Source organism: Rutidosis leptorrhynchoides, chromosome 9 (assembly GCF_046630445.1).
Source record: "Rutidosis leptorrhynchoides isolate AG116_Rl617_1_P2 chromosome 9, CSIRO_AGI_Rlap_v1, whole genome shotgun sequence".
In the NCBI taxonomy this organism is placed as follows: domain Eukaryota; kingdom Viridiplantae; phylum Streptophyta; class Magnoliopsida; order Asterales; family Asteraceae; genus Rutidosis; species Rutidosis leptorrhynchoides.
Window position 1 is genome coordinate 169,134,182 of NC_092341.1, and position 144,179 is coordinate 169,278,360.

The following is a 144,179-nucleotide window of genomic DNA, read 5'->3' on the forward strand; positions in this document are numbered from 1 at the left end:
AATGCAGTGTTGTTAGAAATCTTTCAATTAAACTATCTGGAGAGTTTCAATTTCTAATTTTTCCTATCGTGTTACAATTTTTAGGTCAAAGTTTGGGATCAGAAAGTCAAACGTTGAGTTTTTTTATAAAATTGGAGCTGGTTTCAGTGTTTTGAACTAAATTAACGATCCAGAAAGTTTGTAAAGAAGATTTTCCACAGATTTCATGTAGGAGTCATGGTCTCAAACAAACTCAATTTCAAAATCAAGATTGGTGTTCATACGCATTCTATTTTTTTTTTCTGTTACAGCACATTATTTAATTTCTTTTGATTGTAATTACTTTAATCACTCAAACGATTCGTTTATGTTTTGTTTATCAACCCTAAAAACAATTCGATACATGTATGTTATGTTGATTTCATTCCTGGTCGATTTGAAATTGGTGATGGTGATGAAGAAAAAGGAAAATAATATTACGGGTTATATAAATTTAGGCTGAGGTTTAATCAGAAAGACGGATTAGTGCAGCTGGTTTAGGGATATGTCGGTTTAGCGGGAGGTCACGGGTTCGAGCCCGGGCTGGGCTGTTTTCTTTTCTTTTTGGACTTCATTCTTATAAGGTAGTCTTCATTTACTTATTTACTATTACTATTATTATTATTATTATTATTATTATTATTATTATTATTATTATTATTATTATTATTATTATTATTATTATTATGATTATGATTATTATTATGATTATTATTATTATTATTATTATTGTTATTATTATTAATTATTATTGTTAGTATTAGTAATATCAATATTATAATTATCATTATCATTATTAAGATTATTATAAGTAGTATAATTATGAATATGTTAATAATATAAATATATGTTTATTAAGAAGTTAATAAAAGATGAAATGGCAAAGAATATGGAAAAAGATCATAACTATATAAATACATGTACGATTATGATTATGATTAAGAAATAGAATTTTAGAAATTATAATTACAAGTTTAGGAATTTAACACGAAGATTATTAGGACTAATAATAATATTATTAGAATTATCATTAGTATTATTATTTTTATTATTACTAGTATCATTATATTTAAAATTATCATTTTTGTCAAAACTATCATTTTAAATATTAGTATATAAAAATATACTTATTATATATACTATAACTATATTAATATTACATATCCATTATATATTAAACCTAAAAACATTGTTAACATAAATATTTACATATAACAAATTTTGATTTAACAATATTATACTAATTATATAGATATATATGTATTAGTATAACTATATGTATAAATAATCATATACAAAATAAATATATATGTAACTTTTGAAATAACAAATATATACTAATTAAATATAAACTAGTTGATTATTATTACATGTTAGTTATATGTGTTAATATATATACTTGATATAGGTTCGTGAATCCGAGGCCAACCCTGCATTGTTCAATATAGTCATATGTATTTTTACTACAAAATACATTAGGTGAGTTTCATTTGCTCCCTTTTTAATTGCTTCTGCAATATATATTTTGGGCTGAGAATACATGCAATATTTTATAAATGCTTTACGAAATAGAGATAAGTGATTAAAAATAATATTCTGCGGATTGATGTGCTAGGTAACTTAGTTATATGTTATAAGAGCATGTAAGTGCGAATCCTAAAGATAGATCTATCGGGCTTAACACCCCCATCCTGTAGGCTACACTAGACATAAGATCTAGTGGGCGGATGTTTAGTACTTCGAGGATTATTTATACACTTGCGAGTGTACGTATCCATCTTTGCGAAGATGACTTATTATATTATTGTTAAGGTTGGTTACTGTGAGGCCTCAACATAAGTAGAACGGTTTTATACACTTGCGAGTGTACATATATTTATAAACGGAAATCTTGTGGTCTATTAATATATTGAAATGATTGTTATGATAAACTTATGAACTCACCAACCTTTTGGTTGACACTTTAAAGCATGTTTATTCTCAGGTATGAAAGAAATCTTCTGCTGTGCATTTGCTCATTTTAGAGATATTACTTGGAGTCATTCATGACATATTTCAAAATACGTTGCATTCGAGTCGTTGAGTTCAACAAGATTATTATTAAGTCAATTATAGTTGAATATATTATGAAATGGTATGCATGCCGTCAACTTTCAATGTAAAGAAAGGTTGTCTTTTAAAAACGAATGCAATTTTTGTAAAATGTATCATATAGAGGTCAAGTACCTCGCGATGTAATCAACTATTGTGAATCATTTATAATGGATATGAACTGGTCCTTTCAGTTGGTATCAGAGCGGTGGTCTTAGAGAACCAGGTCTTGCATTAGTGTGTCTAACTGATAGTTGTTTAGATGCATTACTGAGTCTGGACTTTGACCGTGTCTGCATGTCAAAAGTTTTGCTTATCATTTCGTGTCGAAAATTACCCGCTTATCATTCTTAGGGAATCATTTGCTTATCATTCTTAGTCTAGACACATTTTACTGCATTGATTGCATGAATATTGTATAGACAAAATTCATATCTTAGCGTATCTGTTACTGTAAACTTTGCCTGACATATGCTGTAAATTCCTCCGTAGTCTACGAAATCTTTAGTACTATATATATATATATATATATATATATATATATATATATATATATATATATATATATATATATATATATATATTCTATGTAGTTAGAATATCATTCAATATTCGAAAATTATTTCATAGCGAAAGATCCTTTATTCACTCGTACGAAATGGAACTCGCCACTAGTTCAAGTTCTTCGGAACCCGACAGCTATTCTGACATGGATGTTCACCTAAGCTTTGGAAGCAGCGTCACTAGAATGAATCAGTCAATCAGCCATCCCCAAATCATCTGCTGGGTTCGTAGTCTATTTAACTATTGGAGACAAGAAGAAGGTGATCCCTTCCACCCACCATATTGCCCTCTTGACGATGAACCTGAAGCACTTACCGACGAACCTGTTCGAGACACCATTTTCTCTCTCATTTCCCGAATATCTCGCCACGATTATATTCTATCTAAAATTCTAAACTTTATCCATCCGCTCGTTCTGACCGACAATCATCCCTGAATAATAGAAGAAGTCAACGAATTTCACGCTCGGGTAGTGACTTTGGAGAATATGATGCAAAATTTACCAGCTTCAGCAATATCACCAGCACCAACATCAATACCAGTACCACCAACGACTCAAGTTCAACATCACACACCTCAACATCTCATTATGTACCTCGAGCATAATCATCAATCTGCGAATCGTTCTACATCATTTATCTTCGTTCAACATGGCGATTATGTAATCTCTAATGTTTTAGAGATTATATATTCTTGTTCTAACGATAAATCAAATGAGTTTAATATCATATTGACTCATTAAATCCATGACTACATCTGAAGAAAATATATATGTATATATATTTTTTCATAAAGATTGTAATTAAAAATTCTTCCGTACAAACTGTTAATGGTGAAAATATTTTAACGGGTAGGTAATACCCGAGGAATATTTAAATTTCACATTAATAAGTTACACTGTACATTCTTCAAATCTGATTCAACAGTCATTTACTATCCTACTTACATCCATAGATATACGAATCCGTTCACCGCAGAATTACTATTTTCATTCAATTTCATAATTGGATTTTGACATATCAGAATTCAACAACTGGCATAATGAAGAAAATATTGGACAAAAATAAAATTTGTTAGAAACAAACAAATTAACTATGAGAAATTTTGTTAAGAATCCACGCTAACTGTTCCTAGCTAACTGATTACATTTTATTTATCGCAATTTATATTCTCGCAATTTTATTTATCGTCATTTAATTTCTGTTATTTATTTTACGCACTTTAAATATCGGGACACGTATACAAGGTTTTGACATATCATATCGACACATCTATATATATTATTTAGAATAACCATAGACACTCTATATGCAGTAATGCTTGAGTTAGCTATACAGGATTGAGGTTGATTCTACAATAATATATATACTTTGAGTTGTGATCGAGTCTGAGACATGTACACTTGTTACGATACGTATTAATTAATTCGAATATTATATATTAAGCTATATATGAATTATTGAATTACTAACTATGGACTGCTAACTGTGGACTACCAACATTGGACAATTAAAATGAATTAATATATTGATTATAACATATGAAACTAAACAATTCTTCAAGTTTGCCACTTGATTTCATCTTAAACCTCATTTGAATCTTGACGATTCCAATCCGTGTTCAAACCTTTCATGATTCTTGAAAACACCTCAATCGATAGGATGAACCAACCGCACTTCATTTATGGAAGAAAAGGTTGATACATATAGTTATGCATCTGAAGAACTCTCGGAAACTAAGTAAACATTTAACACATAGTTGTGCTAATTCCTTAGTGTTATTATTACCCAAAATAACTTAATAATTCCATTCAAAGTAACAAATTTTGTCACAGCTCCAGCAAGACAATTTCGACTTTTCGTTCGAAACAACCTTATTATAACTTTGATATGTATGCGTGCTCTTTTATTGTTACCGGGGTACCTTTCATATTCCACCATATTACCATCAGCGTTCAATCATCTAAAAAACACAATTCTCCTGAAACCACCTCGGATTGATAACCGATGATTCAAATATCGTAGCATTAAATGCAGAGGAAACAGAAAAATGGTAGATGGTCTAAACGGCTAAAAGTTTGGTGATAAAAAAAGGAGTGTTAGGAACGCTCGATAGAAAATTTGGTACTGAAAAACAGATTGAGCTAACCACGAAGGAGACCAAGGATAAATACAAGGACCAAACCCTATATTCAAAGAATCAAGGTAATTCTGGATCCGATGAAATCTTTAGAGAATATCTTGCTCCGAAGTCATGTTAAAACCTTGCGGAAAATTTTTCTTCATCAACCTTCGAACTTAGAAATTCCAAAATATCATCATAAATATCTTCGATATTTTTGAGGATATTTTCATAAATATTCTTGTCCGAAATTATCTACCTCTTCGTGTTTTCTGTATTCCATTATATTGGAAATCTCTGTAAAATCTAAGTATAAATTATGAATAAATTGTGGAGAAGTGTTGGGAATTGAAGCATGGGTTAGTATAATATAATGACGTCCGGCCAACGTGATTATATTACAGCAAGTCATGCTGAGTTTCTAATGAAACGTGATGATTCACAGATCATAACGTCATCACGTGTCATGTTACATAACTCTTTCATTCTGCTTAACTTATAAACATATCAAGAAAATATATTCTTGATAGTTCTATTCTCAGTAATTCTGGTAATTTGACAAGTTAAATCGTGAGAATACGTTCCTTCGTGCTTAGAACATTATAATCATTCGAAACTCCATACTTACGAATTCTGAACCATTACTCGCTTTACTAGAGGTCGAGAAGATAATAAAAAGGCAAAGAGCTCCAAAATATGAGAGAAAATATAAAGCCCGATAACAACACGGAGGTTACAAACCGCGGATGTAATACGAATAGCAATATAAAGACACGGTATAATTAAGAATAGTATCACCCTAAGGTAATAGTAGAAGTAAACAGATTTTTCTGGTGGAAGATTGAAAAGAGGGATGACAGAAATGTTAATTAGAAAAAAATACCAAGGATTAGAATGGAATTAAGCATTTTCACAATCTTTTGGATGTATGAACAAAGAAAGAAAGTATAGAAATGGTGAGAATAATAGAACGGAAGAGCTTAATTTATAATGGAATATCAGACAGATCACCGTATTTAATTATATAGATCTTTATTTCCTTATTAACCGAAGAATCAAATCTTTTATATTTCGAAGATTTCTTTAAATCCCTTGAATTTCGGAATTCAATCGAGACAATGTCAAAAGTTAAGATGAACTTTATTTTCTCAATTCGACCATGACTAGTCAAAAGTAATGATGAAACTTGCCTTCCTCATTTCACATTTAGTAATAGCTTCATTCGTACTCTTCGAGTAATCGAATTGTTTTATCCATATTACTCGATGATGATAAAACTCTAGTTATCAACTCATATTCGTCATGAAAACATTTTTATTGTTAGCCATGACGACCTCGATCAAATTTTGGGACGAAATTTCTTTAACGGGTAGGTACTGTGATGACCCGGAAAATTTCGACTAATTTTAAATCAAACTCTCGATATGATTTCATAATTTCGAAACAATAAGCAAAGTCTGTTAAACTGAGTCTACAAATTTTTGAACCATTTACATAGATTCATTTAACCTTTAATTATTCCCGACGATTTACGAACAATTATTTGTAAATAAATATGTACATGTGTATACATAAATAAATGTAAATAAATATGATAATTGGAAATAATAAAATTTAATCATTTGAATTAAGAATTATTATTATTAAGTATTGTCATTAAGAATTATTATTATTATTATTATATATATATCATATAATTAATAACAGGTAATGTTAATGTCCGATATAATAAATTTAATTATAAATTAAACTATAATTGTTATAGTAATAATATTATTACTTTCAATATTAACATCTAGACTAAAATTATTAATACTGTTATGAAAATGAATATAAATATAAATTTTTATATTATTATTACTAATATTATTGTAATTAATATTATTATTAGTATTCTTATTAACATTTATTAATAAATTTATATTACAAAAGTTCATAAAATATAAATGTATAAACAGATATGTATAACTACAATTATATAAATGCGACTATATAAATAGATGTATATATATATATAAATAGATATAAAGTCTAGTTAGATATATATATGTATATAGGTACTGATATATATATATATATATATATATATATATATATATATATATACTTAAATAAGTATTTTATTGTATTAATAATTAATAATATAATTATACATATATTAAAAGATTAGTATTATTTATATTATAAATTTCAATATATAATATATATAGTTATGAAAGTTGATATATTTAATTTGTTATCGCATTATGATTACTAAAGTCATTGTTATTAATAATTTTATCATTTACTAATGTTATTTGATATTATTATTATTATTAATATTATTATTAGTATTTTTAAATAATACTTGTATTATCATTAATAAACATTAATTATACACAACTTTACGTACAGATATATATATATATATATATATATATATATATATATATATATATATATATATATATATATATATATATATATATATATATATCGATTTTCTTTCAACATCAACCTTTTAGGAGTTTGTCTGTGTCGATCAAAATGGGTACAAGAATCAATCCAACTTCAATTATAAATCAAATTCAGTACAACTCAATATTTTTTTTTCTTCTTCTTTATATCTTTCTATTACGGAATATTATTGTTACATGTCTATTTCAATCAACATTACAAAACGAATTGGATTAGTTATATGCACATTTTATATATATACACGTTCTGCTATCAGTGAAGAATCAAAAAATAGAAAAGTAAAAAAAAAGAAATAAACAGACATGTTCTCTGTTCTTGAAACTTTTTAACAAAAATTTGAATTCGAACGATTTGTCAAAATCCATTAATGCAGTGTTGTTAGAAAACTTTCAATTAAACTATCTAGAGAGTTTCAATTTCTAATTTTTCCTATCGTGTTACAATTTTGAGGTCAAAGTTTGGGATCAGAAAGTCAAACGATGAGTTTTTTTGTAAATTGGAGCTGGTTTCAGTGTTTTGAACTAAATTAATGGTCCAGATAGTTTGTAAAGAAGATTTACCACAGATTTCATGTAGGTGTCATGGTCTTAAACAGACTCAATTTCAAAATCAAGATTGGTGTTCATACGCGTTCTATTTTTTTCTGTTACAGCACATATTATTTAATTTCTTTTGATTTTAATTACTTTAATCACTCGAACGATTCGTTTATGTTTTGTTTATCAACCCTAAAAACAATTCGATACCTGTATGTTATGTTGATTTCATTCCCGGTCGATTTGAAATTGGTGATGGTGATGAAGAAAAAGGAAAATAATATTACGGGTTATATAAATTTAGGCTGAGGTTTAATCAGAAAGACGGATTAGTGCATCTAGTTTAGGGATATGTCGGTTTAGCGGGAGGTCACGGGTTCGGGCCCGGGCTGGGCTGTTTTCTTTTCTTTTTGGACTTCATTCTTATAAGGTAGTCTTCATTTACTTATTTATTATTATTATTATTATTATTATTATTATTATTATTATTATTATTATTATTATTATTATTATTATTATTATTATTATTATTATTATTATTATTGTTATTATTAATTATTATTGTTCGTATTAGTAATATCAATATTATAATTATCAATATCATTATTATGATTATTATAAGTAGTATAATTATGAATATGTTAATAATATAAATATATGTTTATTAAGAAGTTAATAAAAGATGAAATGGCAAAGAATATGGAAAAAGATCATAATTATATAAATACATGTACGATTATGATTATGATTAAGAAATAGAATTTTAGAAATTATAATTACAAGTTTAGGAATTTAACACGAAGATTATTAGGACTAATAATAATATTTTTAGAATTATCATTAGTATTATTATTTTTATTATTACTAGTATCATTATATTTAAAATTATCATTTTTGTCAAAACTATCATTTTAAATATTTGTATATAAAAATACACTTACTATATATACTATAACTATATTAATATTACATATCCATTATATATTAAACCTAAAAACATTGTTAACATAAATATTTACATATAACAAATTTTGATTTAACAATATAATACTAATTATATAGATATATATGTATTAGTATAACTATATGTATAAATAATCATATACAAAATAAATATATATGTAACTTTTGAAATAACAAATATATACTAATTAAATATAAACTAGTTGATTATTATTACATGTTAGTTACATGTGTTAATATATATACCTGATATAGGTTCATGAATCTGAGGCCAACCCTGCATTGTTCAATATAGTCATATGTATTTTTACTACAAAATACATTAGGCGAGTTTCATTTGCTTCCTTTTTAATTGCTTTCGCAATATATATTTTGGGCCGAGAATACATGCAATATTTTATAAATGCTTTACGAAATAGAGACAAGTGATTAAAAATGATATTCTGCGGATTGATGTGCTAGGTAACTTAGTTATATGTTATAAGAGCATGTAAGCGCGAATCCTAAAGATAGATCTATTGGGCTTAACACCCCCATCCTGTAGGCTGCACTAGACATAAGGGCTACTGGGAGGATGTTTAGTACTTCGAGGATTATTTATACACTTGCGAGTGTACGTGTAACATCCCGCATTTTTCCGTTAAATTTATTTTTAACACCGTCTTTTTTTTAGATAATATCTTTCGTTATTTAAATTTGTGTCTTTCGTTAACTAACGTTCTTAATATTCCCATTATTTAATTATAACATCGCTCGTTAATTTGCATTTTTAAAATATTCGTTCGGTAAAATCCCGCACCCGCTTTTAAACTCGAGGGGCCGGAGTTGCCAAGTGGGCAAACTAGTTGACTAGGTCAACTAGTCAACCCACTTTCTACCATTCATTCATTTTCATCATCTCCCTCATCTCTTTTTCTCTCCATCTCAAGAACACACAAACACCCGATTCAATCATTCATCATCTAAATTCGATCTAGGAGGCTTACAACAAAACAAATTACATATTTGGAATCCTCTCTTCATCCTCTACAATTTGATACCAACTTCATCTCGTTTGGGTAACGTTTCTAAAACACTAGATTTCTCTAAATTTGTTTTATATACTTGAAATGGTGTTAGTTAGTGTCTATGGCTCGTGTCTAGCATGAATATACGTTTTGTTTGCTCGATTTGTTGTTTTTGGTGTAACTATCTTGAACATGAAAAGTGCTTGCTTAATCTTTGATTTTGGATGAGTTAATGTTGTTTAAATGTTAAAGTTCATGTATTAAAAGTGTTACTAGCATCATTAGCTTCAAATTGATGTGTAGGTTGATTTAGAAAAGCTTCATTTACAAAATTGTTGAATTCATGATTTTGGTTAGGGTTTGATGAACTTTAAAACAGGATTTTGATTAATTGAATGCTTGTTAATATTGTTAGTAAGTGTTTAATTGTATTGTATGTTTCATTACCTTCAAAATGATGTATCGTATGTGTAAATTGGATTCCCGAGTCAAGAAATGCGTTTTGTGAACTTGAAACTTTGATTTTGAACGTTTAATGATCATTTGATGAGGTTTTCATTGTTGTTAATGATGGATTTGATTCATGAAATATGTTTAGTTGTATTCCTCTTTAAATTACCTTTCCAACGATATAAGATACGTGTTTTGAATGTTAACGAGTCAAAAGTTATGATCGTTTGAAGTTGAAATCGTATAAGTGAAAACTGCCCCAGAATTTGCTGATACAGCTGCAGATGCGGCGCATCTGCCTCAGATGCGGCGCATCTGAGGTAGACTGCCCAAAAAAGTCAATTTTTGCTTAATTCTAAGTATGCTACGCACCCCCGATCAACATGAAACTTGGACAACATGCTCATATATGATTTCTAAGCTTAGGAAAATAGTCCGGGACCCGACCCGACCCCGTTGACTTTTTTGTTGACTTTGACCAAGTTTGACTTTTATTCAAACTTAACAAAACACTTATGCAAACGTTCTAGCATGCGTTCATACTTGATTCTTGCATGAAACTTGACAACGTGATTCACTTGCTATACTATTCGAGTCGTAACGAGCCATAGGACTAATTGAACACATTTCGCTCAACCTTGTGTCGTAACCGGTTAATTGATACAACTTACTTGTTTAGGTCAAGGCTAAACAACTTTCATGCACACGTTTACTTTGTGAAGTACCTTTATACTCGTGCACTCGAGGTGAGATCATAGTCCTACTTTTTCAACAACTTTTATATTTTTAAATCGTGGGCTGAGAAACATATACGTTACATACTTATATACATTTCATATGTATATATAGCTTTCATACTTTTATACATCGAACACGAATACGAATACAAAGATACGGACGAGTTTGAACGAAAACCCTCAATTCAATTATCATTAATTACATCAGATGGTGTAAGCAAGACTATGTTGTGTGGATCCATACGGGTTTGACTAACCCTCATTCGGACGGTTCGCTACCATTAAGCGAATGAAATATATTCTGGTACGGTGTATGTTCTAACACTTTTATGCTGAGGTAAATGATACGGTTAAGCTTTGATAATTGGGTGCTTGGTAAACAACAATACTTATGGAATTCAAACGATTCGGAAAATCGACTTATACTATAACTTGTGGTTCAACTTATTTTACTTACATACTCATTTACTAAACCTATGATTTCACCAACGTTTTTCGTTGACAGTTTTCTACATGTTTTCTTAGGTTCATATTTGGCTAATTGATACATGCTTCCGCGTACATTCATACTTGCTTGGGGTCGAGCATACATGCATACACTCTGATTACTTGCTTGGAGTCAAGCATGCATACATACTTACGCTATTTATAGCAACTGTGATTTTTAACTTATATTATGTCGCAAGTTATTTCATTTATACTTTACAATTTTTGAAATCTTAAACTTGTTGTCGAATTGTTTGTAAACTAAACTTTGCAAGTCTTGTACGTTTCAAATGAATGCGACATAATTTTGGTCAAACGAGCCTCATATAGGGACCATGACCACGCAACAGGACCTAAGTAGTCGGCGCCGTCAATGACGATTTTGTCGGGTCGCTACAGATGGTATCAGAGCGTTGGTTGTAGGGAACTAGGATGTGCATTAGTGTGTCTGACAAAGTCGTTAGGACGCATTAGTGAATCTAGACTACAACCGGATAGTAAATCATTGCATTCTGACATACATTTGCTATAGATAGCACTTACTTGACTACTTGTGCATTATACTTGAATCATTCTTAGGCAAACTTCTTAATGGTACCAAGTTTTCATCATACGAATCCGTATTCTGCCACTTTCTGGTAACACACGTAAATTCAAGATTCATACGCGTAAGGATGACGACGACTTCATTAGTCACACTTGTTCGGGAACTCTGTCTCCTAGATTGTTATTCGCCACCGTTTTAACTTACTGTCAGTGTCACACCGGTGTTCCTTACTATCTACCACTTCGTCTTACTACCATCACTACTCTAGGTGAGTATCGTCATCAATACTTATCACTACGGTTGCGTACTATTCGTTATCATGATTCGTTACCCTTTTCGTACCGAAATACATTATTGTTTGACTTGAACCGCATTGACGTGAACAATCATTTATACACTTCCCTCGGGGAATGCTTCTTTAGAGTTGCACTAATTCTTTCGATTCAATGCGAGTCACGTTAGAGATGTCGTTACACTTTGTTTATTTTAAAACTTCACGATTACACGAACTTGAATCTATGGAGTGATGTGAGAATGGAGGTATGAGTTAGCGTAATATAACGACACTCGATCAACGTAGTTATATTACGGTAAGTCATACCAAAGTTCTAATGACTCGTGATGGTGATTGGACTCGATCAACCTAATCACCACCATGTGCCATGTACATGACTTCATCTTTCTTGTTGGATATCCAAAAACTCCGAGAATATTGATAACAACCATACCAAGGACACATCGTCGATTATTATCGAACCATACTTATGCTTCCGAACGGATGACAAATTCTTTCAACTTCAAACATATGTTACACTTGTATACTATCTCGTTTTCTTACGATTTTATCGACGAACTACAATATGCTTGTTATGCTTACATCGAGGCGGAAACTTCTCTCGCATTACACTCGTACTTCCGTTTAAGGAAATCTTTATTCTACATTCTCAATTGAGAGAGACTCTTCACGTTATACTAGTATTCACTGCAGGGTGAATAGTCCTAACAAACGTTTTCAAAAACCGATAAATCTTCCGTGGCGCGAAATTCTTGAGAAACAAAAACTTGTTCAAAATATATCTTAAGGAGATATACTTCGTTTCGGATCGAGATGCTCGTTTCACTTCTAGATTTCGGAGTGCCTTACAAAAAGTCTCAGGACCACGTTTAGACATAAGTACTGCGTGTCATCCACGCACCGACGAATAAAGCAAATGTACGATTCGAACCTGGGGAACCATAATACGAATTTGTGTTATCGACTTCAAATATACTTGGGAAAAGTCTTTGCCTTTAACCGAATTCTCTTACAACGATAATTATCACACGAGTATTAACGCCACACCTTCCAAAAACTCATATAGCCGCAATTGTCATTTTCTTAATCGTTGAACCAAAGTAGGTGACAAGCAAACCACCGGACTCGAACCCATTATGAAACAACCGAGAAATTGTTCAAATCCAAAAAGACTCAAAACGACCGTAGTCGCCAAAGGAGCTATGTCGATGTTAGACGTAAACCTCTCGAATTCCAAGTGAGTGACCGCGTAATATTAAAAGTCGCACATTGAAAAGGTGTAATCCGTTTCGGGAAAGGTAGAAAGCTACATCCGCGATATTTTGATCCTTTTGAAATCTTGGAGCGTATTGTGCCCGTTGCTTACCGTTTCGAACTCCCGACTCAATTGAATTCCGTTCATCCTACATTCTGTGTATCAAACTTAAAGACGTGTCTTGCAAAACAAGAACTTGTTATTCTTTTCGATGAGCTTGCTATCGATGATAAACTTCACTTCCTAGGAGAACAGGTTGAAATTATGGATCGTGAAACCAAACTCTAAACAACGTAAAAACCCCGATTTTGAAGTTCGTTGAAACGCCTAAAGAAGTACCTTCACTTACTCGTAGAATCTGCAACGCAAGGTTTCGAAGAAGAAACAACAACTACTACTTCCAACTAAATTTCGGGACGAAATTTCTTTTAAGGTGTAGGTAATGTAACATCCCGCATTTTTCCGTTAAATTTATTTTTAACACCGTCTTTTTTTTAGATAATATCTTTCGTTATCTAAATTTGTATCTTTCATTAACTAACGTTCTTAATATTCCTGTTATTTAATTATAACATCGCTCGTTAATTTACGTTTTTAAAATATTCGTTCGGTTAAATCCCGCACCCGCTTTTAAACTCGAGGGGCCGGAGTTGCCAAGTGGGCAAACTAGTTGACTAGGTCAACTAGTCAACCCACTTTCTACCATTCATTTATTTTCATCATCTCCCTCATCTCTTTTTCTCTCCATCTCAAGAACACACAAACACCCAATTCAATCATTCATCATCTAAATTCGATATAGGAGGCTTACAACAAAATAAATTACATATTTGGAATCCTCTCTTCATCCTCTACAATTTGATACCAACTTCATCTCGTTTGGGTAACGTTTCTAAAACACTAGATTTCTCTAAATTCGTTTTATATACTTGAAATGGTGTTAGTTAGTGTCTATGGCTCGTGTATAGCATGAATATACGTTTTGTTTGCTCGATTTGTTATTTTTGGTGTAACTATCTTGAACATGAAAAGTGTTTGCTTAATCTTTGATTTTGGATGAGTTAATGTTGTTTAAATGTTAAAGTTCATGTATTAAAAGTGTTACTAGCATCATTAGCTTCAAATTGATGTGTAGGTTGATTTAGAAAAGCTTCATTTACGAAATTGTTGAATTCATGATTTTGGTTAGGGTTTGATGAACTTTAAAATGGGATTTTGATGCATTGAATGCTTATTAATGTTGTTAGTAAGTGTTTAATTGTATTGTATGTTTCATTACCTTCAAAACGATGTATCGTATGTGTAAATTGGATTCCCGAGTCAAGAAATGCGTTTTGTGAACTTGAAACTTTGATTTTGAACGTTTAATGATCATTTGATGAGGTTTTCATTGTTGTTAATGATGGATTTGATTCATGAAATGTGTTTAGTTGTATTCCTCTTTAAATTACCTTTCCAACAATATAAGATACGTGTTTTGAATGTTAACGAGTCAAAAGTTATGATCGTTTGAAGTTGAAATTGTATAAGTGAAAACTGCCCCAGAATTTGCTGATACAGCTGCAGATGCGGCGCATCTGCCTCAGATGCGGTGCATCTGAGGCAGACTGCCCAAAAAAGTCAATTTTCGCTTAATTCTAAGTATGCTACGCACCCCCGATCAACATGAAACTTGGACAACATGCTCATATATGATTTCTAAGCTTAGGAAAATAGTTCAGGACCCGACCCGACCCCGTTGACTTTTTTGTTGACTTTGACCAAGTTTGACTTTTATTCAAACTTAACAAAACACTTATGTAAACGTTCTAACATGTGTTCATACTTGATTCTTGCATGAAACTTGACAACGTGATTCACTTGCTATACTATTCGAGTTGTAACGAGCCATAGGACTAATTGAACACATTTCGCTCAACCTTGTGTCGTAACCGGTTAATTGATACAACTTACTTGTTTAGGTCAAGGCTAAACAACTTTCATGCACACGTTTACTTTGTGAAGTACCTTTATACTCGTGCACTCGAGGTGAGATCATAGTCCCACTTTTTCAACAACTTTTATATTTTTAAATCGTGGGCTGAGAAACATATACGTTACATACTTATATACATTTCATATGTATATATACCTTTCATACTTTTATACATCGAACATGAATACGAATACAAAGATACGGACGAGTTTGAACGAAAACCCTCAATTCAATTATCATTAATTACATCAGATGGTGTAAGCGAGACTATGTTGTGTGGATCCATACGGGTTTGACTAACCCTCATTCGGACGGTTCGCTACCGTTAAGCGAATGAAATATATTCTGGTACGGTGTATGTTCTAACACTTTTACGCTGAGGTAAATGATACGGTTAAGCTTTGATAATTGGGTGCTCGGTAAACAACAATACTTATGGAATTCAAACGATTTGGAAAATCGACTTATACTATAACTTGTGGTTCAACTTATTTTACTTACATACTCATTTACTAAACCTATGATTTCACCAACGTTTTTCGTTGACAGTTTTCTACATGTTTTCTCAGGTTCATATTTGGCTAATTGATACATGCTTCCGCGTACATTCATACTTTCTTGGGGTCGAGCATACATGCATACACTCTGATTACTTGCTTGGAGTCAAGCATGCATACATACTTACGCTATTTATAGCAACTGTGATTTTCAACTTATATTATGTCGCAAATTATTTCATTTATACTTTACAATTTTTGAAATCTTAAACTTGTTGTTGAATTGTTTGTAAACTAAACTTTGCAAGTCTTGTACGTTTCAAATGAATGCGACATAATTTTGGTCAAACGAGTCTCATATAGGGACTATGACCACGCAACGGGACCTAAGTAGTCGGCGCCGTCAATGACGATTTTGTCGGGTCGCTACAGTACGTATCCATCTTTGCGAAGATGACTTATTATATTATTGTTAAGGTTGGTTACTGAGGCCTCAACATAAGTAGAACGGTTTTATACACTTGCGAGTGTACATATATTTATAAACGGGAATCTTGTGGTCTATTAATATTTTGAAATGATTGTTATGATAAACTTATGAACTCACCAACCTTTTGGTTGATACTTTAAAGCATGTTTATTCTCAGGTATGAAAGAAATCTTCCGCTGTGCATTTGCTCATTTTAGAGATATTACTTGGAGTCATTCATGACATATTTCAAAAGACGCTGCATTCGAGTCGTTGAGTTCATCAAGATTATTATTAAGTCAATTACAGATGAATATATTATGAAATGGTATGCATGCCGTCAACTTTCAATGTAAAGAAAGTTTGTCTTTTAAAAACAAATGCAATGTTTGTAAAATGTATCATATAGAGGTCAAGTACCTCGCGATGTAATCAACTATTGTGAATCATTTATAATGGATATGAACGGGTCCCTTCAACACCCTTGATGATATTATTGTTGAGGAGCGTCCAAAATAGCTGAGGAGCTTGAGGCAGATAAAGAAAAAGCTGCTGAGTTTGAACGACAATTGAAGAGTACTGAACGGACAACGGAGGGTGGTGACGATGTCCTGAAGTTGAAATCCTTAAAGTTACTCCTTCCCCTTCTGCAGCCAAAAAATCTGCTAAACGCTCGAAACGTGAAGGGAAATGCCCTGTGATGCTTCTACACCACCCAAGAAGCAAAGAAGTATGTACTCTGCTTATTTATTTTAACGATGACTTGTTAACGGTGTCGTCTTTGTCAAGATCCCATCCAATAATTTTCCTGCCATTTCTTCAGACATAAATCCTTGTTCTTCTTCTCTATATTCCCACTCGTTCTCCAGAAAACCTTCATCATTATGCTCTTGCTCAAAATCATCTACCAAAGTATTCAATTGATTGAACAATTTATACAATTGTTGTTTAGAAACTTCTTTTTATTTGTGTGTTTGGTGTTCATATCAGATGTTCTTTTAAAAGAGATGTTATGTGTTCCCCGTCGTGCTTGCCACATTCGCCCTTTGGAGTTGTCCAACATTGTTTTCTTTAACCGTGCTGCTTTTTCATTTGCATTCTCTTCTGATACATCAGCATTCACATGTTCTTCTTCTTCAATTAAACCTTGTTCCAAAGTTAGTTGAGTAGGTGGTATGTTCTCGACGAGGGTTTCAGTGATTGGATCAAGTGGTGTTCGTGTTGAAGTCATGTCATTAGGTTTTGCGTTCTTAGTGTTCTTGTTGTTCTTCGAAACGGATGGCGCCATATGTTGGTACTATTTTCTGTCTAGCGGCTAAAAGGTACTAGTACAATACTAGAACTGCCTAGCACTGAAAGATTTGTTGCCAGCTGATGTTTGCCCTCGGTAAAGAATCCCTGCAGACCCGGAACACGGATGAGATATTTGTGGGGTGGCTTTATCAATCTTTGGACCAAGCTGAGAGTGGCCCATTTAGCATTCTGTTGCTAAGCAGTGAAGTTCTATAGTGAGAAAGTACTGTGTGAGAGAGAAAGTGTACTTTCTGACTGAAATTAACTTGTTAAATGTGGTGACCCAGGGGTCTATTTATAGGCGTAGAATGTTCGAAATTCTCAGAAACACGTGTCAGATGCTGATTAATTTGGTTATGCGAGATATCATGCCGTGGGCTGACATGGCTGCGTGTCGCTCACCGCCTAATCAAGGGCTTAAGCATAGAAGCTGCCTACAGGGCTTACGCATGACGCTGGGCGACCTGGCTGAGCACTGAACGGCTATTAACAAAAATTGCTTATTATTGCTATCTTATGCGTGTATCCTCTAGGATACACCATTATATCATGTTGTGCATAACAATACAACTATACATTATCATTCTCATCTTGTTAACGCTCATAACTCGTGTTGGAGTTTTTTAAATCGCAAACCTACCAACTGGTAATGATAAATGGGAGATTCTAACATATTCTTGCACAGGTACTATCGGATGACTTATTCTATTCACTTGAGTTGAAACCAAATTGGTAGAGCCTAGCTAGCTAGCTACTCATCTCTGGTTCAATTGTTTACCGTAAGAATTCTTTGGCGATTAATTTATTAAGTTAATCTTGTTTCTTTGTAACTTCTTTTCATATTTGTTAGGTTATGTAAGGTGAATAGAACTACTAGGGGTTTAGTTAATATCATGCCACATGGGTAGCTCAAGAGATGAATTTATATTATTTTTCCTTTTATGTTTTTTTTTTTTTTTTTTTTTTTTTTTTTTTTTTTTAATAGAGTTGCCTGAGAAAATATTCATCTGATATTTCATGTTAAAAGTTGTACTGATATGGAAGTTGGTTGATAATTGATAACCCATGGAGCTTAATAACCAAGTCTAGCTTAGTCAATAGTATATGCATATGAGTCTGGTTTTGCCTTTGGTGTTGTTATTATTTAAATTTAATTTAGAGTTAAAGTATATAATAATGACTGAATCAAAAGCTGAAAGTTCGTTCTTTCTGGTCTGAGTGATGTGCCCAATAGTTTAAAATTTCTTAGAGCTTCTCAAATTCTGTTTTCTCAAATTCCGTTTTTCTCTAGTTACAAGCAACGTCTTCGCGCTTCCAATTATATTTTCAGGGAAGTGTTGAAATCTGCACCATACACATGTTATGAATTTGTTTACTCTCTTTCAGTTTCGTATTGAATAATTTTACATACACTTTCTTCTGTTAACGAATATTTTTCTTCGTCATCTTTGCAGTTCATTAGGAATGTGGCAAGATGGGCAGGGTGACTAATGGCTCTTGACTACTCTGAATAGGCTCTATGGAATATCTCCATGTGATAAACCATAAGACAGGTTTTTAAAGAATATATAGATAGATTGATGTAATGTCTCATGTTTAACTGATGAAGATGAGCACAAAAGACTTGATTCATTTCATAACCTCCATATGGGTCTCTTAAAGTTTCACAACTAACCTACTTTATGAATGTTAAAGTAACTCATATAGCTATCTAAATTGTCTATTTATATTCGGCAGGTTTAAATAGTAACTCACTAAGTTTGTACCGGTATTCATAGTTGATGTTCGTTCAACAAGTTATTTCAATGCCTGATGCATCAATTCGACTCAGCCATTTTTTACCTTTTTAGCCTAATTACGTCTATTTTTAGGTGATGTCTTTAACTACCGTTTAAACTCACTTATATGATATTGAAAGACTCACTTTTTTGTGTTATTAAAAGGTTGATCCCAATTTGTCATTGCACGAATTCCCATTTGACAGTAACCCCAATTCTGTTTATCACTGTACCTTTGTGAAGCAATGTACATAATGGAAGAACCTCATTTCTTTAATTCACAAAGGAGGCTATATGAGATAATGTTCAGTTAACGAAATTATGGACTCAAAAGTAAACATTTAGACATAACAAGATCAACTATAAGTGATGTACCTTATAATCCTTTTACAATAAGAAACCACGTAAGAAGAAGCTGAGATAAACACAACATCAGCCCACCGTCTCTAACAATCCAATACAAATCAATAGTCAAGTATTGTCGCCGATACTCGTTCGACCATTCATCAATTCCTTTTATAGTCACAACCGCTTTATTAACGACAATACACTCGTTAATTATGCCGACAAAAGTGGCAAGAATTCCAGTTAAGTTTTCTCGACGCCATTGTTGGTTTATATGCTCAAGACACAATATATGTATACACTACTAATAACATATGAACCTATAGGGTCACACACAAATAGCAAATAAGTATCAATTAAGTATTTAAATGGGATTTAGATATCATCAACCATAAAATGTTTAATAAAATTATTATTTAGGAGAAATAATAATGTAGCATGAGAATATAAGTATGTACACGTGAACTATTTATGTTACAAGTAACATTCTCTTGTGTTATATTTATTATAAAAATACAATATGGTATGGTCATAAGTCATGAGTGGCATGGTCATTAATCATGAGTGGTATGGTCATAAGTCATGAGTGATATGATCATAATTCTTATGCCATTATTATGTCTAGCAATTATTGTTGCTTTTGTATGTGTGATGTGTGTAAGAACACTTCTTAAATAAGTGACTTACATACACTTGCAAAAAGATACGTACAAACATATGAATGAAATGGATTCAAGTGTCATTTCATTTTAACTCATGCAAATAACTTTCAAGTAACTCTTTTAGTAAGTAAAAGTGTTAGTGTTCTTCATCTTGTTATTTCACTTATTATTGGTTGATAAGGACTAGCATCCATTTGGTATTGGAACTTTACTCAAGTGTGGATTACCGATAGAGGAATGCTACGTTGGCTTCTTAGTATTCTTAGTATCCATAACTTCTCAAGTTAAAAATCTTCAAAGGTTGTAGTCTTTAAACTCTCTCTTTAATATTTTGTTTTCTTAACGACATGCACTTGGATCCTTGGTGGGGAGTTTTTGAAAGGTTTAAAAATTGTTGTACATGCTTCCGTTGCTAAATAGTTTTATGAAATTTCATATACAAACCCCTTTAGTGGTATCAAGAGCCGCTTTTGCATGTGTTAAGAAACTTGTGTTATATACAATAAGAACTTGTTCTTATTATTAGAAATGAACAACTTCTCTTCTAAAAAGGAAAAGTTGTAGATTTCTAAAATGCAACTTAGTTATTTTATTTGCTACAACCATTCATTTTAAATGCATGTATGGTTGTAGAAGTTGCTATATATATACTAGTTGATATATTAAGTTGCATGGTGCATAGAAAGCCTTTAGACCATTTTGTGATATTTGGTTGTGTTGAAAATCGATTGAGTTGTAATTATTTTTTCATTTATAATGGTTTGTAATAATTTTATTTTTCATGTTTTGTTTATTTTTGAGATGTAAAATTATTAGTGTAGACTTGTATATTTTATCTATAAAAATGTAACAAGACAAGAAGAAAATTCAAGACTGAGTTCTAAGCAATTTTGGAGCCATTTGCAACACCAAATGTTGACTAGGCAAGTGGGAGCTTCAAGACATCACAATGGAGCATGGATATTTGTCATGTCCTTAGATTGACCGGTCCCTTCGTTTGGCTCACGAAAACTGATTAGGAAAAGGCTTGACTATGCACCTATTAATTGTTGTGTTTATGTTTGTATGTTGTATGTTTGAATATAGGATATTTCCATGCTAGAAAATATTTTTTTTAACAAATTAAATACAAATAAGAGTTTGGTAAATTTATATATAATTTTAAAAATGGTTTTTCATAAAAGTATAAAATGAGTTTTAATAAAAAAGAGTTTTTACATAAAGCTCAAAATTGACATTAAAATTATGAATTTTAATAAATTATGAATTTAATAAATTTAAACCAAACTCTTGTATAAAGTTTTAAATAAAATGAATTTTATTATAAACTAAAATTGGTCTTAAGTTAGAGCGCTCAATATATATATATATATATATATATATATATATATATATATATATATATATATATATATATATATATATATATATATATATATATATATATATATATATATATATATATATATATATATATATATATATATATATATTAATATTAATATAGGATATTAGTTTAAAATTGGACACGGCGTGAGTGACTGAAATAGAGATTCTATAAACTTCAGACCAACATATAAAATATGATTTTATCTAAAGTATACGTGTAATATATTGTTGAAAGTATGCAACAATTATTATACGAAATGTTTTGTCAAATTGAAATAATACAAAACACAAAATTCCTTTTAAAATGTAAGTTTATGCCATCCTTTTTAAGACACTCGCTTGTCATTTGTGCGTCATTGCGGAGAGAGCATCAGCCAACCATCACGACCGTCTTATGATTACCGAGATGGTGTTTCGCGATTCCCATGACAGTCTTGGGCCGAACATCATAGTTTTTAAATAGGACAACTTAATTGGTGCTTCTTGTGGAGAGAGCATCAGCCAAACACAAGAGGCCCAAGCATAGATGGGATTAAACATACCAGTTGACAATTGTTGTTAAGGATCCCATTAAGATATAGAAATTGTATTGGACTTACAATTGGTAATTGCTACCTACCTTGTTGATTTAAACTTAGTGGAGAGAGCATCAACCAACCACTCAAGGTTAAATGTAACTTGGATTCTAGCCTTTAACAAATTAATTTTTCATAAGAAAGTTAGGGTAATTAATTATTAAAGGATCAAATATTAAAATACTAAAAGAACTTTGTTAATTTTGTAGATGTCACCCAATGAAACTACACCCGTTCGCCACCTTTCTCTAAGATCTGTCTTAGAGAAGGAAAAACTCAATAATACGAACTTCTTAGACTGGTATCATAATTTGAGAATTGTTCTCAAAGTCAAAAAGAAGTCGTATATACTTGATGGACTCATTCCCGAGGAACCCCCTGCTAATGCCACTAAGAGCATCCGAGATGCTTGGACTAAGCACACGGATGACTCCATAGAGGTAGCATGCCTCATGTTAGACACCATGATTTCAGACTTGCAAAAGGACCTGGAGCATCATGATGCCTTTGAGATGCTTAAGCAGCTAAAGGAAATGTTCCAACAACAAGCTAAGCAACAACGCTTTGAAACTGTCAGAGCGTTACACGCATGCAAGATGGCAGAGGGGACATCTATAAGCTTTTATGTTCTGAAAATGAAGAGCTACATAGATCAACTTGAGAGGCTTGGATCTTCCATTGGTCCTGAGTTGGCAATAGACTTGATCCTCAACTCACTACGTGTGACGACCCGAAAATTTCCGACCAAATTTAAACTTAATCTTTATATGATTTCGACACGATAAGCTAAGTCTGATAGGTTGAGTCTCAAAAATTTTTAAACTGCTTACATGGATTCAGTTAACCTTTGACTATTCCCGATGATTCACGAACATGTGTTGGTAAATAGATATGTATATATGTAGGTATACATGTGAATATAAATAATAGTATATATGATATTTGGAAATAATAAAATATAATTTAAACATTAGAATTAAATATATAAAATAATATACAAAATAATTAAGTCGTAATTTAAAAATGAATCTATGTATAAATATATATGATTTTTATGATAGTGTATAAATATTCAATTGTATAATTTGTAAAGATTACATAATTAATATTATATATATTGTAAAATATATAAAATTTATGAATATTAAATATTCAATAGATGTTATTTTATAATATATTGTGATGACCCGTCCTAATCCTCCTGGACGAAGTCTTCAACATTTGGTCCCATTGCGAGGTACTGACTTAAATATGCGATGAACGACTCCATGTAATATGAGCAAATGCACAGCGGAAGATTTCTTTCATACCTGAGAATAAACATGCTTAAAAGTGTCAACCATAAGGTTGGTGAGTTCATAGGTTTATCATAACAATCATTTCAATATATTAATAGACCAAAAGATTTTCGTTTATAAATATATGTACACTCGCAAGTGTATAAAAGTATTCTATAAGTTGTTGAGCGCTTCGATAACCATACTTAACAATTAATGTGGCATATTCCCTTTATTATGAAATCTCCCTACACTGTACCAAGTATAGTAAAAACGAAGTACTATGCAACCGTTTACGATACTAGAGCGACTAGCCCAGTTGGGGTGGTCAAACCCGATAGATCTATCAATAGGATTCGCGCTTTGTTCTTACAACATGTAAATATTAGTTACCAAGCTAATAGAGAAGATATGCAAGGTGGTACAACTCAACGTAGAATAGATTTTAAGTACTTGTGTCTATTTCATCAAATATAAAAGCAGCGCATATATTCTCAGCCCAAAAATATATATTGCAAAAGCAATTAAAAAGGGAGCAAATGAAACTCACAATACAATATCTTGTAGTAAAAATATTCATACGACGATACAGAACAATGCAGGGTTGGCCTCGGATTCACTAACCTATATCAAGTATATATATTAACACGTATAATATTAATCAACTATGTTTATAATGTATTAAGATTAATTTTTACATATATAATCATATTACTATCTATATTGTATAATATATTTAAATATTATGTATCACTTAATAAAAATAATATCTTGTTTAAAAATATAAAACTATGTAATATTAGTATAGGTAAGTAATAAATATATTTTATATAAATAATATTTGTTGTAATAATAATAATAATAATATTAATACTGATAATAATAATAATAATAATAATAATAATAATAATAGTGTTAATGAAAATAATATGATAATTTTATTAAGAATGATAATTTTACTAATAATGACATTTTTAACAATAAAGATAATAATAATAATAATAATAATAAAAATAATAGTAAGAGTAATAATAATAATAGTAATAATAATAATAATAATAGTAAGAGTAATAATAATAATAATAATAATAATAATAATAATAATATTATTATTATTATTATTATTAAGAGTAATAAGAGTAATAATAATAACTACCTCTCAAGAAAAAGTTCCAAAAATAAATGCCTATGCTTGGGCTCGAACCCAAGACCTCTCGGTTACAAACAAACAACCATAACCATTCCTCCATCCATTCACTTCTTAATCCAGTTTACTGGAATATCTTCTTGTTTCTACACCAGCCCATCATTTAAGATAAGCCCAACCTGTGCAGTTTAAAAAAAAAAATTGCAGCAGCCTAGGTTCGAACTCAGGACCTCTTGTTCCCCAACCACACTTAACTATTCTTCCATTCAAGTTTTTCTAATTTATATTACAACCCAACTTACTTATCTAGTATTTGATTCAACCCATTTCATCATCTTCTTCACCATAACTAAAATCAAAAGGGGCAAAAACTTAACAATAATTGAACGAGTTTTCATTTATGACTTGTAAACAACATGAAACAAAAAATAAAATAAAAGTGTTCTTGTGATTAAAAAAATTGAAAAAAATACTGCTGAAGCTCGTAACACTACAAAAAAATTTTAATGTTTTCAATTTTGAGTTCGTTTTGGATAATCTTTACAACATGAAATATGTTTCAAATCATTCCTAAAAACTATTGGACTCGTCAATTGAACTTAAAACATCAAAACAAGCTCTAATTTCTCCAAGAACAAAACAGTTGACTTTTGACAATTTAACTTTGACTCGCAAATTCGAATTCGTTGTTAGAAATTCGGATTTGAGATTTTGCAGAAAGTTTGAGTTAAAGATTCCTAATAACTTTGCATTATTACATTTTGGAAATTGGTTCAACTTCGAGTTTTGGCTAAAAAGATGAAGAACAGAGGTTTAAATGGGTTTTCTTTATTTTTCTGTCTAATTCTTCTCAGTTGCAGATATGGATATATAAAATGTAAGTATATTCATAATTTAACAGTAATTTGATCTTAATTGATTCGTGAAAAATGGACATTTAACAACTGGTAGATAGGAAGTACCATGTTTTCAGTCAATATAGAATAAAAAAAATAAAAGTACAGGTAATAGACAAAATCAGTTACATGTCCTTGTTGAAGATCAAAATTATTAATTAATAACTATAATACTAATTAATAATTATAATACTGAATAAAAGTAGAAATACTAATAATAATAATAATAGAAATACTAAGGATGTTAATATCATAATAACACCAATGAAAATAATGATAATAATAACTTTAAATAAAATGATAATTTTAGTAATCAAGTTAATAATAATACTTTAAAATTATAATTTTACTAATAACAATGATACTAATAATGATAAAAATATTATTAATTATATTAATAATTCTATAATAAAAATGTATCGAACTTTATATATTTAGTAATATTAATAATACTATTAATATTAATATTAATATTTATTTTTAAATCACAAATAAAGTAATAATAATAATAATAATATTGATAACTATATCTTTACTTGTAATTTCTTTTAATATATTACTGTTATAATTTATTACTTATGTAATTTTTACCAATTATATAATTAAATATTTATACACTATATTTATATATATATACATATTTATTTATAAATAATTGTTCATGAATCGTCAGGAATAGTCAAAGGGTAATTGAATATATGGACATAGTTTCGAAATTTTCGAGACTTAACATTACAGACTTTGCTTATCGTGTCAAAATATTTAATCGTATCGAGAGTTTGGTTTAAAATTAATCGAAATTTTCTGGGTCGTCACATATATATTATACAATTAATAAACATGATATAATTAATAAGTTGTAATATTATAATAAATGTAATTACAAGTTATTATAGTAATATTATTATTACTTTCAATATTAACATCTATGTTAGCATTATTAATACTTTTATTTTAAATATATGACATATAAGATATGAAAACGGATATATATAAAGTATTATATTATTATTATTACTAATAATATTATTATCAGTATAATATAAATATTATTATAATTAGGATAGTGTTATGATTATCATCATTAATAATATTTTTTATCATTTTTATTAATATTAAAAATCATTATTTTAGTATCATTCTTAATATTATTATTTTGGTATTATTATAAATATTATTATTATCTTTATTAACAGAATTTATTTATTTTATATATATTTATATTAGTATTAGTAATATTATTTATTTTTATTAATAATAAAAGTATTTTAATTATTTATTATTTATATATATTAATTATCAACAATAATTTTATAAAAAAATCAAGAGAATTCGTACAAAAACTGTTTGATGACTCTCTCAATACTGTGATTAATTTTGTTCTTGTCCTAAATCTATTACAAACTGCAATCAAACCCAGACATAATCTGAAGCGACCCGTCCTAATCCATCTGGACGAAGTCCATATCGATTACAAACGATTCATAATAGTTGATTACATCGCGAGGTACTTGACCTCTATATGATACATTTTACAAACATTGCATTCATTTTTAAAAGACAAACTTGCTTTACATCGAAAGTTGACGGCACGCATACCATTTCATAATATATCCAACTATAATTGACTTAATAATAATCTTGAAGAACTCAATGACTCGAATGCAACGTCTTTTGAAATATGTCATGAATAACTCCAAGTAATATCTTTAAAATGATCAAATGCACAGCGGAAGATTTCTTTCGTACCTGAGAATAAACATGCTTTAAAGTGTCAACCAAAAAGTTGGTGAGTTCATTAGTTTAACATAAATAATCATTTCCAACATTTTAATAGACCACAAGATTTCATATTTCCATTTCTCATAAACATACGTCCCATGCATAGAGACAAAAATATCATTCATATGGATTGAACACCTGGTAACCGACATTCATATATGCATATAAGAATATCCCCATCATTCCAGGATCCTCCTTCGGACATGATATAAATTTCGAAACACTAAAGCATCCGGTACTTTGGATGGGGCTTGTTGGGCCCGATAGATCTATCTTTAGGATTCGCGTCAATTAGGGTGTCTGTTCCCTAATTCTTAGATTACCAGACTAAAAAGGGGCATATTCGATTTTGATCATTCAACCATATAATGTAGTTTCGATTACTTGTGTCTATTTCGTAAAACATTTATAAAAATTGCGCATGTATTCTCAGCCCAAAAATATAAAGGGTAAAAAGGTAAATGAAACTCACCATAATGTATTTTGTAGTAAAAATACATATAACGATATCTAACAACTGAACAATGCAGGGTTGGCCTCGGATTCACGAACCTATATCAATTGTATATTTATTAATATATCTAATCGTATTCGAATGAATATATATATAAATTTATTAATTACATTAATTTTATATTAATAACATATATTTTTAATTTGTATGTACATTCAAATGGTTAATATTTTTATAGTTATATTAATATATTCATATACATACTTGTTTAATGTTATATTTAAAAATCGATAATTTGTTGTTTGTAAGTGTTTATATAAATAATTTTAGTAGGTTTTATATATATAGTTATGTGTAGTTTTAATATAAATATAGTATATATAATAAATATATTTTATGTACAAAATATTTCTGTGCTTAAAAATGATAATTTCGATAATAACGATTTACTAATAATAATAAGCATAACTTTATTAAAAATGATAATATTAATATTAATAATAATATTGATATTGTTAATAATAATACTAATAGTTATAAGAGTGTTACTAATACTTAATATTAATGAAAATAATAATAACTTGTATTATCTTCATAATAATGTTAATAATAATGATCCTAATCATAATAATAATAATAACACATCTGTTAATAATAATAATTATCATACGTTTAATAGCAATAATAATATCAATATTTTTGATAATTTTAATGATAACATTTATAAAATTGATAGTGATGTTAATAAGTTTTATAATACTAATAATAATAATATTATTACTTAATAATACTACTAATACTCATATTAACCATATTACTAATATTACTTATAATAATAATACTTTTAATACTAAATACAACAACAATAATAATTAGAACAATAATAATAATATTAATATTAATAATAATAATATAATTAATAATAATAATAACTTGATAAATGAACTACCTTCAAGACTCCAAAAAGAATAAGAAACTGTCCAAGCCGAGACTTGAACCCCCGACCCCTCGAACACCCATCAATCCTTATAACCAGCTGGGCTATGCCCAATTTCCGAAATAATACAGAAAACATTTATAATTAACCCGTATCTTATTTATTCCTATTTCTCTCCTTCTTCATCTTCTAAATCGACCAGAGGTTCCAACATCATCGAACAAATTTTTAAAACAAGATTTAAAAGATTGAACCTTAGTTAATACGACTTATATTTGGAACATTAATTCAATAGATACACAAAAACAAAAACAAAAAAAAAAGAAAAAAAGAACAGCAACTGTTTCGTCGCTGCTTCAATAAATAAATAAAAATTTATTTCGCATCAGAAGTTGTTTTGGACAAAACTTTGAACACGAAAGGTGTTTAAAATTACTCCTAGAAGCTTTACAAATTATCAATTTAACTTAATTCATAATAGAAAGCTCAAATTCGATTTAAGAACTACCGTTTGACTTTTGAATATTAAAGTTTGACTGCAAAATTGAAATTCGATAATTAAAATTAGACGTTGAAACTTTGCAGATAGTTTAACTAGATGAATCCTAATCTAATTACATTTTTAGATTTTGAAGATTAATGCTAAATCGAGCTTTTGCTAAAAAGTTATGCAACAGAGTTTTTGAGCTATGAAAAAAAAAATGTTTGCTCTTCAATTGCAGAAGTGTGTTGAAATATTAACACTTAACAATGAATTTGATAAGTTTTAAACCACTGGTTACGTCGACAGGTCTAACACAAGCACAGAAGAAATAATATAAAAATATAAAGGAAGAAAAAATTAAACAGATAAAGATAAAATGGAAAATTAAACTTGTACTGGTTTTTGGCTATATACTGGGTTTGATTTTCAACTGGTGGAGGCAAGTAACAAATTTCAACAAAGCTGGATAGATACCATTAACCAATTCGTACTATAATAATTTTATATAATTAATATAATAAATATTAATAATTAATAATTATATTAATAATATTAGTTATTATATTACTTGAAATTAATAAATAATTAATAATGATATATTTATTAATGATTTTAGTAATAGATGGTATTATTTTTCAATAACTATAATAAAATTGATAATATTACTAATATTAAGAATAATAGTATTATTAACAATATTAATAAGAGTAATAATAATGATATAAATAATAAGTTTAATAATAACACCAAAGCAAAACCATTGTATCAATTTTATTTTTTTTTATTTTTTTTATTTATGTACTTTCTTCGTACTAATGATAACACTGATATTTATATTAAATGTCAATTCCGATAATAGCAATGAGAATAATAATATTATTAGTAAATATAACAATTTAGATGCATTGAATTTCATATCTATAAGTTATCTATAATGATATAAATAAATATTGATTTTAATGAAGATCACAATAATAAAAGTATTAATATTATTAATAGTACTACTAATGTTATTAGTCATTATTAATTTTATTAATGATAATATAAATAATATTAATGATATAGCAACTTTTACTTATCAAAAATTCATATATATATATATATATATATATATATATATATATATATACACATTAATAATAATGATACAATAAAAAAAATAATGATAATAATATTAATAATACAATTATAATTTTTAACTTGTAATATAATATATTACCATTTATTATATCCTATCTATCAATTATATAATTTATTGAATCTCTAATATTTATAAATTACAATATATATAATATTACTTATGTATAGCATTTGTTTATACATATATATTTACTTAATTTATTTACACATAATTGTTCGTGAATCATCGGGAGTGGTCGAAGGTCAATTGAATATATGAACATCGTTTCAAAATTTTCTAGACTCAACATTACATACTTTACTTATCATATAGAAATCATATAAAGATTAAGTTTAAATTTGGTCGAAAATATCCGGGTCACTATAGTACCTACCCGTTAAAGAAATTTCGTCCCGAAATTTGAGTAAGGTCATCATGGCTAACAATAAAAAAAATGTTTTCATGACGAATATGAGTTGATGAATAGAGTTTTATCATTATTAATTAATATAGATAAAACAATTCGATTACTCGAAGAGTACGAGTGAAGCTATCATAAAAGATTGAAATGAGTAATTGCAGGTTTGTCTTAACTGGTGACGTAGTCAGGGTTGAATTCCGAAATTCAAGGGATTTAAAAAAAATCTTTGTAATCTATAAGATTTGATTCTTCGGTAAATAATAAAATTAGGATTCTCTTTAATTTAATGCAGTCATTTGCCTCGATCGCTTCGCTATAAATCAACCTCTTTCGTTCCTTTTATTTTCATCACTCATATACTTTCTTCCTCAATCTATTCTCTTAAGGATTGTGAAAATGCTCAATCCAGTTCTAATTCTGAATATTATTCTGGTCATTGCAACAATAATTCTTCTTTTTCATTTGCCAACAGAAGAATCTGTTTACTTCTATTACGCTCTAGGATTATTGTATTCCTGATCCTCCCGTGTCTTTATATTGCTATTCGCATAGACATACACGGTTTATGATCTTTCTTGTTTGCTGCGATTTATACTCCAATTTGTATTTCGAGGCTCCATGTTTTTGTTTTCTCCCCGACCTGAAGTAAAGCGATTAAGACGTCTCGAATTCGTACGTATAAAATTTCGAATGAACATAACTTAATGTTCTAAGCGGAAAGGAAAGGTAATAGCACGATTTAATTTGTTAAATTACCAGAAGTTACGGAAAAGACAGAACCATCAAGAAAATATTTTCTTGATATATTTAGAGGTTAAGTAGAATGAAAGAATCGTGTAACATGGCACATAATGATGGTACTATGAATCATCACATTCCATTAGAAACTCAGCATGACTTACTGTAATATAATCACGTTGATCAAGTGTCATTATATTATATACTAACTCATGTATCAGTTCCCAACATTACTTCAATAACATTCATATTTTAAGCTCGAAAGTTTACAGAATATAGAAACTAACAGTTTCTATATGATGTAATACTGATAGCACGAAGAGATTAATGATTTCAGATAAGAATAGTTATAAAAATATCTCTAGAAATATGGAGGATATTTATAATGAAAGATACGATAATATCTCGGAATATCTAAGATCAGAGGATGACAGAAACTATTATCTGCAAGGGTTTAGAGTAAGGAGCAAGATATTCACTAAAGACTTTAGCAGACATTGAATCATTTGGATTCTTTGAAGTCAAACTTATTCTTTGTGATTTGTCCACAGCTTTCTTCCTAGTTTTGCATAATCTGCTTTTCGGTACTAAATTTTCTATTGAATGTTTCCAATATAATGATACACAGGAAGCACGAGGAGGTATATAATTTCGGACGAGAATATTTATGAAAATATCCTCAGAAATATCGAAGATATTGATGATGATATTTTGAAATTTCTAAGTTCGATGGTTGATGGAGAAAGATTTTCCGCAAGATTTTAACATGACTTCGGAGCAAGATATTCTCTAAAGATTTCAACAGATCCAGAATTACCTGAATCCTTTGAATATAGGGTTTGGTCCTTGTATTTGTCCTTGGTCTCCTTCATGGGTAGCTCAATCTGTTTTTCAATACCCAATTTTCTATCGAGTGTTCCTAACACTCCTTTCTTTATCATCAAACTTTTGGTCGTTTAGACCATCTACCATTTTTCTGTTTCCTATGCATTTAATTCTATGATATCTGAATCATCGGTTATTAATCCGAGGTGGTTTCAGGAAAATTGTGTTTTTAGATGATTAAACGCTGATGGTAATATGGTGGAATATGAAAGGTTCCCTGGTAACAATAAAAGAGTACGCGTATATATCAACGTTATAATAAGGTTATTTCGTACGAAAAGTCGAAGTTGTCTTGCTGGAGCTGTGACAAAACTGGCTATCTCGAACAGCAGATGCAAGGTTATCTTCGGTAATAATAACGCTAAAGGAATTAGCACAGCTACGTGTTAAACGTTTACTCACGTTCCGAGTGTTTTCAGGTGCATAACTATATGCATCAATCTTTTCTCCCATAAATGAAATGCGGTTGGTTCATCCTTTCGATTGAGGTGTTTTCAAGAATCATGAAAGGTTTGAACGCAGAATGTAATCGTGAAGATACAAATGATGTTTAAGACGAAATTAAGTGGCAACTTGAAGAATTGTTTAATTTCGTATGTTATAATCAATATTTTAATTCATTTTAATTGTCCAATGTTATTAGTCTACAATCGATAGTCCACAGTTGATAGTCCAATAATTCATATATAGTTTAATATATAATATTCGAATTAATTAATACGTATCGTGACCCTTATACGTCTCAGACTGGATCACAACTCAAACTATATATATTATTGTAGAATCAACCTCAACCCTGTATAGAGAACTCGATCATTACTGCATATAGAGTGTCTATAGTGATTCCAAATAATATATATAGATGCGTCGATATGTTATGTCAAAACCTTGTATACGTGTCCCGATATTTAAAGTGCGTAAAATAAATAACAGAAAATTAAATAACGATAAATATAGTGCGTAAAGTAAATAACAAAAATTTAATGACGATAAATAAAATTGCGAGAATGTAAATTGCTATAAAATAAATTGCGATAAATAAAATGTAATCAGTTAGCTAGGAACAGTTAGCTAGGATTTTGTTAGCGTGGATTCTTAACAAAATTTCTCATAGTTAATTTGTTTGTTTCTAACAAATTTTATTTTGTCCAATGTTTTCTTCATTATGCCACTTGTCGGATTCTGATAGGTCAAAATCCAAATATGAAATTGAATGAAAATGGTTATTCTGTGATGAACGAATTCGTATGGCTGTGGTTGCAAGTAGGATAGTAAATGACTGTTGAATCAGATTCGAAGAATGTACAGTGTAACTTATTAATGTGAAATCTTAAATATTCCTCGGGTATTACCTACCCGTTAAAATATTTTCATCATTAACAGTTTGTACGAAAGAATTTTTAATCACAATATTTATGAAAACATATATACATATATATTTTCTTCAGATGTAATCATGGATTCATTGAGTTAATATGATATTAAACTCATTTGGTTTACCGTTAGAACTAGAATACATAATCTCTAAAACATTTAGAGATTACTTAATCGTCATGAAGAACGAAGATAATTGATGTAGAACGATACATAGAACGATGATTATACTCTAGATACAGAATGAGTTATTGAGGCATGGATTGTTGATGGTACTAGTATTGATGTGGTTGGTACTGCTGATGGTGGTACTGTTGCTGTCGGTGCTACAAGTGTTGTTGGTGCTGAGGTTGGTGTAGTAAGTATAGCTTGTAGATCACACACCATTCTTGTCAGGTTTTCTATCCTACCCTCTATCATTTCTATCCATCCACTCATCTGATTCGATAGATCTTGATTATCAATTCGAAGTTCCCTAACTTCTTCTAATATTCCCCTTCGATTGGTATTCAGAAGTAGAGGTTGAATATTTTCTGAGATTGTAGTAATGCGACCTTCGAGGTGGAAAACTTTTAGCAAGAAGAGTGAATACAGTGTTGTGCATAGGTTCACTGGTGAGTACATCATTTTCTCCGATGTTAGGAGGTAAGTTTGGTTCGCGGTAGGGCTCGCCTTCTTCATTTCTCCATTGAGTGAGTAAGTCTCGGACCCACCCCCATCTCCTCCAGAAAGAAAAATAACTAAATGGTTGAGGCACTTCAGGTTCATTGACTTCGGAGTCTGCTTCAATATACATGTCGAAATCGCTTCCGGAACTAATGGAATCCAAGCTAGGTGTAGGATCCATCTCTCACGATCAGTTAAAGGGTTTTGATATGAAATGATTTTCGGTTATCAGATAATATTCTAATTATATAGAATATCTAATATAGTACAGAAGATCCCGTAGATTACGGAGGAAATTAAGGAAACGTGTCAGTTAAAATCTACAGTAACAGATACGCTAAGATATGAATTTTTTCTATACACTATTCATGCAGTCAATGCAGTAAAACGTGTCTAGACTAAGAATAATGAGCAGTTAATTTCCTAAGGATGATAAGCAGAAGATTTCCGACAAAAATGATAAGCAAAACTTTTGACATGCAGACACGGTCGAAGTCCAGACTCACTAATGCATCTTAACGGCTATCAGTTAGTGATGTGTGCGAGGTGGGGTACGAAATAGCTTATATTTTTACTAGGAAAAACTATTAAATGCGATACAATTTTACACAAGATATTTATTTATTTATAGAATGGATATACCTAAACCTTGCTACAACACTTATAGGCAGTGTACCTAATCGTACAGTAGTGTAGTTTTTAGTAAGTCCGGTTCGTTCCGCAGGGAATCTTTTAAACAAAGCTTAACGCTATATTAGTTTTAATTTATAAAAAATACAAATATATATATATAAGTAATATTATTATTATAAAGGGGGGTTTTTACCGTTTAATGATCGATTTGTCGATTTTTAAAACTTTAGTCGCAGTTAAAACCTAATGTAAAATATTAAATAAATAAAAGACTTAATTTAAAGCGTAAAGTAAATAACGATAATGAAATTGCAATAAATAAAAGTGCGATAAAATAAACTTGCGATAATTAAAAAGTACGATAATTAAAAGTGCAATTAAATACAATAACAATAAATAAAAATGCAATAATTAGAAGTGCAATTAAATATGAAAATAAAGGAATTATGCTTATTTATACTTTCGTAATCATGATGTTTGACGTGTTGATTTTAGTTTTATGCCCATGGGTTAATTGTCCTTTGTCCTGGATTATTCAATATGTCCGTCTGGTTTTTGTCCATAACAGTCCATCGGTCATAAATTTAAAGTGCGAGTGTCCTCGTCAAATTATTCTTATATCCGAAGTCAAATATTCTAAATAATTGGGGACTTAAACTGTAACAAGATTTTAATACTTTGTTTAATAATTACACCAGGTTATCGACTGCGTGCAACCCAAGGTTTTAATACTTTGTTAGCAATTATGCCAAGTGTCCTTGTACATAATTTCACCCCTGTTTTAATAATTCTAGTGACTATTAATCCATTTCGGTGTCCGGTTAAATGAACGATTATTCGTACATATAAATATCCCGCCCATCGTGTCCGATCGAGTGTATATGGTTATTTATAGGTATGTCCAATTGTAAATCTTTATATTAAAATTAACAAACTATCATTTAGTTAAACAAATATAAAGCCCATTAATAGCCCATAGTCTAATTTCCACAAGTGTCGTTCTTTTGTCCAAACCCCAATTATGGTACAAAGCCCAATTACCCAATTTTAGTAATTAGCCCAACATCATGATTACTTCGTTTTAAATAAGCATAATAATAACTTAGCTATGAGACATTAATGTAAAAAGGTTGAACATAACTTACAATGATTAAAAATAGCGTAGCGTTACACGGACAGAATTTCAACTTACACCCTTACAACATTCGCTAACATACCCTTATTATTAGAATTTAAAATTAAAATTAAAATTAAAATTAAAATATATATATATATACATTTACATATGAGTGAATGAGAAAAAGATGTGTAAAAAATTCGGCCGAATGCTCGGCCTTTTAAATGTGGATTTCTGACTTTTTGGGCTCCGCGAGTGCGGCCATTTTGTTCTTCAGAGCTCCGCGAGTGCGGAGCTATGGATTCCAGCTCACACAAGCTTGGCTCCTAGCTTGCCGACGGATTTATAATATAATATAATATATATTTATTAATTTTAAGAATTAATTATATATTATATTATATTCATGTGCATAGTTGACTTGTAATTTTTAGTCCGTTGCGTAGAGCGTTGAGAATTGACTCTGGTCCCGGTTCCGGATTTTTGAACGTCCTTTCATATAATTTAATATCTTGTACTTTGCGTTTCGCGTCTTGTACTCTTATGATTTTGAGACGTTTCTTATCAATAATTGGAACCTCTTTGATTGTACTTTGTACTTTTTAGCTTTTTTGTCGTTTGCGTCTTCAATTCGTCGAATCTATCTTTTGTCTTCACCTTTTATTATTTAAACGAAAATCACTTGTAAATAGAATAATTGCAACTAAAAGCTTGTCTTTCTTGAGGGATAATGCTATGAAATATATGTTCTTTTTTAGCATTATCAAATATTCCCACACTTGAGCGTTGCTTGTCCTCAAGCAATATAGTCTTGAAATATACTAGAATCACTTCTTTATTCTTCACACTTTGTACATCAGTGATTTCTTTACGGCAGTATAAACAATGGTAGTAACGATGTGGTTTACAGTCCCACATGACTATAAAAATTTAGATCCATTAAGGAAATTGGATCTTTATGAAAACATTTGATCTCTTGAAAATTTAATCTAGCTTTTACCCTAGATAAGTTTTCCAGAATAACCCTTCACCGGTGTTTGCAAAATATTTTTGTGGGTTTTGTGGGTTTCAGATTTGAAAATTTTAGCTCAACACTTGCGGTTTTGTGTTACCCACTTGCTAACCTTGTATTGGGAAAGTAACACGTCCAGTATACTTGCTCCGTATATTACCTTTCGATAAACTACCGTCCGGTTGTAAAGGAAAGCGTTGAACAAGCAACTATTAAGGCAATGTCCCCTGACATGCTTTTAATTATGGTCTATAACGTATCGGACGCAATTATTATCCTTGGTAGGAGCAATAGTAAAGCTCACCCTTATAATTTTTCGGTCTGGCACAAGGTCATGTCTTTGACCATGCTATGCAACCACCGTTCTTATGGTTGACACCTGATTTGGTTCAGGTGACCTAATGAATTCCAGGTAAATTTCTAGGATTTTACGTTCAATGGTAATGAACGCATTGAAAATAGGTTTTCAGAAAACAAATCGGTTTTTAATTTTGATCAAAATATTTTCTCGTTCAAGCTCGAATTTAGATATCATTGAATTCCATGAGTTTGTAATTCTCAATCTTTAATGTCAATCTCAAGGATTGAGTAATATCAGGCTTAGAAGCTGATTTTTAATCTTTAAGGAGATTATCCTTTCTGGAGGTCTGATTCATTAGTCTTATCAAGCTAATTTGCACGGTGTCCTCCCCATTTTACAAGACAGATCCTCTCATGGTTAGGATAAGTCTGACCACTTGGCGACCCTGTTTTATGCTGAGGTCCGTGGATTTTCTGCTGATTTTAGAGACGACTTTTCTAGATTTTTCGTCAACCTACAGCTGGTATGGACGACAACTTCATGACCTAAATCAAGAAGCGCGTTTCTTTTTCGAAAGACTTTACTTCCTTTTAATGATGGAATTGATTCATCGTGTAGATCCATCTTTCTTACAGTAAATCGGGTAAAACTGTTTAGTTTAGTCCAAAGCAAAAGTATCTTCAATTATTTGTTACAGAAATATGTGACATATGTTTAAAATAACTTGGTAAATTTTCCCACACTTGGCTTTTATTTTCTTTTTTATTGTCCTCTATTCCATTTTAAATGAATTCTAACATTTTAGTTTGTTTCTCAATTTATGTCCTTTCCGAGGTAACAATAATTTCGGTGTTAACACCTAGTTTTATCGTTCATAAATATGTATAAACATGATTTTGAGTTCATTTAATTGAAAATTTTGAATTTTTTTTTCTAGAATTGGGTAGTCAGTATATAAGACTAAGGCTGTTCTTTATTATCAGAGAGCACTAGATTCTAATACAACTACTGCTTTACTAGTATTTCTAATGGTAACCAAGTGTATAAGTTAAAAATTTTAAAAATCCGAAAGAATTTAACCCCTTCCCATACTTAAGATCTTGCAATGCTCTCATTTGCAAGAAATCAGTAACAATTTAAATTATTGAGGGTGATTAGTGTAGAAAAATGATTAAATTTTACCAAAGTTTTCAAACATATTGGCGTTTGTTTGCTGAATGATAAATGGTGCACATCATTTGTTCATTCCGTCTGTTGGTACATCACATTTGTTTTTCGTTTTGTCGTCAAAAGTAATAGCTTTTGCTGAACTTAATGCCAGTCTTTGAAAAATGCGCTGTTTTACCCTGTTTTGTACATGAGATAAACTACAAACACATATATACATATTTTTGAAGTTGGGTTTTCACACCACATTCAAAAATTATTAAAATCTAATAAAGTTAGAAAATTATAAAAGCTATTATAATAATAAAATAAGAAATAAGAAATAAGAAAATTAAGAATTAGTAACATTACAATAAAATAAACAAAAATAGAAAATTACGGATGAGGATGATGGTTCCAGTGTGGGTCCCAAGCGTATCCATAGATGCTGTAAAATGCTTGGGCCGGGTCATATGTAGGATTTGGAGGTCGGCTCTCTAAAGTCCAAGGAGCAAATTCGGGCATAACGGTAGGAATGTATTCTCTACCTACATGTATACAATGACTCATGATTTGGCTTTGATGATACTGCCAATCTTGAAATGCTTTTTGTCTAGCCATTTCATACTCGTGTCGAGCCATAAAAATTTGCATTTCCGTCATTGGATTACCCCCTCCCGGTTGACCTTGCTGTTGTTCTCTCTCAACCTGTGGATGCCTGCCATCATAACGTGCTGCCACGCTGTTTTGTTTCTTTAAGACCTTAGCACCATGATAAACACGCAAATCTATTCTATCGCGAGGTTCTGGTTCTGCCATTAATAATCCCCCCGACTTCTATCCACACCGAGATATTCAGCAATTAAAGTAATAAATATACCACCTCCTATTATGCTACCACGCCTCATACCCTTAACCATAGTCAATAAATAATAACCCACACAAAAATGTATACTTACAGCGCTGTGTGGGTCTCGAATACACATGTGGTAAAACAAATCCTGTTCATTTACCTTTTCCTTATTCTTACCTCGTTGTGTAATCGAATTGGCTAAAAACCTATGGATTACTCTTAATTCAGCTCTATCAATATCAAGATAAGAGTATAATCCCCCCTGGAATTGGCGATGGCTAGTCATCCTACTCCATACGTCATTCGTATCAAAATTCTCATCCACCCTCCTACCATAAACTATTAACCTCTGGCAATCATAAGATGCTAGCTCCTCGGGTGTATATATACCTAAAGCCCGAGCCATGTCTAGTAAGGACATATGGCGCATCTCCCCTCCTAATAAAAATCTAATAAAACTACGATCGGTTAAAGTATCTACCAGATCATTTATTTCAATAGTACACAATAACTCTATACACCATTCTCTATATACAGGTCTACGCATGTTGAATAAATGTACCCAATCAATAAAAGTAGAATTACCATACCTTTGAGTAAGTAATTCCCTGATTGGCTCGGCCAATTCCACTACCTCTAATGGTGCCCAATCTATAACTCTTGGCACCTCAACATTATTAGACACAAGGTTCTGCAGGTTCTTTTGATATTTTGGATAGTCTATCCAATATCTATCAAATCTCAAATTCGGATGTAAATCTGCTGAAATGTCCCGTTCTTATTGATTAAAATCGTTCCATATTAATTGATTTCGTTGCGAGGTTTTGACCTCTATATGAGACGTTTTTCAAAGACTGCATTCATTTTTAAACCAAACCATAACTTTTATTTCATAAATAAAGGTTTAAAAAGCTTTACGTAGATTATCAAATAATGATAATCTAAAATATCCTGTTTACACAAGACCATTACATAATGGTTTACAATACAAATATGTTACATCGAAATCAGTTTCTTGAATGCAGTTTTTACACAATATCATACAAATATGGACTCCAAATCTTGTCCTTATTTTAGTATGCAACAGCGGAAGCTCTTAGTATTCACCTGAGAATAAACATGCTTTAAACGTCAACAAAAATGTTGGTGAGTTATAGGTTTAACCTATATATATCAAATCGTAACAATAGACCACAAGATTTCATATTTCAATACACATCCCATACATAGAGATAAAAATCATTCATATGGTGAACACCTGGTAACTGACATTAACAAGATGCATATATAAGAATATCCCCATCATTCCGGGACACCCTTCGGATATGATATAAATTTTGAAGTACTAAAGCATCCGGTACTTTGGATGAGGTTTGTTAGGCCCAATAGATGTATCTTAAGGATTCGCGTCAATTAGGGTATCTGTTCCCTAATTCTTAGATTACCAGACCTAATAAAAAGGGGCATATTCGATTTTGATAATTCAACCATAGAATGTAGTTTCACGTACTTGTGTCTATTTTGTAAATCATTTATAAAACCTGCATGTATTCTCATCCCAAAAATATTAGATTTTAAAAGTGGGACTATAACTCACTTTCACAGATTTTTACTTCGTCGGGAAGTAAGACTTGGCCACTGGTTGATTCACGAACCTATAACAATATATACATATATATCAAAGTATGTTCAAAATATATTTACAACACTTTTAATATATTTTGATGTTTTAAGTTTATTAAGTCAGCTGTCCTCGTTAGTAACCTACAACTAGTTGTCCACAGTTAGATGTATAGAAATAAATCGATAAATATTATCTTGAATCAATCCACGACCCAGTGTATACGTATCTCAGTATTGATCACAACTCAAACTATATATATTTTGGAATCAACCTCAACCCTGTATAGCTAACTCCAACATTCACATATAGAATGTCTATGGTTGTTCCGAAATATATATAGATGTGTCGACATGATAGGTCGAAACATTGTATACGTGTCTATGGTATCTCAAGATTACATAATATACAATACAAGTTGATTAAGTTATGGTTGGAATAGATTTGTTACCAATTTTCACGTAGCTAAAATGAGAAAAATTATCCAATCTTGTTTTACCCATAACTTCTTCATTTTAAATCCGTTTTGAGTGAATCAAATTGCTATGGTTTCATATTGAACTCTATTTTATGAATCTAAACAGAAAAAGTATAGGTTTATAGTCAGAAAAATAAGTTACAAGTCATTTTTGTAAAGGTAGTCATTTCAGTCGAAAGAACGACGTCTAGATGACCATTTTAGAAAACATACTTCCACTTTGAGTTTAACCATAATTTTTGGATATAGTTTCATGTTCATAATAAAAATCATTTTCCCAGAATAACAACTTTTAAATCAAAGTTTATCATAGTTTTTAATTAACTAACCCAAAACAGCCCGCGGTGTTACTACGACGGCTTAAATCCGGTTTTACGGTGTTTTTCGTGTTTCCAGGTTTTAAATCATTAAGTTAGCATATCATATAGATATAGAACATGTGTTTAGTTGATTTTAAAAGTCAATTTAGAAGGATTAACTTTTATTTGCGAACAAGTTTAGAATTAACTAAACTATGTTCTAGTGATTACAAGTTTAAACCTTCGAATAAGATAGCTTTATATGTATGAATCAAATGATGTTATGAACATCATTACTACCTCAAGTTCCTTGGATAAAACTACTAGAAATTAGAAAAATAGATCTAGCTTCAAAGGATCCTTGGATGGCTTGAAAGTTCTTGAAGCAGAATAATGACACGAAAACAATTTCAAGTAAGATTTCCACTCGAAATAAGATTGTTATTGTTATAGAAATTGAATTAAAGTTTAAATATGATTATTACCTTGTATTAGAAAGATAACCTACTGTAAGTAACAAAGGTTTCTTGATCTTGGATGATTACTTGGAATGGATTTAGAAAACTTGGAAGTAAGCTTGCAATCTTGGAAGTATTCTTGATTTTATGAAACTAGAACTTTTGGAATTTATGAAGAACACTTAGAACTTGATGATAGAACTTGAGAGAGATCAATTAGATGAAGAAAATTGAAGAATGAAAGTGTTTGTAGGTGTTTTTGGTCGTTGGTGTATGGATTAGATATAAAGGATATGTAATTTTGTTTTCATGTAAATAAGTCATGAATGATTACTCATATTTTTGTAATTTTATGAGATATTTCATGCTAGTTGCCAAATGATGGTTCCCACATGTGTTAGGAGACTCACATGGGCTGCTAAGAGCTGATCATTGGAGTGTATATACCAATAGTACATACATCTAAAAGCTGTGTATTGTACGAGTACGAATACGGGTGCATACGAGTAGAATTGTTGATGAAACTGAACGAGGATGTAATTGTAAGAATTTTTGTTAAGTAGAAGTATTTTGATAAGTGTCTTGAAGTCTTTAAAAAGTGTATGAATACATATTAAAACACTACATGTATATACATTTTAACTGAGTCGTTAAGTCATCGTTAGTCGTTACATGTAAATGTTGTTTTGAAACCTTTAGGTTAATGATCTTGTTGAATGTTGTTAACCCATTGTTTATTATAACAAATGAGATGTTAAATTGTTATATTATCATGATATTATGATATATAATATATCTTAGTATGATGTATATACAGTTAAATGTAGTTACAACGATAATCGTTACTTATATGTCTCGTTTCGAAATCATTAAGTTAGTAGTCTTATTTTTACATATGTATTTCATTGTTAATACACTTAATAATATATTTACTTATCATTTACAATAATTAACCAAGTGTATCAATATCTTAATATGATTCATATGTACCTAGTAAGACGTTGTTATAAAGATAATCGTTATATATATCGTTTTCAAGTTTCTTAAATTAATAGTCTCATTTTTATGTATATAACTCATTGTTAAAATACCTAATGAGATACATACTTATAATAAAATCATGTTAACTATATATATAACCATATATATGTCATCGTATAGTTTTTATAGGTTTTAACGTTCGTGAATCACCGGTCAACTTGGGTGGTCAATTGTCTATATGAAACCTATTTCAATTAATCAAGTCTTAACAAGTTTGATTGCTTAACATGTTGGAAACACTTAATCATGTAAATAAAAATTTCATTTAATATATATATAAACATGGAAAAGTTTGGGTCACTACAGTACCTACCCGTAAAATAAATTTCGTCCCGAAATTTTAAGCAGTTGGAGGTGTTGACGTATCTTCTGGAAATAAATGCGGGTATTTCTTCTTCATCTGATCTTCTCATTCCCAGGTAAACTCGGGTCCTCTATGAGCATTCCATCAAACCTTAACAATTGGTATCTTGTTTTGCTTAAGTCTTTTAACCTCACGATCCATTATTTCGACGGGTTCTTCGATAAATTGAAGTTTTTCGTTGATTTGGATTTCATCTAACGGAATAGTGAGATCTTCTTTTGCAAAACATTTCTTCAAATTCGAGACGTGGAAAGTATTATTTACAGTCGCGAGTTGTTGAGGTAACTCAAGTCGGTAAGCTACTGGTCCGACACGATCAATAATCTTGAATGGTCCAATATACCTTGGATTTAATTTCCCTCGTTTACCAAATCGAACAACGCCTTTCCAAGGTGCAACTTTAAGAATGACCATCTCTCCAATTTCAAATGACCATCTCTCCAATTTCAAATTCTATATCTTTTCTTTTAATGTCAGCGTAGCTCTTTTGTCAACTTTGGGCGGTTTTCAACCGTTGTTGAATTTGGATGATCTTCTCGGTAGTTTCTTGTATTATCTACGGACCCGTAATCTGTCTATCCCCCACTTCACTCCAACAAATCGGAGACCTGCACTTTCTACCATAAAGTGCTTCAAATGGCGCCATCTCAATGCTTGAATGGTAGCTGTTGTTGTAGGAAAATTCTGCTAACGGTAGATGTCGATCCCAACTGTTTCCGAAATCAATAACACATGCTCGTAGCATGTCTTCAAGCGTTTGTATCGTCCTTTCGCTCTGTCCATCAGTTTGTGGATGATAGGCAGTACTCATATCTAGACGAGTTCCTAATGCTTGCTGTAATGTCTGCCAGAATCTTGAAATAAATCTGCCATCCCTATCAGAGATAATAGAGATTGGTATTCCATGTCTGGAGACGACTTTCTTTAAATACAGTCGTGCTAACTTCTCCATCTTGTCATCTTCTCTTATTGGTAGGAAGTGTGCTGATTTGGTGAGACGATCAACTATTACCCAAATAGTATCAAAACCACTTGCAGTCCTTGGCAATTTAGTGATGAAATCCATGGTAATATTTTCCCATTTCCATTCTCGGATTTTGGGTTGTTGAAGTAGACCTGATGGTTTCTGATGCTCAGCTTTGACCTTAGAACACGTCAAACATTATCCTACGTATTTAGCAACATCGGCTTTCATATCCGGCCACCAAAAATGTTTCTTGAGATCCTTGTACATCTTCCCTGTTCCAGGATGTATTGAGTATCTGGTTTTATGAGCTTCTCTAAGTACCATTTCTCTCATATCTCCAAATTTTTGTACCCAAATTCTTTCAGCCCTATACCGGGTTCCGTCTTCTCGGATATTAAGATGCTTCTCCGATCCTTTGGGTATTTCATCCTTTAAATTTCCCTCTTTTAAAACTCCTTGTTGCGCCTCCTTTATTTGAGTAGTAAGGTTAGTGTGAATCATTATATTCATAGATTTTACTCGAATGGGTTCTCTGTCCTTCCTGCTCAAGGCGTCGGCTACCACATTTGCCTTCCCCGGGTGGTAACGAATCTCAAAGTTGTAATCATTCAACAATTCAATCCACCTACGCTGCCTCATATTCAGTTGTTTCTGATTAAATATGTGTTGAAGACTTTTGTGGTTGGTATATATAATACTTTTGACCCCATATAAGTAGTGCCTCCAAGTCTTTAATGCAAAAACAACCGCGCCTAATTCCAAATCATGCGTCGTATAATTTTGCTCGTGAATCTTTAATTGTCTAGACGCATAAGCAATCACCTTCGTTCGTTGCATTAATACATAACCGAGACCTTGCTTTGATGCGTCACAATAAATCACAAAATCATCATTCCCTTCAGGCAATGACAATATAGGTGCCGTAGTTAGCTTTTTCTTCAATAACTGAAACGCTTTCTCTTGTTCATCCTTCCATTCAAATTTCTTCCCTTTATGCGTTAATGCAGTCAAGGGTTTTGCTATTCTGGAAAAGTCTTGGATGAATCTTCTGTAGTAACCAGCCAATCCTAAAAATTGACGTATATGCTTCGGTGTTTTTGGGGTTTCCCACTTTTCAACGGTTTTGATCTTTGCCGGGTCCACCTGGATACCTTCTTTGTTCACTATGTTACCGAGGAATTGAACTTCTTCCAACTAAAATGCACACTTTGAAAACTTAGCGTACAGTTTTTCTTTCCTCAATACTTCTAGCACTTTTCTCAAATGTTCTTCGTGCTATTGATCATTCTTTGAGTAAATAAGTATGTCATCGATGAAAACAATGACAAGCTTGTCAAGATATGGCCCACACACTCGGTTCATAAGGTCTATGAACACAGCTGGTGCGTTAGTCAATCCAAACGGCATAACCATAAACTCGTAATGACCATAACGCGTCCTAAAAGCAGTTTTTGGAATATCATCCTCCTTTACTCGCATTTGATGATATCCAGAACGTAAATCGATCTTCGAATAAACCGACGAGCCTTGTAGTTGATCAAATAAGTCGTCAATTCTCGGCAGTGGATAACGGTTTTTGATGGTAAGTTTGTTCAACTCTCTGTAGTCAATACACAACCTAAATGTACCATCCTTCTTCTTGACAAACAAAACAGGAGATCCCCATGGTGATGTGCTTGGTCGAATGAAACCACGTTCTAATAGTTCTTGCAGTTGGCTTTGCAGTTCTTTCATCTCGCTGGGTGCGAGTCTATAAGGAGCACGAGCTATTGGTGCAGCTCCTGGTACAAGATCTATTTGAAATTCAACAGATCGATGTGGAGGTAGTCCCGGTAATTCTTTCAGAAATACATCGGGAAATTCTTTTACGACGGGAACATCATTGATGCTCTTTTCTTCACTTTGTACTTTCTCGACGTGTGCTAGAGCAGCATAGCAACCTTTTCTTATTAGTTTTTGTGCCTTCAAATTACTAATAAGATGTAGCTTCATGTTGCCCTTTTCTCCGTACACCATTAAGGGTTCTCCTTCTTCTCGTACAATGCGAATTGCATTTTTATAACATACGATCTCTGCTTTCACCTTCTTCAGCCAGTCCATGCCAACTATTACATCAAAACTCCCTAACTCTACTGGTATCAAATCAATCTTAAATATTTCGCTACCCAGTTTAATTTCTCGATTTCGGCATATATTATCTGCTGAAATTAATTTACCGTTTGCTAATTCGAGTAAAAATTTACTATCCAACGGCGTCAATGGACAACTTAATTTAGCACAAAAATCTCTACTCATATAGCTTCTATCCGCACCCGAATCAAATAAAATGTAAGAAGATTTATTGTCAATAAGAAACGTACCCGTAACAAGCTCCGGGTCTTCCTGTGCCTCTGCCGCATTAATATTGAAAACTCTTCCGCGGCCTTGTCCATTCGTGTTCTCCTGGTTCGGGCAATTTCTAATAATGTGGCCTGGTTTTCCACATTTATAACAAACTACATTGGCATAACTTGCTCCGACACTACTTGCTCCGCCATTACTCGTTCCGACACCATTTGTTCCTTTCGTTATGTTAACCCCTGGTCCGTAGACCTCACACTTCGCCGCGCTATGACCATTTCTTTTACACTTGTTGCAAAATTTGGTGCAGAACCCTGAGTGATACTTTTCACACCTTTGGCATAGCTGCTTCTGATTGTTGTTGTTATTGCGGTTTTTATTGTTGTTGGGATGATTGTTGTAGTTGCTGTTGTTGTTGTTGTTGTTGTTGTTGTTGGGCCGTTTGTTGTAGTTGCGATTGATGTTGCGATTGTTGGGATAATTGTTGCGATTATTATTGTAATTGCTGTTGTTGTTGTATTGGTGATTCTTATCACCGTTTTCCTCCCACTTTCTTTTGACTTGCTTCACATTGGTCTCTTCAGCCGTCTGTTCTTTAATTCTTTCCTCAATCTGGTTCACTAGTTTGTGAGCCATTCTACATGCCTGTTGTATGGAGGCGGGCTCGTGTGAACTTATATCTTCTTGGATTCTTTCCGGTAATCCTTTCACAAACGCGTCGATCTTCTCTTCCTCATCTTCGAACGCTCCCGGACACAATAGGCACAATTCTGTGAATCGTCTTTCGTACGTGGTAATATCAAATCCTTGGGTTCGTAACCCTCTAAGTTCTGTCTTGAGCTTATTGACCTCGTTTCTGGGACGGTACTTCTCGTTCATCAAATGCTTGAATGCTGACCACGGTAGTGCGTACGCATCATCTTGTCCCACTTGCTCTAGATAGGTATTCCACCATGTTAACGCAGAACCTGTGAAGGTATGCGTAGCGTACTTCACTTTGTTCTCTTCCGTACACTTACTTATGGCAAACACTGATTCGACCTTCTCAGTCCACCGTTTCAATCCGATCGGTCCTTCGGTTCCATCAAATTCTAAAGGTTTGCAGGCAGTGAATTCTTTAGGTGCATCCTACACGATTTCCTGTACTGCTAGATCCAAGGTTATTGTTGGTATGTAGAGCAGCCTGTACTGCGGCTATGTTTGAAGCTAGAAAAGTACGGAATTCCTCTTCATTCATATTCATGGTGTGTCGAGTAGTCGGTGCCATTTCCTTCAAAATAGTCAAATGGAACAAGTTAATCATACAGAATATTAAGAGTAGTTAATAGTATTTCGTAGCATAATATGAACTCATTTATAAAAGCTTTTTCTTCATATTAGCATTTTATAAGTTTAAATTCGGGTAGTACCTACCCGTTAAGTTCATACTTAGTAGCTAATATACAATTCAACTACTACAATTCTATATGAAAAACTGATTATAATAATATTTCGCGTTCAAACTTTTATACAATATTTTACAAACTTACAATACCGCTTATTTTACATAAAGCATGAAATATAGCACACAATAACTTTGATACAAGATAGTTGTGAAGATAATTCTAGCTAGTACACAAGTCGTTCAGCAAAGGCAATAAAGACACGTAATTCATACGTCCAGAAATAAGTCATGCATTCTGGTTTTACTAGGACTACTTCCCATCCTTGGTCTTGTAGAACATAACCGTTATGGCCGTTGATAAGACAGCGTGTTTTAACGTCGTCAAAGGGACGAGGGTTATGTAATGACCAACAGTCTCGTAATAACCTAAAAACCTCATTTCTTACCCCAATTACCGACTCCGTCACTTGTGGGAACGTTTTGTTTAATAGCTGTAGCCCGATGTTCTTTTTCTCACTTTGGTGAGAAGCGAACATTACTAACCCGTAAGCATAGCATGCTTCTTTATGTTGCATGTTAGCCACTTTTTCTAAATCATGAAGTCCTATATTCGGATACATTGAGTCAAAATAATTTCTTAACCCGTTGCGTAAAATAGCATTTGGGTTCCCCGCAATATATGCGTCAAAGTAAACACATCGTAACTTATGGGTTTCCCAATGTGATATCCCCCATCTTTCAAACGAAAGTCTCTTATAAACCAAGACATTCTTGGAACGTTCTTCGAATGTCTTACAAACTGATCTCGCCTTAAATAGTTGTGCCGAGGAATTCTGACCGACTCTAGACAAGATTTCATCAATCATGTCTCCGGGTAGGTCTCTTAAAATATTGGGTTGTCTATCCATTTTGTGTTTTTAAACTGTAAAATAGAGAAGAGTTAGATTCATAAAAAAATACTTATTAATACAAGCAATTTTTACATATATCATAAAGCATAAGCACACTATATTACATATATTACACCACACGAATACAACTATCTTATTCCGACTCGCTCGTTTTGTCTTCTTCAGTTTTGGTTCGTTTTGCCAAGTTTCTAGGGATATATGATGTTCCCCTAATACTAGCTGTCGTTTTCCACAACGGTTTAGAAAAACCTGGTGGTTTAGAGGTTCCCGGGTCATTGTTACAACTTAAGGACTTCGGGGGTTGACGATACATATAAAGTTCATCGGGGTTGTAATTAGATTTCTCTATTTTTATGCCCTTTCCCTTATTATTTTCTTTTGCTTTTTTAAATTCAGTTGGGGTAATTTCTATAACATCATCGGAATTCTCGTCGGAATCCGATTCATCGGAGAATTGGTAATCCTCCCAATATTTTGCTTCCTTGGCGGAAACACCATTGACCATAATTAACCTTGGTCGGTTGGTTGAGGATTTTCTTTTACTTAACCGTTTTATTATTTCCCCCACCGGTTCTATTTCCTCCTCCGGTTCCTCCTCTTCCGGTTCTGATTCTTCTTCCGGTTCTGATTCTTCTTCTGGTTCTGATTCTTCTTCCGGTTCCTCTTCGGGAACTTGTGAATCAGTCCAATATATATTCGACTCTTCGTTATTATTAGGTGAGTCAATGGGATTTGTGCTAGAGGTAGACATCTATCACATAATATCAAACATGTTAAGAGATTAATATATCACATAATATATACATGTTAATAATATATAGTTTCAACAAAAATGTTAAGCAATCATTTTTAAAGAAAACACGGTCGAAGTCCAGACTCACTAATGCATCCTAACAAACTCGATAAGACACACTAATGCAAATTTTCTGGTTCTCTAAGACCAACGCTCGGATACCAACTGAAATGTCCCGTTCTTATTGATTAAAATCGTTCCATATTAATTGATTTCGTTGCGAGGTTTTGACCTCTATATGAGACGTTTTTCAAAGACTGCATTCATTTTTAAAACAAACCATAACCTTTATTTCATAAATAAAGGTTTAAAAAGCTTTACGTAGATTATCAAATAATGATAATCTAAAATATCCTGTTTACACAAGACCATTACATAATGGTTTACAATACAAATATGTTACATCGAAATCAGTTTCTTGAATGCAGTTTTTACACAATATCATACAAATATGGACTCTAAATCTTGTCCTTATTTTAGTATGCAACAGCGGAAGCTCTTAGTATTCACCTGAGAATAAACATGCTTTAAACGTCAACAAAAATGTTGGTGAGTTATAGGTTTAACCTATATATATCAAATCGTAACAATAGACCACAAGATTTCATATTTCAATACACATCCCATACATAGAGATAAAAATCATTCATATGGTGAACACCTGGTAACCGACATTAACAAGATGCATATATAAGAATATCCCCATCATTCCGGGACACCCTTCGGATATGATATAAATTTCGAAGTACTAAAACATCTGGTACTTTGGATGGGGTTTGTTAGGCCCAATAGATCTATCTTTAGGATTCGCGTCAATTAGGGTGTCTGTTCCCTAATTCTTAGATTACCAGACTTAATAAAAAGGGGCATATTCGATTTCGATAATTCAACCATAGAATGTAGTTTCACGTACTTGTGTCTATTTTGTAAATCATTTATAAAACCTGCATGTATTCTCATCCCAAAAATATTAGATTTTAAAAGTGGGACTATAACTCACTTTCACAGATTTTTACTTCGTCGGAAAGTAAGACTTGGCCACTGGTTGATTCACGAACCTATAACAATATATACATATACATCAAAGTATGTTCAAAATATATTTACAACACTTTTAATATATTTTGATGTTTTAAGTTTATTAAGTCAGCTGTCCTCGTTAGTAACCTACAACAAGTTGTCCACAGTTAGATGTACAGAAATAAATCGATAAATATTATCTTGAATCAATCCACGACCCAGTGTATACGTATCTCAGTATTTATCACAACTCAAACTATATATATTTTGGAATCAACCTCAACCCTGTATAGCTAACTCCAACATTCACATATAGAGTGTCTATGGTTGTTCCGAAATATATATAGATGTGCCGACATGATAGGTCGAAACATTGTATACGTGTCTATGGTATCTCAAGATTACATAATATACAATACAAGTTGATTAAGTTATGGTTGGAATAGATTTGTTACCAATTTTCACGTAGCTAAAATGAGAAAAATTATCCAATCTTGTTTTACCCATAACTTCTTCATTTTAAATCCGTTTTGAGTGAATCAAATTGCTATGGTTTCATATTGAACTCTATTTTATGAATATAAACAGAAAAAGTATAGGTTTATAGTCGGAAAAATAAGTTACAAGTTGTTTTGGTAAAGGTAATCATTTCAGTCGAAAGAACGACGTCTAGATGACCATTTTAGAAAACATACTTCCACTTTGAGTTTAACCATAATTTTTGGATATAGTTTCATGTTCATAATAAAAATCATTTCCCAGAATAACAACTTTTAAATCAAAGTTTATCATAGTTTTTAATTAACTAACCCAAAACAGCCCGCGGTGTTACTAAGACAGCGTAAATCCGGTTTTACGGTGTTTTTCGTGTTTCCAGGTTTTAAATCATTAAGTTAGCATATCATATAGATATAGAACATGTGTTTAGTTGATTTTAAAAGTCAATTTAGAAGGATTAACTTTTATTTGCGAACAAGTTTAGAATTAACTAAACTATGTTCTAGTGATTACAAGTTTAAACCTTCGAATAAGATAGCTTTATATGTATGAATCGAATGATGTTATGAACATCATTACTACCTTAAGTTCCTTAGATAAACCTACTGGAAATGAGAAAAATAGATCTAGCTTCAAAGGATCCTTGGATGGCTTGAAAGTTCTTGAAGCAGAATCATGACACGAAAACAATTTCAAGTAAGATTTCTACTCGAAATAAGATTGTTATAGTTATAGAAATTTAATTAAAGTTTGAATATGATTATTACCTTGTATTAGAAAGATAACCTACTGTAAGTAACAAAGGTTTCTTGATCTTGGATGATTACTTGGAATGGATTTAGAAAACTTGGAAGTAAACTTGCAATCTTGGAAGTATTCTTGATTTTATGAAACTAGAACTTTTGGAATTTATGAAGAACACTTAGAACTTGAAGATAGAACTTGAGAGAGATCAATTAGATGAATAAAATTGAAGAATTAAAGTGTTTGTAGGTGTTTTTGGTCGTTGGTGTATGGATTAGATATAAAGGATATGTAATTTTGTTTTCATGTAAATAAGTCATGAATGATTACTCATATTTTCGTAATTTTATGAGATATTTCATGCTAGTTGCCAAATGATGGTTCCCACATGTGTTAGGTGACTCAAATGGGCTGCTAAGAGCTAATCATTGGAGTGTATATACCAATAGTACATACATCTAAAAGCTGTGTATTGTACGAGTACGAATACGGGTGCATACGAGTAGAATTGTTGATGAAACTGAACGAGGATGTAATTGTAAGCATTTTTGTTAAGTAGAAGTATTTTGATAAGTGTCTTGAAGTCTTTCAAAAGTGTATGAATACATATTAAAACACTACTGTATATACATTTTAACTGAGTCGTTAAGTCATCGTTAGTCGTTACATGTAAATGTTGTTTTGAAACCTTTAGGTTAACGATCTTGTTGAATGTTGTTAACCCATTGTTTATTATAACAAATGAGATGTTAAATTGTTATATTATCATGATATTATGATATATAATATATCTTAGTATGATGTATATACAGTTAAATGTCGTTACAACGATAATCGTTACATATATGTCTCGTTTCGAAATCATTAAGTTAGTAGTCTTATTTTTACATATGTATTTCATTGTTAATACACTTAATAATATATTTACTTATCATTTAACATAATTAACCAAGTGTATCAATATCTTAATATGATTCATATGTACCTAGTAAGACGTTGTTATAACGATAATCGTTATATATATCGTTTTCGAGTTTCTTAAATTAATAGTCTCATTTTTATGTATATAACTCATTGTTAAAATACCTAATGAGATACATACTTATAATAAAATCATGTTAACTATATATATAACCATATATATGTCATCGTATAGTTTTTACAAGTTTTAACATTCATGAATCACCGGTCAACTTGGGTGGTCAATTGTCTATATGAAACCTATTTCAATTAATCAAGTCTTAACAAGTTTGGTTGCTTAACATGTTGGAAATGCTTAATCATGTAAATAACAATTTCATTTAATATATATAAACATGGAAAAGTTCGGGTCACTACATCTGCCTCATGAATGTTTGAATATGAAACAATTAGGTGAGGCATATCTTGTCGGTAATGGTTATTAATTTCCTGTTGATTTGCATCTTCCGGAGGAACATTGCGAGCCTGGGATGAAGATTCACCCCTTTCAGTCTGCAAAATATATCAAACACAAGTTTTGTGCATCCAAATATGCATTAGTTTTAGCAAAATAACAACTTAAAATAATCACAATAACATGTTAAATCAAAATTAAACTTATACACATTTTCACAAATTTTTTACAATTCTATACTTTTCCAAATAAGCACATATGAAAATGTAGACAAAGTTCATAAGCATTTAACTCAAATAACATGTCAAAATAATCATTACTAACAATTAAACAAGTTTCAAATGGCAATTATATCAAATTAATCAAGTTCATGAATTTTGCACCTAAAAAGTCCACTTTAATCTCCAAAAATCATGTTTAGGATCAATGTTTGGATCATTTAACTACCTAAACATGTTACATTACTCAATTTAGCAATAATTCATGATAAAAATTGGCCATAACCTGTTTGTATCAAAAAGCCCTAATTTTGCTCAAGAACACAAACCCTAGATTATTCAAAAATTGAAGATCAAAGCTTCTAATCATGTTAAATAGCATCAATTTAGGTTATACAAGCATAATACATAAACAATTGAAGCATTATTACACTAGAAAGCATCAAAATCGAATTATGTATGAAATTGTTCAAGAACACTAAAATTCGAATTAAATGGTGTTTAGGTGTAGAAATTTACCGATTTCCTTGTGTAATTCCTTGATAATAGTCTCCTCATTGTGATTTTAGCAACAAATTTGACGATTATTGGTGAAAAATTGCGAATTTGAGAGGATTTTTCGGGTGAAAATATGTGTGTGTGTGTGCAACTGGTCTGTTCGACCAGATAAGTGTTCTGGGTTTTTTGACCTCCGCGAGTACGGTGGTGGGCCAGTTTAAATCACCGCGAGTCGCGGTGGTTTTATTTTATTAATTTTTTTTATTTTTTTTATAAAACCTTATAACTTTATAAAACATAAAATTAATTTAAAAATTAAAATTTTGTTTCTTTTTAGGATGAGGGCGTTTCGAATCATTGTCCTAGTCCGTCCCTCGACAAAATTTTAAAATTTGTCAATTTAAAGCGCGGTTTTTAAAAGTAAAGATTTTTTTTGGGTTTTTTTTAATGTTTTTGGCATACTTTAATTCAATAAGATTAAAAATAATGATAATAAAAGTTCTCGTCCCTCCCTCGGGTAAAGCAATTTCGGTTCAAAGACCTAGTCTTCAACTCACGACGAATTTTAAAAATCATATTTTTAACTTAACGAAATAAAGTAAATTTTTGTTTTTAAATTCACACCAAACTTAAATTAAAAATGCATAAAATTAAAAATTCATATTAAAAAAATTAAAAATTCACACCAAACTTATATTATATTTTTATTTTTATACAAACTTATATTAAAAATATTAAAATTTTCAAATATTTACAAACTTAAATATATTGATTTTAAAAAGTTCACAATATTAAATTAATATTTATATATTAATTTTAAAAAAACATGGTAAAAATAAAATTAAAAATCTTTTTGGTCTTTTATCCCACTTTAATCAATCAAGTATTATCAAAAATATACGCCCCTCTTTTCGGTAAAGTAATTACTTTTTCCATGACCTAATTTAACTCATGAAGAATTTTTGAAATATTTTGGGTTGATTGATTAAAGATATTTATACCTTAAGAATAAACGTTAAATTTCGCAGTGATGTAATTAATTTTTGTATGATATCAATAATTTCGGTCGCAAGACCTAATTTTATTGAATACCAATTTAATACTTTATAGCGAACAAATTAGCGTTTATTATCAAAAGCTTAAAAATAAAAATAAAAATAAAAACTGTACAAACTTACATGTGAAATAGATTTCTTAGTGATATGCTCTAGCCCACTCATAAGATAGTCGGACTAATTGATTTTCTATGACTACATAGGCGTAACCTCGAGCATTTAATGTTTTTTCTTCTAAACATATGAACGGTCCATCTCTGTATAAAGTAACAAATTCGGTGTTTGAATAGGTTTGATTATTTGAACATTTACCTTCGTGTGACCATTTTCCGCATTTGTGACATCTTTCAAGGTGTCGTGCTCTTCTTTTCGCTGCGGATTTTGATTTTCCTTTACCAAATTGTAACTTATTATTTTCGCATCTGGATTCTTTTCTTACTCCGTCCAATTTTTCTCTGATTACTGATACCAGTTCACTCGGTAGTGTGTCATTATTACGTTTAGTAATCAAAGCGTGTAGAATTAGACCATGGTTTAGTTCACAGGAAGTCTTCATTTCGTAAAAACCTAAAAAAACAAAAATTCAGAATGGGGGGAGAAGACTAGTTCTTTAGGGTCTGCTAGGGTAAGACCATTCGGGTTCCATTTTCGAGAACTACACGAAAACAGAAAATCTTACTCTAACATAAATACATATTATCCTTTAAAGACTTGATTCTCCCCACACTTAGTTATCTGTGGTATCGAAATTGTGATTAACTTCGTTGTCGACTTCCATCGGACTATCTATTAACTTTAAATTCAATCCCATTTGAATTTATTAATTCTATCGTTCCGTATGGGAAAACTCTTTTGACTATGAATGGTCCAGACCATCTTGATTTCAAGTTTCCAGGAAATAGCTTGAATCGTGAATTGAAAAGAAGAACTCTGTCTCCTTCTTTAAATTCTTTTGAACTTCTGACTCTTTTATCATGCCATTTCTTCGTTCTTTCCTTATAGATTAACGAATTTTCGTATGCTTCATGTCTTAATTCTTCTAATTCGTTTAGTTGACATAACCGTAGTCGTCCAGCTTCATGTAAATCAAGATTACATGTCTTCAAAGCCCAAAATGCTTTGTGTTCAATTTCTACCGGAAGATGACATGCTTTTCCGTAAACGAGTCTAAAATGTGTGGTTCCAATTGGAGTTTTGTAGGCTGTTCTAAAAGCCCAGAGTGCATCCTCCAACTTAATTGACCATTCCTTCGGATTTGATCCTACAGTTTTCTCTAGAATACGTTTTAAAGCTCGGTTGGTATTTTCAACTTGTCCACTTGTTTGTGGATGATATGCGGTGGAGATTTTATGAGTTACTCCATATCTTTTGAGAACTTTCTCAAGTTGATTATTACAGAAATGAGTTCCCCGATCACTTATTAAAGCTTTCGGTGTTCCAAACCTTGCAAAAAGACATTTTAAAAAGTTGACTACAACTCATGCATCGTTAGTTGGGAGACCTTGTGCTTTCGCCCATTTAGATACATAATCAATGGCTACGAGAATATAGAGATTATTATGAGATTTTGGAAATGGACCCATAAAGTCAATACCCTAAATGTAAAATACTTCACATACTTGAATGATATTTTGTGGCATTTCATCACGTTGACTTATTTTTCCGGCCCTTTGACAAGCATCACAGGATTTGCAAAGAAGGTGTGCGTCTTTGTAAATTGTGGGCCAATAGAATCCAGCATCGTAAACTTTTCTTGCTGTTAGTTGAGTCCCATAATTCCCTCCTGTTGGTCCTGTGTGACAATGGTTTAAGATTTTACTAGCTTCATCTCCGAATACACATCGGCATATTATTCCATCGGGACAACTCTTAAACAAATGTGGATCTTCCCAGAAATAGTGTTTTATATCACTGAATTATTTCTTTCGTTTTTGGTACGATAATCCTTTTTCAAGGAATCGACATACTAGTAGTTTGCATAGTCTGCAAACCATGGAATTTCATTATAATTTATCTTCAATAGATATTCATCAGGAAAGTTGTCTTGTATGGCCGATTCATTTAGAACTTCTAATTCGGGATTTTCAAGACGGGAAAGATGATCAGCGGCGAGATTTTCTGCTCCTCTTTTATCTCGGATTTCAATATCGAACTCTTGTAAGAGTAAGATCCAATGGATTAATCTTGGTTTAGCATTTTGTTTCGAAAATAGGTATCTAAGAGCAGAATGGTCGGTATAGACCACCGTTTTAGCTAGAACGAGATATGAACGAAATTTGTCAAAAGCAAAGACAATAGCAAGGAGTTCTTTTTCAGTAGTTGTGTAATTTGTTTGTGCTCCTTGTAACGTCTTACTAGCATAATATATAGGTTGAAATCGTTTTTCAATCCTTTATCCTAAAACGGCTCCCATTGCAAAATCACTTGCATCACACATTAGTTCAAACGGTAGATTCCAATTTCGTATTATCATAATCGGTGCATTAGTGAGTTTCTCTTTAAGAATATTAAAAGATTTGATACATTCATCTGAAAAGATAAATGGAGCATCCTTTTCTAGGAGTTTATTCATAGGAGTGGCAATTTTAGAAAAGTCTTTTATGAAACGTCGGTAAAAACTGGCATGCCCTAGAAAACTCCTAACTCCTCTAACATTGGTGAGATGTGGAAGTTTAGCAATTATATCTACTTTAGCTCTATCCACTTCAATTCCTTCTTTTGAGATTTTATGACCAAGAACGATGCCTTCTTTAACCATGAAATGGCATTTCTCCCAATTAAGTACTAGATTTGATTGTTCGCATCTAATAAGCATTCGTTCAAGATTAACTAGACATGATTCAAATGTATCATCGAAGACTGAAAAGTCATCCATGAAAACTTCCATGCATTCTTCTAGCATGTCGTGAAAAATTGCCATCATGCACCTTTGAAAGGTTGCAGGGGCGTTGCAAAGTCCAAATGGCATGCGTTTGTAAGCAAAAGTACCATAAGGGCACGTGAATGTGGTTTTCTCTTGGTCTTATGGTGCTATTGGAATTTGAAAATATCCGGAAATACCATCTAGAAAATAATAGTAACTGTTTCCGGCTAATCTTTCCAACATTTGATCAATAAAATGTAAGGGAAAGTGATCTTTTCTGGTGGCGTCATTTAAGTTTCTATAATCAATACAAACACGCCATACTGTTACAGTCCTAGTAGGAATAAGCTCATTTTTCTCATTTGTGATGACAATCATGCCACCCTTCTTAGGCACGCATTGAACTGGGCTTACCCATGGACTATCAGAAATTGGATAAATTAAACCTGCATCAAGCAGTTTAATAATTTCTTTTTTAACAACATCTTGCATATTAGGATTTAGTCTTCGTTGGCGTTGCACATACGTTTTATGACCTTCTTCCATAAGGATTTTATGTGTGCAATACGAAGGACTTATTCCTTTAATATCATGAATTTTCCATGCAATAGCTGGTTTATGAGCTTTTAGCACAGAAATGAGTTGTGATTTCTCATTTTCAGTAAGAGAAGATGATATTATTACAGGTAATTCAGATTCACCATGTAAATAAGCATATTCCAAATGGTTTGGAAGTGGCTTTAACTCTTATGTCGGAGGTTCTTCTATCGATGATTTATATCGATATCTGTCTTCTTCTTTTAGCATTTGAATTTCTTCTGTTGTTGGTTCATATCCATTAGCCATAAGTGTAGCTAACATTTCAGTTTCATCAATTGATTCAGTTCCTTCTCCTAAAGAACATTCTCCTATTCCTTGTAATTCTAAAAATTCTTCTAACAATTCTGCATGTGAATCTATAGTTTGAATATAATAGCATGTATCATCTGCAGATTGCAGTTGTTGCATTGCTCTATCAACTGAAAAGGTAACACTCTCGTCCTCTATACTTAGGGTCAATTTCTTACCAAACACGTCTATCATTGCTTTAGCCGTGTTTAAGAATGGTCTTCCTAATATGAGAGGAACTTGAGAATCTTCTTCCATGTCCAGAACAACAAAATCTACTGGAAATACTAAAGTACCAACTTTAACTAGCATGTTCTCCATTATCCCTCTAGGATATTTTATTGATCGATCGGCTAGTTGTATGCTTATTCGTGTTGGTTTCAATTCTCCAAGGTCTAGTTTAGTGTATAGTGAATACGGCATTAAATTTATACTAGCACCTAAATATGCCAATGCTTCTATTGAACTAAGACTACCCAGAAAACATGGAATTGTGAAACTTCCTGGATCTGATAATTTTTCTGGTATCTTATTCAACAGCACTGCTGAACAATTAGCATTCATAGTAACGGTCGAGAGTTCTTCCATTTTCTTTCTATTTGAGATTAGATCTTTCAGAAATTTAGCATATCTAGGCATTCCTGAAATCACATCAATGAAAGGAAGATTGACATTTATTTGTTTAAACATATCCAAGAATTTGGATTGCTCGGCTTCAAGTTTCTCTTTTTTCATTTTACTCGAGTAAGGAAGTGGTGGTTGGTATGGTTTAACATAAGGTTTAACCTTAACTGTGTTATCTTCATTAACCTTTTCAACTACCGGTTGTTTTTCCTTATCTTGTTCAGGTTGTGGTTCTTGTGGAGTAGGAATAGCTTTATCAGAAGTTACAGGTATTTCAGGTGGTTTAAGTGTAATACCACTTCTTGTGGTAATGGCTTTAGCTATTTCATTCCGGGGGTTAGCATTTGTATCACTAGGTAAACTTCCCGGTTTTCTTTCACCTATTAACCTTGCTAGGTTACTTACTTCTTGTTCCAAATTTTGAATAGAAGCTTGTTGATTTCTAAATGCTTGAGCATTTTGTTCATTGATTTATTTTTGAGATGTGAAAAACTGTGTTTGAGTTTCAACTAGCTTCATCATCATATCTTCTAAATTCGGCTTTTTATCATCGGGTTATGGTGGTTTGTTTTGAAAATTAGGTCTTTGCTGGTTGTAAGTATTATTGGATACTTGTTGATTGCTAGGACCTTGTTGATTGTTGTATGGAACATTTCGGTTATAATTTTGGTTTTGATTGTAAATCGGTCTTGGCGGTTGATAATTATTCTGATAATTATTTCCAGGCCTTTGGTTTATGTATGAAATATTCTCTCTTTGTTCCATTGTTAGTTCAATACTGAGACAATCTTTTGTCAAATGTGGTCCTCCACACTGCTCACAACTAATTCGTATTGAGTGTATATCCTTAGTCATCTTTTCCATTCGTCTCTCGACAGCATCTATCTTTACTGAAATGGAATCTAAGTCATGGCTAGAATCGGCTCTAGCTGCTTTAGATGATCTAACGATATCTTTTTCTTGGTGCCACTCATGTGAGTGGGAAGCAGTGTTATCAATAATTTTATAAGCATCAGTTTCTGTTTTCTTCATAATAGAGCCACCAGCTGCTATATCGATGTCTTTCCTTGTAGTGATGTCGCATCCTTAGTAGAATATTTGTACTATTTGACAGGTGTCTAAACCATGTTGCGGACATCCTCTTAATAACTTTCCAAATCTTGTCCACGCCTCATATAGAGTTTCATTCGTTTTTTGTGTGAATGTAACAATTTCTCCTTGAAGTCTTACGGCTTTAGATGCCGGAAAGAATTGTTTAAGAAATTTTTCAACTAAAACGTCCCATGTATCAATCGCCCCTTCAGGTAATGATTCCAACCAATCTTTGGCTTCTCCCTTTAAAGTCCAGGGAAATAACATGAGATATATCTGTTCATGCTCAACTTCTCTTATTTTAAATAGTGTACAGATCCTATTAAAGGTACGAAGATGTTCATTTGGATCTTCCTTCGGCGCACCACTAAATTGGCATTGATTAGTCACCATGTGTAGAATTTATCCTTTGATTTCATAATCTGGCGCATTAATGTCTGGATGAGTAATTGCGTAACCTTGGCCAGTGCGTTTAGCTCTCATTCGGTCTTCCATACTTAGAGGTTCCAGATTCTCCATTATTGAATTTGTTGAATCTGAATCACTAGAGGATTCTGATTTAATGGTTCGTTCCTCAACAATCTCTGTTTGAATGATTGGTGGTTCCGAAGGAAAAATTAATGGTTCAGGATCTATGAATTGTCCCTGAATATTCTCCGGATTCTCAATTGTGAGGTTGGGTTCAAAAAATGGATTATCGGAAATTTGAATTGGAGTACTTGGTCAACTGGATGACGATTCTAAAGAAAAATCAACGGCGACAATATTTGCTAGATGTCTTGATCTGGTTACAGGTGGTGAACGTACAAAAGGTGGTGAACGTCTTGCTCGGTGCATTCACTGAATATCCTATTAGTTTTTAAAAGGAAAGAAAAATTATATAAGTTATCCAATTAATAGACTTTTCTGATTTTGCCCACATTTCGAATAGCCAAAAGATGCAGCAGAGGGGCATGATTCGTTTGGTCTCAATATAATTGAGTACTGTTTGGCTCCAATAACCCGGTCCACGTACAAATCCAACTATTACTACGAACCAGAAAATTTTGATGTCTATCAATTTAACCACTTAAAATAAATTTTCGTAATTTTAAGAAGTTTTAGATAAGAAATAGAGAAAATTCTAAGTCCTAAAAACTAGAATGACGAGAAATAAGAAAGAAAAAGAGCGTGTCGGAATTAAAATTAAAATTGGAGAAATAAGAAAGAAAAAGAGTGACTTATAAAACTTTAAAACACTTGACTAACCCAACCTTATTATTATCACTAACTTAAAATTAAAATTGCTAATTGAGATTACTAATTGGAGTGATAATTGATACATAGGTAAAAGGCGTCGAAAAATAAAAATAAGAAAGTAGCGCTTTGAAACGGCGTCTCAAAATTCTAAAGCACCTAAATCTTAATCTAAGGAATAAGCACTTAAGGGATTTTATGGCAAAGCCTAAAAATCTAAAAATAATAATAAGCTACGGCAAAAACTAGAACTTAAAATTAGATACGAGCGAAAAATATAAATATTACGAATAAACGATTAAAAAGTTACAAAAATAAAAATAGGCTTAAAATTGATAAAGTGTACAATTTTTATAAAAATATTATTTTATATTATTTATTTTATAAAATTATTAATTTTTTATATACAAATAAAACTAATTATAATTTAATATTATTAATTAATTTAAAAAACTTAAACTAAATAATAATAATAATTAAACTAATTTAGGGTTTATTAATAATAATAATTAATAATACTCCGTAATTAATGCGATTAGGATTATGTCAGGCGCGTCAGGTTAAACTCCGCGAGTGCGGTGCCTAGCTGGCAACAAACTCCGCGAGTCGCGGAGAATGCAAATTCAAATGACAGGCTGGTTTCGTTCGACAGGTTTTTTTTTTATTTATTTTGTTTTTCTGTTTAATAAAATATATATATAAAATATAACTAAATATTTCTATAAAACAATAAAATACTTATATTTAAACTCAAAAATAAAAATACTTTTTAAATTTATATATTTTTTAACAACTCTTTTTGTATTTTTATATTTTTATATTTTTAAAAACTTATATTTTTATACGAAGAACTTATTAAAAACTTTTACAAAATTATATATATATTTTTTATATCATTAGCGTTGCGCTTTCGGCGTTTTAGTTCCCCGGCAGCGGCGCCAAAAATACTTGATGTGTGCGAGGTGGGGTACGAAATAGCTTATATTTTACTAGGAAAAACTATTAAATACGATACAATTTTACACAAGATATTTATTTATTTATAGAATGGATATACCTAAACCTTGCTACAACACTTATAGGCAGTGTACCTAATCGTACAGTAGTGTAGTTTTTAGTAAGTCCGGTTCGTTCCACAGGGAATCTTTTAAACAAAGCTTAACGCTATATTAGTTTTAATTTATAAAAAATACAAATATATATAAGTAATATTATTATTATAAAGGGGGTTTTTACCGTTTAATGACCGGTTTGTCGATTTTTAAAACTTTAGTCGCAGTTAAAACCTAATGTAAAATATTAAATAAATAAAAGACTTAATTTAAAGCGTAAAGTAAATTACAATAATGAAATTGCAATAAATAAAAGTGTGATAAAATAAACTTGCGATAATTAAAAATTACGATAATTAAAAGTGCAATTAAATACAATAACAATAAATAAAAATGCAATAATTAGAAGTGCAATTAAATATGAAAATAAAGGAATTATGATTATTTAAACTTCCGTAATCATGATGTTTGACGTGTTGATTTTAGTTTTATGCCCATGGGTTAATTGTCCTTTGTCCTGAATTATCCAATATGTCCGTCTGGTTTTTGTCCATAACAGTCCATCGGTCATAAATTTAAAGTGCGAGTGTCCTCGTCAAATTATCCTTATATCCGAAGTCAAATATTCTAACTAATTGGGGACTTAAACTGTAACAAGATTTTAATACTTTGTTTAATAATTACACCAGGTTATTGACTGCGTGTAACCCAAGGTTTTAATACTTTGTTAACAATTATGCCAAGTGTCCTTGTACATAATTTCACCCCTATTTTAATAATTCTAGTGACTATTAATCCATTCCCGTGTCCGGTTAAATGAACGATTATTCGTACATATAAATATCCCGCCCATCGTGTCCGATCGAGTGTATATGGTTATTTATAGGTATGTCCAATTGTAAATCTTTATATTAAAATTAACAAACTATCATTTAGTTAAACAAATATAAAGCCCATTAATAGCCCATAGTCTAATTTTCACAAGTGTCGTTCTTTTGTCCAAACCCCAATTATGGTACAAAGCCCAATTACCCAATTTTAGTAATTAGCCCAACATCATATTTACTTCATTTTAAATAAGCATAATAATAACTTAGCTACGAGACATTAATGTAAAAAGGTTGAACATGACTTACAATGATTAAAAATAGCGTAGCGTTACACGGACAGAATTTCGACTTACACCCTTACAACATTCGCTAACATACCCTTATTATTAGAATTTAAAATTAAAATTAAAATTAATATATATATATATATATATATATATATACACGTTTACATATGAGTGAATGAGAAAAAGATGTGTAAAAAATTCGGCCGAATGCTCGGCCTTTTAAAGGTGGATTTTTGACTTTTTGGGCTCCGCGAGTGCGGAGCTGTGGATTCCAGCTCACACAAGCTTGGCTCCTAGCTTGCTGACAGATTTATAATATAATATAATATATATATTAATTTTAAGAATTAATTATATATTATATTATATTCATGTGCATAGTTGACTTGTAATTTTTAGTCCGTTGCGTCGAGCGTTGAGAATTGACTCTGGTCCCGGTTCCGGATTTTCGAACGTCCTTTCGTATATTTTAATATCTTGTACTTTTCGTTTCGCGTCTTGTACTCTTGTAATTTTGAGACGTTTCTTATCAATAATTGGAACCTCTTTGATTGTACTTTGTACTTTTTAGCTTTTTGGTCGTTTGCGTCTTCAATTCGTCGAATCTGTCTTTTGTCTTCACCTTTTATTATTTAAACGAAAATCACTTGTAAATAGAACAATTGCAACTAAAAGCTTGTCTTTCTTGAGGGATAATGCTATGAAATATATGTTCGTTTTTAGCATTATCAGTTAGACTCACTAATGCAAGACCTGGTTCGCTAAGACCACCGCTCTGATACCAACTGAAGCGACCCGTCCTAATCCATCTGGACGAAGTCCATATCGATTACAAACGATTCACAATAGTTAATTACATCGTGAGGTACTTGACCTCTATATGATACATTTTACAAAAATTGCATTCGTTTTTAAAAGAAAAACTTGCTTTACATCGAAAGTTGACGGCACGCATACCATTTCATAATATATCCAACTATAATTGACTTAATAATAATCTTGAAGAACTCAACGACTCGAATGCAATGTCTTTTGAAATATGTCATGAATAACTCCAAGTAATATCTTTAAAATGATCAAATGCACAGCGGAAGATTTCTTTCATACCTGAAAATAAACATGCTTTAAAGTGTCAACCAAAAGGTTGGTGAGTTCATTAGTTTAACATAAATAATCATTTCCATCATTTTAATAGATCACAAGATTTCATATTTCCATATCTCATAAACATACGTCCCATGTATAGAGACAAAAATATCATTCATATGGATTGAACACCTGGTAACCGACATTCACATATGCATATAAGAATATCCCCATCATTCTAGGATCCTCCTTCAGACATGATATAAATTTCGAAACACTAAAGCATCCGGTACTTTAGATGGGGCTTGTTGGGCCCGATAGATCTATCTTTAGGATTCGCGTCAATTAGGGTGTCTGTTCCCTAATTCTTAGATTACCAGACTAAAAAGGGGCATATTCGATTTCGATCATTCAACCATATAATGTAGTTTCGATTACTTGTGTCTATTTCGTAAAACATTTATAAAAATTGTGCATGTATTCTCAGCCCAAAAATATAAAGGGTAAAAAGGTAAATGAAACTCACCATAATGTATTTTGTAGTAAAAATACATATAACGATATTTAACAACTGAACAATGCAGGGTTGGCCTCGGATTCACGAACCTATATCAATTGTATATTTATTAATATATCTAATTGTATTCGAATGAATATATATATATATATATATATATATATATATATATATATATATATATATATATATATATATATATATATATATATATATATATATATATATATATATAAATTTATTAATTACATTAATTTTATATTAATAACATATATTTTTAATTTTGTATGTACATTCAAATGGTTAATATTTTTATAGTTATATTAATATATTCATATACATACTTGTTTAATGTTATATTTAAAAATCGATAATTTGTTGTTTGTAAGTGTTTATATAAATAATTTTAGTAGGTTTTATATATATAGTTATGTGTAGTTTTAATATAAATATAGTATATATAATAAATATATTTTATGTACAAAATATTTATTTGCTTAAAAATGATAGTTTCGATAATAACGATTTACTAATAATAATAAGCATAACTTTATTAAAAATGATAATATTAATAATAATATTGATATTGTTAATAATAATACTAATAGTTATAAGAGTGTTACTAATACTTAATATTAATGAAAATAATGATAACTTGTATTATCTTCATAATAATGTTAATAATAATGATCCTAATCATAATAATAATAATAACACATCTGTTAATAATAATAATTATCATACTTTTAATAGCAATAATAATATCGATATTTTTGATAATTTTAATGATAACATTTATAAAATTGATAGTGATGTTAATAAGTTTTATAATACTAATAATAATAATATTATTACTTAATAATACTACTAATACTCATATTAACCATATTACTAATATTACTTATAATAATAATACTTTTAATACTAAATACAACAATAATAATAATTAGAACAATAATAATAATATTAATATTAATAATAATAATATAATTAATAATAATAATAATAACTTGATAAATGAACTACCTTCAAGACTCCAAAAAGAATAAGAAACTGTCCAAGCCGAGACTCGAACCCCCGACCCCTCGAACACCCATCAATCCTTATAACCAGATGGGCTATGCCCAATTTCCGAAATAATACAGAAAACATTTATAATTAACCCGTATCTTATTTATTCCTATTTCTCTCCTTCTTCATCTTCTAAATCGACCAGAGGTTCCAACATCATCGAACAAATTTTTAAAACAAGATTTAAAAGATTGAACCTTAGTTAATACGACTTATATTTGGAACATTAATTCAATAGATACACAAAAACAAAAACAAAAAAAAAAAAAACAAAAAAAGAACAGCAACTGTTTCGTCGCTGCTTCAATAAATATAAAAAAAATTGATTTCGCATCAGAAGTTGTTTTGGACAAAACCTTGAACACGAAAGGTGTTTAAAATTACTCCTAGAAGCTTTACAAATTATCAATTTAACTTAATTCATAATAGAAAGCTCGAATTCGATTTAAGAACTACCGTTTGACTTTTGAATATTAAAGTTTGACTGCAAAATTGAAATTCGATAATTAAAATTAGACGTTGAAACTTTGTAGATAGTTTAACTAGATGAATCCTAATCTAATTGCATTTTTAGATTTTGAAGATTAATGCTAAATCGAGCTTTTGCTAAAAAGTTATGCAACAGAGTTTTTGAGCTGTGAAAAAAAAAAAAAATGTTTGCTCTTCAATTGCAGAAGTGTGTTGAAATATTAACACTTAACAATGAATTTGATCAATTTTAAACCACTGGTTCCGTCGACAGGTCTAACACAAGGACAGAAGAAATAATATAAAAATATAAAGGAAGAAAAAATTAAACAGATAAAGATAAAATGGAAAATTAAACTTGTACTGGTTTTTGGCTATATACTGGGTTTGATTTTCAACTGGTGGAGGCAAGTAACAAATTTCAACAAAGCTGGATAGATACCATTAACCAATTCGTACTATAATTATTTTATATAATTAATATAATAAATATTAATAATTAATAATTATATTAATAATATTAGTTATTATATTACTGGAAATTAATAAATAATTAATAATGATATATTTATTAATGATTTTAGTAATAAATGGTATTATTTTTCAATAACCATAATAAAATTGATAATATTACTAATATTAAGAATAATAGTATTATTAACAATATTAATAAGAGTAATAATAATGATATCAATAATAAGTTTAATAATAACAATAAAGCAAAACCATTGTATCAATTTTATTTTATTTTATTTTTTTTATTTATGTACTTTTTCGTATAAATGATAACACTGATATTTATATTAAATGTCAATTCTGATAATAGAAATGAGAATAATAATATTATTAGTAAAGATAACAATTTAGATGCAATGAATTTCATATCTATAAGTTATCTATAATGATATAAATAAATACTGATTTTAATGAAGATCACAATAATAAAAGTATTAATATTATTAATAGTACTACTAATGTTATTAGTCATTATTAATTTTATTAATGATAATATAAATAATATTAATGATATAGCAACTTTTACTTATAAAAAATTCATATATATATATATATATATATATATATATATATATATATATATATATATATATATATATATATATACATTAATAATAATGATACAATAAAAAAATAATGATAATAATATTAATAATACAATTATAATTTTTAACATGTAATATAATATATTACCATTTATTATATCCTATTTATCAATTATATAATTTATTGAATCTCTAATATTTATAAATTACAATATATATAATATTACTTATGTATAGCATTTGTTTATACATATATATTTACATAATTTATTTACACATAATTGTTCGTGAATCATCGGGAGTGGTCGAAGGTCAATTGAATATATGATCATCGTTTCAAAATTTACTAGACTCAACATTACATACTTTGCTTATCGTATCAAAATCATATAAAGATTAAGTTTAAATTTGGTCAAAAATTTCCGGGTCACTACATAATCCAAATTCAGTTGCAAGTTGATATCTGTTTTTATTTTTTTTCGTTTGTTTTATTCTTCTGCTTTATTCTACCTGTCGAACCAAATTTCTGTATAAAACAAGTAGATTACTCACATTATTAGACATAAACCATTCAGTTTTTTCACCATTACTATCATTTATTAATTGTAATTGTTTAATTCGATTGAATTAAACAGATTCAAACGACACCCAGCTAAATACCTCTGTTCTTGACCAATTTCTCCAATAGCCCGATTTCTTATGAAATTCAAAATGTATAAATGCAGTTATATTAGAAAACCTTCGTTTAAACTACCTGCAAATTCTCAAGGTCCAATTTTATCTATCGATTTCGAATTGTCGAGTCAAAGTTTACGTATCAAAAAGTCAACATATGTTCTTCAGCCAAATTCAAACTTTCTGTTTCGATTTGAATTAAATTGATGGTCCCTAAAGTTTCTAATGAAGATTTAACATCTTTTTCATGAAGGAATCTAAGTCTAAAACGACCTTAATTTCAAAATCAAGTTTGAGTCAAATTGTGTTCTTCGCGAACTGTTTTTGTTGCTGTATAAATATTTCTGTCTTTATTTTTAATCTGTTGATCACAAGAATTCAAATTAGGTCGATTATGTTTCAACTTCATGTATAAATCAAGTTCTTATATTGCTGTTATAATTGATATTGAACTGGCCGTTTGAGTTAAGAAGAGGAAGAAGATAACACAAATAATTTTGTTAAATATTAATGGGTTATGAACTAAAACAGAAAGACACAAGGCAGAGCAACGGTTAGAGGGGTGTTTGGTTAGCGGGAGGTCTTGAGTTCGAGCCCGGGTGGCGTTGGTTTTTTTTTTTAAAGCTTATTTGGAAGGTAGCATATTCTTATTTATTATCATTGTTATTATTATTATTATTATTATTATTATTATTATTATTATTATTCTTATTATTATTATTGTTATTATTATTATTATTATTATTATTATTATTATTATTATTATTATTATTATTATTATTATTATTATTATTATTATTATTATTATTACTAGTATTATTATTATTATGGTTATTATTGTTATTGTTATGTTATTATTAGTGTTAAAATTATCATTATTACTATTATATATATAAGTATTATAACCATTATAATTAGTATTATTATAAGTAATAATAATATCATTATTAGAAATTTTAACAATTTAGAATTTTTATCATCATTATGATTATGATTATGATTATTATTATTATTATGAAAGTAATAAAAAAATTTATTATTATTATCATTAAAATGAGAATTTGTATCATTTTATTATTATTAGTATTATTATTATTATTATTAATAACATAAGTATGATTATTAATATTATCATTATTATTATTAATTTGATTATTAGTATTATTAATATTAAACTTAATTGTCATTTTTATCATTCTTACTAAAATTATTATTTTGTTATTACCAAAACTATCAATATTATTACAAATAGATATTTTTTTTATAAAAATACATTACACTATATTTTTATTATTAAAAAGGTATTAATTAAGCTATATATAAAATCTATCAATTAAATATATGCATATATATTTTTATCATATATATATAAACTTTAATATACAGTTTTATTATTAATGATGGATAATAGTTATATAAAAATATATTAAATATATAAGTTATTAATATAAAAATTTTCACTAATAATAATATAAATATTTGTTCGATTACAAGAATATGTTTTAATACATATATGAATGATATAGGTTCGTGAATCCGAGGCCAACCCTGCATTGTGCAGTATCGTCGTATGAATATTTTTACTACAAAATATTGTATTGTTAGTTTCATTACTCCCTTTTTAAATGCTTTTGCAACATATATTTTTGGGACTGAGAATACATGCGCTGCTTTTATAAATGTTTTACGAAATAGACACAAGTAATCGAAACTACATTCTATGGTTGGATTATCGAAATCGAATATGCCCCTTTTAGTCCGGTAATCTAAGAATTAGGTAACAGACACCCTAATTGACGCGAATCCTAAAGATAGATCTATTGAGCCCAACAAGCTCCATCCAAAGTACCGGATGCTTTAGTACTTCGAATTTATCATGTCCGAAGTTGTCCCGGAATGATGGCGAACTTATCATGTCCGAAGTTGTCCCGGAATGATGGCGAATTTATCATGTCCGAAGTTGTCCCGAAATGATGGCGAATTTATCATGTCCGAAGTTGTCCCGGAATGATGGGGATCTTTATGCATCTTGTTAAGATCGATTATCAGGTGTTCAATCCATATGAATGATTTTTATCTCTATGCAGTTTGCGAAATACCTGATAAGAGATGTGTATTTATGGAAAAATGAAAATCTTGTGGTCTATTAAAATGATGGAAATTATTGATTTCGATAAACTAATGAACTCACCAACCTTTTAGTTGACACTTGAAAGCATGTTTATTCTCAGGTGTCACACCCCCAAATAGGGCCTGGGGTATTTGTGACTAATTATATCAAATCACAATTGTATAAACGAGAACGACTCTATATGAGACATTTTATTGAGTTTTGCAGCGGAAGATAAATAGATTACAATGTATTTAATGAACAATGCATTAAATGTCTTTAATTGATATGATATGTAATGAAGACTCCAAGCATGGCAAGCAATCATCATCAAATTAGCAAATGCAAGTCTTTCAAATTATCCATGAATGACTTGTTGAAATGTTGCTTTCAATTAGCAAATACACAGCGGAAGCAATACTTAAGTACCTGAGAATAAACATGCTTTAAAGTGTTAACATGAGGTTGAGTGAGTTCATAGCTTTATCATAAATAATGATTTCAGTAATAGATGTAGACCACAAGATTTAATATAGAAGTAGATCTCGCAGATCCAAAAGTTATGCCAGTTCGTGATATTTAGACTAAACGTTCAAAGTTTTCCCCAATGACAAGTTTTGTCTATACTTGTTAGTTTAATTTCATTATTAAGTAATACAAAGACTTAGTCAAATGTATCGGAGACGTTACTCCCCATAGGCCTACCCCCAATAATTAAGAATGCATTTAACGAGAAATTAAAAATATCACTGTAGGGACTTAGTCGGACATAGCCGGGTATAACATAGTTTAACAGTTGGTACTTGTGTCCAACGTATAAAACAGTTATAAAAGTTGCGCATTTATTCTCAGCCCAAAAATATATAAAAAGGGAGCTATGAAAACTCATGATACTGTATTTCGTATTTTACGAGTATGATGGCACTTGAACAAGTGCAGAGTTGTCCTCTGATTCACGAACCTATATCAAGTATATATATTAACACATATACTCGTAATCGAATAAGTTTATATATATATTATTTCAATCGTTATATATTTCAGTATATATATACTTATATATCTATATTCTATATATAAGTATTTGTTTAATAAAATATTATTAATAATGTTAATGAATAAAGAGTTGTATTATTTTGTAATAACAATAATAATAATAATACTAGTAGTAAAAATGATATTAATCATAATAATGTTTAATAATAATAATAATAATAATAGTAAAAATAAAAGTTCTTATAAGACTAATAATAGAAATAATTAAAATGTTATATGTTTTCAATAGTAAAGATATTTATAATTTTTGTAATATCCATAATAATAATCATAGTAGTAGTAATAATAATAATACTTAGAAATGATAGTTTTAATAAAAATGTTAATTTTTATAATAATGATGCTACTAATAATATTCTTAGCGATAATATTAGGTACATCGATAGATTTAAAAATAATGATACTTGTATTAATAACGATAATAATAATGATATAATAATAATGCTTATAATAATAATAATAATAATAATAATAATAATAATAATAATAATAATAATAATAATAATAATAATAATAATCATAATCATAATGATAATTATAATTATGAAAATAATAATAAATGGTAACTAATATTTTTATTAGTAATAATAATAATAATTACTATAATACTAGTAATATTAGTAATAATAATAATGATAATACTAATAATTATAATAACAATACTAGTAATACTTTTTAAATACTAGTAACAACAATAATAATAATAATAATAATAATAATAATAATAATAATAATAATAATAATAATAATAATAATAATAATAATAATAATAATAATAATTAGAATGAAAACTACCTTAGGAAGCTTTCTTAAAAAAAATGCCCAAGACGGGACTCGAACTCGCGACCTCACGCTAACCCGCTAATACCTTAGCCATCTGCTCTAATCTGTTTTTCCTGACTATTCTCTTTCCAAAATTTATTTAACCCGTATTATATTTTGTGCTCAACTTCATCTTCATGAAAAAGTCAAACGACCAGTTGATCAAGATAATTATAACAACAATTACTAGTTTGAATTTAGACTTAAAATTGAAAAAGAAACGTACTTCGATGATACCTTGATCAATCAGAAAAAAAATAAATTTTTTTTTTAAAACCGCTGCTACTGCAGCTCGCAACTTTAATTTTTTTTATTTATTGATTTTGAATACGACAACGTTTTAGCTAGTAATTCCAACATGAAAAAAATTGTAAATCTTTCCTAGAAACTATCTCAAACCTCAATTTAACTGAAATCATAACAGATAACACTAATTTGATTGAAGAACATTAGTTGACTTTTATAAAATATAACTTTGACTCTATAATTACCACTTGATACTAGGAATTGAGACTTAAGATTTTGCAGATAGTTTGAAGGAATAATTACTAACAACTCTACATTTATATATTTTTTAAACTTATTGGATTCAAGGTTTTGGTAATTTAAGTCAAGAACAGGGTACGGTTTTGATTATATATATACAAATTCTGTTAAATTCTTCAAACAACAACAGGGTTTATCAATAATGTTGGATTGTTTTGTTATTTTATAGCAATGGAGTTCGACATATACTCTTTGCAGACAAAATCGTGACCAGTAGCAGATTTAAAAATAATCACGATCAAATAGAAATATATAAAAAAGCAGATAAAAAAAATGGAAGCAGGTATGTAATCACGATAAAAAAATATAAAGTATAGATCACGATTGATTAAAAAATTAAAAGCAGGTTATTGATATGCCTAAATTAGGTATCTGTATCTTTTCATTTTTATTTAATTAATAATTAATAATTATATAAATAATAATAATATTAATAGTAATAATAATAATCCTAATAATAATAATAATTATGTTAATAATGATAAAATAAAATGATAATAATAATGTTATTAGTGATAGTAATAAAAGATTGTATTAATAATATTGATTATATTAATAATAATAATTAATACAAATGTTAATAATAATATTAGTAACAATAATAATAATACTATTAATAATATTAGTAATGATAAGACTTAAACGATAATACTAATAATAATGTTAACGATATATATTATGCTAATGATATTACTAACCATCATAATAGATGATAAATAATAATAATAATAATTTTGATAATAATAATAACAATATTAATAATAGTATTGTTTTTGAAAATACTGATAATGATAATTGTAAATGATAATGATAATATCGTTAAATATAATAATAAAAGTAATAATATAACAACAATATTATCTTGTATAAAGTTTTACATTTTTAGTTATAACAATTAAGTCGTTTTATATTTCAGGTTTATATATTTATTTAGAATTATTTGTTTGTGAGTCATCGAAATCATATAAAAGTTAGGTTTAAATTTAGTCAAAAAATTTCGGGTTGTTATAGTACCTACCCGTTAAAAGAAATTTCGTCCCAAAATTTAGTTGTTGCAATTAATCGACGTTGTTCATACATAGACGAGGACATTTACGTTTTATTTGGTCTTCACGTTCCCAGGTATGCTCGGGGCCTTGCGTCAATTCCAACGGATAGAATATTGTTCTGTTTCAAGCGTTTAAATCATACGATCCATAAATTCTATAGGTTCTTCGATGAAGTGCATTTTATTATTAATGCGGAGATCATTCAAAATGATGATGTTATACAAGTCATTTCAGTAAATTGGATACATGAAATATGTTATGAATAGTATTGAGCTCATTTAAAACTTTGAGCGTTTATGCCACAATATTAGGGCAGACAAAACAGAGAGGAGTTCATGAAAATCATAGTCTTGAAGTTTGATAGAGATCGTCATTCTTTACAACAAGAATGATGAATATGAGTTGAAAAATAGAATTTTATCTCCTTTGAATAATATAATTTTAATGATTCGATTATAGGAAGAGTATAAACGAAGCTATCGTAAAAGAGTGAGTTGAGTAAATTAAATGTTTGCCTTAACTTTTGACATAGTTAAAGTTGATTTCCAGAATTCAAGGGATTTAAAGAAACCTTCGAAATCTTTATAAGATTTGATTCTCCAGTAATTAAGAATTTTTTTGATTTCTTTGATTAAATGTGGTGAATTGCCTCGAAATGAGGGTGAAAATAATGTTCCGAACGGGTTCGCCGGTAAGTGCTTCTGGTTCTTCGCCAATAGGGCAATTTGATGAGTGGAAAGGATCTCCTTATTCACTTCTCCATTGATTAAGTCGACTACGAACCCATCCCCAATTAATCCAGAATAGATGATGGCTGATTGGTTCGTTTGTTCCGGTTACGCTGCCATTGGAGCTCGAGGAATCAGATGAGAAATCCATATTACGTGATCGGATAAGGATTTCGATATGAGATGAGTTGTTGAATACTGAATGATATATTTGTTTCCTTGAATATGTGTATATAGCAAAAGATTTCCGTAATTTACGGAGAAAATTTAGGAAAAGTGTTAGACAAAGTCTATTAAGATAGATATGATAATATATAATAAGATATGATGTGTCTATACTCCAATAATGGCAGTATGACGTGTCAAGATCATAAAATGATAAGTATGTAATCTGATAATCTTTCGATTAAAGACTTTCAATTCGTATACTGTGATAACCCAATGACATTTTCCGGTTCGTAAACCGATGCATATAGGCATAAGGCATATAGGTACGTGATATAACAGGGAGTTATATACGTTTGAGTATGAATAGTAACGAATATAGGAGTTTCAAAAATCATGGATAATATTTCAGGTAATACATATATAATACACAAAACCATGATAGATGACATAGGAATGTCAAGAATTTCTGAAATCATAGTGTTGCATTTAAATGCGGTGGCGGAATTGGATAGTACTTAGGAAAGTGAGCAGAGTTCCTTGGTTGGCTTGGCATTCTAAGATAAATAAAGTTTCTAAAGTATAGTGTAGCATTTAAAAGTTAAAGGCAACAAGTAAAGGCACTACGGTCAAGGAAAGTTGTAGTCCTACATTGCTAAGGTACCTAATTGTATAAGGCACACTTAAAATGCAATCCTGATTCTCTACAACAAAACTGTTCTGATACCAATCTCTGTCACACCCCCAAATAGGGTCTGGGGTATTTGTGACTAATTATATCAAATTACAATTGTATAAACGAGAACGACTCTATATGAGTTTATTGAGTTTTGCAGCGGAAGATAAATAGATTACAATGTATTTAATGAACAATGCATTAAATGTCTCTAATTTATATGATATGTAATGAAGACTCCAAGCATGGCAAACAATATCATCAAATTAGCAAATGTAAGTCTTTCAAATTATCCATGAATGACTTTTTGAAATGTTGATTTCAATTAGCAAATACACAGCGGAAGCAATACTTAAGTACCTGAGAATAAACATGCTTTAAAGTGTCAACACGAGGTTGAGTGAGTTCATAGGTTAATCATAAATAATGATTTCAATAATAGATGTAGACCACAAGATTTAATATAGAAGTAGATCTCGCAGATCCAAAAGTTATGCCAGTTCATGGTATTTAGACTAAACGTTCAAAGTTTGCCCCAATGACAAGTTATGTCTATACTTGTCGGTTTAATTTCATTATTAAGTAATACAAAGACTTAGTCAAATGTATCGGGGACGTTACTCCCGATAGGCCTACCCCCAATAATTAGGAATGCATTTAACGAGCAATTAAAAATATCACTGTAGGGACTTAGTCGGACATAACCGGCTATGAAAACTCATGCTACTGTATTTCGTATTTTACGAGTATGATGGCACTTGAACAAGTGCAGAGTTGTCCTCGGATTCACAAACCTATATCAAGTATATATATTAACACATATACTCGTAATCGAATAAGTTTATATATATTATTTCAATCGTTATATATACTTATATATCTATATTCTATATATAAGTATTTGTTTAATAAAATATTATTAATAATGTTAATGAATAAAGAGTTGTATTATTTTGTAATAACAATAATAATAATACTAGTAGTAAAAATGATATTAATCATAATAATGTTTAATAATAATAATAATATTATTATTATAATAATAATAATAATAATAATAATAATAATAATAATAATAATAATAATAATAATAATAATAATAATAATAATAATAATAATAGTAAAAATAAAAGTTCTTATAATACTAATAATAGAAATAATTAAAATGTTATATGTTTTCAATAGTAATGATATTTATAATTTTTGTAATATCCATAATAATGATCGTAGTAGTAGTAATAATAATAATACTTAGAAATGATAGTTTTAATAAAAATGTTAATTTTTATAATAATGATACTACTAATAATATTCTTAGCGATAATATTAGGTACATCGATAGATTTAAAAATAATGATACTTGTATTAATAACGATAATAATAATGATATAATAATAATGCTTATAATAATAATAATAATAATAATAATAATAATAATAATAATAATAATAATAATAATAATAATAATAATAATAATAATAATAATAATGATAATTATAATTATGAAAATAATAATAAATGGTAACTAATATTTTTATTAGTAATAATAATAATAACTATAATACTAGTAATATAATATTAGTAATAATAATAATGATAATACTAATAATTATAATAACAATACTAGTAATACTTTTTAAATACTAGTAACAATAATAATAACAATGATAATAATAATAATAATAATAATAATAATAATAATAATAATAATAATAATAATAATAATAATAATAATAATAATAATAATAATAATAATAATAATAATACTAATAATAATAATAATAATTAGAATGAAAACTACATTAGGAAGCTTTCTTAAAAAAAATGCCCAAGACGGGACTCGAACTCGCGACCTCACGTTAACCCGCTAACACCTTAGCCATCTGCTCTAATCTGTGTTTCCTGACTATTCTCTTTCCAAAATGTATTTAACCCGTATTATATTTTGTGCTCAACTTCATCTTCATGAAAAAGTCAAACGACCAGTTGATCAAGATAATTATAACAGCAATTACTAGTTTGAATTTAGACTTAAAATTGAAAAAGAAACGTACTTCGATGATACCTTGATCAATCAGGAAAAAAAATAAAATTTTTTTAAAACCGCTGCTACTGCAGCTCGCAACTTAAAAAAAAAAATTATTGATTTTGAATACGAGAACGTTTTACCTAGTAATTCCAACATTAAAAAGATTGTAAATCTTTCCTAGAAACTATCTCAAACCTCAATTTATCTGAAATCATAACAGATAACACGAATTTGATTGAAGAACATTAGTTGACTTTTATAAAATATAACTTTGACACTATAATTACCACTTGATACTAGGAATTGAGACTTAAGATTTTGAAGATAGTTTGAAGGAATAATTACTAACAACTCTACATTTATAGATTTTTAAAACTTATTGGATTCAAGGTTTTGGTAATTTAAGTCAAGAACAGGGTACGGTTTTGATTATATATATATAAATTCTGTTAAATTCTTCAAACAACAGCAGGGTTTATCAATAATGTTGGATTATTTTGTTGTTTTATAGCAATGGAGTTCGACATATACTCATTGCAGACAAAATCATGACCAGTAGCAGATTTAAAAATAATCACGATCAAATAGAAATATATAAAAAAGCAGATAAAAAAATAAAAAAAAATGGAAGCAGGTATGTAATCACGATAAAAAAAAATATAAAGTATAGATCACGATTGATTAAAAAATTAAAAGCAGGTTATTGATATGCCTAAATTAGGTATCTGTATCTTTTCATTTTTATTTAATTAATAATTAATAATTATATAAATAATAATAATATTAATAGTAATAATAATAATCCTAATAATAATAATAATTATGTTAATAATGATAAAATAAAATGATAATAATAATGTTATTAGTGATAGTAATAAAAGATTGTATTAATAATATTGATTATATTAATAATAATAATTAATACAAATGTTAATAATAATATTAGTAACAATAATAATAATACTATTAATAATATTAGTAATGATAAGACTTAAACGATAATACTAATAATAATGTTAACGATATATATTATGCTAATGATATTACTAACCATCATAATAGATGATAAATAATAATAATAATAATAATAATTTTGATAATAATAATAACAATATTAATAATAGTATTGTTTTTGACAATACTGATAATGATAATTGTAAATGATAATGATAATATCGTTAAATATAATAATAAAAGTAATAATATAACAACAATATTATCTTGTATAAATTTTTACATTTTTAGTTATAACAATTAAGTCGTTTTATATTTCAGGTTTATATATTTATTTAGAATTATTTGTTTGTGAGTCATCGAAATCATATAAAAGTTAGGTTTAAATTTAGTCGAAAATTTTCGGGTTGTTATTCTCAGGTATGAAAGAAATCTTCCGCTGTGCATTTGCTCATTTTAGAGATATTACTTGGAGTCATTCATGAAATATTTCAAAAGATGTTGCATTCGAGTCGTTGAGTTCATCAAGATTATTATTAAGCCAATTATTGTTGGATGTATTACGAAATGGTATACATGCCGTCAATTTTTGATGTAAAGAAAGTTTGTCTTTTAAAAAGAAATGCAATGTTTGTAAAATGTATCATATAGAGGTCAAATACCTCGCGATGTAATCATATGTTATTGTATTCGTCCTTATGGATTAGGACGGGTCATTGTACTACCAAAGTCATATGATCAGTTCGTCTTGAACTACAATATGAACAATTGGGAGAAATCTATCTCGGAGTTGCATTTAATGCTTAAGAATGCCGAGAAGAATATTCCATCCAAAACCTCTGAAGTACTCATGATTCGGGAAGGAAAAATCAAGAAGCCACAAGCCAAAGGCAAAGGTAAAAGCAAACATAAGAGTCAAGGCAATACAAAGGCAAAAAGTTTGTCCTAAATGATTCTGTCAAGAAGAAAGAAAAACCTGCCAAAGATGCCACTTATTTCCATTGTGGAGAAATCGGTCATTGGAAGCGAAACTGCCCGACTTACCTTGCAGAGCTGAAAAATACTAAGGCTAGCAATGCTAGCACCTCAGGTATCTATATGATAGAACTATTTGCTTTCTCTAGTAATTCATGGTTATTTGATACTGGTTGTGTAACTCACATTTGTAATAATGTGCAGGGACTAAGAAAGATTAAGAAGCTGAAACCAGGCGATTTGGTATTGCATGTTGGCAACGGAGCACATGTTGCGGTCGTAGCAATAGGCATTTATGAACTATTATTACCAAATGGCTTGCATTTAATATTAAATAATTGTTATTATGTACCTAGTTTAACTAGGAACATTATTTCAGCTGCACGATTGTATGATCTGGTTACTCGTATGCTTTTCCAAATGGTAATATTTCAGTTTTCAATAAAGATGTTTTTTATTTTGAGGCACGCCCTCACAATGGAATATATGAAGTTGACATACAAGATTCATCCAATAATAATTCTATGTATAATATAAACACCAAAAGATTCAAGCATGACTTGAATCAAACTTATCTATGGCATTGTTGTCTTGGTCACATAAACAAGAAATGCATAACCAAACTCCAAATCTGATGGAATTTTAAAATCAACTAACTCTGAGTCATTTGATGTATGTGAATCTTGTTTAAGCAGGAAGATGACAAAGGCACCTTTCTCCGGTTCCGGAGAAACAGCAAAAGATCTTTTGGGACTTATACATTCCGATGTATGCGGTCCTTTTAGAACTATGTCAAGAAATGGTGAAAGATACTTCATTACATTTACTGATGATTTTAGTAGATTTGTTTATGTTTACTTATTGAAACATAAACATGAGGCATTTGAAATGTTTAAGGTATTTCAAAATGTGGTTCAAAATCAGCTAGGCAAAATGATAAAGGTTCTTCGATCGGATTGAGGAGGTGAGTACTTGTGTCAAGAGTTTGATGATCAACTAAAGAACTGTGGAATTATTTCACAACGCACTCCACCTGGAACACCACAACATAATGGTGTTTCTGAGAGGAGGAATCGAACCCTACTTGATATGGTTCGATCTATGATGAATCAAACTTCACTTCCTCCATCTTTCTGGACCTATGCCTTATTATCTGCTACTCGCATATTAAATATGGTAACAACCAAAAAGGTAAATAAGACACCATATGAGTTATGGTATGGAAAGGTTCCAAATTTATCTTATTTGAAAGTTTGGAGTTGTGAAGCTTATGTTCGACAAGAAACTTCCGACAAACTTGATCCCAGATCTATCAAATGCATTTTTGTGGGATACCTAAAGGATTCTATGGGATATTATTTCTACAATCCTATTGAGAACAAAGGGTTTGTTTCTAGACACACTACTTTTCTAGAAAAAGAGTTTCTATTAATTAAAGCAAGTGGGAGTAATGTAGAACTTGAAGAAATTCAAGAACCACAAAATATCACACCTGAGGTTGGCACTAGCTATCAACAAACTATTGAAGAACCTGGACAATGAAATGTTCCGTTCATATTGATTATAAACATTCCATATTAATTGATTTCGTTGCGAGGTTTTGACCTCTATATGAGACGTTTTTCAACGACTGCATTCGTTTTTAAAACAAACCATAACCTTTATTTTATTGACAAGGTTAAAAAGACACCACCTAGATTATCCAGAAATGATAATCTAAAAATATCACACTTACACACTACCAATACATATTAGTTTACAATATTAATATGTTACAACAAAGTAAATCTCGAATGCAGTTTTAAACAATATTATACAATCATGCTGACACTGAATCTTGTCCATATTTTAGCATGCAACAGCGGAAGCTCTTAATAATCACCTGAGAATAAACATGCTTTAAATGTCAAAAAAAAATGTTGGTGAGTTATAGGTTTAACCTATATATTATCAAATCGTAATAATAGACCATAAGATTTCATATTTCAAGATACATCCCATACATAGAGATAAAAATCATTCATATGGTGAACACCTGGTAACCGACATTAACAAGATGCATATAAGAATATCCCCTATCATTCCGGGAAATCCTTCGGACATGATAAAAACGAATTCGAAGTACTAAAGCATCCGGTACTTTGGATGAGGTTCGTTAGGCCCAATAGATCTATCTTTAGGATTCGCGTCAATTAGTAGATCGGTTTACTAATTCTTAGGCTACCAAGCAAAAAGGGGCATATTCGGCTTCGATAATTCACCCATATAATTTAATTTCATTTACTTGCGTCTATTTCGTAAAACATTTATAAAACTGCATGTATTCTCATCCGAAAATATTAGATTTTAAAAGTGGGACTATAACTCACTTTCACAGATTTTTACTTCGTCGGGAAGTATGACTTGGCCACTGGTCGATTCACGAACCTATAACGAATATGTACATATATATCAAAGTATGTTCAAAATATATTTACAACATTTTTATTACGTTTTAATGATATGAGTTTATTAAGTCAGCTGTCCTCGTTAGTAACCTACAACTAGTTGTCCACAGTTAGATGTACAGAAATAAATCGATATATATATATATATATATATATATATATATATATATATATATATATATATATATATATATATATATATATATATATATATATATATATATATATATATATATATATATATATATATATATATATTATCTTAAATCAATCCACGAACCAGTGTATACACGTCTCAGGCTAGATCACAACTCAAAGTATATAAATTTTTGGAATCAACCTCAACCCTGTATAGCTAACTCAAACATTACTGCATATGGAGTGTCTATGGTTGTTCTAAATAATATATATACATGGGTCGATATGATATGTCAAAACATTTGTATACGTGTCTATGGTATCCCAAGATTACATAATATATTAGAATATATGTATTATACAATATAAGTTAGCTAGGATATGATTAATATAGATTTGGTACCAATTTTACGTAGCTACAACAAGCAAAATTATCCAATATTGTTTTAGCCATAACTTTTTCGTTTTAAATCCGTTTTAAGTGATTCAAGTTGTTATGGTTTCATATTGAACTTAAGTTTATGAATCTAAACAGAAAAAGTATAAGTTTATAGTCAGAAATACAGATTACAAGTCGTTTTTGTAAAGGTAGTCATTTCAGTCGAAAGAACGACGTCTAGATGACCATTTTGGAAAACACACTTCCACTTTGATTTTAACCATGATTTTTGGATATAGTTTCATGTTCATAATAAAAATAATTTTTCCAGAAGAACAACTTTTAAATCAAATTTTATCATAGTTTTTAATTAACTAACCCAAAACAGCCCGCGGTGTTACTACGACGGCGTATATCCGGTTTTACGGTGTTTTTCGTGTTTTCAGGTTTTAAATCATTAAGTTAGCATATCATATAGATATAGAACATGTGTTTAGTTGATTTTAAAAGTCAAGTTATAAGGATTAACTTTTGTTTGCGAACAAGTTTAGAATTAACTAAACTATGTTCTAGTGATTACAAGTTTAAACCTTCGAATAAGGTAGTTTTATATATATGAATCGAATAATATTATGAACATCATTACTACCTCAGGTTTTGTGGATAAACCTACTGGAAATGAGAAAAATAGATCTAGCTTCAAAGGATCCTTGGATGGCTTGAAAGTTCTTGAAGTAGAATCATGACACGAAAACAAGTTCAAGTAAGATTTCCACTCGAAATAAAATTGTTAAAGTTATAGAAATTGAATCAAAGTTTGAATATGAGTATTACCTTGTATTAGAAAGATATCTTACTGTAAATAAGAAAGATTTCTTGAGATTGGATGATCACTCAAAGTGGATTTGCAAGATTGGAAGTAAGCTAGCAAACTTGGAAGTGTTGTTGGTGTGTTCTTGAGTAGTTGTTTTATAACTTGGTTTATGTATGGATTTATGAACTAGATTTAGCTAGATTTTGATGAAGATGATGAATAACACTTATAAAAATGGAAGAACACTTGAGAGAGAGTAGTTTGATGCATGTAAGTTGCAAAATGAAAGTGTGTATGTGTGTGTTCATTCACATGAATATGGTGTCACCATATAGGCTCCATTAGTTTATTATTTTGTGAGATATTTCATGCTAGATGTTAAATGATGGTTCCCACATAGTTAGGTAACTCACATGGGCTGCTAAGAGCTGATCATTGGAGTGTATATACCAATACTAAATACATTTAGAAGCTGTGTATTGTACGAGTACAAATACGAGTGCATATGAGTAGAATTGTTGATGAAAATGAATGAGGATGTAATTGTAAACATTTTTGTTAAGTAGAAGTACTTTAATAAGTGTCTTGAATTCTTTCAAAGTGTATGAATACATATTAAAACATTACATGTATATACATTTTAACTGAGTCGTTAAGTCATCGTTAGTCGTTACATGTAAGTGTTGTTTTGAAACCTTTAGGTTAACGATCTTGTTAAATGTTGTTAACCCATTGTTTATTATATCTAAAGAGATGTTAAATTATTACATTTTCATGATATTATGATATATTAATATATCATAGTATGATATATATATATATATAGTTAAATGTTGTTACAACGATAATCGTTACATATATGTCCCGTTTCGAAATCATTAAGTTAGTAGTCTTGTTTTTACATATGTAGTTCATTGTTAATACACTTAATGACATGTTTACTTATCATTTATCATGATTAAACATAGTATATCAATATCTTAATATGATTCATATGTATTTAGTAAGACGTTGTTATAACGATAATCGTTATATATATCGTTTTCAAGTTTCTTAATTCAATAGTCTCATTTTTATGTATATAACTCATGGTTAAATTACCTAAAGAGATACTTACTTATCATAATATCATATTAACTATATATATATATCCATATATATGTCATCATATAGTTTTTACAAATTTTAACGTTCGTGAATCACCGGTCAACTTGGGTGGTCAATTATCTATATGAAACCTATTTCATTTAAATAAGTCTTAACAAGTTTGATTGCTTAACATGTTGGAAACACTTAATAATGTAAATAACAATTTCATTTAATATATATAAACATGGAAAAGTTAGGGTCACTACAGTACCTACCCGTTAAATAAATTTTGTCCCAAAATTTTAAGCAGTTAGAGGTGTTGACGTATCTTCTGGAAACAAGTGCGGGTATTTCTTATTCATATGATCTTCTCATTCCCAGGTGAACTAGAGTCCTCTACGAGCATTCCATCGAACCTTAACAATTGGTATCTTGTTTTGCTTAAGTCTTTTAACCTCACGATCCATTATTTCTACGGGTTCTTCGATGAATTGAAGTTTTTCGTTGATTTGGATTTCGTCTACCGGAATAGTAAGATCTTCTTTAGCAAAACATTTCTTCAAATTTGAGACGTGAAAAGTGTTATGTACAACCGCGAGTTGTTGAGGTAACTCAAGTCGGTAAGCTACTGGTCCGACACGATCAATAATCTTGAATGGTCCAATATACCTTGGATTTATTTTCCCTCGTTTACCAAATCGAACAACGCCTTTCCAAGGTGCAACTTTAAGCATGACCATCTCTCCAATTTCAAATTCTATATCTTTTCTTTTAATGTCAGCGTAGCTCTTTTGTCCACTTTGGGTGGTTTTCAACCGTTGCTGAATTTGGGTGATCTTCTAGGTAGTTTCTTGTATTATCTCCAGACCCGTAATCTGTCTATCCCCCACTTCACTCCAATAAATTGGAGACCTGCACTTTCTACCATAAAGTGCTTCAAACGGTGCCATCTCAATGCTTGAATGGTAGCTGTTGTTGTAGGAAAATTCTGCTAACGATAGGTGTCGATCCCAACTGTTTCCGATCCCAACTGTTTTTTAAATCAATAACACATGCTCGTAGCATGTCTTCAAGCATTTGTATTGTCCTTTCGCTCTGCCCATCAGTTTGTGGATGATAGGTAGTACGAATGTCTAGACAAGTTCCTAATGCTTGCTGTAATGTCTGCCGGAATCTTGAAATAAATCTGCCATCCCTATTAGAGATAATAGAGATTGGTATTCCATGTCTGGAGACGAATTCCTTCAAATACAGTCGTGCTAACTTCTCCATCTTGTCATCTTCTCTTATTGGCAGGAAGTGTGCTGATTTGGTGAGACGATCAACTATTACCCAAATAGTATCAAAACCACTTGCAGTCCTTGGCTCAGTATCAAAACATTAGTGTGGTAATGTTTTCCCATTTCCATTCCGGGATTTCAGGTTGTTGAAGTAGACCTGATGGTTTCTGATGCTCAGCTTTGACCTTAGAACACGTCAAACATTCTCCTACGTATTTAGCAACATCGGCTTTCATACCCGGCCACCAAAAATATTTCTTGAGATCCTTGTACATCTTCCCCTTTCCAGGATGTATTGAGTACCTGGTTTTATGAGCTTCTCTAAGTACCATTTCTCTCATATCTCCAAATTTTGGTACACAAATTCTTACAGCCCTATACCGGGTTCCGTCTTCCCGAATATTAAGATGCTTCTCCGATCCTTTGGGTATTTCATCCTTTAAGTTTCCATCTTTTAAAACTCCTTGTTGCGCCTCCTTTATTTGAGTAGTAAGGTTAGTGTGAATCATTATATTCACAGCTTTTACTCGAATGGGTTCTCTGTCCTTTCTGCTCAAGGTGTCGGCTACCAAATTTGCCTTCCCCAGGTGGTAACAAATCTCAAAGTCGTAATCATTCAACAATTCAATCCACCTGCGCTGCCTCTTGTTCAGTTGTTTCTGATTAAATATGTGTTGAAGACTTTTTTGGTCGGTATATATAACACTTTTGACCCCATATAAGTAGTGCCTCCAAGTTTTTAATGCAAAAACAACCGCGCCTAATTCCAAATCATGCGTCGTGTAATTCTGCTCGTGAATCTTCAATTGTCAAGACGCATATGCAATTACTTTCGTTTGTTGCATTAATACACAACCGAGACCTTGCTTTGAGGCGTCACAATATATCACAAAATCATCATTCCCTTCAGGTAATGATAATATAGGTTCCGTAGTTAACTTTTTCTTCAACAATTGAAACGCTTTCTCTTGTTCATCTTTCCATTCAAATTTCTTCCCTTTATGCGTTAATGCAGTCAAGGGTTTTGCTATTTTGGAAAAATCTTGGATGAATCTTCTGTAGTAACCAGCTAGTCCTAAAAATTGGTGTATATGTTTCGAAGTTTTCGGGGTTTCCCACTTTTTAACTGTTTCAATCTTTGCTGGATCCACCTGAATACCTTCTTTGTTTACTATATGACCGAGGAATTGAACTTCTTCCAACCAAAATGCACACTTTGAAAACTTAGCGTACAGTTTTTCTTTCCTTAACAACTCTAGCACTTTTCTCAAATGTTCTTCATGCTCTTAGTCATTCTTTGAGTAAATAAGTATGTCATCGATGAAAACAATGACAAACTTGTCAAGGTATGGTCCACACACTCGGTTCATGAGGTCCATGAACACAGCTGGTGCATTAGTCAACCCAAACGGCATAACCATAAACTCGTAATGACTGTAATGCATCCTAAAAGCAGTCTTTGGAATATCATCCTCCTTCACCCGCATTTGATTATACCAAGAACGTAAATGAATCTTCGAATAAACCGACGAGCCTTGTAGTTGATCAAATAAATCGTCGATTCTTGGTAGTGGGTAGCGGTTCTTGATGGTAAGTTTGTTCAACTCTCGGTAGTCGATACACAACCTAAATGTACCATCCTTCTTCTTGACAAACAAAACAGGAGCTCCCCATGGTGATGTACTTGGTCGAATGAAACCACGCTATAAAAGTTCCTGTAACTGACTTTGTAATTCTTTCATTTCGCTGGGTGTGAGTCTGTATGGAGCACGAGCTATTGGTGCAGCTCCAGGTACAAGGTCTATTTGAAATTCAACGGATCGATGTGGGGGTAATCCCGGTAATTCTTTCGAAAATACATCGGCAAATTCTTTTGCGACGGGAACATCACTGATGTTCTTTTCTTCAGGTTTAACTTCCTCGGTGTGTGCTAGAATGACGTAACAACCTTTTCTTATTAGTTTTTGTGCCTTCAAACTACTAATAAGATTTAATTTCGCGTTGTTCTTTTCTCTGTTCACCATTAAAGGTTTTCTTTTTTCACGCATAATGCGAATCGCATTTTTGTAACAAACGACCTCTGCTCTCACCTTTTTCAACCAGTCCATGCCAATTATTACATCAAAACTCCCTAACTCGACTGGTATTAAATCAATCTTAAACATTTCATCACCCAGTTTAATTTCTCTATCCCGTTATCTGCTGAAATTAATTTACCATTTGCTAATTCGAGTAAAAATTTACTATCCAAATGCGTCAATGGGCAACTTAATTTAGCGCAAAAATCTCTACTCATATAGCTTCTATCCGTACCCGAATCAAATAAAACATAAGCAGATTTATCGTCAATAAGAAACATACCCGTAATAAGCTCCGGGTCTTTCTGTGCTTCTGCCGCATTAATATTGAAAACTCTTCCGTAGCCCTGCCCATTAGTATTCCCTTGTTTCGGGCAATTTCTAATAATGTGGCCTGGTTTTCCACATTTATAACAAACAGCGTTGGTATTACTTGCTCCGACACTATTCGTTCCGGCATTACTTGTCCCGACACTATTTATTCCTTTAGTTATGTAAAACCTTGGTCCATAAAACTCACACTTTTTCGCGCTATGACCATTTCTTTTACACCTGTTGCAAAATGTCGTGCAAAACCCCGGGTGATTTTCTTCACACCTATGACATGGCTGATTTTGGTTTTTGTTGCCGTTGTTGTTATTAAGGTTGTTGTTGGGATTGTTATTGTTGTTGAAATGGTTGTTGTAGTTGTTGTTGTTGTTGGGATGTTTGTTGTAGTTATTGTTAGGATTACGGTTATTGTTTCGATTATTGTTGAGGTTGTTGGGATATTTGTTGCGATTGTGGTTGTAATTGTTATTATTGTTGTACTGGTGATTCTTGTCACCGTTTTTCTCCCACTTCCTTTTGAGTTGTTTCGTGTTGGCTTCTTCAGCCGCCTGCTCTTTAATTCTTCCCTCAATCTGATTTATGAGTTTATGAGCCATTCGACTTGCCTTTTGTATGGAAGCGGGCTCGTGTGAACTCACATCTTCTTGAATCCTTAATGGTAACCCTTTTATAAACGCGTCAATCTTCTCTTCTTCATCTTCGAACGTTCCTGAACACAATAGGCACAACTCTGTGAATCGTCGTTCATATGTGGTAATGTTGAACCTTGTGTTCGTAACTCTCTAAGCTCTACTTTGAGCTTATTGACTTCATTTCTAGGACTGTACTACTTGTTCATCAATTGCTTGAATGCCGACCACGGTAGTGCATAAGTAGCATTTTGTCCTACCTGTTCAAGATAGGTGTTCCACCACGTTAACGCAGTACCTGTGAAGGTATGCGTAGCGTAATTAACTTTGTCCTCTTCAGTACACTTACTTATGGCAAACACCGATTCGACCTTCTCGATCCACCGTTTCAATCCAATTGGTTCTTTGGTTCCATCAAATTCCAAAGGTTTGCAGGCAGTAAATTCTTCGTAGGAGCATCCTACACGATTTCTTGTGAAATTAGTTCCACTGCTAGATCCAGAGTTATTGTTATTTTGCATCGCAGCCTATACTGCAGCTATGTTTGCTGCAAGGAAAACACGGAAGTCTTCATCGCACATGTTCAAATTCTGACGAGTCGTCGGTGCCATTTCCTTCAAAAATAGCCCAAAAGAATTAAGTTAATCATATAGAATTTTAAGAGTAGTCAATAGTATTTCGTAGCATAGTATGAACTCATTTATAAAAGCTTTTTCTTCATATTAGCATTTTATAGTTTTAATTCGGGTAGTACCTACCCGTTAAGTTCATACTTAGTAGCTAATATACAATTCAACTACTACAATTCTATATGAAAAACTGATTATAATAATATTTCACGTTCAAATTTTATACAATATTTTACAAACTTACAATACTGCTATTATACATATAGGATGAAATATAGCACATAAAAACTTTGCTACTTGGCAGCTATAAAGGCAATTCTAGTTAATACGTAAGTCGTTCAGCAAAAGAAATAAATACACGTAATTCATAAGTCCAGAAACAAGTCATGCATTCTGGTTTTACTAAGACGACTTCCCATCCTTGGTCTTACGTAAAGTAACAGTTATGACCATTAGCTAGGCAGCATGTTGTAATATCATCAAAAGGACGAGGGTTTCGTAATGTCCAACAGCCCCGTAATAATCTAAAAACCTTGTTTCTCACCCCAACTACTGAATCCGTCACTTGTGGGAAGGTTTTATTTAAAAGTTGTAATCCGATGTTCTTTTTCTCACTTTGGTAAGAAGCGAACATCACTAACCCGTAAGCATAACATGCTTCTTTATGTTGCTTGTTAGAAGCTCTTTCTAACTCAGAAAATCCTATATTGTGATATGTTGAGTCAAAATAGGTTCTTAACCCGTAGTGTAAAATTGCATTTGGGTTCCTCGCATTTAACGCTTTAAAGAAAACACATCGTAACTTACAGTCTCCCCAATGTGATATACCCCACCTATCAAAGGAAAGCCTTTTATAAACTAAGGCATTTCTGGAAAGTCTTTTAAATGTATGACAAGTTAATTTCGCCATAACTAATTGTGCTGATGAATTCTGACCGACTCTAGACAAGATTTCATCAATCATATCATCTGGTAGGTCTTCTAAAATATTCGATTATCTACCCTTAACGTCCATTTTGTGTTTTTATACTGTAGAATAGACAAGGATTTGATTAGTAAAAGATAATTAACAAATAATACAAGCAATTTTTACATAGAACATAAAAGTACAAGCACACTACAATACATATAATACACTACATGATTACAACCCTCTAATCTGAATCACTGGTTTCTTCTTCTTCGGACTTGGTTCGTTTTCCTAATTTTCTAGGGATATATGGTGTTCCTCTAATACGAGCAGTCGTTTTCCACAATGGTTTAGAAAAACTTGGTGGTTTAGAGGTTCCCGGGTTATTGTTACATTTTAGGAAATACGGATGTTGCCGATACATATAAAGTTCATCGGGTTTGGAATCAGGTTTACCTATTTTTATACCTTTTCCTTTATTATTTTCTTTTGCTATATTAAATTGGGTTGAGGTAATTTCTATAACATCATCGGAATCCTCATCGGGATTCGATTCATCGGAAAATTGGTAATCTTCCCAATATTTTGCTTCCTCGGCGGAAACACCATTGACCATTATTGACTTTGGTCCGTTAGTTGAGGATTTTCTTTTATTTAATCGATTTACTGTAGGTATCAATATTTCTTCCTCCGAAACTTCTTATTCTTCCGGTTCCTCTTCTTCCGGTTCCTCCTTTTCCGGTTCCTCTTCTTCCGGTTCCTCCTCTTCCGGTTCCTCTTCGGGAATTTGTGAATCTTCCCAAAATATATTCGACACTTCATTATTATTAGGTGAGTCGATGGAATTTGTACTACTGATAGACATCTACCACACAATATCAAACACATTAAGAGGTTAATAAATCACATAATATTTACATGTTAATAATATATAGTTTCCAACAAAAGTGTTAAGCAATCGTTTTTAAAGAAAACACGGTCGAAGTCCAGACTCACTAATGTATCCTAACAAACTCAATAAGACTCACTAATGCAAATTTCTGGTTCTCTAAGACCAACGCTCGGACACCAACTGAAATGTCCCATTCATATTGATTATAAACGTTCCATATTAATTGATTTAGTTGCGAGGTTTTGACCTCTATATGAGACGTTTTTCAAAGACTGCATTCGTTTTTAAAACAAACCATAACCTTTATTTTATCGACAAGGTTAAAAAGACACCACCTAGATTATCCAGAAATGATAATCTAAAAATATCACACTTACACACTACCAATACATATTGGTTTACAATATTAATATGTTACAACAAAGTAAATCTCGAATGCAGTTTTAAACAATATTATACAATCATGCTGACACCGAATCTTATCCATATTTTAGCATGCAACAGCGGAAGCTCTTAATAATCACCTGAGAATAAACATGCTTTAAACGTCAACAATAAATGTTGGTGAGTTATAGGTTTAACCTATATATTTATTAAATCGTAATAATAGACCACAAGATTTCATATTTCAATATACATCCCATACATAGAGATAAAAATCATTCATATGGTGAACACCTGGTAACCGACATTAACAAGATGCATATAAAAATATCCCCTATCATTCCGAGAAATCCTTCGGACATAAAAAAAACGAATTCGAAGTACTAAAGCATCCGGTACTTTGGATGTGGTTCGTTAGGCCCAATAGATCTATCTTTAGGATTCGCGTCAATTAGTAGATCGGTTTACTAATTCTTAGGCTACCAAGCAAAAAGGGGCATATTCGGCTTCGATCATTCACTCATATAATGTAGTTTCATTTACTTGTGTCTATTTCGTAAAACTTTTATAAAACTGCATGTATTCTCATCTCAAAATATTCAATTTTAAAAGTGGGACTATAACTCACTTTCATAGATTTTTACTTCGTCGGGAAGTAAGACTTGGCCACTGGTCGATTCATGAACCTATAACGAATATGTACATATATATCAAAGTATGTTCAAAATATATTTACAACATTTTTATTACATTTTAATGATTTGAGTTTATTAAGTCAGCTGTCCTCGTTAGTAACCTACAACTAGTTGTCCACAGTTAGATGTACAGAAATAAATCGATATATATTATCTTGAATCAATCCACGACCCAGTGTATACACATCTCAGGCTAGATCACAACTCAAAGTATATATATTTTTGGAATTAACCTCAACCCTATATAGCTAACTCAAACATTACTGCATATAGAGTGTCTATGGTTGTTCCAAATAATATATATATATGGGTTGATATGATATGTCAAAACATTTGTATACATGTCTATGGTATCCCAAGATTACATAATATATTAGAATATATGTATTATACAATATAAGTTAGCTAGGATATCATTAATATAGATTTGTTACCAATTTTACGTAGCTACAACAAGCAAAATTATCCAATCTTGTTTTACCCATAAATTTTTCGTTTTAAATCCATTTTGAGTGATTCAAGTTGCTATGGTTTCATATTGAACTTAAGTTTATGAATATAAACAGAAAAAGAATAAGTTTATAGTCAGAAATACAGATTACAAGTCATTTTTGTAAAGGTAGTCATTTCAGTCGAAAGAACGACGTCTAGATGACCATTTTGGAAAACATACTTCCACTTTGAGTTTAACCATGATTTTTGGATATAGTTTCATGTTCATAATAAAAATCATTTTCCTAGAAGAACAACTTTTAAATCAAAGTTTATCATCGTTTTTAATTACCTAACCCAAAACAGCCCGCGGTGTTACTACGACGGCGTATATCCGGTTTTACGGTGTTTTTCGTGTTTTCAGGTTTTAAATCATTAATTTAGTATATTATATAGATATAGAACATGTGTTTAGTTGATTTTAAAAGTCAAGTTAGAAGGATTAACTTTTGTTTGCGAACAAGTTTAGAATTAACTAAACTATGTTCTAGTGATTACAAGTTTAAACCTTTGAATAAGGTAGTTATATATATATGAATCGAATGATGTTATGAACATCATTACTATCTCAGGTTTTGTGGATAAACCTACTGGAAATGAGAAAAATAGATCTAGCTTCAAAGGATCCTTGGATGGCTTGAAAGTTCTTGAAGTAGAATCATGACACGAAAACAAGTTCTAGTAAGATTTCCACTCGAAATAAGATTGTTAAAGTTATAGAAATTGAATCAAAGTTTGAATATGAGTATTACCTTGTATTATAAAGATATCTTACTGTAAATAAGAAAGATTTCTTGAGGTTGGATGATCACTCAAAGTGGATTTGCAAGATTGGAAGTAAGCTAGCAAACTTGGAAGTGTTGTTGGTGTGTTCTTGAGTAGTTGTTTTATAACTTGATTTATGTATGGATCTATGAACTAGATTGAGCTAGATTTTGATGAAGATGATGAAGAACACTTAGAACAATGGAAGAACACTTGAGAGAGAGTAGTTTGATGCATGTAAGTTGCAAAATGAAAGTGTGTATGTGTGTGTTCATTCACGTGAATATGGTGTCACCATATAGGCTCCATTAGTTTGTTATTTGTGAGATATTTATGCTAGATGTTAAATGATTGTTCCCACATGGTTAGGTGACTCACATGGGTTGCTAAGAGCTGATCATTGGAGTGTATATACCAATAGTAAATACATTTTGAAGCTGTGTATTGTACGAGTACAAATACGAGTGTATATGCGTAGAATTGTTGATGAAAATGAATGAGGATGTAATTGTAAACATTTTTGTTAAGTAGAAGTACTTTGATAAGTGTCTTGAAGTCTTTCAAAAGTGTATGAATATATATTAAAACACTACATGTATATACATTTTAACTGAGTCGTTAAGTCATCGTTAGTCGTTACATGTAAGTGTTGTTTTGAAACCTTTAGGTTAACGATCTTGTTAAATGTTGTTAACCCATTGTTTATTATATCTAAAGATATGTTAAATTATTACATTATCATGATATTATGATATATTAATATATCATAGTATGATATATATATATATATTTAAATGTTGTTACAACGATAATCGTTACATATATGTCTCGTTTTGAAATCATTAAGTTAGTAGTCTTGTTTTTACATATGTAGTTCATTGTTAATACACTTAATGACATGTTTACTTATCATTTATCATGATTAAACATAGTCTATAAATATCTTAATATGATTCATATATTGTTTAGTAAGACGTTGTTATAACGATAATTGTTATATATATCGTTTTCGAGTTTCTTAATTCAATAGTCTCATTTTTATGTATATAACTCATGGTTAAAATACCTAATGAGATACTTATCATAATATCATGTTAACTATATATATATATATATATATATATATATATATATATATATATATATATATATATATATATATATATATATATATATATATATATATATATATATATATATATATATATATATATATATATATATATATATATATATATATATATATATATATATATATATATGTCATCATATAGTTTTTACAAATTTTAACGTTCGTGAATCACCGATCAACTTGGGTGGTCAATTGTCTATATGAAACCAATTACATTTAAACAAGTTTTAACAAGTTTTATTGCTTAACATATTGGAAACACTTAATCATGTAAATAACAATTTCATTTAATATATATAAACATGTAAAAGTTAGGGTCACTACAGACAATTGGTTGCTTAGGAACCTGAAGTAACACAAGACATTCGTAGATCTAGTAGACCTCGTCATTGTCCCCAAAGATATGATGACATTTTCTTAGTGGATCAAAGTGAGCCCACTAACTACAAAGATGCTACATTAGATCCTGAATCTAAAAAATGACATGAAGCCATGAATGAAGAGATGCAGTCCATGTATGACAACCAAGTATGGGACTTAGTTGATTTACCTCCTGACAGCAAGGCCGTAGGGAGCAAATGGGTTTTCAAGAAGAAAACTGATATGGATGGAAATGTACATACATTTAAGGTAAGACTAGTGGCGAAAGGTTTCACTCAAACTCATGGTATTGACTATGACGAAACTTTCTCTCCAGTAGACATGCTAAAATCAATTAGAATACTCATTGCCATAGCCGCATATTATGACTATGAGGTATGGCAAATGGATGTCAAAATCACATTCCTTAATGGACACTTAAGTGAAGATGTCTATATGGAACAACCAGAAGGTTTTGTAAATCCTAAGTATCCTAATAAAGTTTGTAAGCTTAAAAGAGCCATTTACGGATTAAAGCAAGCATCTAGAAGCTGGAATCTTCGTTTTGATGAGAAAATAAAAGAGTTTGATTTTATCAAAAATGAAGATGACCCATGTGTTTACAAAAGGGCTAGTGGGAGCATAGTAGTATTTTTAATCTTATATGTAGATGATATACTCCTTATTGGAAATGACATCCCAACTTTACAAAAGTTAAAATCGTGTCTTGGGAAGTGTTTTCAAATGAAAGACCTTGGCGATGATGCTTATATTCTAGGAATAAAAATTCATAGAGATAGATCAAAGCGGCTAATCGGCTTGAGCCAAAGCGCATATATTGAAAAGATTCTAAAAAGATTCAAGATGCAAGATTCCAAACGCGGATTTTTGCCAATGTCACATGGTACAATATTGAGCAAGTCTCAAAGTCCTAGCACAAATGATGAGCTTAGACGAATGAATGGAACTCCATATGCTTCTGCAATTGGATCCATTATGTATGCCATGTTATGTACAAGACCAGATGTATCGTATGCTTTGAGCATGACGAGTAGATACCAACAAAATCTGGGTGAAAGCCACTGGATGGCTGTCAAGAACATCCTAAAGTACTTGAGAAGGACCAAAGATATGTTCTTGATTTATGGTGGTGTGGAAGAAGGTCTTACTGTAAAGTGCTACACAGATGCTAGCTTCCAAACTGATAGAGATGATTCACGATCATAATCTGGATATGTCTTTCTCTTAAATGGAGGAGCTACAACTTGGAAAAGTTCTAAGCAGAAAGTAGTTGCACAATATACTACAGAAGCTGAATACATTGCTACATCGGAGGCAGCACAAGAGGTTGCGTGGATGAAAAAGTTCATTGCTGATTTAGGGGTGATGCCAAGCATAGAAGACCCCATAGAAATATTTTGCGACAACAATGGTGCTATTGCTCAAGCAAAAGAACCTAGAGCGCATCACAACACCAAACATATCCTTAGGAGATTCCACTATATATGTCACATAGTGGGAAACAGAGATGTTTGTATTCGCAAAGTTCACACAGATCAAAACCTAGCCGATCCTTTTACAAAGGTTTTAGTGTAATCAAAACACGAGGGTCATGCTCGGTGCATAGGGATTCGTAATGTTAATGATTGGAATGATTTGTAATTTAGTATTATGATATTTTGGAACATTTATGCAACATATATATTAAATGATATGATGTATTTGGAGATAATCATACTCATTAATAATTGTTGTGTTCTTTATTAGTATGTTTAAATCCTTGAATAACCCCGTTATTCAAAAACATCCATAGTCGATCACAACTATAGGAATAGTTGTGAGTTAAGACTAATGTGAATAAGTTGGTTGACTTTCATGAAGATGAAAGTAGAGCAAGGGAATTGCAACCAAATTCACCTATGTTTATTAGAGAATAAACATTGAACATGACCCGCTTTCAAGATCACTTCATAGATCGGTGTCATAAGTGATTCTTGAAAATGGTAATATCTTTATATTCTTAGACCGTAGATACATATTGATTCTTAAGTGTGAGAAATGTTATACTTTGACATAGTTAAACGTTGTTCTTTAGCCAGGCAATCATAAAAGCTATTGTTAAGTATAATATAAGACACATGAGAGACGTGTGTAGTCTAGACGGGATTTGTTCCTCTCATCTGGATGAGAGATTGACATCTATGGGCCCCTCGATGATTTAAATTGACTAAGATTCGTGGCCACGCTCAAACTATATTGATGTATTCAATGGTGTTTGTTTTATCACTTTCAATCTTGATCGAGTAACATAATGTATGAGCTAAATATGAGATTGATTACTATCCATGCCTCATGCTCAACGTGATGTCAGTAACAAAGGGACAACTGATACCTTACCTATATATATTGATTTGAAGTTTTAAACTTAAGAATCAATGGATGCTCGGAATGACACATTTTCATGTGTTGTTAGGGGCAGCGGCATGTTGCTAGACATTTACCACTGTCTGTGTTGACATATATTGAATCTTATGCAAGTGGGAGATTGTTGGTTTATATGATCAAGACACAATATATGTATACACTACTAATAACATATGAACCTATAGGGTCACACACAAATAGCAAATAAGTATCAATTAAGTATTTAAATGGGATTTAGATATCATCAACCATAAAATGTTTAATAACATTATTATTTAGGAGAAATAATAATGTAGCATGAGAATATAAGTATGTACATATGAACTATTAATGTTACAAGTAACATTCTCTTGTGTTATATTTATTAGAAAAATACAATATGGAATGGTCATAAGTCATGAGTGGTATGGTCATTAATCATGAGTGGTATGGTCATAAGTCATGAGTGATATGATCATAATTCTTATGCCATCATTATGTCTAGCAATTATTGTTGCTTTTGTATGTGTGATGTGTGTAAGAACACTTCTTAAATAAGTGACTTACATACACTTGCAAAAAGATACGTACACACATATGAATGAAATGGATTCAAGTGTCATTTCATTTTAACTCATGCAAATAACTTTCAAGTAACTCTTTTAGTAAGTAAAAGTGTTAGTGTTCTTCATCTTGTTATTTCACTTATTATTGGTTGATAAGAACTAGCATCCATTTAGTATTGGAACTTTGCTCAAGTGTGGATTACCGATAGAGGAAGGCTACGTTGGCTTTTTAGTATTCTTAGTATCCATAACTTCTCAAGTTCAAAGTCTTCAAAGGTTGTAGTCTTTAAACTCTCTCTTTAATATTTTGTTTTCTTAACGACATGCACTTGGATCCTTGGTGGGGAGTTTTTGAAAGGTTTAAAAATTGTTGTACATGCTTCCGCTGCTAAATAGTTTTATGAAATTTCATATACAAACCCCTTCAGTGGTATCAAGAGCCGCTTTTGCATGTGTTAAGAAACTTATGTTATATACAATAAGAACTTGTTCTTATTATTAGAAATGAACAACTTCTCTTCTAAAAAGGAAAAGATGTAGATTTCTAAAATGCAACTTAGTTATTTTATTTACTACAACCATTCCTTTTAAATGCATGTATGGTTGTAGAAGTTGCTATATATATACTAGTTGATATATTAAGTTGCATGGTGCATAGAAAGCCTTTAGACCATTTTGTGATGTTTGGTTGTGTTGAAAATCGATTGGGTTGTAATTATTTTTTCATTTATAATGGTTTGTAATAATTTTATTTTTCACGTTTTGTTTATTTTTGAGATGTAAAAGTATTAGTGTAGACTTGTATATTTTAACTATAAAAATGTAACAAGACATGAAGAAAATTCAAGGCGGAGTTCTAAGCAATTTTGGAGCCATTTGCAACACCAAATGTTGACTAGGCAAGTGGGAGCTTCAAGACATCACAATGGAGCATGAATATTTGTCATGTCCTTAGATTAACCCGGTCCCTTCGTTTGGATCACGAAAACTGATTAGAAAAAGGCTTGACTATGCACCTATTAATTGTTGTGTTTATGTTTGTATGTTGCATGTTTGAATATAGGATATTTCCATGCTAGAAAATATATTTTTTAACAAATTAAATACAAATAAGAGTTTGGTAAATTTATATATAATTTTGAAAATGGTTTTTCATAAAAGTAAAAAATGAGTTTTAATAAAAAAGAGTTTTTACATAAAGCTCAAAATTGACATTAAAATTATGAATTTTAATAAATTATCATAGCTATATGAGCATCCTTCTGATGGATAAAGTTGACGAAGGTAGCGACCTCTGTCTTCCTCTTGTCTCTCTTATCAGAAGGTTTGATTCACCTTTACGAGTTGAGTAAACAAAGAAACTCTCTCTGGTTATAACAGTCCAATGAGCATTCACGTCAGGGCTTGTACTTATATATATATATATATATATATATATATATATATATATATATATATATATATATATATATAATAGTAATAGTCATATGCCGCAAATCCTATGTTTAAAGCCAGGATGGTTGGCGCACAGACCAATCAATCGTATCGGTCGTATTCTTGAATTTGGAATGAAAAGAGGAGTAATGCGTAAGAACCTCTAGCGAGACTATCCCTTACTTTTTTAGTAAGAACTTCTAGTGAGACTTAGCGATATTTTCATCCAGTAATAAGTAAGACATTATTTGATACGCACTGGAAGATGCTTTTTCACTTTGGCCAATATGAGTTTACCTGGTACTAGCAGCTTACACGAACCCACTTTGAGTTGGATCCGAGCTCCAGTAGATAGCGAGACAGCCATTGTGGTTGTCTAACAAAAGACGAAGCTGGATAGAGCAGACCGAATCCCCTCCTATCACTTCGAGGTAAGGCTAAGCCAAGCTACCACCTTCCCCTCGCTTGAGGTACTGGTGATAGTCGACCAAGACGAGGCTAAGCAGAAGCTTATGCCCTGGGCTTGGATGAAAGAGTTGCAAAGTCAATTCCTGAAACAGGTCCTAGCGTGTAGTATTGGGCAGATTGAGTCTTTCTCTAATATAGTACCTAATAGTTAGATTAAGCATTAGGCGGCTTGAGTCTATACTATATAATCTACGCGTACGCTATTTTAGTATTTTGAATATATATTATCCTTGGATGCGTGGTTTATTGATGAAGGTTACCTACATAAAGGCCTCCATCTTTCTTAGGGGTCAACTACTCCTTGCTCCTGCCCTTTCCTCTTTCTATCCGGCTAGAGAGTGGGATAGATGGCATCCCTAGACACAGGGGGTACGAACTAATTTTTTACTGGAGGGAAGGCTGGGGAAAAGCATAGAGCGTGCGGGCTCAGCTCTCGCACTCCAGATTGGGTAAGGGAATCGGAAATGGGTTCATAAACCGGGCGAGCTTTTTTCAAACAAATCCAATGTTGGGCCAAGCGTTGCCAGCCAGTAATAGCCGAAGGCAAAAAAGAGGTTCTGAAAATTGGTCAGCGGTTAGAGGACTCGTAAGTCCTGCCAATATCAGGGAAAGAATAGCTCCTGAAGGGCTTCCTTCTTTATCTAAGCGACTAATAGGCTTGGGTGGCTAGGGCACATGCTATCGAGGTAAGTTCAGTGATCATAGGATGATCAAACCATTAGCTATTCATCATCCTAGTTGTAGCCATTGTACAGGCAACTAGGGGGGCGGCAGGGCTGCGCCTTTTCAATCAATCATCGGCCGCTCCGCTATTGGTGCGAGAAGCGAAGTTTCTAATTTGATCACAAAAAATAGGTAGCTCAAAGCGCCAACCCTTCCTCTTGGTCATGAGTGAAGATGCCACTAGGGAAGCACTGGGAGCGGCAGAAGATAGACCGGAGGCAGGAAGAAAAGTAGAGTTCTCAAAGGAAGTTTCCACTGTCAACTGCCGGCGGCGCTTTCATGTAACATGCTATGGTCTCAACGCCCTTACGAGGTTCCTTGGCCGTATGGAACATGGATTAGCATTATGTCATTCCTACAAGTGATCCCCCATCCAGGATTGGAAGAAGTGCTAAGAACACTTTCAGGCCAAGTCCCATTAATTGATCATAACGATATCGTGGAAATGCTGCCCTTTCTGTTCGTATCTCTTTCTCCAATTTCGGTCTCGATTAGTTCACAGCTTCGGATGGCATTCCCTTAACTATAGGTTTGAGCTCCAACCTGGAACTTCCTCATCCCCCTTCTTTGTTTTGTAGTCAATGCTTTCATAGATGCCATACAACCATCCCTTCCCCTCAGGGGAGTTGGCTGTAATGGAGACAATTCGGAACATGAGAATATTCAGTTACCCGGCAGGGTCAAACCAACAGCACAGGGGATCCACATCAACAGGAGCCACAAAGACGCCGATTCCTTCGAATCTAGCCTCCCGGTCTGTCATTATACCTCGAGAAGTATAAATAGTGACAATCCCCATCCCGCCGTATGTTAGTTAGAGAGGTTGGCGAACTACTACGATCTATAGATTCCCCCCAATCTTGACGAGAATAGAAGCAAGTAGCTGATTACATTACAGCGTTTCTTGACCCTATAGGTCATACCTAGTGGGTGTGTACTTTTCATCGGTATGTAAATATGTCCAAAAAAGTGGGAACGAAATCCAATAGTTTGGCCATTGTGCGTATGAAACTAGCCTTCAAGCTCGTGAGAGGGAATCCATGCACAAAGCAAAGGCATCAGGAAGAGGGGCGTAGTAAGAAATCCAGCAGCAAAGACTTCGGAATGGAAACCTTAGGACTGCAGCCCCAAGGTGTAGCATCAGTTCCAGACAACCGCTCAAGTTCAAGTAAAGGCTTCTATCCTAGGAAGAAAGGCTCGAAAGCCTAAAGCTGTACATCAAAGATTATCTCTTAGATTCGTTAATATGTGGATTCTGTTTCTTGAGATATACGGGTACATATAGATCCTAGCATAGGCTGTGGTAGCAGCTGAAAGTTGGACAACTGTGTTCTTCGGTAGATCCCACCCTCTTTGGTAGATCCTAACACGAATTATATACACTACACAATGAGGATCACAATCATTGATACAGTTTGGATAACTTTCTTTCAATTGCTGGCAGTTGCCCCTGTCGGTGGACCACCCCCCCCCCCCCCAAAAAAAACAAATTCCTATATTTAAAAGGAGATCAGAAAAATAGGCGGACGACTTATAGTATAGGTCGGATGTTTCCGTGAGCAGGAAGAGAGACAACTCAAATGTGAGCGCAGAAATAGAAAGAGTCGTGCCGAAAAAAGTGGAATTCTTCTAAGATCCATTGTCAAACATGGATTGCTTGCCCCTAGATTTATAGCCTATATGAATCTGAGGGATATATATATGTATATATATATATATATATATATATATATATATATATATATATATATATATATATATATATATATATATATATATATATATAGGATATTAGTTTAAAATTGGACATGCCGTGAGTGACTGAAATAGAGATTCTATAAACTTCAAACCAACATATAAAATATGATTTTATCTAAAGTATACGTATAATATATTGTTGAAGGCATGCAACAATTATTATACGAAATGTTTTGTCAAATTGAAATAATACAAAAAACAAAAGTCCTTTTAAAATGTAAGTTTATGCCATCCTTTTTAAGACACTCGCTTGTCATTTGTACGTCGTTGTGGAGAGAGCATCAGCCAACCATCACGGTCGTCTTATGATTACCGAGATGGTGTTTCGCGATTCCCATGACAGTCTTGGGCCGAACATCATAGTTTTTAAATAGGACAACTTAATTGGTGCTTTTTGTGGAGAGAGCATCAGCCAAACACAAGAGGCCCAAGGCATAGATGGGATTAAACATACCAATTGACAATTGTTGTTAAGGATCCCATTAAGATATAGAAATTGTATTGGACTTACAATTGGTAATTGCTACCTACGTTGTTGATTTAAACTTAGTGGAGAGAGCATCAGCCAACCATTCAAGGTTAAATGTAACTTGGATTCTAGCCTTTAACAAATTAATTTTTCATAAGAAAGTTAGGGTAATTAATTATTAAAGGATCAAATATTAAAATACTAAAAGAACTTTGTTAATTTTGTAGATGTCACCCAATGCAACTACACCCGTTCACCACCTTTCTCTAAGACCTGTCTTAGAGAAGGAAAAACTCAATGATACGAACTTCTTAGACTGGTATAGTAATTTAAAAATTGTTCTCAAAGTAAAAAAGAAGTCGTATATACTTGATGGACCTGTAACGACCCGGATTTCTCCGCTAACATATAGAAGATTAATATTTATATAATTAATGTTTCCAACATGTTAAGAAATCAAACTCATTAAGATTTGGTTATTTGAAATGAATTTTATACAAATGTTTGGCCACCCAGTTTGTCTGACGATTCACGAACGTCATAACTCGAAATAATTATATAATGATGTATATATGGATATATATATATATATATATATATATATATATATATATATATATATATATATATATATATATATATATATATATATATATATATATATATATATACACTTATGATTTGATAAAATGATATTTAAGTATTATAACAACCCTCACTTTTTGACTTCCGATTTTACTAAAATACCTAGAGTTGTTATATACGAATAAATTTAACGTTGACCGAATAAACGTACGCTTAAAATAAATAATATAATTATAAATATTATAAATAAGATTATGATATATAATATAACATAATTACATCAATGAATATATATATATATATAATATTTATATTACTTTTGTTATTTAGTTAATAGAATATATAATTAACTAAATAATAAATAATATTATAACATTTATAAAACTAATAAAAACTATAAATTAATAATCATAAATTTTAATTTTTATAAAAAATAAATATAATAATAATTTTTATATAAAATTCGTATTTAATAATTAAACAAATATAGAAATAAAATGTTTAGAAATATATTAAACAATTTTTTTTAGAATTTTATACAAAATAAAAATAAAAACTATATCTACTTTTAATAAATAAATACAAAAATACAAACTACTTTTTCTTTTAAGATTTACTTTTAATAAAAATACAAACTACTTTTCTTTTAAGATTTACTTTTAATAAAAATACAAACTACTTTTTCTTATTTTAACTTTTAAGATTTACTTTTAATAAAAATACAAACTACTTTTTCTTATTTTAACTTTTAAGATTTACTTTTAATAAAAATACAAACTACTTTTTCATATTTTAACTTTTAAGATTTACTTTTAATAAAAATACAAACTACTTTTTCTTATTTTAACTTTTAAGATTTTACTTTTAATAAAAATACAAATTACTTTTTCTTATTTTAACTTTTAAGATTTTACTTTTAATAAAAATACAAACTACTTTTTCTTATTTTAACTTTTAAGATTTACTTTTAATAAAAATACAAAATTCTTTTTCTTATTTTAACTTTTAAGATTTTACTTTTAATAAAAATACAAACTACTTTTTTTTATTTTAACTTTTAGGATTTTACTTTTAATAAAAATACAAACTACTTTTTCTTATTTTAAATTTTAAGATTTACTTTTAATAAAAATACAAACTACTTTTTCTTATTTTAACTTTTAAGATTTACTTTTAATAAAAATACAAACTACTTTATCTTATTTTAACTTTTAAGATTTACTTTTAATAAAAATACAAACTACTTTTTCTTATTTTAACTTTTAAGATTTACTTTTAATAAAAATACAAACTACTTTTTCTTATTTTAACTTTTAAGATTTACTTTTAATAAAAATACAAACTACTTTTTCATATTTTAACTTTTAAGATTTACTTTTAATAAAAATACAAACTACTTTTTCTTATTTTAACTTTTAAGATTTTACTTTTAATAAAAATACAAATTACTTTTTCTTATTTTAACTTTTAAGATTTTACTTTTAATAAAAATACAAACTACTTTTTCTTATTTTAACTTTTAAGATTTACTTTTAATAAAAATACAAAATTCTTTTTCTTATTTTAACTTTTAAGATTTTACTTTTAATAAAAATACAAACTACTTTTTTTTATTTTAACTTTTAGGATTTTACTTTTAATAAAAATACAAACTACTTTTTCTTATTTTAAATTTTAAGATTTACTTTTAATAAAAATACAAACTACTTTTTCTTATTTTAACTTTTAAGATTTACTTTTAATAAAAATACAAACTACTTTATCTTATTTTAACTTTTAAGATTTACTTTTAATAAAAATACAAACTACTTTTTCTTATTTTAACTTTTAAGATTTACTTTTAATAAAAATACAAAATACTTTTTCTTATTTTAACTTTTAAGATTTTACTTTTAATAAAAATACAAACTACTTTTTCTTATTTTAACTTTTAAGATTTTACTTTTAATAAAAATACAAACTATTTTTTCTTATTTTAACTTTTAAGATTTACTTTTAATAAAAATACAAAATACTTTTTCTTATTTTAACTTTTAAGATTTTACTTTTAATAAAAATACAAACTACTTTTTCTTATTTTAACTTTTAAAATTTTACTTTTAATAAAAATACAAACTACTTTTTCTTATTTTAACTTTTAAGATTTACTTTTAATAAAAATACAAAATACTTTTTCTTATTTTTACTTTTAAGATTTACTTATTTTCTTTTAATTTTTTTTACCTAACATTTTCAACTATAAATACCACATACATTTCTCATTTCAAACTTACACCTTAATCTCTCATTTCTCTATTAAGAACTACTTCTAGTTGATATCTCGGTCACTTACTTGCTTTACTTTCCTTTCTTGCGTGGAATACTTCAACTGCTATTTAAGGTGAGTTTCATTACTCCCTTTTTATATATATTTTTGGGCTGAGAATACATGCGTTGTTTTATAAATGTTTTACGAAATAGGCACAAGTACTAAAACTAATTCTATGTGGGTTTAAACCAGAAATATACCCTTAGCTTGGTAACATTAAACTACCTGTCTATGTACGGTAGGCGCGAATCCTAAAGATAGATCTATTGGGCCTGACAACCCTATCCTGACTATGGGATGCTTTAGTACTTCGAGGTTTATATAACACACCTGATTCGGTGTACTTTCAGAGGGTAAAACATGAACGTTAAGGCTTGTTACCGGGTGCCTACAACTTATAGAATGCTTTTATACACTTGCTAGTGTGCGGATATTTATGAAACTGAAATCTTGTGGCCTATTATTATAACAGAAATGATTGATTTTGATAAACTAATGAACTCACCAACCTTTTTGGTTGACACTTTAAGCATGTTTTGTCTCAGGTGACGAATAAGATGATTGCCATGATTGCTACCTGATGAATTGAATGCTGCTACATGGAGTCTTCATTTCATTACATTTACTTTGCATTAAGACTATTATTATTATTTCAGTTTAAATTTGATGTAAAACTTTTAATGCTTCCGCTGTTTTATTAATAAATGTTTTATTCAAAACGTCTCATATAGAGTCGTTCTCGTATATACAACTGTGATTTGATATAATTAGTCACAAATACCCTAGGCCCTATTTTGGGGGTGTGACAGATTGGTATCAGAGCAGGTTGTTGTAGAGAACCAGGATTGCATTTTATGTGTGCCTTATACAATTAGGTACCTTAGCAATGTAGGACTACAACTTTCCTTGACCATAGTGCATTTAATTGTTGCCTTTAATTGATAAATGCTACACTATACCTTAGAAACTATACTTAAATCTTAAGATTATAACATACACGATAATGTGAAATTACTCGAACGTCAACGCTACTTAAGGCCTAGGGTGATCCTTGGTACCACTATGGGACGCTTGTGGATTTCGAATGCCAAACTTAGATTTTGGTCGAGAATTCCTGGGCCAACCGGTAACAATTGATCATTCAAGTGACTCGGCGGTGGCATAGATGTTTGGGTATGGTGCACAATATCAAACCTGACTATAGTGATCATACAACACTTAGTCACTTACGCACTTAATAAGTGGTGAACTTATTAAGAACAACTCACTTAGTCATCTATCCTGGTTTTGTGTATTACATATGTATTACATGAAATATTATCCAAGATTTTTGAAACTCATAGGATTCATACTCAAACGTATATAACTCCCTGTTATATCACGTACCTATATGCCTTATGCCTTTATGCATCGGTTTGCGAACCGGGAAATGTCATTGGGTTATCACAGTATACGAATTGAAAGTCTTTAATCGAAAGATTATTAGATTACATACTTATCATTTTATAATCTCGACACGTCATACTGCCATTATTGGAGTATAGACAAATCATATCTTAGCATATCTATTCCCAATAGACCTTGTCTAACACTTTTCCTAAATTTCCTCCGTAAATTACAGAAATCTTTCTGCTATATATACGTATTCAAGGAGACGAATATATCATTCAATATTCAACACCCATTTCATATCAAACCCTATTCCAAACACATAATATGGATTTCTCACCTGATTCCTCAAGTTCTTCTAGCTCCAAAGATAGCGTGACAGGAGCACACCCACCGATCAATTACCGTGATTTCTTTAGAAAATGGGGATGGGTTCGCGAAATACTCACCCTATGGAGAAATGAAGAAGGTACTCCTTATCACGAGCCAAACTTACCACCAAACGTCGGAGTACTCGATCCACTTACCGGCGAACCTGTTCGCAATACCGTTTTCACTCTTTTCGCAAGGATTTTCCGCCTCGAAGGTCGACTCGATGTAACCAATGACAATATTCGTCCTCTACTCCCGAATTCTAACCAGAAAGGGTTATTAGAAGAAGTTAGAAGACTTCAAACTAAATATCAAGAATTGACAAACCTTACAGAGGAATGGGTAGAACAAATCCATAGACTCGAGCGTAAAGTAGAAACCCTGGAGGAAATAGTGCGCGATTTGGTAGCTAGGCTCACACTTACTAACCAAGTACCACAAGCAGCACCAACAGCAGCACCAGCACCACCAGTACTATCAGCATCACCACCAACAGCATCAGCTTCACCAACAACAACATCAGCATCCCACGTCTCAACATCATAATCGGTACCTCAAACATCGACATCATACGCCCATAGATACTAAGAAATATTAGTAATAATGAGTTAAGTTGTATTGACTCATTCTTCCTGAAGAATTATATATGTATACTTTATATATATATGATTTGGAACAATAATAAATCTTTTCGTACTAAACTATTACGTGTGAATCTTAACTAGTATGTACTACTTGGTTAATTCATATCACTAATACGCTATGATGTACATCCTTCGTTAATGACTTAACAATCATTAATCACTGCTTCAGTACAATAAACTCCATTTCATAATAAACTAAGTGTATTATTCAAATGCATGTGTGATTTTACACTCCTATTTTCGATGTACTCGAAAATTTCTCGAAAACATCATTTGTGCCTTATAAATTTCACAAGAAATCCACGAGCATCAACATCATATACTGAGGTATATTAATAACAATGAACGATGAAGTATTGATTCATAACTTCATTAAAGAAATATTCCGCGACGATTATGTAATCTCTAAAGTTTTGGAGATTATTTATTCTCGTTTCAACCGTAAATCAAATGAGTTTAATATTATATTAACTTATTAAATCCATAATTACATCTGAAGAAAATATATATGTATGTATATTTTCATAAAGATTGTATTTAAAAATTCTTTTGTACAAACTGTTGATTGTGAAAATATTTTAACGGGTAGGTAATACCCAAGAAATATCTAACATTCACATTAATATATTACATTGTACATTCTTCAAAATCCTTGAAAACATATCGGATTGATAATCAATGATTCAGATCAGTTAACCTTGAGAATGCTGATGAAGCAGCAAAAGCTGTAGATGGCCTTAATGATCAGAAGCTTGATAATAAAGAATTGTGTGTTGGAAAAGCTCAAAAGAAAATCTGGTATTGAAAAATGGATTGAGCAAAACATGAAGGAGACCAAGGACAAATCTCAAGGACTAAACCTATAACCAAAGAATCTAGATGATTCGATTTCTGAAGGAAATCACAGAAGATCTTTTTACGCATTCTAAATCCTTACAGAAGAATTTCTTCATTATCCATCGATTTTAGAAATTCTAAAATATCATCGTATCTTTCGTTATAAATATCCTCGATATTTCTAAAGATATCTTCATAACGATTCTTGTCCGCAATTAATTATCTCTTTGCAATATCTTTATTACATCATAAAGGAAAACTGTTTAAGTTTCTATATTCCGTAAAATTTAAATTCAAATTTTGAATGATTTGAAGTAGTGTTGAGAATTGAAGCATGAGTTAGTATAATATAATGACGTCAGGCCAACGTGATTATATTACAGTAAGTCATGCTAAATTTTTAATGGAAGATGATGATTCATAGACTTTATAATCATCATTTGCCATGTTACACGACTCTTACATTCTACTTAATCTCTGAACATATCAAGAAAATATATTTTTGATAGTTCTATCCTCAGTAATTCTGGTAATTTACCAAATCAAATCGTGATATTACGCTTAGAACAGTAGGTCCATTCGAAACTTCATACCTACAAATTCTGGACCATTACTCGCTTTACTTAGAGTCGAGAGGAGAATAAAAAGGCAAAGAGCTCCGACATATAAGGGAAAATATGTAGCCCGATAACGATACCGAAATTACAAACCGTGTATATCAATACGTATTGCAACGTAAAGACATGGGAGAATTAAAAACACTATAACCCCAAGGTAATAGTAGAAGAAAACAAATTCCTCTGGTGGTAAATGAAAAAGAAGAATGACTGAAATGATAGTCAGAAAAATATCCAGGATAAGAACTGGATGGAGCATTCTCACAATCTTTGGAAGTATGAATTGAGGAAGACAGTATAGAAGTGGTGAAGATAATGAAACGGAAGAAGCTAATTTATAGCAAAATTCCAAACACAGCAATTGAAGCAATTCACCTCATTTAATCAAAGAAAATTTCAAATTCCTTAATTACCGGAGAATCAAATCTTATGGATTACGAAGATTTCCTTTAATCCCTTGAATTTCGGAAATCAATCGTGACTACGTCAAAAGTTAAGGCGAACATTTAATTTCTCATTCACTCTTTTACAATAGCTTCATTTATACGCTTCCTATAATCAAATCGTTTTATCCATATTATTCAGTAGTGATAAAACTTTATTTTTTCAACTTATATTCATCATTACAATATTCTTGTTGTAAACAATGATGATCTCTATCAAACTTCATGACTATAATTTTCATGAACTACTCTCTGTTTTTTTTTTCTACCCTAATATTGTGACATAAACACTCAAAGTTTTAAATAAGCTCAATACTATTCATAACACATTTCATGTGTTCAGTTTACTAAAATGCTCGTATAACAACATCATCCCTTTTGAGGATAACCTAGTCAAATGACACTCTTATTAATCCTTTAGATAACCTCCGCATTAATGATAAAATGCACTTTATAGAAGAACCTGTAAGAAATTAGGGTTCGTATTATTTAAATGCATGAAACAGAACAATATTCTATCCGTTGGAATTCACGAAAGGCCCCGAACCTACCTGGGAACGTGAAGACCAGATAAAACGTAAATATCCTCGTCTAGGTACGAACAACGCCGATTGATGGCAAAAACTAAATTTCGGGACGAAATTTCTTTTAACGGGTAGGTACTATAACAACCCTCACTTTTTGACTCCCGATTTTACTAAAATACCTAGAGTTGTTATATACGAATAAATTTAACGTTGACCGAATAAACGTACGCTTAAAATAAATAATATAATTATAAATATTATAAATAAGATTATGATATATAATATAACATAATTACATCAATGAATATATATATATATATAATATTTATATTACTTTTGTTATTTAGTTAATAGAATATATAATTAACTAAATAATAAATAATATTATAACATTTATAAAACTAATAAAAACTATAAATTAATAATCATAAATTTTAATTTTTATAAAAAATAAATATAATAATAATTTTTATATAAAATTCGTATTTAATAATTAAACAAATATAGAAATAAAATGTTTAGAAATATATTAAACAATTTTTTTTAGAATTTTATACAAAATAAAAATAAAAACTATATCTACTTTTAATAAATAAATACAAAAATACAAACTACTTTTTCTTTTAAGATTTACTTTTAATAAAAATACAAACTACTTTTCTTTTAAGATTTACTTTTAATAAAAATACAAACTACTTTTTCTTATTTTAACTTTTAAGATTTACTTTTAATAAAAACACAAACTACTTTTTCTTATTTTAACTTTTAAGATTTACTTTTAATAAAAATACAAACTACTTTTTCATATTTTAACTTTTAAGATTTACTTTTAATAAAAATACAAACTACTTTTTCTTATTTTAACTTTTAAGATTTTACTTTTAATAAAAATACAAATTACTTTTTCTTATTTTAACTTTTAAGATTTTACTTTTAATAAAAATACAAACTACTTTTTCTTATTTTAACTTTTAAGATTTACTTTTAATAAAAATACAAAATTCTTTTTCTTATTTTAACTTTTAAGATTTTACTTTTAATAAAAATACAAACTACTTTTTTTTATTTTAACTTTTAGGATTTTACTTTTAATAAAAATACAAACTAGTTTTTCTTATTTTAAATTTTAAGATTTACTTTTAATAAAAATACAAACTACTTTTTCTTATTTTAACTTTTAAGATTTACTTTTAATAAAAATACAAACTACTTTATCTTATTTTAACTTTTAAGATTTACTTTTAATAAAAATACAAACTACTTTTTCTTATTTTAACTTTTAAGATTTACTTTTAATAAAAATACAAACTACTTTTTCTTATTTTAACTTTTAAGATTTTACTTTTAATAAAAATACAAACTACTTTTTCTTATTTTAACTTTTAAGATTTTACTTTTAATAAAAATACAAACTATTTTTTCTTATTTTAACTTTTAAGATTTACTTTTAATAAAAATACAAAATACTTTTTCTTATTTTACCTTTTAAGATTTTACTTTTAATAAAAATACAAACTACTTTTTCTTATTTTAACTTTTAAGATTTTACTTTTAATAAAAATACAAACTACTTTTTCTTATTTTAACTTTTAAGATTTACTTTTAATAAAAATACAAAATACTTTTTCTTATTTTTACTTTTAAGATTTACTTATTTTATTTTAATTTTTTTTTTACCTAACATTTTCAACTATAAATACCACATACATTTCTCATTTCAAACTTACACCTTAATCTCTCATTTCTCTATTAAGAACTACTTCTAGTTGATATCTCGGTCACTTACTTGCTTTACTTTCCTTTCTTGCGTGGAATACTTCAACTGCTATTTAAGGTGAGTTTCATTACTCCCTTTTTATATATATTTTTGGGCTGAGAATACATGCGTTGTTTTATAAATGTTTTACGAAATAGGCACAAGTACTAAAACTAATTCTATGTGGGTTTAAACCAGAAATATACCCTTAGCTTGGTAACATTAAACTACCTGTCTATGTACGGTAGGCGCGAATCCTAAAGATAGATCTATTGGGCCTGACAACCCTATCCTGACTATGGGATGCTTTAGTACTTCGAGGTTTATATAACACACCTGATTCGGTGTACTTTCAGAGGGTAAAACATGAACGTTAAGGCTTGTTACCGGGTGCCTACAACTTATAGAATGCTTTTATACACTTGCTAGTGTGCGGATATTTATGAAACTGAAATCTTGTGGCTTATTATTATAACGGAAATGATTGATTTTGATAAACTAATGAACTCACCAACCTTTTTGGTTGACACTTTAAGCATGTTTTGTCTCAGGTGACGAATAAGATGATTGCCATGATTGCTACCTGATGAATTGAATGCTGCTACATGGAGTCTTCATTTCATTACATTTACTTTGCATTAAGACTATTATTATTATTTCAGTTTAAATTTGATGTAAAACTTTTAATGCTTCCGCTGTTTTATTAATAAATGTTTTATTCAAAACGTCTCATATAGAGTCGTTCTCGTATATACAACTGTGATTTGATATAATTAGTCACAAATACCCTAGGCCCTATTTTGGGGGTGTGACAAGTATCTCATTACATATAATAACAATTGGTTATATACATAAAATGAGATTACTAACTTAAAGACTTCAAGATTATATACATATATATATATAACAATTAACGTTGTAATAAATTCTAAATTAAAATGTATGTATATATATTATATTAATATGTATTAATACACTTTTGAAGGACTTAAACATATATACTAACATACTTATACTCAACAAAGATAGCTATACTCATAATCTCATTCAATTCCATCAAGAATTCTATTCATATTCATTCGGTATTTACACCCGTATCATACTCAGCTTCCATACTTAAATACTATGAGTATATACCAATATGAAATACCAATTATAGCCTCCTTAGCAGCCCTATGAGTCATAAGACAAGGATAAACATGATGGAGACTTGTGGGAACCAACATTTAACTTCTAGTTTGCATTATTATGCTATATTCTAAATTTTGATAAAGTCTCTTAACCATATGCATGAACCATGACTTTTAACACTCTTTTTACTCATTCATATCAGCTTTTTAACTTTTAACACTCTTGGGTTTAATTTTAAAAAACCTATCTTAAACTTTGAATTAAAAGATTTCCTTTGGTGAAAAATCTTATTTTATATGGATATGAAATATATCCAAAATCCATGGTTAAACTCTAAGTGGAAGTATGTTTTTCAAAAGGGTCATCAAGATGTCGTTCTTACGACGGATATGACTATCTTCTCTTATTTTACACCTAAGTTGTATTTTCGACTATAAACTTATACTTTTTCTGTTAAGATTAATAATGTTGAGTTCGATACAAAACCATCGAAACTCGAATCACTCAAAACAGATTTGTAATGAAGAAATTATGGGTAAAACAAAATTAGATATTTTTGCTTGTTTTTACCTACGGTTTTGATTAATAAAAATAGATGCTAACCTTATCCTAGCTAACTTACCTTGTATCCTACATGTATTTATACATGTCTTCTTCCCGAACTTATGGAAATACAATTTATAATAGTCGTGATTAAGTTCTACGACAATATATTATAGTCTTAATAAAGATCGTAAGACACCATATATATATATGACTCACCGTGGATCCGTATACAGTGTTTTGACATATCATTTAGATTTCTTCTATATATATTATTGGAACGAACTATAAGACACCATTAGCAGTAATTTCGAGTTAGCTGTGGGTCGATATATACTTTGAGTTGTGATCGAGCCTGAGACATGTATACAATGGGTCGCGGATTGCTTCAGACAATATACATATTATGTGTCTTATTATATTAAGACAATATATTATAGTATTAGTGAATTCTAACACAATATATGCATTTATATTTATATATATATTTATACTGTTGGACTATTGGACTACGAACGTTGGACTACTAACAATGGACAATTAAAATTATCACAAGTATCATAAGTATGGAATATTAATTATATATATATATATATATATATATATATATATATATATATATATATATATCTTGACACAAGAATATTATTATTAGGTTCGTGAATTTGTCATAAGGCCAAGTCTTATCACCATCTATTCGGAAATCATCACAAGTGAGTTATAGTCCCATTTTTACTATCTAAATTATTTTGGGGTGTGAATACATGCAAATTTATAAATGTTTTACAAAATAAGCACAAGTTCATGAAACTACATTCTATGATTGTTTTGTTATACTGGATATCTGTACTTATTATTATTATGCTTGGTAACCTAAGAATTAGTAAAAAACACTAATTGACGCGAATCCTAAAGGTAGATCTACGGGCACCAACCACCCCCATTTTTGAATAGTGGAAATGCTTTAGTACTTCGAAGGATTCTTGTCATACATTTGAATAGTGAAATGTATGATGCCAGATATCTTAAGCACTCTATGTTAAGGCCGGTTACCAGGCGACTCATCGTATGAATGATTTTTTGCAGTTGTAATGATCCTGCGCATTTAATTAAATGAAATCTTATGGCTTATTAAATGTTATGATTATTATATAGAAATTAAACCACTCACCAACATTTTTGTTGACATTTTAAGCATGTTTATTCTCAAGTGAATATTAAAAATGCTTCCGCTGTCGTATGCCAACCCAAGGTCAAGATTTGGAGTCGGCATAATTGTTTATATTGTTTAAACTTGCATTCAGAGTATTTGTTGTAATATATTTGATCATATTGTAATGGGTTGTGTAAAAACTTATTTATTTGAGGAGATTGTCTTTGATAGACAATCTAAATTATATCATTAAGACCTTTATTCAATAATAAAGGTTATGGTTGTTTTTAAAAATGAATGCAAGATTTAAAAAACGTCTCATATAGAGGTCAAAACCTCGTAAAGAAACCAATTAATATGAAACGTTTATAATTAATATGAACGGGGCATTTCAGTTGGTATCCGAGCGTTGGTCTTAGAGAATTAGAAATTTTTTCGTTAGTATGTCTAACTGATTTTTGATGCATTAGTGAGTCTGGACTTCGACCGTAATTATTTTAAAAATGATTGCTTAATATAATTGTTGGAAACATAAGATTATTAACATATAAATATTATAAGATATGTCATTCTCTTAACGTGCCTGCTATTATGTGATAGATGACTTCATCCGATCATATAAGTATCTCTAGTGATTCAGATTTCATTTACTTATCAAGTGATTCGGAGGCTGAGTCAAAGCATACGACTTATGAACCAACGAAAAAGTTAACTTTTGGTGCTACCATTAAAGTGGAAAATTGTTGGGAAAATTGGGAAGATTCACAATTGCCAGTAGAGGTTCCAGAAGAGGATCCAGAAGAAGATCCCGAAGAGGAACCCAAAGAAGAGGATCCTGAAGAAGTTGTGGAAATTACCGAACCACAACGTGATTTGGGAAAATCTTTGGCTGTTATACCCGATCCCAAACCCGATGAACCTATTATGACCCAAAATGTTTGTGATCATCCACCTGAACCACATAAGAGACCAGTTTATAAAATGACCGCTCGTATAACGACTGTTGGTTTTGCTCCTAAATAATTAGCCGAAAGAACCAATTGGGAGGAATTGGAAAAAGAACTATCCAAACGAAAATCCAAACGTTTAGCCGAGAAATAAACAACGTCAACATCTAAGAAATCTCGCCGTTCTTGAACCATCGGCAGCTATCCTGTATTCCATGCATTGTATAATATGTATTATATTGTATGTTTAAGTTTGTAAGAAAATCCGCAATGTAATTTTCCTTATGATTGTATAATAATAAGAATAAGCATGGAAAGTTTATTATTATTATTACAACTTATTATTACATAGTAACGTAATAACTTACCATAGTTTTCATATTTGAATTTTAGTAGTTAATTTGTGTGTTAGCTGCTAAGTATGAACATTATTATAGTTATAAAACGCTAATATGAAGAAAAGGCTTTTATAATAATAAGTTCATATTAAGCTACAAAATACTTTTTGGCTACTTCTAAAATTCTATATGATTAACTCAGTCGGCTATTTTTGAAGGAAATGGCTCCTCCAGCTACTAGACAACAATAATTGAACACAGAAGAACTTCAAGCTTTCGCTGCAAATATGGCTGCAGTGGTGAATGCAATGAACAACAATAACCAATCGGGTTCCAGCAGTGGAGGAAACACTGGCAACCGGGTAGGATGTTCCTACAAAGCTTTTATGGCCTGCAAACCCAATGAGTTTGAAGGAACTGAAGGACCCGTTGGACTGAAGAGGTGGACAGAGAAGGTTGAAGCCGTGTTCGCAATCAACAACTGCACAGAAGAGGATAAAGTTAAGTATGCCACACATACTTTCAGGGGTACTGCTTTGACATGGTGGAATACCTACATGGATTACGTAGGACAGAATACCGCCTACGCACTTCCATGGTCCGCTTTCAAGCACATGATGACGGAAGAGTACCGTCCCAGAACCGAAATCAACAAGCTCAAGGCAGAGCTTAAAGCACTGACAACCTAAGGGTTAGATGTCACTACCTACGAGCGACATTTCAATGAACTGGCTTTAATGTGTCCTGAAGCATTTGAGGATGAAGAAACAAAAATTGAAGCATTCATAAAAGGGTTGTCGGAACGAATCCAAGAGCATGTAGGTGCTAACGACCCTGCAACAATGCAGAAAGCGAGCCGTATAGCCCACAAATTGATAGGCCAAATTACAGGAAGGATAAAGAAAGAAGCGGCCGAGGAGGCCATAATGAAACAGGGAAAAAGAAAGTGGGAGGAAATCAGTGATCAGGGTCACCAGTACAACAACAACAATCAAAACAACAACTACAACAACAATTACAACCATCCCAACAACAACAATAATCATAACAACAACCACAACAATAACCACAACAACCATCTCAATAATAATAATAACAACAACAACAACAAACCCAATCACAACAATAACAACAACAAATGACTCAACAACAATAACCCTAAAAATAACAACAACAACAACAACAACAACAACAACAACAACAACAACAACAACAACAACAACAACGATAACAACAAAAGGCAAAGAACTATACGCCCCAGGTGTGATACGTTTCATCTGGAATGGTTTTGTAGAGAATTATGTACCAAGTCTAATAGGAATGGCCATATTGCGGCAAAGTGTGAAGTCTACGGACCAAATAGAAACAAAGGAGTAAAAAATGCCGGAACAAATAATAGCGGAGTTGTTTGCTATGGATGTGGAAAACCGGGCCATACCATAAACCAGTGCAGGAATGGAAATAGGCAAGGCCGTGGGAGATCCTTCAACATTAATGGGGAGAAAGTACAGGAAGACCCGGAGCTTGTTACGGGTACGTTTCTTATCAATAATACACCTGCTTATATTTTATTTGATTCGGGTACCGATAGAAGTTATATGAGTAGAGAATTTTGTGCCAAATTAAATTGCTCGTTAACGCCTTTGGATAAAAAGTGTATAGTTGAAGTAGCAAACGGTAAACTAATTAAGGTTGATAAAATTGTCCGAAATCAAAAAATTAGTTTAGTTAGCGAAACGTTTGCAATTGATTTAATACCGATGGAATTGGGAAGCTTCGACGTAATTATTGGAATGGACTGGATGTCCAAGGTGAAAGCCGAAGTTGCTTGTCATGAGAAGGCGATTCGCATTCTGAGAGAAAACGGGTTACCCTTAATGGTGTACGGAGAAAAGGGTAATGCCAAATTAAATCTTATTAGTAGTTTGAAGGCGCGCAAACTAATAAGAAAAGGTTGCTATGCCATACTAGCACACGTCGAGAAGGTTGAAAAAGAAGAAAAGAAAATCAATATATATATATATATATATATATATATATATATATATATATATATATATATATATATATATATATGTATATATATATATATATATATATATATATATATATATATATATATATATATATATATATATATATATATATATATATATATGATGATGTTCCTGTTGCAAGAGAATTTTCTGAGGTGTTTCCGGACGAATTACCAGGAATACCTCTACACCGATCCATTGAATTTCAAATAGATCTTGTACCAGGAGCCGCACCAATAGCTCGTGCTCCATATAGACTTGCGCCCACCGAAATGAAAGAATTACAAAGTCAGCTACAAGAATTATTAGAATGTGGTTTTATCCGACCGAGTACGTCACCATGGGGAGCTCCAATTTTGTTCGTTAAAAAGAAAGATGGGTTTTTTCGCATGTGTATCGATTACCGTGAGCTGAACAAAGTAACCATCAAAAACCGATACCCTTTACCCCGAATCGACGACCTATTTGATCAACTCCAAGGTTCGAGCGTATACTCCAAAATTGACTTAAGATCGGGTTATCATCAACTGAGGGTTAAAGAAGCCGATATACCAAAAACAGCCTTCAGAACTCGTTATGGCCATTACGAATTCATGGTTATGCCATTCGATCTAACCAATGCACCCGCAGTTTTCATGGATCTCATGCACCGAGTATGTAGTCCATATTTAGATAAGTTTGTTATTGTCTTCATTGATGACATTCTTATCTATTCGAAGAATAACCAAGAACACGAACAACACTTAAGACTTGTATTAGAGTTGTTAAGAAAAGAACAACTTTATGCAAAATTCTCTAAGTGCGCTTTTTGGTTAAATGAAGTACAATTTCTTGGCCACGTAGTCAGTAGTAATGGAATCAAAGTTGATCCTGCCAAGATTGAAGCCATCAAAAATTGGGAAACCCCAAAAACTCTAACGCAAATACGTCAATTTTTGGGTTTAGCCGGTTATTATAGGAGATTTATTCAAGATTTCTCCCGAGTAGCCAAACCTTTAACTGCCTTGACACACAAGGGGAAAAAGTATGAATGGACTTCCGAACAAGAGGGTGCCTTCCTTCCAATTGTTGAAAAAGAAGTTGACTACGGCACCTATTTTATTGTTACCTGATGGAATGGAAGATTTTGTTATCTACTGCGATGCATCAAGAATGGGTATTGGGTGTGTTCTTATGCAACGAAAGAAGGTGATTTCATATGCTTCTCGACAACTCAAAATTCATGAACAAAACAACACCACACATGATCTGGAATTGGGCGCCGTTGTTTTTGCATTAAACATGTGGAGACATTATCTATATGGGGTCAAGTTTATTGTATACACCGACCACAAAAGTCTCCAACATATTTTAAATCAAAAGCAACTAAATATGAGGCAGCGTAGGTGGGTTGAGCTGTTAAATGAGTATGATTGTGAAATTCGTTACCACCCGAGGAAAGTGAATGTGGTAGCCGATGCCTTGAGTCGAAAGGAAAGAGAACCTATTCGAGTAAAAGCTATGAACATGATTATTCATACTAATCTTACTACTCGAATAAAAGAGGCACAACAGGAGGTTTTGAAGGAAGGAATTTTTGGAAAGAAAATACCCAAAGGATTAGAAAAACAGCTTAATATTCGGGAAGACGGAACCAGGTATTTAGCTGAAAGAATTTGGGTACCAAAGAATGGGGATTTGAGGAAAGTGGTACTAGATGAAGCACATAAAACTAGATATTCAATACATCCCGGAGCGGGGAAAATGTACCAAGACCTCAAGAGAAACTTTTGGTGGCCAGGAATGAAGGCTGATATAGCCACATATGTAGGAGCATGTTTGACTTGTTCTAAAGTCAAAGCTGAACAACAGAAACCATCGAGTCTACTCCAACAACCTGAAATCCCAGAATGGAAATGGGAAAACATTACCATGGATTTCATTGCTAAGTTACCAAGAACCGCAGGTGGTTATGATATGATTTGGGTAATAGTCGATCGTCTTACTAAGTCAGCACACTTTTTGCCAATAAAAGAAGAGGATGGTATAGAGAAATTAGCACGATTATACCTGAAAGAAGTTGTTTCTAGATATGGTATACCAATCTCTATTATCTCTGATCGTGATAGCAGATTTACTTCCAGATTCTGGCAGGCATTACACTAAGCGTTGGGAACTCGTCTAGATTTAAGTACTGCCTATCATCCATAAACTGATGGGCAGAGTGAAAGGACGATTCAGACACTCGAAGACATGCTACGAGCATGTGTTATTGATTTTGGAAGCATTTGGGATCGACATCTACCGTTAGCTGAGTTATTCTACAACAACAGCTACCATTCTAGTATTGAGGCGGCACCATTCGAGGCACTTTATGGTAGGAAGTGTAGGTCTCCGATTTTTTGGAGTGATGTGGGGGATAAACAGATTACAGGTCCAGAAATTATCCAAAAAACCACCGATAAAATCATTCAGATTCAGCAACGATTGAAAACAGCCCGGAGTCAACAAAAGAGCTATGCAGATGTTAGGAGAAAACCTTTAAAGTTTGAGGAGGGTGATATGGTTATGCTTAAGGTATCACCTTGGAAAGGTGTTAGTCATTTTGGAAAGCGGGGGAAATTGAGCCCAAGATACATTGGGCCATTCAAGATTGAAAAACGCATTGGGCCGGTGGCCTATCGACTTGAGCTACCTCCACAATTAGAAAGGATTCACAACACCTTTCATGTTTTGAACCTGAAGAAATGCCTAGCTACCGAAGATCTCATTATCCCTGTAGATGAAATTAAGATTGACGAGAAACTAAATTCGTCGAAGAACCCGTCGAAATTATGGATAGTGAGGTCAAACGACTCAAACAAAGTAAGATACCAATCGTTAAGGTTCGATGGAATGCTCGTAGAGGACCTGAACTTACTTGGGAATGAGAAGACCAAATGAAGCTGAAGTACCCACATTTGTTTCCCGATATCGCACGTTAACTAGGTACAATTCTAAATTTCGGGACGAAATTTAATTTAACGGGTGTGTAATGTAACGACCTGAATTTTTCCACTAATATTTATATAATTAATGTTTCCAACATGTTAAGCAATCAAACTCATTAAGATTTGGTTATTTGAAATGAATTTTATACAAATGTTTGGCCACCCAGTTTGTCTGACGATTCACGAACGTCATAACTCGAAATAATTATATAATGATGTATATATGGATATATATATATATATATATATATATATATATATATATATATATATATATATATATATATATATATATATATACACACTTATGATTTGATAAAATGATATTTAAGTATCTCATTACATATAATAACAATTGGTTATATACATAAAATGAGATTACTAACTTAAAGACTTCAAGATTATATACATACATATATATATATATATATATATATATATATATATATATATATATATATATATATATATATATATATATATATATATATATATATATAACGATTAACGTTGTAATAACTTCTAAATTAAAATGTATGTATATGTATTGTATTAATATGTATTAATACACTTTTGAAGGATTTAAACATATATACTAACATACTTATACTCAATAAAGATAGCTATACTCATAATCTCATTCAATTCCATCAAGAATTCTATTCGTATTCATTCGGTATTTACACTCGTATCATAACCAGCTTCCATACTTAAATACTATGTGTATATACTAATATGAAATACCAATTATAGCCTATTTAGAAGCCCTATGAGTCACAAGATAAGGATAAACATGATGGAGACTTGTGGGAACCAACATTTAACTTCTAGTTTGCATTATTATGCTATATTCCAAATTTTGATAAAGTCTCTTAACCATATGCATGAACCATGACTTTTAACACTCTTTTTACTTATTCATATCAGCTATTTAACTTACCTTCACTCTCATAATACTCACACACAAGAACTTCAAGTATTCTCTCCATTTCTTACTCTTTAAACACTCTTTAAACACACATACTTCAAGTACTAGAAAATCTTCATTCACTTTGATCATAAACTAGCTTCAAGAACACTTTGTTAAATCATCTACTCCTCTTTATCAAGGTAAGAATCATATATAAGCTTTGGTTCAATTCATATACTTATAACTATCTTAATTCAAGATAGAAATCTTATTCGAACTTTTGTTCATTCTATGATTCTACTCCAAGGATTACAAGCCATCAAGGATATCTTTGATCACAAGATTATCATCTAATTTTCTCAGCAACTTTGTTCATTTAATTTGAGGTAGTCACCGTATTCATAATCTTTTTCGATTCATATCCATATAGCTATCTTATTATGAGTTTATAACTTACAACAACAAGAACATAGTTTAGATTAATTCTAAACTTGTTCACAAACAAAATTAATCCTTCTAACTTGACTTTTAAAATACTTCAACACATGTATTATGACAGTATGTCAAGCTAACATAAGGATATAAAACTTGTAAACACGAAGAACACCTTAAAACTGAACATACGCCGTCATAGATCATCGGGGGCAGTTTTGGGTTTAATTTTAAAAAACCTATCTTAAACTTTGAATTAAAAGATTTCCTTTGTTGAAAAATCTTACTTTATATGGATATGAAATATATCCAAAATCCATCGTTAAACTCTAAGTGGAAGTATGTTTTTCAAAAGGGTCGTCAAGATGTCGTTCTTACGACGGATATGACTATCTTCTCTTATTTGACACCTAAGCTGTATTTTAGACTATAAACTTATACTTTTTCTGTTAATATCAATAATTTTTAGTTCAATACGAAACCATGGCAACTCGAATCACTCAAAACGGATTTGTAATGAAGAAATTATGAGTAAAACAAAATTGGATATTTTTGCTTGTTTTTTACTACGGTTTTGATTAATAAAAATGGATGCTAACCTTATCCTAGCTAAATTACCTTGTATCCTACATGTATTTATACATGTCTTGTTCCTGAACTTATGGAAATACAATTTATAATAGTCGTGATTAAGTTCTACGACAATATATTATAGTCTTAATAAAGATCGTAAGACACCATATATATATATATATATATATATATATATATATATATATATATATATATATATATATATATATATATATATATATATATGACTTGATCACTGTGGATCCGTATACAGCGTTTTGACATATCATTTAGATTTCTTCTATATATATTATTGGAACGAACTATAAGACACCATTGGCAGTAATTTCGAGTTAGCTGTGGGTCGAAGTGGATTCCAAAATATTATATACTTTGAGTTGTGATCGAGCCTGAGACATGTATACAATGGGTCACGGATTGCTTCAGACAATATACATATTATGTGTCTTATTATATTAAGATAATATATTATAGTGTTAGTGAATTCTAACACAATATACGCATTTATATTTATATATATATTTATACTGTTGGACTATTGGACTATTGGACTACGAACGTTGGACTACTAACAATGGACAATTAAAATTATCACAAGTATCATAAGTATGGAATATTAATTATATATATATATATATATATATATATATATATATATATATATATATATATATATATATATATATATATATATATATATATATATATATATATATATATATATATATCTTGACACAAGAATATTATTATTAGGTTCGTGAATTTGTCAAAAGGCCAAGTCTTATCACCATCTATTCGGAAATCATCACAAGTGAGTTATAGTCCCATTTTTACTATATAAATTATTTTGGGATGAGAATACATGCAAATTTATAAATGTTTTACAAAATAAGCACAAGTTCATGAAACTACATTCTACGACTGTTTTGTTATACCGGATATCTGTACTTATTATTATTATGCTTGGTAACCTAAGAATTAGTGAAAAACACTAATTGACGCGAATCCTAAAGGTAGATCTACGGGCACCAACCACCCCCATTTTCGAATAGTGGAAATGCTTTAGTACTTCGAAGGGTTCTTGTCATACATATGAATAGTGGAATGTATGATGCCAGATATCTTAAGCGCTCTATGTTAAGGTCGGTTACCAGGCGACTCATCGTATGAATGATTTTTGCAGTTGTAATGATCCTGCGCATTTAATTAAATGAAATCTTGTGGCTTATTAAATGTTATGTGTGATGACCCGGGAATTTCCGACCAAATTTAAACTTAATCTTATATGATTTCGATACGATAAGCAAAGTCGGTTATGTTGAGTCTCAAAAATTTTGAACTATTGTCATATATTCAATTAACCTTTGACCATCCTCGACGATTCACGAACAGTTGAGTAAAAATAAAAATGTAAATATATATATATAATATATATATATATATATATATATATATATATATATATATATATATATATATATATATATATATAAGTGTATATATAATATTTGGAATTAATAAAATATAATTTAATAAATCGAATTAATTATGTAAAATTTTACACAAGATAAAAAGTTGTTATTTAAAATAAAACTATATGTAAATATAAGTATATATATAATTTCTTTGTATAATTATTATTATAATATTATAATATATATATAAAATGTATAAATAATAAATATTCCATTAAAGTTATTATATAATATATCATATTAGTAATAATACATATATAATATAAGAATAAATATAGTTATAGTAACATCGTTATTACTTTCAACATCAATACTAGTGATATTAATATTATTTAAATATATACTCTATAGATATGAATTTAATTTAATTTAATTGATATACTATTATTATTAATATTATTATTATCATTAATAATATTAGTATTATTATAATTAATATTATTGTTATTAAAATATTATGATTATAAATTTTATAGTTATTGTTATCATCATCATTAATAATAGTATTATTATCACTATTATGTTAATATTATTATTATTATTATTATTATTATTATTATTATTATTAGTTATAATATTAAGAGTATTATTATTAATGTTATATTTAGTAATAAGAATAAGATTAACTAAAATACATAAAAACAGATATATATATATATATATATATATATATATATATATATATATATATATATATATATATATATATATATATATATATATATATATATATATATATTTGGATACATGATATGATATATGTATGTATACAAAAAATAGTTACAGATATATTATTACGGATTATATATTTGGTTACCAGATATATACGGATTCAGTTCTTATCCTAATCAACTTTATGAATTTTGTTTCTATCTCAATTTCTGGTAACGAAATTATCACGTATATGAAAACAAATTAGTTGGACATAAAAGTCCTTAATTGGTACGAATGGTTTGCAATCAGTATCTGTTATGCATATATTTTTGTTTTATCCTACTGATTAAATTATTATGTCGATAATTTGAGAACAAATTGAGTGGGTTGGATTATCCTCTAACTTTTGACTAAATAATATATTAGTATTATTATTATATACATATATTTATATAATATGTTAACATAGATGATTTAGGGAGAGAACCCAATCTATGTTTCTGCTTTTCATTGCTAAACCGTCACCAGTTGGTCATCTCTTTGTTCCTATTACAAATCAAGACTAAGCACTGCTACTATGTCCTTGTTGTTCCTGGTTCCGGCCCGTAGCTAACTCAAAACAACAACCCGAACTATCATCAATGATCAACCCTTATTGTTGTTAACTTTTATGGTATGTTTTCTGCTTCAGCTCAAACCTATCACCCTGCTCAAGAACCACCATCGCCACTTTGTTATTATTTGAACCACCATTGCATGCCTTCTTTGTTATGAAACCACAACCACAATAACCGATCGCCACCTTCAACATGTAAACCACCTTCTAGCACCTTGAGAACCACCACAAAGTATCACCAAAGCTCGAACACCCAACACCCACCACCTTTTTTTTCCTTTTCCTTTTTCTGTTTTTTTTTTCGGTTCTTATGCAAATAGAAACATTACCACATGATTAATGATGATTAAAGAAACAATGGGTAGTGGTAGGTTGTTAAAGCTATTTTTTTTTCCTTGTAGTTAGCCGACACCCTTTTTATACACTAACCCACTTGATTATTTAAAAGATTGGGGATGACTTGTAAAGTGTGGCCACCGATTTTTTTTTTTTGATAAGCTGTTGTTTAATTGAATTGGGTCGAGCAGTCCGTGGAACTCAACAGCCATGAAGTGGACTACATTAGTTAGGTTGGGCCATGAACTTTGAGTCCAACAAATCATACAGATGGGCTGTTATTACTCATGATCGTAACTAATTTTTTTTTCTTTACATGACTGCTGCTAATGGGGAAGGTGGAACAAGATGATGATGATGGTAATTGATAGACGTTTATGATACGTAGAAGATGATCGATTGGAAAACGATGATGCATTAGATAATACGTACTAGGATCAAGAAGGACTTAAAAATTTAACGATGTTGATGATTAAGTTGATGAGCTTAAGATGAGGATACGTTTTATGATAATGATTATAATGATAAGTTAAGGTGTAAAGATGATGATGGTAACTGGTTTAGGAATTTTGGGTTTAATAAAGGAGAGAAACTAGCAGCGAGAATAATACGTGATATATATACATATAATTTGTATAATAGAATAGAAAAGCAGAAGGCACTTGGATGGTTAAGGGTGTTAGTGTGTGGGCGAGAGGTCTCGGGTTCAAGCTTGGGCTACGACATTATTTTTTTCTTTGGAAGATATTTCTTTAAGGTAGTATACTTATTATTCTTATTCTCATTATTTTATTTATTATTATTACTAATATAAGTATTATTAATACTAATATCAATATTATTATCATTATTATTTTTACTATTAATGTTATTATTATTACAACTAGATTATTATTATTATTATTATTATTATCATTATTTTTTTTACTAATGAAATACTTTTGTTCATTTACGTTTTAATATAACTTGAATTTATTAAAAATATTATCATATTAAAAATTATGAGTAGTTAAAAATATTAACACTAAGTATTATTTATTCAAAATATATTAATAAAGTATATAAAATATTATTATCATAATTTAATAAAATATATAAAATAAAAATATTTAAGTAATTATTAATATTAAATTTAATATCACAAGTATATTACTAATATCACAACATGTATTTATTTGAATATTATTATATATATTAATATACATACTTGATATAGGTTCATGAATCCGAGGTCAGCCCTATACTTGTTCAATGTCGTTCTATGTATTTTTACTACAAAATACATTAGGTGAGTTTCATTTGCCTTTTTACCCTTTATATTTTTGGACTGAGAATATATGCGCAATTTTTATAAATGTTTTACGAAATAGACACAAGTAATCGAAACTACATTATATGGTTGAATTATCGAAATCGAATATGCCCCTTTTTATTAAGACTGGTAATCTAAGAATTAGGGAACAAACACCTTAATTGACGCGAACTCTAAAGATAGATCTATTGGGTCCAACAAGCCCCATCCAAAGTACCGGATGCTTTAGTACTTCGAAATTTATATCATGTCCGAAGGAGGATCCCGGAATGATGAGGATATGCTTATATGCAAAATTGTGAATGTCGGTTACCAGGTGTTCAGTCCATATGAATGATATTTTTTTGTCTCTATGCACGGGACGTATGTTTATGAGAAATGGAAATATGAAATCTTGTGGTCTATCAAAATTATGAAATGATTATTTATGTTAAACTAATGAACTCACCAACCTTTTGGTTGACACTTTAAAGCATGTTTATTCTCAGGTTTGAAAGAAGTATTCCGCTGTGCATTTGCTCATTTTAAAGATATTACTTGGAGTCATTCATGACATATTTCAAAAGACGTTGCATTCGAGTCGTCGCGTTCATCAAGATTATTATTAATTCAATTATAGTTAGATATATTATGAAATGGTATGCATGTTGTCAACTTTCGAGGAAATGAAGTATTGTCTTTTCAAAAACGAATGCAATGTTTGTAAAATGTATCATATAGAGGTCAAGTACCTCGCGATGTAATCAACTGTTGTGAATCGTTTATAATCGATATGGACTTCGTCCGGATGGATTAGGACGGGTCTTCACAGTTGGTATCAGAGCGGTGGTCTTAGCTAACTAGGTCTGCATTAGTGTGTCTAACTGATAAGTCATTGGGATACATTAGTGAGTCTGGACTCCGACCGTGTCTGCATGTCAAAAGTTTTGTTTATCATTTCGTGTTGAAAATTTCCTGCTTATCATTCTTAGGGAATCACTTGCTTATCATTCTTAGTCTAAACATGTTTTACTGCATTGACTGCATGAATAGTGTATAGACAAAATTCATATCTTAGCATATCTACTACTTTATATCTTGGCATATCTGTTATTGTTACCTTTGCCTAAACAACTTTCGTAGATTCCTCCGTAACTTATGGGATTTTAGTAATTTATATGCATATGTAAATTATGTATTGCAAGGTACTAATCTACATACTATAACCTATTTCTTATCGAAAATTCTTCATCTAATCGTACGAGATGAATCCCTCAACCGGTTCGAGTCCCTCTGATTTCGATAACTATTCCGATAGTTATTTCGACAGTTAATCCGACATGGATATTCACCTAAGCTCCGAAAGAGGTGTCACCAGAATGAATCAATCAATCAGTCATCCCCAATTCATCTTATGGATTCGTAGTCGATTTAATCAATGGAGACGCGCAGAAGGCGATCCCTTCCACTAACTGAATTCACCTTTTGGCGAAGAACCTGAAGCACTTACCGGCGAACCTGTTCGTAACACCATTTTCACCCTCACTTCTCGAATATCTCGCCACGACTATATCATAACTCAGATTCTAAACATTATTCATCCGCTCGTTCTGACCGACAATCATCCCGGAGTAATACAAGAAGTCAATGAACTTGGCACTCTAGTAATCAATTTGGAGAATATGGTGCAAAACGTACCAGCTTCAGCAACATCACCAGCACCAACATCAATACCAGTACCACCAACAACTCAAGTTCACATCATACACCTCAACATCTAATTATGTACCTCGAGCATAATCATCAATCTGCGAAATGTTCTTCATCATTTATCTTCGTTCGACATGACGATTATGTAATCTTCAATGTTTTAGAGATTATATATTCTAGTTCTAACGGTAAATCAAATGAGATTAATATTATATTAACTCATTAAATCTATGATTACATCTGAAGAAAATATATATGTAAGTATATTTTCATAAAGATTGTAATTAAAAATTCTTTCGTATAAACTGTTAATGGTGAAAATATTTTAACGGGTAGGTAATACCCGAGGAATATTTAGATTTCACTTTAATAGGTTATACTGTACATTCTTCGAATCTGATTCAACATCCATTTACTATCCTATTTACATCTACCGATATACGAATCTGTTCACCACAGAATAACCATTTTCATTCAAATTCAATTTCATATTTGGATTTTTACTTACCAGAATCCAACAAGTGGCATAATGAAGAAATAATAAACACAATAAAAACTGATTAGAAACAGACTAATTAACAACATGAAATTTTGTTAAGAATCCACGCTAACAAAATCCTAGCTAACTGTTCCTAGCTAACTTTTAATTCCGTATTACATTTTATTTATCGCAATTTATTTTATCGCAATTTAATTCTCGCAATTTTATTTATTGTTATTTAAATTCTGTTATTTACTTTATGCACTTTATTTATCGTTATTTAATTTCTGTTATTTATTTTACGCACTTTAAATATCGGGACATGTATTCAACGTTTTGACATATCATATCGACGCATCTATATATATTATTTAGAATCACCATAAACACTCTGTATGCAGTAATGATCGAGTTCTCTATACAGGATTGAGGTTGATTCTACAATAATATATATAGTTTGAGTTGTGATCGAGTCTGAGACGTATACGGGTCACGACACGTATTAATTAATTCGAATATTATATATTAAACTATATATATGAATTATTGGGCTGTCAACTGTGGACTATCGACTGTAGACTAATAATATTAAATAATTAAAATTAATTAAAATATTGACTATAACATATGAAACTAAACAATTCTTCAAGTTTGCCACTTGATTTCATCTTAAACTTAATTTGTATCTTGACGATTCTAATTTGCGTTCAAACCTTTCATGATTCTTGAAAACACCTCAATCGGGAGGATGAACCAACCGCATTTCATTTACAGGAGAAAAGATTGATGCATATAGTTATGCACCTGAAAACACTCGGACCCTGAGTAAACATTTAACACGTAGCTGTGCTAATTCCTTTAGCGTTATTATTACCGAAAATAACTTTGCATCTGCTGTTCAAGATAGCCAGATTTGTCACAGCTCCAGCAAGACAATTTCGACTGTTCGTACGAAACAACCTTATTATAATGTTGATATATGCGCATGCTCTTTTATTGTTACCGGGGAACCTTTCATATTCCACCACATTACCATCAGTGTTTAATCATTTAAAAACACAATTTTCCTGAAACCACCTCGAATTAATAACCGATGATTCAGATATCATAGCATTAAATACAGAGGAAACAGAAAAATGGTAGATGGTCTAAACGACCAAAGGCTTGATGATAAAGAAATGAGTGTTAGGAACGCTCGATAGAAAATTGGGTATTGAAAAACAGATTGAGCTACCCATGAAGGAGACCAAGGACAAATACAAGGACCAAACCCTATATTCTAAGGATTCAGGTAATTTTGGATCTGTTGAAATCTTTAGAGAATATCTTGTTCCGAAGTCATGTTAAAAATCTTGCGGAAAATCTTTCTCCATCAACCATCGAACTTAGAAATTCCAAAATATCATCATCAATATCTTCGATATTTCTGAGGATATTTTCATAAATATTCTCGTCCGAAATTATATACCTCCTCGTGCTTCCTGTGTATCGTTATATTGGAAACATTCAATAGAAAATTTAGTACCGAAAAGCAGAGTATGCGAAACTAGGAAGAAAGCCGTGGACAAATCACAAAGAATAAGTTTGACTTCAAAGAATCCAAATGATTCTGTTTCTGATGAAATCTTTAGCGAATACCTTGCTTCCGAATCTAAACCCTTACGGATAAATCTTCTTCATCATCCATCGATATTAGAAATTCCAAGATATCATCGTATCTTTCATTATAAATATCCTCCATATTTCTGAAGATATTTTCATAACTATTCTTTTCTGAAATCATTAATCTCTTCCTGATATCAGTGTTACATCATATAGAAACTGTTAGTTTCTATATTCTGTAAACTTTCGAGCTTAAAATATGAATGTTATTGAAGTAATGTTGGGAACTGATGCATGAGTTAGTATAATATAATGACACTTGATCAACGTGATTATATTACAGTAAGTCATGCTGAGTTTCTAAGTGGGACATGATGATTCACAGATTATAACGTCGTCATGTGCCATATTACACGACTCTTATATCTTATCTGATATATATAAACATATCAAGAAAATATTTTTCTTGATAGTTCTATCTTTTCCGTGATATTCTGGTAATTTGACAAATCAAGATCGTACTATTACAATTTCCTTCTTAAAACATTAACTATGATCATTCCAAAATTCATATCTATGAATTCTGGACCGTTGCTCGCTTTACTAGAGGTCGAGAGGATAATAAAAAGGCAAAGAGATCCAAAATATAAGAGAAAATATAAAGCCCAATGACAACACCGAAATTACAAACCGTGGATATCAGTACGTATAGCAATATAAAGACACGGAATGATTATAAATACAATAATCCCTAGAGCATAATAGAAATAAATAGATTCTTCCTGTGGGAGTTGGAAAAGAAGAACGATCATTGCGATAGTCAGAATAAGAACAAGGATTAGAACCGGATTAAGCATTATTATAATCTTTTAGATATATGAACTGAGAAAGAAGGTATAGAAGTGGTGGAAACTAATGGAACAGAAAAGGTAAAGTTATAATGGAAATATCAGATAGAGTAATCGAGGCAGATCATCATATTTAATTATAGAGATCTTAATTCCCTTATTCGCAGAAGAATCAAATCTTTTAGATTTCGAAGATTTTCTTTAAATCCCTTGAATTCTGGAATTCAACCAAGGCAACGTTAAAAGTTAAAACGAAACTTCACTTATTCATTTCACTCTTTTGTGATAGCATCATTCGTACTCTTCGAATAATCGAATTATTTTATCTGTATTATTCAATAATGATAAAACTCTATTTATCAGCTCATACTCATCAGGAAAACATATTTATTGTTAGCCATGACGACCTCACTCAAATTTCAGGACGAAATTTCTTTAACGGGTAGGTACTGTGATGACCCGGGAATTTCTGATCAAATTTAAACTTAATCTTATATGATTTCGATACGATAAGCAAAGTCTGTTATGTTGAGTCTCAAAAATTTTGAACTATTGTCATATATTCAATTAACCTTTGACAATCCTCGACGATTCACGAACAGTTGAGTAAAAATAAAAATGTATATATATATATATATATATATATATATATATATATATATATATATATATATATATAAGTGTATATATAATATTTGGAATTAATAAAATATAATTTAATAAATCGAATTAATTATGTAAAATTTTACACAAGATAAAAAGTTGTTATTTAAAATAAAACTATATGTAAATATAAGTATATATATAATTTCTTTGTATAATTATTATTCTATACAAATTATATCCTAGCTAACTTATATTGTATTATACATGCATTCTAATGTAATCTTGGGATACCATAGACACGTATGCAAATGTTTTGACATATCATATCGACCCATGTATATATATTATTTGGAACAACAATAGAAACTGTATATGCAGTAATGTTGGAGTTAGCTATACAGGGTTGTGGTTGATTCCAAAAATATATATATACTTTGAGTTGTGATCTAGCCTGAGACGTGTATACACTGGGTCGTGGATTGATTCAAGATAATATATATCGATTTATTTCTGTACATCTAACTGTGGACAACTAGTTGTAGGTTACTAACGAGGACAGCTGACTTAATAAATTTAAAACAGTAAAACGTATTAAAAATGTTGTAAATATATTTTGAACATACTTTGATATATATGTACGTATTTGTTATAGGTTCGTGAATCGACCAGTGGCCAAGTCTTACTTCCCGACGAAGTAAAAATATGTGAAAGTGAGTTATAGTCCCACTTTTAAAATCTAATATTTTGGGATTAGAATACATGCAATTTTATAAATGTTTTACGAAATAGACACAAGTAAATGAAACTACATTATATGGGTGAATGATCGAAGCCGAATATGCCCCTTTTGCTTGGTAGCCTAAGAATTAGTAAACCGATCTACTAATTGACGCGAATCCTAAAGATAGATCTATTGGGCCTAACGAACCTCATCCAAAGTACCGGATGCTTTAGTACTTCGAATTCGTTTTTATCATGTCCGATAGATTTCCCGAAATGATAGGGGATATTCTTATATGCATCTTGTTAATGTCGGTTACCAGGTGTTCACCATATGAATGAATTTTATCTCTATGTATGGGATGTATATTGAAATATGAAATCTTGTGGTCTATTATTATGATTTGATAATATATAGGTTAAACCTATAACTCACCAACATTTTTGTTGACGTTTTAAGCATGTTTATTCTCAGGTGATTATTAAGAGCTTCCGCTGTTGCATACTAAAATAAGGACAAGATTTGGAGTTCATGCTTGTATGATATTATGTAAAAACTGCATTCAAGAAACTTATTTTTGATGTAATATATTCTTATTGTAAACCATTATGTAATGGTCGTGTATAAATGGTATATTTTAGATTATCATTATTTGATAATCTACGTAATGCTTTTTAAAACTTTATTGATAAAATAAAGGTTATGGTTGTTTTTAAAAATGAATGCAGTCTTTGAAAAACGTCTCATATAGAGGTCAAAACCTATCGACGAAATCAATTAATATGGAACGTTTATAATCAATATGAACGGGACATTTCAGTTGGTATCCAAGCGTTGGTCTTAGAGAACCAGAAAATTGCATTAGTGTGTCTTACCGAGTTTGTTAGGATGCATTAGTGAGTCTGGACTTCGACCGTATTTTTCTTCAAAAACGATTGCTTAACATTTTTTTTGTTGGAAACTATATATATTATTAACATGTAAATATTATGTGATATATTAATCTCTTAATGTGTTTGATATTGTGTGATAGATGTCTACCTCTAGTACAAATCCCATTGATTTACCTAATAATAATGAAGAGTCGAATATATTTTGGGAAGATTCACAAATTCCCGAAGAGGAACCGAAAGAGGAGGAACCGAAAGAGGAGGAACCGGAAGAAGAGGAACCAGAAGAGGAGGAATTGGAAGAGGAGGAACCAGAAGAAGAAGAGGTTCCGGAGGAAGAAATATTGATACCTATAGTAAATCGATTAAATAAAAGAAAATCCTCAACCAACGGACCAAAGTTAATAATGGTCAATGATGTTTCCGCCGAGGAAGCAAAATATTGGGAAGATTACCAATTTTCCAATGAATCGGATCCCGATGAGGATTCCGATGATGTTATAGAAATTACCTCGACCCAATTTAATAAAGCGAAAGAAAATAATAAGGGAAAAGGTATAAAAATAGAGAAACCCGATTCCAACCCCGTTGAACTTTATATATATTGGCAACATCAGTATTTTCTAAAATGTAACAATGACCCGGGAACCTCTAAACCACCAGGTTTTTCTAAACCATTATGGAAAACGACAGCTCGTATTAGAGGAACACCATATATTTCTAGAAAATTAGGAAAACGAACCAAGTCCGAAGAAGAAGAAACCGGTGATTTAGATTAGAGGGTTGTAATCATGTTGTGTATTATATGTATTGTAGTGTGCTTGTACTTTTATGTTCTATGTAAAAATTGCTTGTATTGTTTGTTATTACGAATCTAATCCTTGTCTATTTTACAGTATAAAAACAAAATGGACGTTAAGGGTAGACAACTGAATATTTTAGAAGACCTACCAGAGGATATGATTGGGGAAATCTTGTTTAGAGTCAGTCAGAATTCATCAGCACATTTAGTTATGGAGAAATTAACTTGTCAAACTTTTGAAAGACTTTCCAGAAATGCCTTAGTTTATAAAAGGATTTCCATTGATATGTGGGGTATATCACATTGGGGAGACCGTATGTTACGCCGTGTTTTCTTTAAAGCATTAAATGCGGGGAACCCAAATGCAATTTTACGCTGCGGGTTAAGAACCTATTTTGACTTAACATATCCCAACATAGGATTTCGTGAATTAGAAAGAGCTTCTAACATGCAACATAAAGAAGCATGTTATGCTTACGGGTTAGTGAAGTTCGCTTCTTACCAAAGTGAGAAAAAGAACATCGGATTGCAGCTTTTAAATAAGACCTTCCCACAAGTGACGGATTCAGTAGTTGGGATGAGAAATAAGGTTTTTAGATTATTACGGGGCTGTTGGACATTACGAAACCCTCGTCCTTTTGACGACATTACAACATGCTGCCTAGCCAATGGTCATAATGGTTATTTTCCACAAGACCAAGGATGGGAAGTCATCTTAGTAAAACCAGAATACATGACTTGTTTCTGGACTTATGAATTACGTGTCTTTATTTCCTTTGTTGAACAACTTGCGTATTAACTAGATTTATCTTCAAAACTGTCCTGTATCATAGTTTACTATATTTCATGTTATATGTAATATAGCGAAGTTGTAACTTTGAAGAATATTTATATGTGATATATTATTATAATCAGTTTTTCATATGGAATTGTAGTAGTTGAATTGTATATTAGCTACTAAGTATGAACTTAACGGGTAGGTAGTACCCGAATTTAAACTTATAAAACGCTAATATGAAGAAAAAGCTTTTATAAATGAGTTTATATTATGCTACAAAATACTATTGACTACTCTTAATATTCTGTATGATTAACTCGATTCAGTTGGCTATTTTGAAGGAAATGGCAAAGAGTACTCGACACACCATGAATATGAGCGAAGAGGAATTTCGTACCTTTCTTGCTGCAAACATAGCCGCAGTACAGGCTGCGCTACATACCAACAATAACTCTGAATCTAGCAATGCAGCTAACGGCCAAAGAAATCGTGTAGGATGCTCCTACAAAGAATTCACTGCCTGCAAACCTTTGGAATTTAAAGGAACCAAAGGACCAATTGGATTGAAACGGTGGACCGAGAAAGTCAAATCGGTGTTTGCCATAAGTAAGTGTACTGAAGAAGACAAAGTTAAGTACGCTACGCATACCTTCACAGGTACTGCGTTAACGTGGTGGAACACCTATCTTGAACAGGTAGGACAAAATGCTGCTTACGCACTACCGTGGTCGACATTCAAGCAATTGATGAACGAGCAGTACCGTCCTAGAAACGAGGTCAATAAACTCAAGGCAGAACTTAGAGAGTTACGAACACAAGGGTTTGACGTTACCACATATGAACAATGATTCACAGATGAAAGGACCTGTCCTAATCCATCCGGACGAAGTCCATATCGATTATAAACGATTCACAACAGTTGATTACATCGCGAGGTACTTGACCTCTATATGATACATTTTACAAACATTTCATTCGTTTTTAAAAGACAAACTTTCATTTACATCGAAAGTTGACGGCATGCATACTATTTCATAATATATCAAACTATAATTGACTAAATAATAATCTTGATGAAATCAATGACTCGAATGCAACGTCTTTTGAAATATGTCATGAATAACTCCAAGTAATATGTCTAAGATGAGAAAATGCACAGCGAAAGATTTCTTTCATACCTGAGAATAAACATGCTTTCAAGTGTCAACCAAAAGGTTGGTGAGTTCATTAGTTTAACATAAATAATCATTTCATAACTTTAATAGACCACAAGATTTCATAATTCCATTTCTCATAAACATACGTCCCATGCATAGAGACAAAAATATCATTCATATGGATTGAACACCTGGTAATCGACATTCACAATATGTATATAAGAATATCCCCATCATTCCGGGATCCTCCTTCGAACATGATATAAATTTCGAAGTACTAAAGCATCCGGTACTTTGGATGGGGCTTGTTGGGCCCGATAGATCTATCTTTAGAGTTCGCGTCAATTAGGGTGTCTGTTCCCTAATTCTTAGATTACCAGACTTAATAAAAAGGGGCATATTCAGTTTCGATCATTCAACCATATAATGTAGTTTCGATTACTTCTGTCTATTCCGTAAAACATTTATAAAAGCGCATGTATTCTCAGTCCCAAAAATATATATTGCAAAAGCATTTAAAAAGGGATTAATGAAACTCACCATACTGTATTTCGTAGTAAAAATACATATAACGTCATTTAACAAGTGCAAGGTTGGCCTCAGATTCACGAACCTATATCATTTGTGTACTTATTAATATACATAATTGTAATCGAACAAATTTATTTATTATATCTTAATTTACATATTATATATATTTAAATTGTGTATATATTCAAAATGATTAATATTTATATAATTATATTAATATATCTATATTTATATATATAATTGTTTAGTGTTATTTTTAAGAATCAATAGTTTGTGATATGCAAATATTTACATAAATAATATTAATAGGTTTGATATATAAAAATAATTATTATCTATACATTCAGTTATATTACCATATCTATATCTATCTATATGTTTAGTATTAGATTTAAAGTTTAATAATTTGTTATATATAAGTACTTATATAAAATGTTATTATGTCTGATATATGATTATAAAGCTAGTATATATATATATATATATATATATATATATATATATATATATATATATATATATATATATATATATATATATATATATATATATATATATATATATATATATATATATATTAAATATATTCTATATACATTATTTATCGATTAAAAATGATAGTTATGATAATATTAATGATAATAATGAAAACAAGGATATTACATATTTTAAATATGTTATTAATACTAATAAAAAATGATACTAATACTAATATTATTGAAAATAATAATAAATTTTATCCTAGTTCTTATATTTGTAATAATAACATTTATAATACTTAACAATATTGATATTGATAATGCTAGTAATAAATGATGTTCATAACACTTGGTAATAATAACAATACTAACAATAATAATAACGACTAAAATAATAATAATTATAATAATAATAGATATAAAAATAAGAGGTCATACCCTTTTGAATAGTTTTTATAAAAAGATTTCCGGAGACCGGGCTCGAACTCGAGACCTCTCGCTCACACGAACCAACACTTAACCATCACACCATCCTAGCTTTTCTCTAATTAAATCCACCCTTAATTTGATTTAACCCTCCCTTTCTAATTCTATTTTTTTTTCTTCATCATCATCTTCACAACCAAAGCAACCCAGAATCAAACCAATTTGATAATCAATCCTCTAAACGTTTTTAAAGCTTTCAACCCAAGTATAATCGAAACCTATAACTCTTAAAAAAAATTGTAAGACTGCTACAGCAGTCGCTGAATAGAAGAAAGAAAAAAAATTCGACTTTTGCATTTGAGGAAGTTATAGAACATGTTTACAACACGAAATGTTTTTCAAATCACTCCTGTAAACTTTATCAAACATCAATTGAACCTAAATCTTTACAGAAAATTCGAATTTGATCAAGAACAAAAAGTTGACTTTTAAAAACCAAAAGTTTGAATTCGAAATTTGGATTCGTTAGATGGAATTGGAACTTGAGATTTTGAAGAAAGTTTGAGTGAATGATTACTAACAACTTTGTATTGTTACATTTTGAAAATTCTTTCGAAATCGAATCATGGTTGAAAGGTGTAAGAACAGTGAACCGAAGGTTGTTCTTCAATTTTTTTTTTTAAGTGCTGTAATAGTTTAAATTTACAACTATGATCTATTGGAGATTTCATTGATCTAAATGTATCAATCGACAGGTCATATAGCCAATTAGCTTGGCCAAATTAATCGGATGAAGAAAAATATAAAAATAATATAAAAAAAAGATCAAATAGACTACTAACTAATTTTGTTGTTATCCTATAATTGAAGCAAATTTCTTACACGATTAGAGACAAAGGACAAAGTATATTAAAGGTTGATCGTGATATTTAACAATTTTTGGAGTCCATCTACTAGTAATTTTTAATATGAATTTCGATAAATATTATGAAATATAAATAACAATAATACCAATTTTAATAATAAAAATTATATTAATAATACAAATGATGATAATAATAATAACTATAAAATTGATATCAATAACATCATTAATGATAATAATAAATAAATTGTATTTATTTTTAGGTTAACTATAATATTAATGATTTTTAATGATAATAGTATAATAGTGTCTATTAATAATACAAATAATGATTAAGATCTAACAAGTTACTTGTATCAAATCTCATATTAAAAACAATAATATTTATAAGTCTAATGTTAATATTAATATTAATTTTAATGTGAATCATACTAATGAAAGTAATAATAATAACAGCTTATATTAATATTACATATTAGTAACTACGTACCATTTAATAAATATATCTACATATAATATTTATACCTTTTGTATATATAATCCAATATATATATCATAATAATTATTTTTAGATCTCATACACATTTATATATAGCATTATTTTAATAACCAATTTATTATCTTGTATATTATGTTACATACTTAATCTTACTGATTTATTGTATTTTATTTATTATTTTTTTTTTAAATTACTATATATACTTTTATTTATATTCATATATATATAGATATATTTATTTATTTATTTATACCCAATTGTTCGTGAATCGTCGAGAATAGTCAAAGGTTAATTGATTCTATGAAAACAGTTTTCAAAATTTTTGAGACTCAACATTACAGACTTTGCTTATCGAGTCGAAATATATAAAGATTAAGTTTAAATTTGGTCGGAAATTCCCGGGTCATCACAGTACCTACCCGTTAAAGAAATTTCGTCCCGAAATTTGAGTGAGGTGGTCATAGTTAACAATAAAAATGTTTTCCTGACGAATATGAGCTGATAAATAGAGTTTTATCATTATTGAATAATACAGATAAAACAATTCGATTATTCGAAGAGCACGAATGAAGCTATCACAAAAGAGTGAAATGAATAAGTGAAGTTTCGTTTTAACTTTTGACGTTGCCTTGGTTGAATTCCGGAATTCAAGGGATTTAAAGAAAATCTTTGAAATCTAAAATATTTGATTCTTCGGCGAATAAGGAAATTAAGATCTCTATAATTAAATACGGTGATCTGCCTTGATTACTCCGTCTGATATTTCCATTATAAATTAAACTCTTCCGTTCCATTATTCTCACCATTCCTATACTTTCTTTCTTAGTTCATACATCCAAAAGATTTTGAAAATGCTTAATCCAGTTCTGATCCTTGTCCTTATCCTTACTTTTGCAACAATCATTCTCCTTTTCCAACTTCCACTGGAGGAATCTGCTTACTTTTACTTTGCTCTTGGGGTTATAGTGCTTTTAATTCTCCCGTGTCTTTATGTTGCGATAAACATTGATATACACGGTTTGTAATTTATGCGTTGTTATCGGGCTTTATATCTCTCCTTATATTTCAATGTTCCCCTTTCTGTTTCCTATAATCATTGTCATCCACAGTTAATACTCTCTCCTATTTGCTGCGATTTATACTCCAATTTCTATTTCAGAGCTTTGTCCCTTCGTTTCTTCTTCTGGCGATTTGGCATCTCTTGTAATGGTCCAGAATTCGCAGATATAAGTTTCAGAATGAACATTATTAATGTTCTAAATAAGAAGGAACTTAATAGCACTATTTGATTTGTCAAATTACCAGATTCACTGAGAATAGAACTATCAAGAATATACTTTCTTGATATGTTCAGAAGTTAAGCAGAATGACAGAGTTATGTAACATGGCACATGATGACGTTATGATCTGTGAATCATCAAATCCCATTAGAAACTCAGCATGACTTACTGTAATATAATCACGTTGATCAAATGTCATTATATTATACTAACTCATGCAACAATTCCCAACATTACTTCAATAACATTCATATTTTAAGCTCGAAAGTTTACAGAATATAGAAACTAACAGTTACTATATGATGTAATACTGATAGCACGAAGAGATTAATGATTTCATATAAGAATAGTTATAAAAATATCTCAAGAAATATGGAGGATATTTATAATGAAAGATACGATAATATCTCAGAATATCTAAGATCAGAGGATGATAGAAATATTGTCTGCAAGGGTTTAGAGTAAGGAGCAAGATATTTACTAAAGACTTTAGCAGACATTGAATCATTTGGATTCTTTGAAGTCAAACTTATTCTTTGTGATTTGTTCACGGCTTTCTTCATAGTTTCGCATAATCGGCTTTTCGGTACTAAATTTTCTATTGAATATTTCCAATATAATGATACACAGGAAGCACGAAGAGGTATATAATTTCGGACGAGAATATTTATGAAAATATCCTCAGAAATATCGAAGATATTGATGATGATATTTTGGAATTTCTAAGTTCGATTGTTGATGGAGAAAGATTTTCCGCAAGATTTTAACATGACTTCGGAGAAAGATATTCTCTAAAGATTTCAACGGATCCAGAATTACCTGGATTCTTTGAATATAGGGTATGGTCCTTGTATTTGTCCTTGGTCTCCTTCATGGTTAACTTTATCCGTTTTCCAGTTCCAACGTTTCTGAGCTTTTCCAACATTCAGAGTATCGATTCGTAAGCTGGGTGCCTTTTTAAAATTTCATAATTGAAGATCGTAATCCTAGGAGATAATTGTTATATGTATACATATAACTATTGATGTAGAAATGCTACGAGATTCGAAATACTAATTGCTGATTCCCGGTAATTGGTATGGTAATTATTGTTACAGGGTATAGATGAATACAAGATGGGGTTTCAATGAATATAATGATTTTTCGGAAAGTCCAAATTCATTGAAGTTGCTGGTAATTTTATTGCTAATGTGGTGAAATATAAACGGTTCTCCGGTAATGATGACGACAGGTAACCTCATATATCGAGGTTATAATAAGGCTAATTCGAATGGATGTTGAAGTTAATTTGTTGAAGCTGTGACAAAATTTGCTAATTTGAAGAGAGATTGTAAAGTTACTTTCGGTAATAACAACGTCAAGGAGTCAGCACAGATACGTGTTAAACGTTTACTCAGGTTCCGAGTGTTTTCAGGTGCATAACTATATGCATCAATCTTTCTTCTTCCGTAGATGGAGTGCGGTTGGTTCATCCTATCGATTGAAGTGTTTTCAAGAATTATGAAAGGTTTGAATCACAGATTGTAATCGTCAAGATACAAATGAGGTTTAAGATGAAATCAAGTGGCAAACTTGAAGAATTGTTTAGTTTCATATATTATAATCAATATTTTAATTCATTTTAATTGTCCAATCTTATTAGTCTACAGTCGATAGTCCA

General features: G+C 30.7%; 1 protein-coding gene and 1 non-coding gene across 2 annotated transcripts; both read left to right on the forward strand.

Moving 5' to 3' along the window:
• The first annotated feature begins 22,719 nt into the window (after nt 1–22,719).
• Nucleotides 22,720–81,645, forward strand: LOC139868462 (uncharacterized). The gene is made up of 4 exons (XM_071856791.1): nt 22,720–23,230; nt 80,410–80,633; nt 80,882–80,966; nt 81,575–81,645. The coding sequence occupies exons 1-4, from the start codon at nt 22,720–22,722 to the stop codon at nt 81,643–81,645; spliced, it is 891 nt and encodes a 296-aa protein (XP_071712892.1).
• Nucleotides 61,313–61,419, forward strand: LOC139869509 (small nucleolar RNA R71). Its single transcript, XR_011766115.1, has one exon. It is a non-coding gene; the product is annotated as a small nucleolar RNA R71 (small nucleolar RNA).
• Nucleotides 81,646–144,179: the final 62,534 nt, after the last annotated feature.

Excerpts from the sequence above, each read along its gene's own strand:
- LOC139868462 (XM_071856791.1), top strand. The coding sequence starts at position 22,720 with ATGTCACCCAATGAAACTACACCCGTTCGCCACCTTTCTCTAAGATCT. Across the intron at positions 80,634-80,881 it reads AGAGTCAAGGCAATACAAAG|GGACTAAGAAAGATTAAGAA; the intron begins GCAAAAAGTTTG and ends AATAATGTGCAG. Across the intron at positions 80,967-81,574 it reads TGTTGCGGTCGTAGCAATAG|GTATTTCAAAATGTGGTTCA; the intron begins GCATTTATGAAC and ends GAAATGTTTAAG.